This window comes from Coregonus lavaretus, assembly GCF_964263955.1.
Source record: "Coregonus lavaretus genome assembly, chromosome: 26".
Classification (NCBI taxonomy): Eukaryota; Metazoa; Chordata; class Actinopteri; order Salmoniformes; family Salmonidae; genus Coregonus; species Coregonus lavaretus.
In genome coordinates, this window is record NC_140013.1 from 17,505,821 (window position 1) to 17,635,407 (window position 129,587).

The 129,587-nt window shown below is 44.6% G+C and overlaps 8 protein-coding genes across 11 annotated transcripts in view; 4 read left to right on the plus strand and 4 right to left on the minus strand.

The window, feature by feature from the left end:
• Positions 1-2,119, plus strand: part of LOC311101800 (structural maintenance of chromosomes protein 4-like) — a 24,612-nt gene extending 22,493 nt beyond the window's left edge. For all 3 annotated transcript variants that reach the window (XM_084142987.1, XM_084142988.1, XM_084142989.1), the window contains 4 exons: positions 506-688; positions 815-1,047; positions 1,265-1,448; positions 1,868-2,119. In XM_084142987.1, coding sequence (XP_083999113.1) covers positions 506-688; positions 815-1,047; positions 1,265-1,448; positions 1,868-2,026 — 759 coding nt within the window. In that variant the 3' untranslated portion in view covers positions 2,027-2,119. The remainder of the gene's footprint in view (positions 1-505; positions 689-814; positions 1,048-1,264; positions 1,449-1,867) is intronic.
• A 394-nt stretch (positions 2,120-2,513) lies between these two features.
• Positions 2,514-7,004, minus strand: LOC311101802 (tripartite motif-containing protein 59-like). The gene is made up of 5 exons (XM_084142991.1): positions 6,943-7,004; positions 4,563-4,896; positions 4,221-4,442; positions 3,911-4,120; positions 2,514-3,828 (listed from the first exon to the last, which is right to left on the minus strand). The coding sequence occupies exons 2-5, from the start codon at positions 4,815-4,817 to the stop codon at positions 3,220-3,222; spliced, it is 1,296 nt and encodes a 431-aa protein (XP_083999117.1). The 5' UTR covers positions 4,818-4,896; positions 6,943-7,004; the 3' UTR covers positions 2,514-3,219.
• A 418-nt stretch (positions 7,005-7,422) lies between these two features.
• On the minus strand, positions 7,423-21,352 carry LOC311101885 (importin subunit alpha-3-like). Its single transcript, XM_084143119.1, has 17 exons — positions 21,087-21,352; positions 18,621-18,665; positions 18,184-18,273; positions 17,677-17,706; positions 17,531-17,583; positions 17,096-17,191; positions 16,680-16,765; positions 16,404-16,490; positions 16,091-16,260; positions 13,434-13,478; positions 13,129-13,260; positions 11,298-11,426; positions 10,542-10,646; positions 10,356-10,427; positions 10,085-10,247; positions 9,859-9,953; positions 7,423-9,745 (listed from the first exon to the last, which is right to left on the minus strand). The coding sequence occupies exons 1-17, from the start codon at positions 21,153-21,155 to the stop codon at positions 9,647-9,649; spliced, it is 1,566 nt and encodes a 521-aa protein (XP_083999245.1). The 5' UTR covers positions 21,156-21,352; the 3' UTR covers positions 7,423-9,646.
• A 6,119-nt stretch (positions 21,353-27,471) lies between these two features.
• On the minus strand, positions 27,472-28,337 carry LOC311101357 (ADP-ribosylation factor-like protein 14; the record flags this gene model as incomplete). The annotated part of the gene is made up of 2 exons (XM_084142492.1): positions 27,472-27,865; positions 28,023-28,337. 2 exons carry the CDS (start codon positions 28,335-28,337, stop codon positions 27,551-27,553), a joined length of 630 nt encoding a protein of 209 aa, XP_083998618.1. The 3' UTR covers positions 27,472-27,550.
• Positions 28,338-36,620: 8,283 nt separating this feature from the next.
• LOC311102112 (protein phosphatase 1L-like) lies at positions 36,621-96,703 on the minus strand. The gene is made up of 4 exons (XM_084143343.1): positions 95,986-96,703; positions 57,523-57,724; positions 43,408-43,569; positions 36,621-38,784 (listed from the first exon to the last, which is right to left on the minus strand). Exons 1-4 carry the CDS (start codon positions 96,382-96,384, stop codon positions 38,435-38,437), a joined length of 1,113 nt encoding a protein of 370 aa, XP_083999469.1. The 5' UTR covers positions 96,385-96,703; the 3' UTR covers positions 36,621-38,434.
• A 185-nt stretch (positions 96,704-96,888) lies between these two features.
• Positions 96,889-111,722, plus strand: LOC311101414 (60S ribosomal export protein NMD3-like). Of its 2 annotated transcripts, none has more exons than XM_084142547.1 (17): positions 96,889-97,476; positions 97,677-97,822; positions 98,388-98,460; positions 98,604-98,738; positions 98,917-99,013; positions 99,127-99,207; positions 99,760-99,888; positions 99,987-100,077; positions 100,615-100,693; positions 101,094-101,190; positions 106,004-106,121; positions 107,575-107,720; positions 108,277-108,389; positions 108,541-108,613; positions 110,728-110,834; positions 111,030-111,100; positions 111,241-111,722. In XM_084142547.1, exons 3-17 carry the CDS (start codon positions 98,417-98,419, stop codon positions 111,372-111,374), a joined length of 1,515 nt encoding a protein of 504 aa, XP_083998673.1. In that variant the 5' UTR covers positions 96,889-97,476; positions 97,677-97,822; positions 98,388-98,416; the 3' UTR covers positions 111,375-111,722. The 2 variants fall into 2 exon arrangements, with proteins under 2 accessions (XP_083998673.1, XP_083998674.1); XM_084142548.1 differs by having other exon boundaries at positions 97,124-97,476; positions 97,677-97,818.
• A 3,103-nt stretch (positions 111,723-114,825) lies between these two features.
• sptssb (serine palmitoyltransferase, small subunit B) lies at positions 114,826-115,240 on the plus strand (the record flags this gene model as incomplete). The annotated part of the gene is made up of 1 exon (XM_084142442.1): positions 114,826-115,240. Exon 1 carries the CDS (start codon positions 114,992-114,994, stop codon positions 115,238-115,240), a length of 249 nt encoding a protein of 82 aa, XP_083998568.1. The 5' UTR covers positions 114,826-114,991.
• A 13,320-nt stretch (positions 115,241-128,560) lies between these two features.
• Positions 128,561-129,587, plus strand: part of LOC311101608 (otolin-1-A-like) — a gene marked incomplete at both ends in the record, with an annotated part of 2,480 nt that continues 1,453 nt past the window's right edge. The window contains 3 exons of the mRNA XM_084142736.1: positions 128,561-128,966; positions 129,069-129,158; positions 129,281-129,352. Coding sequence (XP_083998862.1) covers positions 128,561-128,966; positions 129,069-129,158; positions 129,281-129,352 — 568 coding nt within the window. The remainder of the gene's footprint in view (positions 128,967-129,068; positions 129,159-129,280; positions 129,353-129,587) is intronic.

Here is a 129,587-nt window from a genome sequence, read left to right on the forward strand (position 1 = left end):
TGAGATTCACACATGCTTTGTTGTTACCCTGTTGGTTTGGTGTGTGTCTAGAGGTCTACCAAACAGTCTGCTAGTTGCAGTGCATCATTTTTTACATTTTAGTCATTTTTAGCAGACGCTCTTATCCAGAGCGACTTACAGGAGCAATTAGGGTTAAGTGCCTTGCTCAAGGGCACATCGACAGATTTTTCACCTAGTCGGCTCGGGTATTAGAACCAGCGACCTTTCGGTTACTGGCACAACGCTCTTACCCACTAAGCTACCTGCCGCCCATCAGCTAGTTGCATTACCTGGGGAACAGTATCATCTGACAGACAGACCCATATTTTTCCTCCTCTCTTCTCTGCTATTTACATTTGTCATTTAGCAGATGCTCTCATCCAGAGCGACTTAGTTATTCCATTCATCTTAAGATAGCTAGGTGGGACAACCACATATCAGTCATAGTAAGTACATTTTCCCTCAAAGTAGCTAGGACTGACCAGCTGTGTCCTGTCCTACACAGGCCTCTAAGCTCTCCCTTCATGCCATTGAGGACAAACCAGCGGAGGCGCTGCCCGTGCTGACCCTTGCTGACCTGGCGGCCATCAAGGGGCCTGACGTCATCACCAACCAAATCTCCCTGCTGGAGGCCCGCTGTGCACAGATGAAGCCCAACCTGGGAGCCATCGCAGAGTACAAGAAGAAGGTACACACCCAGCTCTCTCTAGGTCTAACCAAGCACCTTGACACACAGTTTTTACTCTTCTTGTCTGCTCTCTCAAGTTTCTTTCCCTCTAAGAGAAGGTCATCATTGGGTCATTTCTCTCTGTAGGAGGAACTGTACCTGAAGCGTGTGGCTGAGCTGGATGAGATCACCACAGAGCGAGACAACTTCAAGCGCGGCTGTGAGGACCTGCGCAAACAGAGGCTCAACGAGTTCATGGCTGGCTTCAACATCATCACCAACAAGCTGAAGGAGAACTACCAGATGCTGACACTAGGGGGTGATGCTGAGCTGGAGCTAGTCGACAGCCTGGACCCCTTCTCTGAGGGCATCATGTTCAGGTCAGCAGACACTGGCCCAGCTGGCTGTTTTTGACATTTTTGTATCCATGATTTGTGAAGATGGGTCTTTCAATCATTTGATTTTTGGACTTCTTTGTACATAATTAAAATTGACCTAGCCCCAACCTGGTTTCCCCTTTCTCTTCATTTCATTGTTGTATTCAATAAATCTATGAATGACTCTTACTCATCATCTTCTCTCTGTCCGTGGCCACAGTGTGCGTCCCCCTAAGAAGAGCTGGAAGAAAATCTTCAACCTGTCTGGAGGAGAAAAGACCCTGAGCTCTCTGGCCCTGGTATTTGCTCTGCACCACTTCAAGCCCACGCCTCTCTACTTCATGGATGAGATTGATGCAGCCCTGGACTTTAAGAATGTCTCCATCGTGGCCTGTTACATTTATGTGAGTATTTCACATGCTCGCATGCACACACAGCAGTTCCTGTGAACTCTATTCCACATGGAACAGCTTTGAATAGTAATTGCCATTCTACTCATTGTATGTTGCTGTGCTTCTTGTTGACTCAGTGAGGGACATGGGGTCAGCCCATCTGTGTTAATCGTTGTTGTGTAATGGGAGATTATTGGAGGAGCTGTGGTAAGGTGTAAAGCCTATTCTGAGAAATCCCCTGTTTTGCAAAGCCCTCTTTTGGCAGCATGTTGGTCCATTGTTTTTTCCTGTCAAGGCGGTTGGTGGTTAATTATTCCCAGGCCACTATTTTAAGAGCTTAACTCACATAAGTACAGGAAAAATACTTGAGATTTGCAGCCTTTGATTTCCCATTGAATGTTAATTTATTTCCCTACTCCCTCTCTCTCCAGGAGCAAACCAAGAACGCTCAGTTCATCATAATCTCCCTGAGGAACAACATGTTTGAGATTGCTGACCGTCTGATCGGCATCTACAAAACCCACAACACCACCAAAAGCGTGGGAATCAACCCTAAAACCATTGTCTTCAAAGAGCCAATCTCAGTTTAGAACAGCAGTGACTCTGGTTTCTCACTTAGCCACTCTAGTAAGATGTATAAATATTGTCTGTCACCATGTATATAAAACCATGGCTTTAACCTATTCTATCATCATACTGTCTTTTTTACTGATGAAGCTAATAACTATTTTATCACTGGTCATTGAATACTTTGATTACTATAACTTCACTCATTAGTAAAATATTATGTAACCCTAAATAGAAAATGTTGCACTGGAAGACTTGTGGGGAAGTACTATTAATGAGCTGTAGGTCTTCCATCTTTTTAGGTAGAAAATGTGAAGACTGGCTATGGTCATCAGCGAGGAGCTGAGAAATTATATGGATTTCATGCCTCATTGACAATTCTAGCAAGCACTGGTTATGCAACAAACCTACTGAACCACTTCCAAGTGCTAATGCAATACAATCTCTGGAGCAACACTCAATCCACTCCTGAGATGGAGAATTATCCCGTCCACCCATTAATTTAATTCTGACAGGTATCACAAGATTATTTATTTGAAGAGACATTTTGAAGTACACACATTGTAGTTGACTTATAGAAAATCAGTACTTGATTTAACAGAAGGCTTTTCTGGTGAAGGTTAAATAGCTGGAGTAAAATGTAACAGTCGTATAGTATTTCTTACAGTACACAGCATGTAGAGCTCTAGAATGTCTTTGAAAAAGCTGTGCATAAGGTTAAGGCATATTGGCTTGCAAAATGTCAAGTATTTTTAAGGCTAATAATTATATATACCCGTCCGGCTCAGTTGGTAGAGCATTGCACTTGCAACGCCAGGGTTGTGGATTCGATTCCCATGGGGGACCAGTACGAATGAAAATGTATGCACTCGCTACTGTAAGTAGCTCTGGAAAAGAGCATCTGCTAAATGACTAAAATGTAAACAACTGCTTCCAATCTGCTGAATGCATTTCATGGTTTTTCACTTTCTGGTACATGAGGCAGTATATTCCTGTGATAAGCTTTATCTGGGGTCCGGGTTAGTCCCAGAAGTAACGCCTGTTTTCTGTCAACTGTATCCTGCTGCATCAGGAATTTTCCAATCAATAGGCACAGTTAGCATGAATTCCCAACCAAAACCAAAGTGTAACGGGTGACATTAAGACCTTACATCACCAGGTGGTGCTGTCATGAGGAGCTGGGGTCCTTCCTGAAGTGAAGACCCATGTCTTTTTGTCAGTAGCTGAAGGTCTTGTAGAGGGATGCCATCTGCTGGTAGGTGTTCTCCCCCAGTGTGGAGAGGGCAGAGCTGTACCTACACACCACCTCACCTGTCTGTGCATACAGGAAGCTTGCTGTCCCCCATAGTGAGGTGGTCAGTTCGCTGCTCAGGCCGTGCACCATCTGACTGAGCTGGGACAGCAGGGAGAAGCCCAGAGATGCTCCCCCAACAGGATTCACCCACACTGCCACCAGGAGCAGCAGCAGCCCCAGGAGCACCACAGGGGGAGTGGGCTGGAGCTGCAGCCACAGATCCTGGACCCAGCCTCCAGGGTGACTCCCTGCTTCTGTCCTAAGAACCGTCTCCAGAATGGTGGGCTTGGCACAGCAGAAGACCTGAGGCACCGGCCCTTCATCCAGCCCTCCGATGGTCACCCCCGCCCAGTGCTGTTCCAGGTACTCAGCAGCACGGGGTGTGATGGAGAGGGATGTGACTTTGGGCAGGGGGGCATTTACCAGCGCCTCCACCCTCTCCCGGAACATGTACACCTTCTCCAGGAAGACCAGCGGAGAGTCTTCGTCCTCCACGGCCGAGCCCAGAGACAACAAGTCCAGCTGCTCCTCCTGTGGGGAAGGCACCATAATATACAATCAATGGTGAGGAAGTAATGTCATGACAACAACACCGACCCCAGGCTATCCTTACCTGCAGCTCCTTCAGCCTCTGGATGAGTGGATCGTAGGTCAGCGACATCTCCACGCTTGCGGTGTCCAGGGCCCCCATGAAAGCCTCTTTCTTCCTGGCAAGCACCAGCTCCAGCCCCTGGAAGTACTGTTCCACAGCCTGCCGGTCCTGCCTCACTAGGCCCTCACAGCTGGCCTTCTCCTGCTCCAGCAGCTCCCCCAGCTCACACACCTTCAGGAAATAACACTTCAGGTAAACTATCCAGAAGACTACAAAATAAATTGGTCAAATGCATTAAATCCATTATTACTGGTAAATAAACATAAATCACCTCTGCCCAGCGGTGGTCTGAGAGCCTCCCCAGCAGGTGAGCGGGCGCCTGCCTTTCCCTGATGAAGGCTGCCTGCAGGTCATCGATGGGGTGGCCCTGGTGCTGGCCCACTGTTAGGCAGAAGCCACAGATGAGCTGGCGGTCCTGGACACAGTAGACGTTGAGGGGCTGTCGGTGGTGCTCAAGGCAGGAGGGGGGCCGTGGTTGGCTGTCCTTCTGGAACTGACAGGTACATTTGGGAATAAAATAAATTCTATACCTCTTCATTATACTGTACCCTATAAAGATATGCCCCAATGTGACTATGCCCTAAGATCAAATAAAAAAGTATTAAACGGTTACCTTCTCAATGATGGCGCGGAGGGAGACATTTATGGGCAATGCGTCAACACCCGTTGGCGGGAGCTCTACCACACTGCGGCAGTTGGGGCACTTGAGTGGGAGCCGCAGCGGACGCCAGATGGAGTAGATGGCAGAGACTTGGAGTACGTTGTCCAGGCAGGACTTACAGAAGGTGTGGGAGCAGGGCAGGACCCGAGGATCAGTGAAGAGGGAATAGCACACCGAACATGTCAGGTCCTCCTCTAGGTTCTCCATACTGGGGTGGGGTGATGGGACAATGAGGCTCTGCGTACCTGGCTTGTTGCTGCCCTCGCAATTCAATGCATCGTTTAGCCTGTAATTGGAAGAGCAGACATCACTCTTGATTTAGAACACTCAAGTGAAGTTCAATGGTTTGAGTTGTCCTGACAAACCCACTTGGGCTTAATATTTGCAATCTAATTGTTGGTGATGAGTGAGTGTTAGGTTCATCATAATGATTCATCAACAGTTACACATGGGTGGAGTCGCTTCATGACAACCTGCAAAGTTTAGTGGCCGACTTCTGTGAACTACTAGCATATTTACATGACAGAGTGCCAAAACGGGTACCTCCAAACCTGGACAGCAGCGGATGATGACTTCACACCGGATGACTCCCACCTCACTGCTAGAAGCTATTTCAGTCTGACCGGATGATCAGCAGTTTCTACTGTCTCGGTCTAACCCATGTATAGGTTTGTAGGGCACTACAATTATTGCCACTTGCACATTGCTCTGCTGCATACATCATACATAGCGAATAAGGCTGGTTGACTGAGATGAACAACACAGAGCCACATGAGAATTGTTTCAGGACAATAATTCATTCAAATGGGGATGCAATATGGTTAGAGTAATAGTGTTACATACAGGGCCGGCTCTAGCCTTTTGGGGATCCTAAGCGATATTTGGTTGGGGGGCCCCCCCACCAAGCGGGCAAAATAAATAGTGGCCCTCTTTACAGCAGAGAGAAACTTACATTTTAAAGTACATTTCCTGCAATTCTACATATTTTGCCATGGGGCGTATAGACAATGTTGCTGTTTTAAAGCACGTTTTCTGCAGTTCTAAACATTTTGCCATGGGGCGGAGAGAAAATTTAGCAATTGTATAACAAATGTCATGCAATTCTACTCTGTTTGCAATGGGGTAGAGACATTTTTTGAGTTTTAAAGCTAATTTCCTGCAATTCTACACATTTTTCCATGACTTATGCCATGATATCTGCGTGAGAGTGACTAGCTAAATCAATGGGGGGCCCCTGGGCATGTGCCCTGCGTGCTCGGTCGGTATTCGGCCATGATTACTACAAGTTTAGATAACTGGCTAGGCTAATTTGCCACTATAAAAATTGTTAGCTGCTTTGCTTATTGAGTGTCTGTCAGTGACTGACAAAACAATTAAACTGGTGATTCAAAACCAAATTTCGAACTTGCACCTTGTGTATTCTACTATTCTAACTTTCAACAGTAAATTGAGAACCAGACAGTTCCTAAAAAAAAGAAAACGGATGAGGGCCCTAAGCACCGCTTATGTCGCAAGCCGGTCCTGGTTACATAATGACCAAATAGTGGTTTTCCTGTGACAGATTGCCGGACTACAGTATAATGCAGTCGGTTTGGCTAGTGTACTGCAATTGCCTGAAATGTAACAGAACAAATAAGTCAAGGAAACACTTAAAAATCCAACTACCAGAGATCAAGGCTACTAATACTGTATTACATTGATAATGTGGGGGTTTGCAAGAGCCCACTCATTTTGGTGGCAGGCTGCACTAAACTGTACAAGAGCCGTTTGTTCATTTGGCACCTCAGGTTAGATTGCAGACAGGTAGATGCTCACGTAATGCTCCCAAAACCTGAGTGGCACTATTCTTGCTGAAATAATAACATGATCATGACAGCTGTCTGACCAGGTCTATAATGATATTTCGCCTGAAGGTGTTTTGAGATTAATTTGTGAAATTTAATTTTGTTTTTTTTACCTTCCTATTTGTGCGGCACTGTTGACAATGCACAACAATTAACATAGCCTATAACATGGACTTCGTGCACACGCCTATATTTCTTCCATAAATAATATATTTCTTAATCAACAAAATAAAACAAAAGCCTGAAGACACTTTAAAAACGCTGCGGAGCTGCCGGAAGTGTTTGCATTTGAAAGAAAACAACCGTGATGCCACTATCTGCCTGACACAGCTGGTTAGTCGGGCTGCATTTCAACGACGCTACTGCGCATTTTTTTTTTATATCAAAAACTCACACTGTTGCAAACTTGTTAATAGATACGATTGATAAAGCATAGGTTTTTAAATTCACAAAGTACAGTATGTCTTTGTTATTTTCAAAACACTCACCGATGCCCGGACTTCGAAAATACATGCCGAAGATTCACCTCTTGCTCGCGACCTGTCCTCCGTCTGGTACTTGATTATAGTACAGTGCGCATGCGAATTACAACAGCCTTTTTCCAATCATGTGCCTCTAAGAAATTTAAATCAAGTGCACTGTTACAAAGTAACCGCGGATGGGGGTGTAGCGAGATACCCAATGCCTGGACGATTCTCTTCTCATCACTGATCTTGGAGGGAAAAAGACGTACACAAAAAACTTGGAAATCAATCCGCTATCATTAACAATGGACAAATCTAATGATTTATTGAAATGGCATGGGCAACCGAGAAACACTAATTGATACAAATTAAGGGCAAGTAATAATGCAGGCCCTAGGGATTGGGGTGCGAGCATGCGGGTCTGGGCAGATGAGATGTAGGTAGTCATTGTTTGGTCTTTGTATGTACACGTTCGTATATGGAGTAAAACATATTTTAAAAAAGTAAGGTCAGTATCAGAGATACATTTATTTCACCATAGCACAGCATCAAGGACGTTCTTTTTGACAAAGATAATGAAATGCTGCAAATGACAGATCAACCTAAATAAGACTGCAGAGGTAACAGGCATAAGCCTACAATATACATGAACCATTGAAAGACACGACAAAAACAGACCATACCTGTGGGTTTCACTATTTATTTTCTTGATTTCAACCTAGCCTGTAGATCCAACTCAACAGGTTAACCACCATTTCTTCCATTTCATTTTTTAAAATTTGAAACCACATATTTCCTAACAAGGAATGCTGCAAAAAAAAAAAAAAAAAACTATGACCACAAAGTGTAATCAATTTATACAGTGTTTTTGAAATTAACAAAGAAAAATGGGGGAATATTGGGCACCTAAATGGAAAACAGGGGGCAGGAGCAAGGGTTTGGGAGGTACAGCAAACTTGTTCATGACTCTTCTTAGGTCAAGGAATAAGGCTCAACATTTATCATTGAGCCACCCTGTCGAGGCTAGGGGGTCCAATCCCTGTGATACTTACCTTAGCAACTCAGGGGTGCCTCAAAAGCAGAGGCAGAATAATTATTGCCCCTCCTAATTATAATTTTTCTTCAAATTCCCTAAAATGGCTCAACATGAGTTGATCATGGCTACTACTGAATATAACACAATAATTGTGGTTGGATGATGCATATTGTTGAAGGTGTTAGCAGGTCTGATTTGAGTCTAACCCCACCTTTTGAAAGACTTCAGGCCTCTCACTCTGCAGTACATGTGCAAATCTGTTCAGATTTATCAGAAACTTAAGTCAGTAGGGGGAGACATGTAACATTTAAACAGCACAGTTTACAAAAAAATGAAAATTACACTGTTATAGTTTAGTACATGCAAAGGTTATGAGTCAAAGTTACATAAAATGGCAATTTTTAATTTCCCCTTGTGATAAGTCAATGCTCAAAGCTATGGCAACAATACTGCAAAGCAGTGATTTTTGCTTCAAGAGAAAGAAAAAACATTAAATCATGCTAGGGGAGTATAGAAGTCATTTGGTTGACAATAATGATGTCAGAATTTCACAGCATCAAACCCATATCTGGTGCAAAGGTATGGCTATTGTGGGAAGGTGGAATATGATCCTTATCAATCACATTTACATAAGCAATGAAAGTAAAAGCAGAAAATAAAATTAGTACACACTGGATGTGAAAAGAAAAGCCACCAAATGCATCTTAATACAATGCACCCACTGCTCCACCTGCCAATAGCATTGTCCAGTGTCAATTAATACTAACTTAATAAAAATTAAAACAAACAAAACCCTTGTGATGACATTTTTTTTCATTTCCATAGTTCTTCCTTTCAGGGATTCGTATCGGCCTCTTTAAAAGGCAGAATTTATTTTTGTATTTTCCTTCGTTTACGCTTCTCGGTTTTGTTACTCTTATGTTGTATGCATTTTGTTTCTCTCTGCATGCGTTCACATCCAGTCTTCTTGCACACTCCAGACACGCACGCACACACGCCACTCGTCCATTCTCTCGCACACACGACGCTGGACTCTGGCCCTGCCCACCGCTGCGGGGGAGGGGGGGGAGACGCCCCATCGAGGGCCTCTGGTTGGAGGAGATGAGCCTGGCTCCTCAGCACTGAGTCCAGACATTCATACACAATGGGTCCATTCACACACACGTCTGATGGCGTGGCCGATTGGGGGATGGGCGCACATGAGGTGGAGCCCCCTCCGGTCGGAGGACCGCAGAATTGTCATATGGTTCATCTTACGCTTGTTTTGTTGGTTTTCCTTTTGTGTTTGATTTATTGCCTCAATTTCTTGATTTTGATGTATTTGGTTCTCCCCGGGCTGACATCGCGTTTGTCGTCATTGTAGTAGTTTTCCGTTTTTTGTCGACAGCTCCAATAACATGGAAGTTATTCGGCATGTCTCAACGCATTCGATGTAGATGTTTGTTTTTTGCAACATGTAGCCACTCACTCACACCCACTCGCCATCTCAAACTTCATTTGGGCTGGTTCCCCTGGAATGCCAAACGAAATCCACACATTTTCTCTCAGATAAGATGCAGCCACGGATCCCACGAGCCAAGCACAATGGATCTAATTTCTCTCACACTCTTTCGCTCTCTTTCTCTCCTAATTTGTTTTATGTTGAACAGAGTGCTGCATCGCGAACAAAACTCCGGACTCCCGAGATGCCTTCTAGAACTGGAACCCCTCTGCTGGCACGTTGGTGGAGGAGTTGAAGCCGTACGTTCCCCCCTGGATCGCCTCCGGAACCAGGCTGGAGTCTTCATCAATCTGAACATGAGACAATAACAACTCAATCATCTATACAAATAAGCCATTCCACACAATGTAGTATGCAGTACCTTCCCCAACCAAGACATGACCATATTAGAGCTCTGACTAACGTCATCAGATGAGAAGAACTGATCAATTATTTCATAGGCCAGTTTATAGATGTCTTCATTCTCATGATTCTGGAGCTGCTCCACCTTCTCCAGACCTGAGGGGCGGGGAAGAGTGAGAGATGGTTCAGCAGTCAAATCTATACAGCCACTATACACTATACTTCAACATGAACAGTTGGGAGGTACAATGCCGTTTGAAAGGTAACTGAGTGGGCTGGGCTCTCACCTCCACACTCCTCGATGAGGTTGGCGATGGTCTCAGCCTCGTCATCGGCCATCTTGAGGATGTTGCTGAGGCCGTCCAGGACCACCTGCACCACCTGAGCATCCTTCACTGTCAGCAGGTTACAGAAGGGAGGGATCACCTTCTGCTGGATCAGGTACGCCACCTACAGGACCGGAAGAGAAGGGTCATCTTGAGGGTTTACAAAATACATGATAAAAAGTGGGAATTCGAGTGTATGGATGTGAGGTGGGTAGGCCTCAGTTGAGCTCACCTGGTCCTTCCTCCCACTAATTGTCAGGTTGCTGATGGCCCAGGCTGCTTCTTTCTGTGTTCCAAAGTCTCCCTACAAAAAATTTGAATTAATATTTCACCAATATGATATTCTCATTACTGCTTCATTTTGTGCAAGAGAAAGCTCTGATGAGATGAATGAAGCAGTGAAAGTGATGAAACAGACCTTGTCCAGAAGGTGGATGATCATGGGTACCAGGTTGGCGTCGATGACGGCCTGCACCTGCTGCTGGTTGCCTGCGGTGATGTTGGACAGGAACCACACTGCCTCCTGCAGGACAGGAGAAGAAACAGCTGCACTCAGTCTGCGACTACTCCTTCAAGTGTTGTGTGTGAGAGGCAGGGCTTACAGAGACTGAATAAGCAGTCAGTGTGTGTGCATGTGTGTCAGGAGGATTGCAGAAATGGTGAGAAGTTCACACATGGAATTCAAAAGGTGTGGACTGAGCTAGATCAGACTCCAGGGGCCTGCTCAGAGCTGTGGCCCCTGGTCGAGATGGGGTGCTGGGGGCGGGGTAGGGGCGGTCGTGAGGCCCTAATCATTGGCTCAGTCACTGAGGGAGGGAGGGGCCTCTGAGTAACAGGCCTCAGATGCACTCCGATATCAGCAGAGACCCATGGGTCTTCAGCGCCCACTATCCTTCACCCAGAAATACTACACACAAACACACTCACATCTCACACTCTACCCACTATCCCAGACCATCCCAAAATCTACTCAAAACTGCAATTTCCATCAGCTTCTTGAAGTCTCCTTGATCCAGCTCTTCCATGATGCGAGTACCTAACTAATAGTTATATCCCCATTCACTGTCATTCATACTAGCACCATGTCTCTGATATCATCACTTCTAGCATGATCAGTCACACTGACACACCTGTTGTGCTGTGGCAAGTTGAAGCAGTGCGGAGTGTGTTTTACCTTGTTGATCTTCTCCTTGGGGTGTGTGAGGAGAGAGGGGAAGTGTCCCAGGGCGTCACAGTTGAGCACCACCTGGGTCTGTTCATCTGTTCCAGTCACTATGTTGCCCACCGCCCGCAGAGCAGCCGTCTAGAGAGAAACACACACAATCAAGTTCCACATAGCAGTCAATACAAACACTCCAAGCATCAACGATCATTCATTCAACTAAATAAAGTAAGCAAACCAACCACCACCCAAAGAATGATTGAGTATGAATATCAGCACAGTAACCACCAGCCAAGGTATCAGGGCCAGGAGTAAGACCCATTCAAGTCCTGAGCAGTATCATCTGTAGGGTCAACTAGGGCTGGGCGGTATACCACATTTTACGATATACTGGTATTGATGCACGGACCGGTTTGGGTTTTTACTTTACGTTCTATAACGGTTTGTTAAATGTGATATGCCGTGTGTAACATCCATTTTTATAGTTTACATTGCTACTTGAGTCATCTTTCTCCACTAGCGTTCTATAATTACACTATTAGTTTGTGTTACATCTGCAAACAGCTAGGTCGTCTTTTCTTAGCAAGTTGGGCCTAAATCTTGTTAGCTGCTAATGCTAATCGCTAGCTAGCTGGCTAGCTAATAAATATACGGAATCAGAGAACGTAATTAGCTATGCAGCCTGATAATACCAGTGATGGTATACATAAATCAGCATGTTGTTTGTGCAACAGTATCTTCTAAATCAAAAAGGAATATGCGAAGCATGAAGTAGCTAAGAGAAAACATTCAATGTAGCCAAAGATTACAGGGTCCCCTAGGAAACAACACTTTGGTTCCTTCCCTGTCACAATAACTCCTCCCAGGCATTTTAATTCATTGTCATGTCAAAAACTATATTCAAAGTTCCCACTATCATATTCTAACTAGAATTAGAATAATCATTCTATTTCCATTATTCCAACAGTTCACCCAAGTGTTTTGCTCTAAATCGCAAGTCAAATCACAATTGAAACATTCTGTTAAAAATAAGGCCTGATTGTTTGCCCATATTGTGCAGCCATACATGGCAGTATGGAAATGATCTCAAATGAGTGCAGATAATAAAGAAATTGATAAATGATGAATTGAACAGTATAAAACAATCAGAATGGAGAAAGACCCATTGAAATCACTTAGAATGTATGTGTTGCCACCTTAGGGTCACACACTACTCGAAGCGAATGTATAACTTTTGTAATTTTGTATTACTTTTTGTATACTGCGATATGATAATTTGGCCATAACGCCCAGCCCCAGGGTGAGCTCACCAACTGCATCATGGTAACTGAATTACACACACACCCACCCACCCGCCCAGACAGGAACCCGTCTCAGGTCAAAACACTGCAGCTCAGGACAAGAGCTCTTCTCCTAACCCTTGCCCTGCCCTAACCTAACTTTATCTAACCACCGCAGTGCACAGGTCTCCATGTACCTGACCGAAAACAACCCCTAGCCTCGCCCCCTTCATGTTTGCAGACCTGAAGGAAACTGATAGGGGTAAACGATATGGTGATGGCTCTACCTATCCTTCTAATGAGCATAGAGAAGCCGCCGCCATATTGCTTACACACCTATCTGATTCCATCACATCTGCAAACCCAGCTATGGTAGGGCAACGGCTCAGTCCTTACAAAAGCAATCATTCCATTTGGTGGGCGTCTGTCTTCCTGAGCCCCACTGAGTAGGATGAAGCTGCTCCTAGATGCTGATCTACGGACAGTTTTGTGGTTAATGATGGGATTTGGGGAGGCTAAGCTGATCCTAGATCTGTCGCCCACAGGCATCTGTGTCTCCGTACCTGCACTTTGACCTCCTGGTGGCTAAGCAGGGGCACCAGGTTGGGCACAATGCCCGAGTCGATGACCATCTGAATCTGCTCATTGCCAGCGTCCGTCAGGTATGACAGAGCCCACACCGTGTCCACCAGGATCTACACACAGGGTCACAGGTCCCAAAAACAAAACATTCACTCATTCATCAACATATGGATCATGCATCAATATCTGCTCGTTTGTTATTAATGGGGGAAATCAATATCAATGTCAACTTTTACTATTCGGGTTGTGTCTTTCTGAATATAATCAGTGATTCAGGAATACTCACATTAACATCAGTGTGGTGGATCAGCACACAGAGAGCTGGAAGTATCTGAGAGAAAAGAGGGAGGGAGAGAGCAAGATAGTCAGTGACAGAGATGCCAACAAAATGACAGGAATATTCCCACTAGAGATGTGACAAATGGACAATATTTATGTTTAAACATCCTTTTGGGGGGGGGGGGGGGTCCAGTATAGGCAGGTCGGTCACCAGGCAGACAGAGTCAGAACCGTGCACTAGGCCCATCTATCGGCAATCAAATGCTCTCTCACAATTTTTTGGCCTTGCAATGTCTCGCAACTTCGGTAAAGCAGGGCCCATCATCAATTAAAAGGCTAGGATATTGAGATGAGCGAGATGCAACACTGCTCTCTCACAGTATTTGCGCATGTGCACGGGTTCGCTTCACGCTGTTCACAGGGTGGTAGCCAGGGCACCAAAACAGCGGAGAAGTTGAGCCTTGCGCTTCAACGCTATTAGTTGTTGCAGAAATTGACCCACTATGCTGTTTACTTTCTGCATCTACTTCATATCACTGAGTCTACCTTTAAATTACACAACTTTATTAATTAATTCAACTTATATAGCACTATTCATTACATAAAGAAATCTCAAATGGATGTAAAGCAGCAAAAAACATAATTAATTATCCTGAGTTGATCAATGGTCAAGAGATTGAAGGTTGAGAAAGTTAATGGCTTGAGTGAGGTCAGCGGAGGGAGGAGGTGGTCAAAGGGGAGAGCCTTTATAGCCCATCGTCTAGTTAGGATATAACACTGAAAATAATGTTTTGTGATAACTACACTGTGATTTTTGTGGGGATAGAAAACTAAAAAACATTGTTTTCGGTTAGGGATCTCCCACACCTTTTTTCTAAGGGGCTTATGGCAGTTTAGAGACATGGTCCAGTATTATTCAGCAGTGATACAGTGCCTTGCAAAAGTATTCATCCCCCTTGGCATTTTTCCTATTTTGTTGCATTACAACCTGTAATTTAAATTGATTTTTATTTGGATTTCATGTAATAGACATACACAAAATAGTCCAAATTGGTCATGTGAAAAAAACAACTTGTTTCAAAAAATTATACAAAATAAATAACGGAAAAGTGGTGCGTGCATATGTATTCACCCCCTTTGCTATGAAGCCCCTAAATAAGATCTGGTGCAACCAATTACCTTCAGAAGTCACATAATTAGTTAAATAAAGTCCACCTGTGTGCAATCTAAGTGTCACCTGTTCTGACAGGCCCCAGGGTCTGCAACGCCACTAAGCAAGGGGCGGCACCATGAAGACCAAGGAGCACTCCAAACAGGTTAGAGACAAAGTTGTGGAGAAGTACAGATCAGGGTTGGGTTATAAAAATATCAAAAACTTTGAACATCCCACGGAGCACCATTAAATCCATTATTAAAAAATGGAAAGATTATGGTACCACAACAAATCTGCCAAGAGAGGGCCGCCCATCAGAACTCATGGACCAGGCAAGGAGGGCATTAATCAGAGAGGCAACAAAGAGACCAAAGATAACCCTGAAGGAGCTGCAAAGCTCCACAGCAGAGATTGGAGTATCTGTCCATAGGACCACTTTAAGCCGTACACTCCACAGAGCTGGGCTTTACAGAAGAGTGGCCAGAAAAAAGCCATTGCTTAAAGAAAAAAATAAGCAAACACGTTTGGTGTTCGCCAAAAGGCATGGGGGAGACTCCCCAAACATATGGAAGAAGGTACTCTGGTAAGATGAGACAAAATTTTTGCTTTTTGGCCATCAAGGAAAACGCTATGTCTGGTGCAAACCCAACACCTCTCATCACCCCGAGAACACCATCCCCATAGTGAAGCATGGTGGTGGCAGCATCATGCTGTGGGGATGTTTTTCATCAGTAGGGACTGGGAAACTGGTCAGAATTGAAGGAATGATGGATGGCGCTAAATACAGGGAAATTCTTGAGGGAAACCTGTTTGTCTTCCAGAGATTTGAGACTGGGATGGAGGTTCCCCTTCCAGCAGGACAACGACCCTAAGCATACGGCTAAAGCAACACCCGAGTGGTTTAAGGGGAAACATTTAAATGTCTTGGAATGGCCTAGTCAAAGCCCAGACCTCAATCCAATTGAGAATCTGTGGTATGACTTAAACATTGCTGTACACCAGCGGAACCCATCCAACTTGAAGGATCTGGAGCAGTTTTGCCTTGAAGAATGGGCAAAAATCCCAGTGGCTAGATGTGCCAAGCTTATAGAGACATACCCCAAGAGACTTGCAGCTGTAATTGCTGCAAAAGGTGGCTCTACAAAGTATTTACTTTGGGGGGGGGGGGGGGGGGGTTGAATAGTTATGCACGCTCAAGTTCTGTTTTTTTGTCTTATTTCTTGTTTGTTTCACAATAAAAAATATTTTGCATCTTCAAAGTGGTAGGCATGTTGTGTAAATCAAATGATACAACCCCCCAGGAGCCAGGAGGACAGAGACACAGATTGATACACACACCCCCTGTACACTACTGTACCGTACATAATGCTCAGGTTCAACAACACACTGACAGCCAGAGAGATTCAGATAAACAGACTAACAGAGACAGTTATTCCTGGATAGTGTCCAAAGATCATTTTGCCAGGACAGATTGACCACGACCCAGGTGGCACACACACACCCTCTCTTACCTCCTGGATGGTCTCCATGGGTGGCGGTGGGTCCTTGTGGCGGCAGAGGTTGACCATGACCCAGGTGACGTTACGGAGGAAGGTGATGGGGATAGAGGGGCTGATGAAGGACAGCAGGGGCTTCACCACGCCCAGACTGATCACATAGTCCCTGCACTGGGGGCCGTCGCCTAGGAACAGACATACAGAACAGACGGTTTCACAAACACTCACCGATGATGCCTTGAGACAATCAGAGAATCCCTGAGCCATTCCCACAATCAGCCTCCATTGTTAGAGGGTCCAAGACACACAGAGAAGGATCCAGACTCACCTATGATGTTGCCCAGGGCCCAGACCGCCTGCTCACACACGTTCTGATGAGGAGAGTGCAGCAGCCTCAGGAACAGTGGCACAGCATCTGCAGGAGAAGAAATGCTCTAATTAATATTCAATAGCTAACTCCATCACCAAAGGCTAGAAATAATCTGCCTTTCAGGTGCACATAAACTACAAATCCAAGACCTGGTAGGCATAATGATCGAAAATCCCACCTAGCCCCCAGAGAGTACTGGCATTGGTTGCGCTGAGGTTGTGAGCTGGTACTTACTGGACTGGACCACTGCCTGAGTCTGCTCTGAGGTTCCTGAGGCAATGTTGGTCAAAGCCCAGGCAGCCTCAAACTGTAGAGATGGACTGGAGACGGAGGCAGAAGTGAGATGAGGCAGTAGAAAGAGAAAGGGTGGAGAGAGGAAGAGGGGAGGGATAGAGAGGGGGAAGAAATTGTGATGAAACGAGAAATGGAAAGGGTTGTTATTCCATCCGTCAGTGGTTATGACAATTCTCACATCTGATTATGAAAGATCCTGACACATTTGCATTGCAGCATACTTCCGTCATCATCTGAAGAGATCCATTCTCAGTACAGTGATGCTTAGCGTACATTCACTGCAGCAATACTTAGATCACAACCACTTGTGTTATGTAAGACACAGTATCTATAACACAAAGTAAAGTCCTGCTTACTTGTCATCTCTGTCCAGACAGTGCACCAGGATGGGTAGAATGCCAGACTTGATCAGGTCATCTATGGGAGGGTTACGGTCACTAGACAACAGCTTCCTGCAGGGAGAGAATGTCCATTATTCACACATATTTGCACTTAAGACACACCCAAACATAAAATAAAGGAATGTGTAATGTACACATCTGAGTTGTTGCACAACACCAGTGCTGTTGAGTACAGACATGACAACGCAATCTCACAATGATTACACAAGACCGGCAACAATGACACAGAACTAAGTCTAGCATGTTCGTCAGAAACCAAGAAATAATTCATGGGCTATGCTCCAGAATCAGCCGCTCCACAACATTCTAGAGATGGTTTTTGGAACCATGTTTGAGTGTGAATCACCATGGCAACCACCAGAGCCAGATGTAGGAGGAGAGAGTTCCTACCTTGCAGCCTGCACGGCACTCAGCTGAACTCCCTGGTTGTCACTGGTGGCATTCTGAAACAACAGCACACAGGAAATCACATACAGTGGAAGGAAATACATGTCTGTAAGAAATTTTTCAAAATTGTAAGTGTGAGATGCACTTACTTGTACTATTACTTCAAGAGAGGTGTTTTGCTGCAAGATAAAAGGAGGTACTTAGTTAGGGAACAATTTATTTTGCCGATGTCAAACACGGCCAGAGGGATCGTAATGTGTTTCTTTGCACTGTGGCCACACCTCAGGGTAATTAGTCAGGCCTTGGGAGGCAGTCCTGACTAGGAAAAACAAGTCAGAATGTCTGGAGACATCAGTCCCCGAGGAATGTCAACATGGGCCAAAATTTGTACATCACAAATCATTTTTAAAAATCTTAGAAAAGAACACAGTACAGTTGATAGTCATCCTATTTTTATCATGTTTTGTTCATATTTTATTGCAACAAGAGGTCCCCTCCCATTTGATTTGGATTGCATGTGGATATCTTTTAGCTAACAGTTCTAGGAACTCTATCTTTACCATAGATCTAAATCACCTGTTAATCCCTATCACATGAGTGATTACTTCAAGGAAGGAAGGAAAGAGGGACATAACAGAGGGCCAATCAGAACGTACCGATCTGAAGTCTCCGTCAGCATCAGAGTCTTCACAGATGTCCTCGTGGGGCACGTTTCTCCTCTTCAGCAGGTGTTCGTCCCTTTTGTTCTGCAGGGAGCAGGGCAAGACAGCTGTCTTAACGTACATGCATCAGCATGGCAACAGGCTTAACTATTAAACAGGCATTTTAAAGGGATCCTTCGGGATGCTAGCAGATACCCATAGATTTCCAGCCATTGTGCTAACGCTAGTTAGCATTGGCTCGCAAAACTACCATCAGACTGGACACAGACATAAAAATGGTACCCACAAGTTCACCTGACTCTTGGGAAGTAGATAAAGGGTCTTATTGCCAAAATTCCGAAGTATCCCTTTAAACGCATCTTTGATAACCTGACTGAAATGCATTTGTATCTTGTCTGACATAGATTAAAGGAAAGAAGGTGAATGATTACCTTGCGGAGTTCCACCACCACCTCTGTCCTCTGTCTTCTCATCGTCTATAGGGGAGAAAACACATACATTAGCCTAGTACAAATATACACTGTATGTGTGCCTGATTGTGTGTTGATACTTCCACAATCCAAGCCCAAAACATAAATGAGATGTTTATCCTCCCAATATGATGAGATGACAGCATCCTGTATATTTGTGCTTAGAGAGCTGGTCAGAGTCAGAATGTTCATTAGTTCCCATCCACAGTTTTGGATGGCACAGTGATAGAACCAGCCTGCCATACCACTGCCTGAAATCACCAGCTCACGCTCACATTATAACATGGACACCATTTAGATAGACTGACTTAACACAGATCTCAACTGCTCCACGGTTGGTGTTTTGTATCTTAGGGTTCATGTTAATATTGGGTGGTAATATGAGGGACCATTTTCAAGCACCTGATTGACAGACATTACATTACTTATAAGGACTGATTAAGTAATTTGCTGTCATAAAATACTGGCCTTTGGCCATTTGTCATGATCGGATGATAGTGAAAGTATTAAGTTAAATTCTTCCTTCTGTCTAGAAAGGCCCTGCCCATTTCCTTCTCAGAAAATTATAATATTCCCTCTCCACAGTGAAGTGAGAGACAGTTCATCACTAAACTATGAACAGCACTTCTATCATCATGTCTTGGTGTGACATAGCCTAGTTATGCATGTTAGCTGTTATGCAAGCAATATTCTTGTTTCCACCGCAAACAACGCCCCTGCCGTTGACCAGTCATATTATGTCATCATTAAAAATAAATCAGGCACTTCTTGTCAAACTGAATACAAAGACAACATGATTTCCTGACTATCTGTCTGAAACACCATAATACATACACCTAGCTAGTATATGTCTTCCTATAATCTGTTCCCCTTGCCTATAATAATTTAGCTTCCACTAGTTTGAACTGAAAATGTAGTTAAATTGAAGAAGCCTTGGGTGTTGTTGTGGTGCCCTTGCACCCAGTCTGGAACGGTCTGGGGGGGGAAATAGCTTTGGGACACAACATCAGGAGTCTGTATATTGGTTGTACTCCCCGAGTTGTGCATCATTCTGATGGCTGGCGACTTAAAATAACCCTACCACAAAGCCGGCTTCACCAAAAAACGTTTCCAGACAACAAATGCATGTGCATAATCTCTAGGAACTCTACATGTTGTGGTTAAGTTATTTTCTGTCGCCACCCAACAGAACGATTCACAACTCTGGGAGTCCAACCAATACACAGACCCCCGATGTGTCCAAACCTAGGGAAAACACTGGTTAGTATAATGTGACGTTAATGTTTAACTCTCCTACACTTGCAGGCTTTCCATCCATCTACCTCACAATGGCTATAACTTTCGTTATGTGTCTGCCAAGGCCTACAAAGGGGCCCTGACGACCAGCTAAATTCCGCCATCGTTTTGATAAGCTACGCTAGCAGGTTAGCTAGTAACCTAGCTAGCTACCAGCAACGCGTCCTGGCTAACTAGACATAATTAAATATCTGTAGTTAAGGAAGCTGATAACTAGTAAGAGGCTAACATTTACCATTACATTTGACACTTGGAGCAACTAACTACGAAGCTAAAGTTAATTGACAAACTCAGTTGGGTGGCTAACGTTAGCTAGCTAAATTAATCTAGCTAACGTTAGCTGACCAGTTAACGTTAGTTAATATAGTTGAGGTTCTTACTGCGTAATTCTGTCTTTGAGGTCATTAGTTAGCTAGCCAAGCCATCCAACGGTAGGTATCAGTTTTAAAATCTTACTGGCTACATTAATATAGCTAACGATATATAGCGTCTGATAATTGCGTGTAAATTAGTTGGCTAACTAACTACATGACATAGCTAGCAAGCTATAGTCGGGGAGAGGTGGTACATTATAGCTGGCTAGTTAACTACATACTTAGCTACCTAACGTTAGCTAATCCAAACCAGTCGTTAGAAAGGGATACGAATCTCGTTTAGTGAACCAAATTATCCCCCGAAAATATGTGGTTAGGTATGTCAATTCCAAACCTCAACACCAAACTGGATAGGTTGTCTGACACAGCTACCCAACTACATTTCAGAGGACTGTCGAATAGCAAATATGGCTAGCTAGAACAGCGTGTTTGTCAGTGTGCCATTGCTATCACGGCCTGTAGTTAAATAGTTAGCTACCAGGTTAGCTTAGGATGGAACTGGAAGTCGTTTGCTAGCTCGGTTAGCTTAGTTTGTTGGGGACGTTTCACGTGTTGAGGGTTACTTTTATTCAGGTTCAGAAAGTCGGGTGGATGGATATAAAGGCCTTGATCTATTTGACGATCAGATAAGGCCTGGTTTGGGCTAGGTGCAAAGTTCTAGATCCTTAAAATTACAAACGACGTCACACAGCGCAGCCCCAAGCAACAAAATATCGCATATGAAACCGGACCCCTCGACGGAATCAGAATACTTTACCTCCAAATCGCGACCCTTGTTCTTGAAATTCTTCAGCCGCTGGTTGTCTAGTTTCTCGTTGTCAGTCATGTTAGCAATTTTAGCTATGTTTTAACACCGTTTGAAATTAATTAGCTAGCCGCTACTCCTTTCAAGTTCTTTTTTTCAGGCCTTTCAGGTACGGGACTATTTTTTGTTGGTCTATCCGCGGTGCACACTGGGAATGCCGGTGTTAGAGGCACAGCCTCGCTCTGGCGTAGAAGGGTGGGGAATTCCCGTTATTGCTCACTCATTGGTCTTGCGAAAGAGGTTATTATTCTATTAAACCATCACTAGGTTGCGCTGTGGTTTGCAGCTAGTTCAGACCACCACACTGTATCTCAGATTATTATCATCAATAAATTAAACAAATAGTGGGCATGAAAGTTCTTCTAGTCTCATGATTGAGTAACGTTAACGTTATGATCTGTCAATCAGTGGATTTTGGTAAAGCGTTAGGCCTAAACAGTTACTAGTCCTATACTGATACAGTGGGGGAAAAAGTATTTAGTCAGCCACCAATTGTGCAAATTCTCCCACTTAAAAAGATGAGAGAGGCCTGTAATTTTCATCATAGGTACACGTCAACTATGACAGACAAAATGAGAAAAAGAAATCCAGAAAATCACATTGTAGGATTTTTAATGAATGTATTTGCAAATTATGGTGGAAAAATAAGTATTTGGTCAATAACAAAAGTTTCTCAATACTTGTTATATACCCTTTGTTGGCAATGACACAGGTCAAACGTTTTCTGTAAGTCTTCACAAGGTTTTCACACACTGTTGCTGGTATTTTGGCCCATTCCTCCATGCAGATCTCCTCTAGAGCAGTGATGTTTTGGGGCTGTCGCTGGGCAACACAGACTTTCAACTCCCTCCAAAGATTTTCTATGGGGTTGAGATCTGGGCCCGTATCCTTAAAGATTCTGAGAATCCTCTCAGAGAGCTCCTAACTTAACCTAAAAATTCCTTGCCAGGAGTTTTAGCTTAGAAGTGATTCCAGAACATTTTCAGTGAACTCTGAGCCAGGAATGGATGAAAAATCCTATCTTAGTGAGGAGGTGTGGTTGACCCCGTTGCTAGGTATGAGTCATCATTTCAAAAGCCGTGATTGGTTGATCCTACAAGTTTGATGAAAATGAACTTTTGGTGATAATGAGCAAAGGATGTACCCTCAAATCAATAAACATAATTATACACTCTAATCTTATGCAGACTATAATTGTAAATAATATTTCACATTCAAGAAAATATCTGGAAAATGAATAGTAAGCTGTAGGGGTTATAGCCTAACATTAGAATCTAAAATATGTGAAAACTTAAGCTCATTACACCCTGTTCAAATAATGATTTGTGTCTCATTTGCTCATATTAATATCCTAGCTGGCATATTTTGTACTTTCACTTCCATATGGACCCCATTGAAAACAAGATGGCCTATCTCAAGGGGCTGTCCTTAATGAAGTAGAAATTGCAACGTTACAACTCAGTGTGAACTTAACGAGGGTAACACAGCTCAGCTTTTAACAATGTCTGTGATTGCTGGCTGGTCTATTTATGAAGGCTTGTTAACAAATATCCTACAAACACAGAAAATGGAGAAAAAAAGGAATCGCAAGCTGAACTGGACTGAGGAGCAAGGTTTGTTGCTGGCCCAGTTGGTGAACGAACATAAAGGTATGTTACGAGGAAAATTTGGCCCAACTGTCACTAGCCAAGGCAAGAGGCGCGCCTGGGACACAATATCCCAAACAATCAATGCCTCTTTTCCACTGGTGGTGCGGACAGGCGACGATTGTGAGAAAAGGTGGTATGTGCTGCAGTCCAAGGCAAAAGATGAGATTGCAGCACACAAGCGGGAATCCTCACTCACAGGTGAGCAAAATACTATGGCCTACCACATAATCTGGCAATTTGCTCCTGCTGGCAAAGTTAATTTACATGCCTAAGTACTGTGTTCATTGACTGTTTCTTTCTAGGGGGTGGACCACCTGCAAAGCGGCTGTCCCAGGTGGCCGACACTGTCTTTCAAGTCCTGGGACACTCTGAGGTCAGTGTCACCGGGCTGCCAACAGGCATTGACACGTCAATGATGCATGCCCTTGAAATGCTGCAAAGGTAGGACACAGGGTTATTCATATCAACAGTGTTTATTCATTGCAGAAGCCATTTCATGTGTTATCCATGCTCATTGTATTAAATTAATTTAATCAAAACAATAATTAAACTAGGCCTATGTATTTCTGTAGCATGGAGCCATCACAAGAACCGGGCCCATCAAGTTTGCCGCCTGAACCATCTGCAGCTGCTACTCAGGATAGCCCGGCGGATCAAACACCATTCCCATCCGCAGCACCTGCTCCGTCAGCATCCCTGCAGGAGAGAAGATTGCAACTCACAATTGATGTGTTTGAACAACAAAAAAAAGTCCTTTCCCTTCAGGAGGAGTACTACCGCCTTAAAATTGAACACCTAAAAAATAAACCATTTAGAGATTGTGTTCTGTGTCTTGCATTTAACAGTTGCAGGTGATGTGCAGTAAAACTGTGGTAGTTCTTAATACCATCACAAGTTCTCAAATGACATGGGGCTACAGCTTGCCTGAAATGTAAATTTGTGAAGTTTGCCCTGTAAGGCAGTCCACTCTGGGCTAGGTTCCCCTGTGGAATGTGAATATCTTCTTCACCACCATCCTCATCGTTGTCTCCATCCTCATCCTCATCGCCATCCTCCAGAGGTTCTGCAATCTGTCTAACCTTGCAAATATTGTGTAATATTGCACAGGCTATGATGAGTTTGCTGACTTTTTCAGGCCTCAGCCGCACCTCTCCGTGGAGAACATGAAAGCGCCTCTTAAGCTGGCCTATGCCACGCTCCACCACCGCTCTTGTTGTCTTGTGGGCCCTACAATAGAATACAGACCTTTAATTATTTGATGGAAATATTGCACTACTTGGATGCTCTAACATATTGCTTGCATTTCATTTCCATGATTTTTGTATTGTTTGGCTTACCTGTTATAGTTTAGTTGGGGCCCTTGGCGTGGCTGGAGGTAAGGTGTAAGGAGCCATGGTTTGCATGGGTAGCCACTGTCCCCTAACAAGTGGCAATTAGCTGGCACATAGCGTCTCTCAAAAAGCTGTCTGATGCCACTCTCGGAGAGCATTCTCGCATCATGTGTGGAGCCTGGCCATTTAGCCACAATGTCCAAAATCTTCCAGGCCGCATTGAACACTATTTGCACATTGATGCTGTGGAAATTCTTCCTGTTAACAAAGACAGCCTCGTCCTCTGATGGCGCAATTATTCTCACATGTGTTCCATCAATTACACCCACAACGCCAGGGAATCCTGCAATGTCCATAAATGCCCTTTTATGTGTGTGTAAAGTGCGGGCATCCAGCGGGAATGAAACAAATTGTGTCACAATATTAGGTTGTGACAAAGCTGTCAGTGTTTGGGTGATGACTCTGCTGACGGAGGATTGGGACAGACCCAAGTCATCACTGCTGCATTGTTGCATTTTCCCTGTTGCCAAATACCTCAGGGTTGTGATTACTTTCTTCTCCGGTGTAATAGCGTTGTGGCGTCGAGTTGGTGAAGTAATTGCATCTCTAAGGAGATCCACCACAAACATGATTCCTGCACGATCCAATCTGTAGCGTCTCAATAATTCCCTGTCATCCAGTGTTTGCAGGACATCTCTCCTGCCTCCTCTGTTGGCCATTTTGTGCAGCTGCTTAGGGTAACTCCTAAGCCACTAAAAGTCCTCTTCCCTGCTCTTAGCAGATCTCGCCTTAGGAGACCTTTTAAGCGCTAGGACTCTTGAGGAATAGCTTTTATATTAACTGGGATTTTCGTGTCACTTTTAGGGGAAATTCTAAGAAAACGTCATGCCTCTGAGAATTTTCTTAGAATTTGGCCGCTAGGAGCCACTTTTTGCACAAAAATTCTTTAGAGATACGGGCCCTGGAGACTGGCTAGGCCACTCCAGGACCTTGAAATGCTTCTTACGAAGCCACTCCTTCGTTGCCCGGGCGGTGTGTTTGGGATCATTGTCATGCTGAAAGACCCAGCCACGTTTCATCTTCAATGCCCTTGCTGATGGAAGGAGGTTTTCACCCAAAATCTCACGATACATGGCCCCATTCATTCTTTCCTTTACACGGATCAGTCGTCCTTGTCCCTTTTCAGAAAAACAGCCCCAAAGCATGATGTTTCCACCCCCATGCTTCACAGTAGGTATGGTGTTCTTTGGATGCAACTCAGCATTCTTTGTCCTCCAAACACGACGAGTTGAGTTTTTACCAAAAAGTTCTATTTTGGTTTCATCTGACCATATGACATTCTCCCAATCCTCTTCTGGATCATCCAAATGCACTCTAGCAAACATCAGACGGGCCTGGACATGTACTGGCTTAAGCAGGGGGACACGTCTGGCACTGCAGGATTTGAGTCCCTGGCGGCGTAGTGTGTTACTGATGGTAGGCTTTGTTACTTTGGTCCCAGCTCTCTGCAGGTCATTCACTAGGTCCCCCCGTGTGGTTCTGGGATTTTTGCTCACCGTTCTTGTGATCATTTTGACCCCACGGGGTGAGATCTTGTGTGGAGCCCCAGATTGAGGGAGATTGTCTTCCATTTCCTAATAATTGCTCCCGCAGTTGATTTCTTCAAACCAAGCTGCTTACCTATTGCAGATTCAGTCTTCCCAGCCTGGTGCAGGTCTACAATTTTGTTTCTGGTGTCCTTTGACAGCTCTTTGGTCTTGGCCATAGTGGAGTTTGGAGTGTGACTGTTTGAGGTTGTGGACAGGTGTCTTTTATACTGATAACAAGTTCAAACAGGTGCCATTAATACAGGTAACGAGTGGAGGACAGAGGAGCCTCTTAAAGAAGAAGATACAGGTCTGTGAGAGCCAGAAATCTTGCTTGTTTGTAGGTGACCAAATACTTATTTTCCACCATAATTTGCAAATAAATTCATTAAAAATCTTACAATGTGATTTTCTGGATTTTTTCCCCCTCAATTTGTCTGTCATAGTTGAAGTCTACATATGATGAAAATTACAGGCCTCTCTCATCTTTTTAAGTGGGAGAACTTGCACAATTGGTGGCTGACTAAATACTTCCCCCCCCCACTGTATATTGATATCGATATAGACTTTTTCCATCATTAATACATATCAAGTTTAGTTGCCTTCTTGACCCTGAAACTATCTATTGTAATCACTATGGCAACAATCAGAAATGTAGCTAGGCACCAACTGCCAAAGTCAAATGTCAAAAGTGTTATTTAACCTATTTAAATAATACGTTAACGTTAACAATGTCCAGAATTGTTTTTCTTCTCCATAATAGGCTACAAGCACATAGCTAGTAACGTTACAACAGTAAGTTAACGCGTTAGTCGTTAACGTTAGCTATGACTGTTACAATTAGCGAAAGTAAGATAGATACCATCAAATATATTGTTTTCAACATAAAACAACTATGTTGTGCATTATAGTGAGCTTCATTGTGTATAGGCAAACATACCTGCAGGTCCATTTGGTGAACACTTAATTAATATTTCCAGGGCAATACCAAGTTGTCTAAAGTGCAAAGTCCTCCAGTTTCATCTAAAAAATGTTGTGTCCCAGAAAAAAAAAACTTTATTGAATTCTAGAATGTGGAACATGGAACTAAAATCAAATTTGATGTTACAGAGCCAATTCCAATTGAACTCTATCTTTTTTAATGGAATGTATAGGACATACTTACCATAATGGAAGCACTGTTTTGGAACATGTTTATCATTCTAATCCACAGATATCACACACTCTTTTGAGATCTCTCAATCAGTATGATCTCTCAATCAGTGTATTTGGTATAAGCCTACTACTCCTGTGTCTAAACTTGTAATTTCTAAACCAAAGAAGTCTATAAATGTTGCATATTGCTCTCTCGTGAGGGGTTTGTGATTTGTGATGTTGTTCAGTCCATTTGAATACGGATTATTCCCCTGTTTGCTCCAGATAAATTAGTCTACAAAATAACTGTGCAGGGTAAATGCATTGCATCTGATACTGGTCATGACTATGTAAAATATTCAATAGTTTAAATTCCTGCCTTGAAAAGTAACACCTTCAATAACAATTAGGCGACAGTGGTTTTTAATCTATAATAAATAAATGACAAGGAAATGCAGAAATTCACATTGATGTATCAAAATCATACAACCCTTTTGAACAATCAACAAACGTGCAAAATGATAGCTTTCAGCGTGAGATACGTTGTGATCTGAAGTTTGTTCTGGAGAGTCTGGTTCCCATATTCAAGTATGAATGATCCAACACAGGGCATTCTGAATCTTCACCTACTCTGCTCAAAATAATCCTGAAGAAGAATACAAAATAATCCAAGGGAGATTATTACACCCATCCACAGGGTTTTATAATCACTGGTCCTAGCTGCAGCCCAGGCCTTGTGTCTTGGTCATCATCGTAATGGCTTTGGGCTTCAGTTGTTTTACTCTGTTCTTTATATCCACCTCAGTCTGCTTTAGTGAAGTCTTCAACAGATAGGCAACCCTTCTGAAGCCTTCCTCCAGGCCCACACCAGTCCTCCCAGAGCACGGCTGGACAAACCAGTCCCTGTTCCCACATACCCTCCTCAGGTCCAACCTGTGGGTGATCTCCAGTGGGCTTGCTGCCCCGGGGAGGTCCTGCTTATTGGCCAGCACCACCAGAGGAATGCTCTTTAGACTCCCGCTCCTCAGCACCTGTTGGGTGATGTAAAAGATCAGTATACACATTATTATACCCCATAACAACATGGCCCAATATGACAAGAAAGAGATCTGGTTATGACCTGTCATTTATTTACATTCATGCATCAGGATTAGGCTGAAAAACGTTGTATTATGAATAAATAATGACCTGATGGAGCTCTTTCTTTGCCTCCTCCAGACGCCTGCGGTCCCAGCTGTCCACCACAAACACCAGGGCCTCTGTGCCCAGGTAGTGGTGCTTCCAGTGGGGTCTCATCCTCTGCTGGCCTCCCACGTCCCACACGGTCAACCCCGGACCCCTCGCCTCCGTCTCCAGCATCTCCACGTTGAAGCCCACGGTGGGCACGGTGATGACAGACTCGTTGTACTTGAGCTTGTAGAGCAGGGTGGACTTCCCCGAGCTGTCCAGGCCCAGCATCACAATCTGAGCCTGCTGAGGGTGCTTAGACCCATGCAGTCCCATGCTCAACCCAAACACAGGTCCTATTGTCTGGAGAAAAAGACTGGCTTGTGTTATTGTTGCTGCCTCAGCTCTGTGCAGCAATGCCCTGCCCGCAGTTACTTTGTGCTCTGCTCTGTAAGCTCTGTCTTTTTCTGAGCTCTGGCTGTGATGAATCCCCTCTTATAAAGTCAGGGTGCAAATCAGAATGGCTTATGTACACCGAGGAGGCAGCAAGACCACTCCCCCCGTTGTAGTAAGATGCCCAAGTCATTATGCAGCTTTTGGTAAAGCTTTTTATGTCTCTGGGGATAGTTCAGGTTAGAGCCTCTCAATGTCTTATACTACTATTGCACTGCTGAAAGAGTAACCTGCTTCAGACCATCACACTCAGCAGGAAGTCCTTTTTAGGGCGTAGGTGGGTTTGTGTTCCTTCCTGAGTGACCGTCTCCTGGAAATGGCGTCAGAGTGACAGTTTTAGACCAGAAGGTCATGGGTACTCATCTGGCCTGTATGGTTAGTGGGTTACATCATACAGTTACAGTTGAAGTCGGAAGTTTACATACACTTACAGTGGGGAAAAAAAGTATTTAGTCAGCCACCAATTGTGCAAGTTCTCCCACTTAAAAAGATGAGAGAGGCCTGTAATTTTCATCATAGGTACACGTCAACTATGACAGACAAAATGAGAATTTTTTTTCCAGAAAATCACATTGTAGGATTTTTAATGAATTTATTGGCATATGATGGTGGAAAATAAGTATTTGGTCAATAACAAAAGTTTCTCAATACTTTGTTATATACCCTTTGTTGGCAATGATACAGGTCAAACGTTTTCTGTAAGTCTTCGCAAGGTTTTCACACACTGTTGCTGGTATTTTGGCCCATTCCTCCATGCAGATCTCCTCTAGAGCAGTGATGTTTTGGGGCTGTCGCTGGGCAACACAGACTTTCAACTCCCTCCAAAGATTTTCTATGGGGTTGAGATCTGGAGACTGGCTAGGCCACTCCAGGACCTTGAAATGCTTCTTACGAAGCCACTCATTCGTTGCCCTGGCGGTGTGTTTGGGATCATTGTCATGCTGAAAGACCCAGCCACGTTTCATCTTCAATGCCCTTGCTGATGGAAGGAGGGTTTCACTGAAAATCTCACGATACATGGCCCCATTCATTCTTTCCTTTACACGGATCAGTCGTCCTGGTCCCTTTGCAGAAAAACAGCCCCAAAGCATGATGTTTCCAACCCCATGCTTCACAGTAGGTATGGTGTTCTTTGGATGCAACTCAGCATTCTTTGTCCTCCAAACATGACGAGTTGAGTTTTTACCAAAAAGTTATATTTTGGTTTCATCTGACCATATGACATTCTCCCAATCCTCTTCTGGATCATCCAAATGCACTTCAGACGGGCCTGGACATGTACTGGCTTAAGCAGGGGGACACGTCTCGCACTGCAGGATTTGAGTCCCTGGCGGCGTAGTGTGTTACTGATGGTTGGCTTTGTTACTTTGGTCCCAGCTCTCTGCAGGTCATTCACTAGGTCCCCCCGTGTGGTTCTGGGATTTTTGCTCACCGTTCTTGTGATCATTTTGACCCCACGGGGTGAGATCTTGCGTGGAGCCCCAGATCGAGGGAGATTATCAGTGGTCTTGTATGTCTTCCATTTCCTAATAATTGCTCCCACAGTTGATTTCTTCAAACCAAGCTGCTTACCTATTGCAGATTCAGTCTTCCCAGCCTGGTGCAGGTCTACAATTTTGTTTTTGGTGTCCTTTGACAGCTCTTTGGTCTTGGCCATTGTGAAGTTTGGAGTGTGACTGTTTGAGGTTGTGGACAGGTGTCTTTTATACTGATAACAAGTTCAAACAGGTGCCATTAATACAGGTAACGAGTGGAGGACAGAGGAGCCTCTTAAAGAAGAAGTTACAGGTCTGTGAGAGCCAGAAATCTTGCTTGTTTGTAGGTGACCAAATACTTATTTCCCACCATAATTTGCAAATAAATTCATTAAAAATCCTACAATGGGATTTTCTGGATTTTTTTTTCTCAATTTGTCTGTCATAGTTGACGTGTACCTATGATGAAAATTACAGGCCTCTCTCATCTTTTTAAGTGGGAGAACTTGCACAATTGGTGGCTGACTAAATACTTTTTTCCCCCACTGTAGGTTGGAGTCATTAAAACTCGTTTCTCAACCACTCCACAAATTTCTTGTTAACAAACTATAGTTTTGGCAAGTCGGTTAGGACATCTACTTTGTGCATGACACAAGTAATTTTTCCAACAATTGTTTACAGACAGATTATTTCACTTATAATTCACTGTATCACAATTCCAGTGGGTCAGAAGTTTACATGCACTAAGTTGACTGTGCCTTTAAACAGCTTGGAAAATTCCAGAAAATGATGTCATGGCTTTAGAAGTTTCTGATAGGCTAATTAACATCATTTTAGTAAATTGGAGGTGTACCTGTGGATGTATTTCAAGGCCTACCTTCAAACTCAGTGCTTCTTTGCTTGACATCATGGGAAAATCAAAAGAAATCAGCCAAGATCTCAGAAAACAAATTGTAGACCGCCACAAGTCTGCTTCATCCTTGGGAGCAATTTCCAAACGCCTGAAGGTACCACGTTCATCTGTACAAACAATAGTACGCAAGTATAAACACCATGGGACCACGCTGCCGTCATACCGCTCAGGAAGGAGACGCGTTCTGTCTCCTAGAGATGAATGTACTTTGGTGCGAAAAGTGCAAATCAATCCCAGAACAACAGCAATGGACCTTGTGAAGATGCTGGAGGAAACAGGTACAAAAGTATCTATATCCACAGTAAAACAAGTCCTATATCGACATAACCTGAAAGGCCGCTCAGCAAGGTAGAAGCCACTGCTCCAAACCACCATAAAAAAGCCAGACTACGGTTTGCAACTGCACATGGGGACAAAGATCGTACTTTTTTGAGAAATGTCCTCTGGTCTGATTAAACAAAAATAGAACTGTTTGGCCATAATGACCATTGTTATGTTTGGAGGAAAAAGGGGAAGGCTTGCAAGCCGAAGAACACCATCCCAACCGTGAAGCATGGGGGTGGCAGAATCATGCTGTGGGGGTGCTTTGCTGCAGGAGGGACTGGTGCGCTTCACAAAATAGATGGCATCATGAGGAAGGAAAATTATGTGGATATATTGAAGAAACATCTCAAGACATCAGTCAGGAAGTGAAAGCTTGGTCGCAAATGGGTCTTCAAAATCGACAATGACCCCAAGCATACTTCCAAAGTTGTGGCAAAATGGCTTAAGGACAAGAAAGTCAAGGTATTGGAGTGGCCATCACAAAGCCCTGACCTCAATCCTATAGAAAATGTGTGGGCAGAACTGAAAAAGCATGTGCGAGCAAGGAGGCCTACAAACCTGACTTATTTACACCAGCTCTGTTAGCAGGAATGGGCCAAAATTCACCGAACTTATTGTGGGAAGCTTGTGGAAGGCTACACAAAACATTTGACCCAAGTTAAACAATTTAAAGGCAATGCTACCAAATACTAATTGAGTGTTTGTAAACTTCTGACCCACTGGGAATGTGATTAAATAAATAAAAGCTAAAATAAATCATTCTCTCTACTATTATTCTGACATTTCACATTCTTAAAATAAAGTGGTGATCCTAACTGACCTAAGACAGGGTATTTTTACTAGGATTAAATGTCAGGAATTGTGAAAAACTGAGTTTAAATGTACACTGCTCAAAAAAATAAAGGGAACACTTAAACAACACATCCTAGATCTGAATGAATGAAATAATCTTATTAAATACTTTTTGTCTTTACATAGTTGAATGTGCTGACAACAAAATCACACAAAAATTATCAATGGAAATCAAATGTATCAACCCATGGAGGTCTGGATTTGGAGTCAGCCTCAAATTTAAAGTGGAAAACCACACTACAGGCTGATCCAACTTTGATGTAATGTCCTTAAAACAAGTCAAAATGAGGCTCAGTAGTGTGTGTGGCCTCCACGTGCCTGTATGACCTCCCTACAACGCCTGGGCATGCTCCTGATGAGGTGGCGGATGGTCTCCTGAGGGATCTCCTCCCAGACCTGGACTAAAGCATCCGCCAACTCCTGGACAGTCTGTGGTGCAACGTGGCGTTGGTGGATGGAGCGAGACATGATGTCCCAGATGTGCTCAATTGGATTCAGGTCTGGGGAATGGGCGGTCCATAGCATCAATGCCTTCCTCTTGCAGGAACTGCTGACACACTCCAGCCACATGAGGTCTAGCATTGTCTTGCATTAGGAGGAACCCAGGGCTAACCGCACCAGCATATGGTCTCACAAGGGGTCTGAGGATCTCATCTCGGTACCTAATGGCAGTCAGGCTACCTCTGGTGAGCACATGGAGGACTGTGTGGCCCCCCAAAGAAATGCCACCCCACACCATGACTGACCCACCGCCAAACCGGTCATGCTGGAGGATGTTGCAGGCAGCAGAACGTTCTCCACGGCGTCTCCAGACTCTGTCACGTCTGTCACGTGCTCAGTGTGAACCTGCGTTCATCTGTGAAGAGCACAGGGCGCCAGTGGCGAATTTGCCAATCTTGGTGTTCTCTGGCAAATGCCAAACGTCCTGCACGGTGTTGGGCTGTAAGCACAACCCCCACCTGTGGACGTCAGGCCCTCATACCACCCTGATGGAGTCTGTTTCTGACCGTTTGAGCAGACACATGCACATTTGTGGCCTGCTGGAGGTCATTTTGCAGGGCTCTGGCAGTGCTCCTCCTGCTCCTCCTTGCACAAAGGCGGAGGTAGCGGTCCTGCTGCTGGGTTGTTGCCTTCCTACGGCCTCCTCTACGTCTCCTGATGTACTGGCCTGTCTCCTGGTAGCGCCTCCATGCTCTGGACACTACGCTGACAGACACAGCAAACCTTCTTGCCACAGCTCGCATTGATGTGCCATCCTGGATGAGCTGCACTACCTGAGCCACTTGTGTGGGTTGTAGACTCCGTCTCATGCTACCACTAGAGTGAAAGCACCGCCAGCATTCAAAAGTGACCAAAACATCAGCCAGGAAATATAGGAACTGAGAAGTGGTCTGTGGTCACCACCTGCAGAACCACTCCTTTATTGGGGGTGTCTTGCTAATTGCCTATAATTTCCACCTGTTGTCTATTCCATTTGCACAACAGCATGTGAAATGTATTGTCAATCAGTGTTGCTTCCTAAGTGGACAGTTTGATTTCACAGAAGTGTGATTGACTTGGAGTTACATTGTGTTGTTTAAGTGTTCCCTTTATTTTTTTGAGCAGTGTATTTGGCTAAGGTGTATGTAAACTTCAGACTTCAACTGCATATTTGAAGCCACAACATGCCAGACCAGCACATCGTCACAACACAACCATTTGGGAATGTCGGCTGAGGGTGTAGATTCCAGGCAGCATAGCATGAGAACTTTCATAGTCCACCATATAAATAGGCCGGTCTATTGTTCAAACATAAATGTCATTATTAGTATCACCAGTATAAATCATATACAGTGAGGGAAAAAAGTATTTGATCCCCTGTTGATTTTGTACGTTTGCCCACTGACATGATCAGTCTATAATTTTAATGGTAGCTTTATTTGAACAGTGAGAGACAGAATAACAACAACAAAAATCCAGAAAAACACATGTCAAAAATGTTATCAATTGATTTGCATTTTAATGAGGGAAATAAGTATTTGACCCCTCTGCAAAACATTACTTAGTACTTGATGGCAAAACCCTTGTTGGCAATCACAGAGGTCAGACGTTTCTTGTAGTTGGCCACCAGGTTTGCACACATCTCAGGAGGGATTTTGTCCCACTCCTCTTTGCAGATCTTCTCCAAGTCATTAAGGTTTCGAGGCTGACGTTTGGCAACTCAAACCTTCAGCTCCATCCACAGATTTTCTATGGGATTAAGGTCTGGAGACTGGCTAGGCCACTCCAGGACCTTAATGTGCTTCTTCTTGAGCCACTCCTTTGTTGCCTTGGCCGTGTGTTTTGGGTCATTGTCATGCTGGAATACCCATCCACGACCCATTTTCAATGCCTTGGCTGAGGGAAGGAGGTTCTCACACAAGATTTGATGGTACATGGTGCCGTCCATCGTCCCTTTGATGCGGTGAAGTTGTCCTGTCCCCTTAGCAGAAAAACACCCCCAAAGCATAATGTTTCCACCTCCATGTTTGACGGTGGGGATGGTGTTCTTGGGGTCATAGGCAGCATTCCACCTCCTCCAAACACGGCGAGTTGAGTTGATGCCAAAGAGCTCGATTTTGGTCTCATCTGACCACAACACTTTCACCCAGTTCTCCTCTGAATCATTCAGATGTTCATTGGAAAACTTCAGACAGGCCTGTATATGTGCTTTCTTGAGCAGGTGGACCTTGCGGGCGCTGCAGGATTTCAGTCCTTCACAGCGTAGTGTGTTACCAATTGTTTTCTTGGTGACTATGGTCCAAGCTGCCTTGAGATCATTGACAAGATCCTCCCGTGTAGTTCTGGGCTGATTCCTCACCGTTCTCATGATCATTGCAACTCCACGAGGTGAGATCTTGCATGGAGCCCCAGGCCGAGGGAGATTGACAGTTCTTTTGTGTTTCTTCCATTTGCGAATAATCGCACCAACTGTTGTCAGCTTCTCACCAAGCTGCTTGGCGATGGTCTTGTAGCCCATTCCAGCCTTGTGTAGGTCTACAATCTTGTCCCTGACATCCTTGCAGAGCTCTTTGGTCTTGGCCATGGTGGAGAGTTTGGAATCTGATTGATTGATTGCTTCTGTGGACAGGTGTCTTTTATATAGGTAACAAGCTGAGATTAGGAGCACTCCCTTTAAGAGTGTGCTCCTAATCTCAGCTCGTTACCTGTTTAAAAGACACCTGGGAGCCAGAAATCTTTCTGATTGAGAGGGGGTCAAATACTTATTTCCCTCATTAAAATGCAAATCAATTTATAACATTTTTGACATGCGTTTTTCTGGATTCTTTTGTTGTTATTCTGTCTCTCACTGTTCAAATAAACCTACCATTAAAATTATAGACTGATCATTTCTTTGTCAGTGGGCAAACGTACAAAATTAGCAGGGGATCAAATACTTTTTTCCCTCACTGTATATTGTAGGCTAAGGCTACACCCATTTATCTACACTGAACAAAAATATAAACGCAACATGTAAAGTGCTGGTCCCATGTTTCATGAGCTGAAATAAAAGATCCCAGACATTTTCCATTCGCACAAAAAGCTTATTTCTCTCAAATTTTGTGCACAAATTTGTTTACATCCCTGTTACTGAGTATTTTATCCTTTGTAAAGATAATCCATCCACCTGACAGGTGTGGCATATCAAGAAGCCGATTAAACAGCATGACCATTACACAGGTGCACCTTGTTCTGGGGACAATAAAAGGCCACTCTAAAATGTGCAGTTTTGTCACACAACACAATGCCGCAGATGTCTCAAATTTTGAGGGAGCGTGCAATTGGCATGCTGACTGCAGGAATGTCCACCAATTGAATGTTAATTTCTCTACCATCAGCCACCTCCAACGTCATTTTAGATAATTTGGCAGTACGTCCAACCGGTCTCACAACCGCAGACCACATGAAACCACGCCAGCCCAGGACCTCCACATCTGGCTTCTTCACCTGCAGGATCGTCAGAGGGGGGAGGGGGTATGCAGAGGAATATTTAGGTCTGTAATAAAGCCCTTTTGTTGGGGAAAAACTGCACCCCTGCCCAGTCTTATGAAATCCATTGATTAGGGCCTAGTGAATTTATTTCAATTGACTGATTTCATTACATGAACTGTAACTTTGCAAAATCTTTGAAATTGCTGCGTTTATATTTTTGTTCAATATAGATAATGCAGTTTGAAGTGCTGAAAACAGGGCACATGTGAAAAAATCTCACAATGTTTATTATATTAACAGTTTATTATAGATTTATAAAACAAACTAACAATTATGTTTATAAACTACGTATAAAGCCCATTATAAATCAATTTAAGTATACCTTAATGTAAAATGTTACCTGGATTTACCCAGTCAACATCTACCACCATGTATCCCATTTACCGTATAAAATCAAATCAAAAATACCGTACAAAACAAGTGCTATTGACAAACCAACAGGTGGCATGATCAGGCTTCTTTAGGCCACTCACCAGCACTATCAAGCATGGTCATTGAAATATACTGTATTTGCAGTTCTCTCAAACCAATCAAATATAATTTAACATCAGTTATTTCTCCCATGAATAAAGACCAAAAAAGACAATGCTATCATCTTTAATCCTTTTATTGTTATCATCTGTTTGATTTCATCTTAAAATTCACAGATCTTTCTGTTTTTACACAGTTTCTTAAATTCAACAAAAACGAATACAAACTCCACATAAACATTCTGTAACATACATTATTTTGGAAGAATGTACAACTGAAAAAGCGCATAAACATACTAATCTAGTAAATACCTCTTTTGTTAATCAACCAAAGAGTTGGTGCATTGCTTTCTTCATTGCAGGTGTGGAGGGGGAGGATAACATGGGAACAGTATGTACATTCATGTTACACTTCCTTGTCTCATGGAGACATTTGTGATGGTATTCTACACGTGAGATATGATATCTACATGCGATGTGCATGTTTAACAAACATTACAAACCAAGGAGTTAGTTTTGGCAACAAATTCATGAGAGGACATGTATATTTAAAAGAAATAAGGCAACAAGTAAATATTGAATTCAAAGGCTTCATATTATGTTTTGAGTCTGTCAGTTTACAGAAATAAAACTTAAAAAGTTAGCTGTACGATATGACAGGCAGTGACAGGGATGGTCTTTTTACTATGTACTCTCCCACCCCAGAGAACCCTGATGTAGAGGGAGCATGAGACCATAGAACTAAACCCAACTTCAGAAAGACAAATCGGCTGCCAATGATCAGAATAAAGACGTGTAGGGTATTAAAACAGCACAATGCGCATGTCAAAATTAATTTGTATACTTAATTCAAAAATAATGACATAAAATTATTAATAACAGCATGGTGCAAACATTTGTGCAACTAGTGTCAAAATGCCACTCATTCCTAGATCAGGGTTAACAGGGGATTAGAGTTACAGAAATGCATTCTGGGCAGAGGGACGACCACAGACTGTTGTCGACAGACAGGTATAGATGACATCATTAGTAGTCTGCATGAATGAGGAAAGGAATCTATTATATTTAGTACCAATAAACTTCTGAACTTCAAAATACAGTTGCAATTCTCAGTGCAGTCATTTGGGGGTACTCCACTGCAGGTCAAAAATCAACATGGAGCTAGGGAGCTGACCGGTTTTAATGTCTATGGAGCTGACAGACAAGATGGCCAATGTTTAGAATGACAGAACAATGTTAGAAATCAAGGGGTGACAGTGAAGCATCAAACTGAATGTGATTTGATACGATACACTCATGAAGGCAAAAACAGTCTGTTGATTAGGACCCCAGAGCATGTATCTCCTAATGCCATCTTAATCCAATCAGTCACATTGTCTGTTTGATTGGCCAAAGAAATAGGCCATGCTAGACAAAACAGAAGAGAACACAGTTAAGTTTGTCTAGTCTCAGCTCTCTTTAAAACATAAACTATTTAGCCCCTCTGGCTAACCAAACAGGTATCCAGTTACAGGTGCTCTGATGTATGTAAGCACCAATCAGATGACCTCTGAGAAAACCTTTATCAGCAGATATGTACAAATCACTGCAACTCGGTCTCGTCTTCAAATTATGTCGATATCTCGGTGTACCTCTTATGCAAAACAGTGACACAGTGTAGGGCCTTGAGGATATGACTGCTTTAAAAAAACTAAAAACATATTAATGATATGTTATGTGGATTGAAGAAAAAACAAAACAAGTGACTGTTAGAGAGTGTGAGTGAATTTGTATGTGTTTGCATCATGGTGGCGAATGGCTAATTTCTGTAAATCTCTTCGATACAAACAGTTCTCTCTCCAAAAACTGCCGGCTTGTTTTCTTTTAAACCTATGCATACACATACATATATATTCATATATAATATAGATCTCTCCTTTGGATGCATCAGTAGGTCTACTGCTCTGCGGCCTTGCCACCGGCACCTTTGAACTTGACCACCATGACGGTTATGTTGTCTGGGCACCCGCGGTAGAAAGACTGCAGGACGATGCTCTTGGCGCCAAAGTGGGGTTCGTCGAGGCGCTCTTTGATGAAGCGTACGGCCTCCTCGTTGCTGAACGCGTCCCACAGCCCGTCCGACGCCAGGATCATAAACTCTGGCTGCAGCTTATCTAGGTCAAAGGTCATAATGTCAGGGTCGGGGATGACTACATTCAGGTTCTTCAGAGGGTAGTCGCCCAGCGAGCGAGACATGGCCAGGATGCCCTGAACACGCCACGAACCGTTGAAACTGATGAAGCCACCTAGAGGGGGGAGGATGGGAGAGAGAGGGATGACAGAGAGAGGAAAAGAGAAACCTTTGGCTTTTAGTTACAGCAGACGGGATGAAGAGATAAAATACATTTTGTGTTCCTAAACCCATGAGCAGATCCATTAATCTTTATCAACCACAGTATGAAGACATTCAAGTGAAGGGTGAAAAAAATTAATAAATGGATCAGCGCACCAAATGTGTTTTCTTTGGTTTAACATCCTTTCACTGACATAATAGTTTATATTGGACACAGTTCACATACTGAAGGTAAAGCAGAAAAATAAACAGTATACACAAGAGGTCTGTGCAGCCCTGCCTGTGTGTGTGTCTGTGTGTTTGTATTCTCTCCCACTGCCAGAGTACCGAGCCAGATTACCAGAGAATTACCCATGAAAAGGAATCAGAGTAACGCACTGGATAAAAGGCTTTACTTGGAAGCCATACTCAATGGGAGGGAAACACAGGGTTACCCTTAACTTGAACCCTGCATAATAATAATAATAATAATATGCCATTTAGCAGACGCTTTTATCCAAAGCGACTTACAGTCATGCGTGCATACATTTTTGTGTATGGGTGGTCCCGGGGATCGAACCCACTACCTTGGCGTTACAAGCGCCGTGCTCTACCAGCTGAGCTACAGAGGACCACATAATAGCTATATAATAACACTGTCATAATGACAGAGCATATGTTGTAAACAGTCATGGAAGCTGGTGTGAACTTATGACCACTGACTTTACACTTACACATAGTTATTTAGGTCAGTTACTAGAAACTGCTAGCCAACTAGCTTACCCAGTTTGTGTGTCCTTCGCTGTCATGACTTATTTGCAGCTCCACTACCCACAGCAACCTGTAGATGGCGATGGTGAGCTATGGACAGCCACCAATAACAGCAGTGTGTCCTACTTGATTTGTTACTCATTTGACTAAAGGCTCAATTCCATCAAAATCACTTTCACATGAAGGAGAATATGAAACAGTATAAAAATGATAATTATATCACAGGCCAATGGGCTCTGTACACGTTTTTGGGGCTTTCTTGAGGAGTGCATTCCATTCCTCACTCACTGGCCCCCCTGATCAAATCAAATCAAATGTTATTTGCCACATGCGCCGAATACAACAGGTGTAGACATTACCGTGAAATGCTTACTTACAGCCCTTAACCAACAATGCATTTATTTTTTAATAAAAAACTAAAATAAAACAACAAAAAAAAGGGTGGAGAAAAAAAGAGCAGAAGTAAAATAAAATAACAGTAGGGAGGCTATATACAGGGGGGTACCGGTGCAGAGTCAATGTGCGGGGGCACCGGCTAGTTGAGGTAGTTGAGGTAATATGTACATGTGGGTAGAGTTAAAGTGACTATGCATAAATAATTAACAGAGTAGCAGCAGCGTAAAAAGATGGGGTGGGGGTGGGGGGGCAGTGCAAATAGTCCGGGTAGCCATGATTAGCTGTTCAGGAGTCTTATGGCTTGGGGGTAGAAGCTGTTGAGAAGCCTTTTGGACCTAGACTTGGCGCTCCAGTATCGCTTGCCGTGCGGTAGCAGAGAGAACAGTCTATGACTAGGGTGGCTGGAGTCTTTGACAATTTTGAGGGCCTTCCTCTGACACCGCCTGGTATAGAGGTCCTGGATGGCAGGAAGCTTGGCCCCAGCGATGTACTGGGCCGTACGCACTACCCTCTGTAGTGCATTGCGGTCGGAGGCCGAGCAGCTGCCATACCAGGCAGTGATGCAACCAGTCAGGATGCCCCCGATGGTGCAGCTGTAGAACTTTTTGAGGATCTGAGGACCCATGCCAAATCTTTTCAGTCTCCTGAGGGGGAATAGGCTTTGTCGTGCCCTCTTCACGACTGTCTTGGTGTGTTTGGACAATGATAGTTCGTTGGTGATGTGGACACCAAGGAACTTGAAGCTCTCAACCTGTTCCACTACAACCCCGTCGATGAGAATGGGGGCGTGCTCAGTCCTCTTTTTTTCCCTGTAGTCCACAATCATTTCCTTTGTCTTGGTCACGTTGAGGGAGAGGTTGTTATCCTGGCACCACACGGCCAGGTCTCTGACTTCCTCCCTATAGGCTGTCTCATCATTGTCGGTGATCAGGCCTACCACTGTTGTGTCATCGGCAAACTTAATAATGGTGTTGGAGTCGTGCCTGGCCATGCAGTCATGGGTGAACAGGGAGTACAGGAGGGGACTGAGCACGCAGCCCTGAGGGGCCCCTCGTGTTGAGGATCAGCGTGACAGATGTGTTGTTACCTACCCTTACCACCTGGGGGTGGCCCGTCAGGAAGTCCAGGATCCAGTTGCAGAGGGAGGTGTTTAGTCCCAGGATCCTTAGCTTAGTGATGAGCTTTGAGAGCACTATGGTGTTGAACGCTGAGCTGTAGTCAATGAATAGCATTCTCACGTAGGTGTTCCTCTTGTCCAGGTGGGAAAGGGCAGTGAGGAGTGCAATAGAGATTGCATCATCTGTGGATCTGTTGGGGCGGTATGCAAATTGGAGTGGGTCTAGGGTTTCTGGGATAATGGTGTTGATGTGAGCCATGACCAGCCTTTCAAAGCACTTCATGGCTACAGACGTCAGTGCTACGGGTCAGTAGTCATTTAGGCAGGTTATCTTAGTGTCCTTGGGCACGGGGACTATGGTGGTCTGCTTGAAACATGTTGGTATTACAGACTCAGTCAGGGACATGTTGAAAATGTCAGTGAAGACGCTTGCCAGTTGGTCAGCACATGCTCGGAGTACACGTCCTGGTAATCCGTCTGGCCCTGCGGCCTTGTGAATGTTGACCTGCTTAAAAGTCTTACTCACATCGGCTACGGAGAGCGTGATCACATAGTCATCCGGAACAGCTGGTGCTCTCATGCATGCTTCAGTGTTGCTTGCCTCAAAGCGAGCATAGAGGTGGTTTAGCTCGTCTGGTAGGCTTGTGTCACTGGGCAGCTCGCGGCTGTGCTTCCCTTTGTAGTCTGTAATAGTTTTCAAGCCCTGCCACATTCGACGAGCATCAGAGCCGGTGTAGTACGATTCAATCTTAGTCCTGTATTGACTCTTTGCCTGTTTGATGGTTCGTCAGAGGGCATAGTGGGATTTCTTATAAGCGTCCGGGTTAGAGTCCCGCTCCTTGAAAGCGGCAGCTCTACCCTTTAGCTCAGTGCGGATGTTGCCTGTAATCCATGGCTTCTGGTTGGGGTACGTACGGTCACTGTGGGGACGACGTCATCGATGCACTTATTGATGAAGCCAGTGACTGATGTGGTGTACTCCTCAATGCTATATGAAGAATCCCGGAACATGTTCCAGTCTGTGCTAGCAAAACAGTCCTGTAGCTTAGCATCTGCGTTATCTGACCACTTTTTTATTAACCGAGTCACTGGTGCTTCCTGCTTTAGTTTTTGCTTATAAGCAGGAATCAGGAGGATAGAGTTATGGTCAGATTTGCCAAATGGAGGGCGAGGGAGAGCTTTGTATGCATCTCTGTGTGTGGAGTAAAGGTGGTCTAGAGTTTATTTTCCTCTGGTTGCACATTAAAGTCCCCAGCCACTAGGAGCACTGCCTCTGGATGAGCGTTTTCCTGTTTACTTATGGCCTTATACAGCTCGTTGAGTGCAATCTTAATGCCAGCATTGGTTTGTGGTGGAAAAATATAGATGAAAACTCTTGGTAAATAGTGTGGTCTACAGCTTATCATAAGATACTCTACCCTCAGGCGAGCAAAACCTCAAGACTTCCTTAGTATTTGATTTTGTGCACCAGCTGTTGTTTACAAATATACACAGACCGCCACCCCTTGTCTTACCGGAGTCAGCCGTTCTATCCTGCCGATGTAGCGTATATCCCGTCAGCTGTATGTTGTCCATGTCGTCGTTTAGCCACGACTCGGTGAAACACAAGATATTACAGTTTTGAATGTCCCGTTGGTAGGATAACCGTAAATCGTAGGTCGTCTAATTTATTTTCAAATGATTGAACATTGGCTAATAGGATTGATGGAAGAGGCAGTTTACTCGCTCGCCGTCGGATCCTTACAAGGCACCCCGACCTACGTCCACGATATCTCTGTCTCTTTCTGCTGTGAATAACAGGGATTTGGGCCTTGTTGGGTGTCTGTAGGATATCCTTCGCGTCCGACTCGTTGAAGAAAAAATATTCGTCCAATACGAGGTGAGTAATCGCTGTCCTGATATCCAGAAGCTCTTTTTGGTTATAAGAGACAATGGCAGAAACAATATGTACAGAATAAATTACAAATAACGCGAAAAAACACACATAATAGTACAATTGGTTAGAGGGCTGTAAAAAGGCAGCCATCTTCTCCGGCGCCATCTATGTGATCTATATAAAGCTATGATGTCATCAAGGAAACGTTAAGATAATCATCTGAGATCAAGGTCGTGGGAGTAGTCATGGATACTGCTCCTGATTATATATTTTTAAATCTTCATTTGGCAGAGGCTTGGTTTACCCCTCAGTATAGCAACAATATAACAGCTGAACCAGGGATAGTTGTGAAGTTTCATCTATAATGTTTAAGATTAGGGCTAGTGGTGGAGAGAACTGATCCTAAACCAGTTATTAAGGCATGTCCTTTTGCTCACCAGCCTTCTTGATCCTCTTGCGTTCTTTGAGCTGGTAGGGCTTGTGATCATGTGACAGGGCGATGGTGTTGCCGTCTTTGTCACAGAGGACACCGCGCGAGTCGCCAACGTTCGCCACTGTCAACTCTTTATCAGACAGCAGGGCCACCAGACATGTGGTACCTGAGAGAGGGAGGATAGAAGAGAGGGAGGATAGGAGAGAGGGAGGATATGAGAGAGGGAGGATAGGAGAGAGGGAGGATAGGAGAGAGGGAGGATATGAGAGAGGGATATGAGAGAGGGAGGATAGAAGAGAGGGAGGATAGGAGAGAGGGGGGATATGAGAGAGGGAGGATAGGAGAGAGGGAGGATAGAAGAGAGGGAGGATAGGAGAGAGGGAGGATAGGAGAGAGGGAGTATTGGGGGGTGGGGGAGAAGGAACAAAATACACCCATGTTAGTCTAGAACAGAACTTGAACATCCTATTGTCAAAGTCTGCCAAATACACTCTATAGCAGGGGTGTCAACCACATTCCAACCAGGTGAGGGTAGTTCCTCTCTAATCAGTGACCTTAGTTCAACAATCAAAGACAAGGGAGGAGCGAAAACTCGCAGACACTCGGCCCTCCGTGGAATGACTTTGACACATGCTCTATAGCGTCTGCTTGCACAAACAAACCCTCTCCAACAATGCACAGCCACAGCCCTTTGAAAACAGCACTTCAAAACCTTGTCCTCTTCTTCCTCCTCTTTGGTCGGTTTTCTTCTCCCTTTCCCTTCTTTGTTTGGTTTCCCAGTCTCTGGGCTGAGACTGAAGCCCTGCAGTGAAAACAGACCAGTCTGTTTGACCATCTGTCTGTTTGCACACCACACAACCCAGAACAGGCCATAGGGGGGATGGGGATGTCTGACTGGACCACCCCAAGGAGGAGAGAGGCTTTGGGACTGGCAGGGAGAGGGAGTGAGGGGAGGTCTATTTCATTTAATGAACTGAACCTGCTTTTAGTTTCAACCCTGCACCTACATTGCATGTCTACACTTGTGATGTGATTGTGATTTTCCATTGCAGGAATGGGGTTATACTCCACCATTTCAGGGCTTAGTGAGGAAATTAAACAGGTCCAGCTCCCTGGTGATGTTTTTTTTCATTCGCTTCAATCATTTAGAGGCAAAGACGCACCGACCCGCCTGAAGCTGATCAATAAATAATGTGGGAAGAAAGAAAAATGGGGGGAGTGAGAGACACAGAGCGCGAGATGGTGAATAAAGGGGAAAGAGGAGGAGGAGAGAACGAGGGGAAAATGAGATTACTTCTCAGCAGGACAGTGATTTTATTATTCCAATTTATAGCTTTTGGTAAGGGAAAAATGACAAAACAAACAGAAAACAGAGAGAGGCAAGAGGAGAGAAAGAGAGGATGGGGGCAGACAGAGCGAAAGTGGGGTAGAGAGAAAGTGGAAACAAGAAGGGAAGGTGGGAGATAGGAGTGAGAACACAAAAGTTAGCCATTCTATCTTTTCATCTCTCTGTGTGTCTAATCCTCTCCTGCTCCGGTCTACAACTGGCACCTCTCTGTGCCATGCCGTCCAGCTAATTACTTTTATCGGGTTCCCGTGGTGATGGAGAAAATGGGCTGCACTGCCCTGCAAGCGCACCCTTCCGCAATTAGCTTCACCGAGCCGCGCGCACACACACACACACACACACACCTCTCCTTCTCCAATGAAACCATCATCCTAGCACACACATTCCACTCTCTGATTAGCTAAACTTTGCCCTGTGTACATCCACAACTCCAATTAAACCTAGCATACCTACATATACTGACCTCTCCAAATTAGCCTAGCATACCTGAGCCAGTTCACTCCTTCAATTAGCCAAGGATACCTACAGAGGTTGACTTCTCCAATTAGCCTACCATACCTGCGCTAGTTCACTTCTTCAATTAGCCAAAGATACCTACACAGGTTGACTTCTCCAATTAGCCTAGCATATCTGCGCTAGTTCACGTCTTCAATTAACCTTACATACTGTACCTAGGCCAACTCTCTTCTTCAATTAGCTAGGCTCTACCCGGTTCCGCTCTCTTTTTGCTGAGCATTAGTCATGGCCTGGGCACGTCAACTTCTCAAATTAGCCTACTTCAGTGTGTGCACATGACCAGTGGCGGCTCCTGAAAAAATTCTCAGGAGGGGCAATTTTTCTGATGATTTAGGTGACCTACACACATTTTAAAAAAGATATGTCCAGCAACAACATGAAGACAGGGGCAGCATATAAGTCAATACCAGAAGCATTTATTGACTGATCTGGGGAGATGGATTCCAGTTTCTGTGACAGATTATAAATAATCTCTGATGCCTTTGTTATATTAGCTTTTGGTTGAATGTACTGTCGTAGTAAATATATAATGTTATAGCTTGGTCTGACTAAAATCTTGTGCATGACCCATTTTGTGTTGGGCGTTTGTTTTCAATCAATGCTGTTCCTATCCTATAACAATGGACAAAAGAGTCCTATCTTGTCAGCCTTGTCAGCAGGTGGCCAAGGACAACACCCACGCCATAGGTCTCTCAGTTCTTCCAACTCACGAGTTCTTGCTCTGAGGACACACACACACACACACACACACACACACACACACACACACACACACACACACACACATCATCACTGATAACACACACACACACACACATCATCACTGTTAAACACACACACACACACACACAAAAATCCCCTCTCTTTAGGCTGAACATTTGAAGACAGAGAACCCGACTCAGAGCCAATGCAACAGTGGAGGGGACCTCGCCCAACTCATCAGGACCAATCAGAAGATCAGAACTACTAGATTCAACCTACATCATTTATTGTATAAAATGTCTGCACACAATGTTTTCGGGGCTCTCTTCAGATAGCTCCCTAAGAGTTTGACGAACGGGTCCGTGCACGCGATTCCAGATATCTTTACCTCTGAATAAACTGCCTTTATTATACCATATCCACCCTGTCCAAAGTCTCTACTTGGTCTCAGTTCTCCAGTAAACTTGTGATTATCAACAGTACACAACGGTAACAAACAATTGGGGGAACTCACGGGGCAGATAGTAAGGTCGCAGTGACACAGAAAGCAGTTCAATGTCGGGGGGTACAGAGTCGCTCTCTTACCAGGATCGCGGTCCGCTCTGACCAGGGTGAAGCCGGCCGGCTCCACTTCTCTGTCCGGGACTCTGTCATCCAGCCAAGTCTCCCAGCTGTATTGGATTCCGCTGCCAGCAGCGTTTTCATTATTTAGTCCGTTCGTAGCGGGTATGTACACGATCAACAAGATCAGTCCAAAACCCACCACTGTAAAAATCCATGGTTGGCAGAATGTTTGTAAACTAAGTCTACAAATTAAAAACATAAAATAACGCCACACTGCAGGTCGCAACAGAGACGCTGCTAGCTGCTATTTTCTTAGTTACGTTCATGGTTACGTCACGTATGACGAAAGCGCGTAAGTGCAAGCCCACAGACACCCATAGAGAATGTATTGAAAGCTTTGAAATTTGAAAAAAATAGATTTTACATGACAGGCTATGAGAGACTTCTGGGCGATTTTCAACCTGACTGAAATCGCCCCAAAAACGGGCGGGGCCATTTGAAGCACGACTTTAGCCTGATTTGACATTTAGTGGCAGTCAGATCAGATTAGAACACTGATAACTAGTACTGTTGCCGTGATATAATTGATTAGAAAAAAATCCCTTCCTTTTCCCGTTTGGCAGTGCGTCGCCCATATCGCCCTATTGAACAGGCCGTCCCTGCACATGACTATGTCCATGCCATTGTCTACCCACTTTCTCAAAAATATCTACAACCCAGTCCAAAAGAAATTGCTTCCCCATACATCCTGTGCTCCATCTGGTCTAGATATCAGCTTTTCCCTACTAACCCCAGGTCCTGACTATAAAAAGAGTAGTTGGACATACCAGGCCACAGAAAGGTTCAATAAATAACTCACTGTATTAAAAGACGGTTTGAATAGACTTAGCTCTTGGCCATTTCATCAGAGGCCTCTCACTCACTTCTTTCTCTTTTCCCTTCTATTGTACCCAGATAAACAATGGATGGATGAAAGGATGAGAGGAGCGAGGGATACATCTGATATGAGGTTGTCCTGGGGACTCTCTACTCGCCCTGATTATAACAAACGCTCAGAGCTTCAGTCCCCAAATGATCTACCCGCTGAATCAGATACATGGACAACAATCAAAAACAATTACCAGTCCAACTGATCCCCCCGCCCCAAGATTCGGGGAGGCAGTTGAGCAGAAAACTCAGAGCCAACTCAATACATGGCTGACTAATGCTTTGCAACAACACAAAAGCAGGACTTTCTTTTATGTAGCGTAGCTTTACGGTAAGATTATCTTTGGGATCAATCTTAATCCTTCTTACTGTCATCCAAACAAAGGGATGAGTGAAATATGGGAGGATAATGAACAGAATGGGGCTAGGAGGGAACAGTTGATATCTCAGTCTGGGAATCAACAGGTCAACTTGCTTTGGAGGGAAATGAGGGATGGAGGGGTGGGAGAGCAGAAGGAAGATGGGACCAGATCATTGGACTTGTGGGTAGGCTAGTTTTGCCTTTTCCACTAGACTCTGTGAGGTTAACGCATATCACACAATATATTTCCATCAGCAGCTATGATTGCTGCGGAGAGTAGGAGGTCAAAAGGGAGGTGAGTGGTCCCCCCCACCCCACCCCCTCTTTTACACTGCTGATACTCTCTGTTTATTATCTATGCAGTCACTTTAACTCTACCTACATGTACAGTGAGGGAAAAAAGTATTTGATCCCCTGCTGATTTTGTACGTTTGCCCACTGACAAAGAAATGATCAGTCTATTATTTTAATGGTAGGTTTATTTGAACAGTGAGACACAGAATCACAACAACAAAATCCAGAAAAACGCATGTCAAAAATGTTATAAATTGATTTGCATTTTAATGAGGGAAATAAGTACTTGACCCCCTCTCAATCAGAAAGATTTCTGGCTCCCAGGTGTCTTTTATACAGGTAACGAGCTGAGATTAGGAGCACACTCTTAAAGGGAGTGCTCCTAATCTCAGTTTGTTACCTGTATAAAAGACACCTGTCCACAGAAGCAATCAATCAATCAGATTCCAAACTCTCCACTATGGTCAAGACCAAAGAGCTCTCCAAGGATGACAGGGACAAGATTGTAGACCTACACAAGGCTGGAATGGGCTACAAGACCATCGCCAAGCAGCTTGGTGAGAAGCTGACAACAGTTGGTGCGATTATTCGCAAATGGAAGAAACACAAAAGAACGGTCAATCTCCCTCGGACTGGGGCTCCATGCAAGATCTCACCTCGTGGAGTTGCAATGATCATGAGAACGGTGAGGAATCAGCCCAGAACTACACGGGAGGATCTTGTCAATGATCTCAAGGCAGCTGGGACCATAGTCACCAAGAAAACAATTGGTAACACACTACGCTGTGAAGGACTGAAATCCTGCAGCGCCCGCAAGGTCCCCCTGCTCAAGAAAGCACATATACAGGCCCGTCTGAAGTTTGCCAATGAACATCTGAATGATTCAGAGGAGAACTGGGTGAAAGTGTTGTGGTCAGATGAGACCAAAATCGAGCTCTTTGGCATCAACTAAACTCGCCGTATTTGGAGGAGGAGGAATGCTGCCTATGACCCCAAGAACACCATCCCCACCGTCAAACATGGAGGTGGAAACATTATGCTTTGAGGGTGTTTTTCTGCTAAGGGGACAGGACAACTTCACCGCATCAAAGGGACGATGGACGGGGCCATGTACCGTCAAATCTTGGGTGAGAACCACCTTCCCTCAGCCAGGGCATTGAAAATGGGTCGTGGATGGGTATTCCAGCATGACAATGACCCAAAACACACGGCCAAGGCAACAAAGGAGTGGCTCAAGAAGAAGCACATTAAGGTCCTGGAGTGGCCTAGCCAGTCTCCAGACCTTAATCCCATAGAAAATCTGTGGATGGAGCTGAAGGTTCGAGTTGCCAAACGTCTGCCTCGAAACCTTAATGATTTGGAGAAGATCTGCAAAGAGGAGTGGGACAAAATCCCTCCTGAGATGTGTGCAAACCTGGTGGCCAACTACAAGAAACGTCTGACCTCTGTGATTGCCAACAAGGGTTTTGCCACCAAGTACTAAGTCATGTTTTGCAGAGGGGTCAAATACTTATTTCCCTCATTAAAATGCAAATCAATTTATAACATTTTTGACATGCGTTTTTCTGGACTTTTGTTGTTGTTATTCTGTCTCTCACTGTTCAAATAAACCTACCATTAAAATGATAGACTGATCATGTCTTTGTCAGTGGGCAAACGTACAAAATCAGCAGGGGATGAAATACCTCAACTACCTGGACTAACCGGTGCCCCCGCACATTGACTCGGTACCGGTACCCACTGTATATAGCCTCGCTACTGTTATTTTACTGCTGCTCTTTAATGATTTGTTATTTATTTTTTACTTAACACTTATTTTTCTTGAAACTGCATTGTTGGTTAAGGGCTTGTAAGTAAGCATTTCACTGTAAGGTCTACACCTGTTGTATTCGGCGCATGTGACAAATACAATTTGAAGTCAACTGTCGCCCTCAGACCGGGAGTTAGCTTGGTATGGTCTCGGGTTCAACACTGGTCCATTCTACTTTCACAATCATGGTGTCACATGACCTCCAGTAGAATGTGACTGACACAGCCTGACAGCTTGAATGGCCCTTTCATACCAGCCACTCATTCAATTACACACTCATCCGAGTCACATGTGAGGTTCTGTGCTGTGAATAAACTACTAGCTATAATGCTCTGTACACTCTATAGGATAATACACTCCATCGCTCTCTCTCCCCTGCCTCCCTCTCAGAATAATAAGTTATATGCAAATAAATATATTCCGTAGACACCCTCCCTCTCGATCTCTCTCACTAGTTTGTTCTCTTCCTCTCTTGGACTCTTTCCCTCCTTCTCCACCTCCCACTCTGAACATTAAGTTATGTCAGGATAAGGAATACCCGGAGAGAGGCAGAGACATTCCGTGTACTGCATTCCTGAAATCGCAGTGTGTGAAGCGAGTCTTTACCGCCGGCTTATCATGAATATTTTAGCTCTCTTTTCTCTTCCCTACATTCTGAATAAACCATCATTGCATCTGTTGTGACAACTACTCTCCCCCTCGCTTTCTCTCCCCCCCAAGTCTTTAGTCCTGTGGGTGCTAAATGAGTGTGGGTGGAGGTGAAGATGGATGGCACTCCATCTCTCTCTCTCTATGAGTTCAGGACTCTTCCCCTTTCAGTATCACCTTCTGTCATCTCTTTATCACTGTCTCCTTCCTTATTTCTGTCCCTTGGCTTACACTCTTTTCGCTCTCCCCCACCCTCCTCTCTTTCTCTCTCCATTCCATACACTGGCCCTTTGTCTCTCTGTCCAACCCTTTGTTCTCTCTTTTGTCCTTCCCCTTTCCATTCCCCTTATCATGTAACTCTATACCCTCTAGTATTCAGACCCCTTCACTTTTTTCACTGTTACGTTACAGCCTTATTCTAAAATGGATGAAATTGTTTTTGTCCCTCATCAATCTACACACAATACCCCATAATGACAAAGCAAAAACAGGTTATATTTTTTTGCAAATGTATTAAAAATAAAAAACTGAAATATCATATTTACATAAGTATTCAGACCCTTTACCCAGTACTTTGTTGAAGCACCTTTGGCAGCGGTTATAGCCTCAAGTCTTCTTGGGTATGACGCTACAAGCTTGGCACACCTGTATTTGGGGAGTTTCTCCCATTCTTCTCTGCAGATCCTGTCAAGCTCTGTCATGTTGGATTGGGAACGTTGTTGCACAGCTATTCTCAGGTTTCTCCCGAGATGTTTGATCAGGTTCAAGTCCGGGCTCTGGCTGGGCCACTCAAGGACATTCAGAGACTTGTCCCGAAGCCACTCCTGCGTTGTCTTGGCTGTGTGCTTAGGGTCGTTGTCCTGTTGGAAGGTGAACCTTCGGCTCAGTCTGAGATCCTGAGAGCTCTGGAGCAGGTTTTCGTCAAGGACCTCTCTGTACTTTGCTCCGTTCATCTTTGTCTTGATCCTGACTAGTTTTCCAGTCCCTGCAGAAATTATTTGGTACCCTTCCCCAGATATGTGCCTCGACACAATCCTGTCTCGGAGGTCTACGGCCAATTCCTTCAACCTCATGGCTTGGTTTTTGCTCTGACATGCACTGTCAACTGTGGGACCTTCTATAGACAGGTGTGTGCCTTTCCAAATCATGTCCAATCAATTGAATTTACCACAGGTGGACTCCAAATCAAGTTGTAGAAACATCAAGGATGATCAATGGAAACAGAATGCACCCGAGCTCAATTTCGAGTCTCATAGCAAGGGGTCTGAATACTTATGTAAATACGTTTTTATTTGTAATACATTTTCAAACATTTCTAAAAACCTGTTTTCGCTTTGTCATTATGGGGTATTGTGTGTAGATTGATGAGTAAATAAAGTAATTTAATCCATTTTAGAATAAGGCTGTAACGTAACAAAATGTAGAAAAAGTGAAGGGGTCTGAATACTTCCCGAATGCACACCCCTTGACTTTTTCCACATTTTGTTGTGTTACAGCCTGATTTTAAAATGGATTAAATTGAGATTTCTTGTCACTGGCCTACACACAATACACAATAATGTCAAAGTTGAAATATGTTTTTAAACATTTTTACAAATTATTTAAAAACAAAAAGCTGAAATGTCTTGAGTCAGTACGTATTCAACCCCTTTTATAGCAAACCTAAATAAGTCCAGGAACACAATTTGCTTAATAAGTTGCATGGACTCACTCTGTGTGCAATAATAGCGTTTAACATGATTTTTGATTGACTACCTCATCTCTGTACCCTACACATACAATTATCTGTTAGGTCCCGCAGTGAATTTCAAACAGATTCAACCACAAAGACCTGGGAGGTTTTCCAATGCCTCGCAAAGAAGGGCATCAATTGGTAGATATAAAAAATAAATAAAATAAAAAGCAGACATTGAATATCCCTTTGAGCATGGTGAAGTTATTAATTACACTTCAGATGGGGCATCAATACACCCAGTCACTACAAAGACACAGGCGTCCTTCCTAACTCAGTTGCCGGAGAGGAAGGAAACCGCTCAGGGATTTCACCATGAGGCCAATGGTGACTTTAAAACAGTTACAGAGTTTAATGGTTGTGATAGGAGAAAACTGAGGATGGATCAACAACATTGTAAACTCAGCAAAAAAAGAAACGTCCTCTCACTGTCAACTGCGTTTATTTTTAGCAAACTTAACATGTGTAAATATTTGTATGAACATAACAAGATTCAACAACTGAGACATAAACTGAACAAGTTCCACAGAAATTGAATAATGTGTCCCCGAACAAAGGGGGGTCAAAATAAAAAGTAACAGTCAGTATCTTGTGTGGCCACCAGCTGCATTAAGTACTGCAGTACATCTCCTCCTCATGGACTGCACCAGATTTGCCAGTTCTTGGTGTGAGACATTAGCCCACTCTTCCACCAAGGCACCTGCAAGTTCCCAGACATTTCTGGGGGGAATGGCCCTAGCCCTCACAGGTCCCAGACGTGCTCAATGGGATTGTGATCAGGGCTCTTCGCTGGCCATGGCAGAACACTGACATTACTGTCTTGCAGGAAATCACGCACAGAACGAGCAGTATGGCTGGTGGCATTGTCGTGGTGGAGGGTCATGTCAGGATGAGCCTGCAGGAAGGGTACCACATGAGGGAGGAGGATGTCTTCCCTGTAACGCACAGCATTGAGATTGCCTGCAATGACAACAAGCTCAGTCCGATGATGCTGTGACACACCGCCCCAGACCATGACGGACCCTCCACCTCCAAATCGATCCCGCTCCAGAGTACAGGCCTCGGTGTAATGCTCATTCCTTCGACGATAAACGCGAATCCGACCATCACCCCTGGTGAGACAAAACCGCGACTCGTCAGTGAAGAGCACTTTTTGCCAGTCCTGTCTGGTCCAGAGACAGTGGGTTTGTGCCCATAGGCGACGTTGTTGCTGTTGATGTCTGTGGGGACCTGCCTTACAACAGGCCTACAAGCCCTCAGTCCAGCCTCTCTCAGCCTATTGCGGACAGTCTGAGCACTGATGGAGGTATTGTGCGTTCCTCGTGTAACTCGGGCAGTTGTTGTTGCCGTCCTGTACCTGTCCCGCAGGTGTGATGTTCGGATGTACCGATCCTGTGCAGGTGTTGTTACACGTGGTCTGCCACTGCAAGGACGATCAGCTGTCCGTCCTATCTCCCTGTAGCGCTGTCTTAGGCGTCTCACAGTACGGACATTGCAATTTATTGCCCTGGCCACGTCTGCAGTCCTCATGCCTCCTTACAGCATGCCCAAGGCACGTTCACGCAGATGAGCAGGGACCCTGGGCATCTTTCATTTGGTGTTTTTCAGAGTCAGTAGAAAGGCCTCTTCAGTGTCCTAAGTTTTCATAACTGTGACCTTAATTGCCTACCGTCTGTAAGCTGTTAGTGTCTTAACAACCATTCCACAGGTGCATGTTCATTAATTGTTTATGGTTCATTGAACAAGCATGGGAAACAGTGTTTAAACCCTTTACAATGAAGATCTGTGAAGTTATTTGGATTTTTATTAATTATCTTTGAAAGACAGGGCCCTGAAAAAGGGACGTTTCTTTTTTTGCTGAGTTTAGTTACTCCACAATACTAACCTAATTGACAGAGTGAAAAGAAGGAAGCCTGTTCATAATAAAAATATGCCAAAACATGCATCCTGTTTGCAACAAGGTATTAAAGTAAAACTGCAAAAAATGTGGCAAAGAAATGAACTTACTGTTCTGAATACAAAGCGTTGTTTGAAGCACATTCAACACAACTTATCACTGAGTACCACTCCTCATATTTCTAAGCATGGTGGTGGCTGCATCATGTTATGGGTATGCTTGTCATTGGCAAGGACTAGAGAGTTTTTTAGGATAAAAAAGGAACGTAATGGAGCTAAGCACGGGCAAAATCCTAGAGGAAAACCGGATTCAGTCTGCTTTCCACCAGAAACTGGGAGATGAATACATCTTTCAGCAGGACAATAACCTAAAACAAGGCCAAATCTACACTGGAGTTGCTTACAAAGAAGACAGTGAATGTTGCTGAGTGGCCGAGTTATAGTTCTGACTTAAATCAACTTGAAAATGTATGGCAAGACCTGAAAATGGTTGTCTAGCAATGATCAACAACCAAATTTGACAGAGCATGATGAATTCTGAAAACAATAAATGGACAAATGTTGCACAATCCAGGTGTGGAAAGCGCTTAGAGACTTACCTAGAAAGCTGTAATCGCTGCCAATGTGCTTCTACAAAGTATTGTGAATACGTACAGTTGAAGTCAGAAGTTTACATACACTTAGGTTGGAGTCATTAAAACTTGTTTTTCAACCACTCCACAAATGTCTTGTTAACAAACTATAGTTTTGGCAAGTCGTTTAGGACATCTACTTTGTGCATGACACAAGTAATTTTTCCAACAATTGTTTACAGACCGTTTATTTCACTTATAATTCACTGTATCACAATTCCAGTGGGTCAGAAGTTTACATACACTAAATTGACTGTGCCTTAAAACAGCTTGTAAAATTCCAGAAAATGATGTCATGGCTTTAGAAGCTTCTGATAGGCTAATTGACATAATTTGAGTCAATTGGATGTGTACCTGTGGATGTATTTCAAGGCCTACCTTCAAACTCAGTGCCTCTTTGCTTGACATAATTGGAAAATCAAAAGAAATCATCCAAGACCTCAGAAAAAGAATTGTAGACTTACACAGGTCTGGTTCATCCTTGGGAACAATTTCCAAACACCTGAAGGTACCACGCTCATCTGTACAAACAATAGTACGCAGGTATAAACACCAAGGGACCACGCAGCCGTCATACCACTCAGGAAGGAGACGCGTTCTGTCTCCTAGAGATGAACGTACTTTGGTGCGAAAAGTGCAAATCAATCCCAGAAGAACAGCAAAGGACCTTGTGAAGATGCTGGAGGAAACAGGTACACAAGTATCTATATCCACAGTAAAACAAGTCCTATATCGACTTAACCTGAAAGGCCGCTCAGCAAGTAAGAAGCCACTGCTCCAAAACCACCATAAAAAAGCCAGACTACGGTTTGCAACTGCACATGGGTAAAGATCGTTATTTTTGGAGAAATGTCCTCTGGTCTGATGAAACAAAAATAGAACTGTTTGCCCATAATGACCATCGTTATGTTTGGAGGAAAAAGGGGAAGGCTTGCAAGCCGAAGAACACCATCCCAACCGTGAAGCACGGGGTGGCAGCATCATGCTGTGGGGGTGCTTTGCTGCAGGAGGGACTGGTGCACTTCACAAAATAGATGGCATCATGAGGAAGGAAAATTATGTGGATATATTGAAGCAACATCTCAAGACATCAGTTAGGAAGTTAAAACTTGGTCGCAAATGGGCCTTCCAAATGGACAATGACCCCAAGCATACTTCCAAAGTTGTGGCAAAATGGCTTAAGGACAACAAAGTCAAGGTATGGAGTGGCCATCACAAAGCCCTGACCTCAATCCTATAGAAAATGTGTGGGCAGAACTGAAAAAGCGTGTTTGAGCAAGGAGGCCTACAAACCTGACTCAGTTACACTAGCTCTGTCAGGAGGAATGGGCCAAAATTCACCCAACTTATTGTGGGAAGCTTGTGGAAGTCTACCCGAAACGTTTGACCCAAGTTAAACAATTTAAAGGCAATGCTACCAAATACTAATTGAGTGTATGTAAACTTCTGACCACTGGGAATGTGATGAAAGAAATAAAAGCTGAAATAAATCATTCTCTCTACTATTATTCTGACATTTCACATTCTTAAAATAAAGTGGTGATCCTAACTGACCTAAGACAGGGAATTTTTACTAGGATTAAATGTCAGGAATTGTGAAAAACTGAGTTTAAATGTATTTGGCCAAGGTGTATGTAAACCTCCGACTTCAACTGTATATAAATGAGATTTCTGCATTTCATTTCTAAAAACATGTTCTCTCTTTCACATTATGGCATATTGTGTGTAGATAGGTGAGAAAAAAAATCAATTTAATCGGTTTTGAATTCAGGCTATAACACAACATAATGTGGAATACGTCTAGGGGTATGAATACTTTCTGAAAACACTGTCAAGCCACCTTGAGGAGAGGCAGCTGAGGAGTTGGTTTGGGCACTTTCTTTCTCTCTTCCTTTCTCTACCTCTTTTCTCTCCCTCTTTTCTCTCTGGTAATTGCTACATGTCTGATGAAGATAAAGCTATATTTTAATGGCTGAACAAGCAGCACGGCCGGAGCCTGAGCCCTCTGTAAACGACCGTGAACAACATAGTACAGCAAAGTCAGAAATACCTACCAAGCAGCAAGGGCTCCTAGAAAAACAACAAGTGTAGGAATGGGCAAACCAATGTGAGCAAACATCACACTAGTAATGGGCTCCTTCCTTATAAGAGTCCAAGAGAAATGCATGTCTGCCCCTAACCTACCCCACTCATGTACACAAAACAAACTCATGCATACACTTATGTGCATGCATGCACACACACAAATGCATGTACACACATACGCACTCACACACCCTTGGACCACAGCTATTTATACAGGCTTAATTTCCACTAGCGCTCACTGTCAAAAACACCACAGCTATTTCAACAAACTCTCTGCTCTGTCCCCAAACAAACCATAGCCGTAATTTGTGCATTTTTCAGACAATACTGTTTGAGCATGCAGAAATTAGTGCAATCAATCCAAAACAAAGAATTGTGGTCGCTGTACAACACGGATCTCGAGACTGATGCATCCAACTAACAGTGAAGTCAGTTCTACACATTCTAGCCTATTCATTGTTTTGTAGGCATGGGAAGTTATTTGTAAAAATTGTTAAATTCAGGATTAAGGTATAAATTGTTGCTAGATTAGTCGCTAGAGGCAAATGTCTGCCCACAGATGTGTGGCTGTGACCTTTAACCCCTGGCTGCCCTGCCCTCTGACCTGCTTCGTTGTAGACAGCTGACAGCTTGTCCAGCATGTCCCTGTCCAGAGCCAGGATCTGCTGCTCCAGAATGGAGGGATAGGACCGACCATCGCTGCTCTCATTCTTCTCATCCTTCTCCTTCTCTTTCTCCCGGTCGTAGCTCAGGAGCTGCTGACGCAACGCCTCCGACAGATGGGCCTTGGCAAAGTCAGCCGCCGCCTGGGAGGAGGAGGGAGGGGAGAGAGAGCTACAGTGAGCTGGCTACATGGTGTAAACTGTAATAAATTCTAAACCAAGTGATGTTCACAGCTCTGCCCCGCCACACAGCATCAAACGTGTGTGACTAGAGTGCGGGTGCACACACACTTGGGGGAGAAGACAGAGGCTACAGTAGCGGTGACCTAGCTGTCCTCCGTTCCTTGCTGAAACCCAGATAAAGCAGGAGATAAATAGCCAGGAGGTAAGGAGTGGGAGAAACTGCACCACTAGCCAAACACGCTTCCCCTCCCTCCGCTGTGCTGCGGAATACAGCTGAGCAAGAGAAACTCCTCACTATCCATTTCAGCCAAGCGATAACGGCACTGCACACCCTTTTACGAACAGATATGCAACGCTTCCCGACAAAAATAATGGCTTGTTTCTCTACTCCTTTCCTGAATCAGAGGCAGAGGCAGAGAGAGAGAGATTCAAGCCAAGCTGAGCGAAAACCAAAAGAGAAAGATAGCAGTGTAAGCTAATGAGGCGTTTTTGGCCTGTTATATTGCCTCGCCATGTTTCCATCCACTAGTCTTGTTTCAGCCATGTTGTGGCCTGGCTGACTAACAGGGGGCTTGGCGCTTGTATACGAGGTCAGGGGCCGCAGACAGTGCATGACCTTGTGCCTTATCATTCTGCCTAACATTTCAACTCGCTTCACTTTCTCTCTGACTCCCCCTCACAATCTCTCTGACTGCCCCTCACAATCTCTCTGACTCCCCCTCACAATCTCTATGACTCACTCGCTCCCGCTCGCTCTGTGACTGTCCCTTGCTCGCTGTGTCTGACCCCTTCCCCTCTGTCTGATGTTCCCACAACCCCTCTGTTCGCTGTGCTCGCTTTGGCAGCGAGGCCTATGGGTGGAATATCCGTCTAGGCCTCTTTCTCTGGCCTTTCTCTCTGAGCTGCATGGGGACGTATCTCAGACATTCCTTCCCTCCTGTGGTTACCATAGTGACCGCAGGGATCATAAACAGAGGTCAGAGAGAGAAAGATTATTTTGTCTGGAGGAACTTCATGGGACAGTAATGACCACATTAATAGGTGCTTTAGAACATTGTTATTGTGAATTACAAGGCCTGTCTGGGTTAACAAAGGCGATGTATCCTTTCAGACATCCGAAGAGCAGCTGTGTGTGTGTTTATATATGTGAGTGTGTGTATGAGTGAGTGAACACACAGCCATTAAGCCTGGATAAGCAAAGAAACAACACAGGGATAAGTCTTAGTTATCCTGTTAAGTAACAGGGTGGATGATCAGACACCTGTAAAGAGCTCAGCCTCTGATCCCTGCTCTCCTCTGACCCGTCCTACTCCCACTGCACCCTCTGACCCGTCCTACTCCCACTGCACCCTCTGGCCCGTCCTACTCCCACTGCACCCTCTGGCCCGTCCTACTCCCACTGCACCCTCTGGCCCGTCCTACTCCCACTGCACCCTCTGGCCCGTCCTACTCCCACTGCACCCTCTGGCCCGTCCTACTCCCACTGCACCCTTTGGCCCGTCCTACTCCCACTGCACCCTCTGGCCCGTCCTACTCCCACTGCACCCTCTGGCCCATCCTACTCCCACTGCACCCTCTGGCCCGTCCTACTCCCACTGCACCCTCTGGCCCGTCCTACTCCCACTGCACCCTCTGGCCCGTCCTACTCCCACTGCACCCTCTGGCCCGTCCTACTCCCACTGCACCCTCTGGCCCGTCCTACTCCCACTGCACCCTCTGGCCCGTCCTACTCCCACTGCACCTGCTGACCCATCCTACTTCCACTGCCTGCTGACCCATCCTACTTCCACTGCCTGCTGACCCATCCTACTTCCACTGTCTGCTGACCCGTCCTACTTCCACTGCCTGCTGACCCGTCCTACTTCCACTGCCTGCTGACCCATCCCTACTCCCATTGCCTGCTGACCCATCCTACTTCCACTGCCTGCTGACCCGTCCTACTCCCACTGCCTACAGACCCGTCCTACTCCCACTGCCTGCACACTGATCAACTGTGATCAGCACCACCATACTCCAATACTTTAGACCTACTGGGATACCAACGTTTCTACTATTACCCAGATATTATCAGTTGCCTAAGAAGAAGTATGTTGTGGTGGGGAAACAGATGAAACGGCAGCAGTCATGGTTTTTACACACACACACACACAGGAGAGCGAGACAGAGACAGAGAGACAGACAGAGAAATCAGGGGATGGTAGAAGAGTTTGCGTGACTTATCTGGGCTTTGTTATTTGCTGTGTCCAGTGAGAGGAACAGAGGACTGGGGAGAGAGAAGAATAAAGGGATGACAGAGGTATGGAGAGAGGGATGCTTGAGGGATGCTAAAAGGAGTGTGTGTGTGTGTGATAAGAGTTCTCAGAGCGGTGTTATCTGCTGTGTGTGCACGGCGACTCCAGCAGCCAACCGTTCTGCTGCAGGGACATCTTAATCATTACAGTGACTAACCAGTGTGTGTGCTGACTGGGGGGTTTCAATAGCCACAAACTACATCCTTCTACCACACCGTCCGCTGGCAGTTGGGTTTCAGACTATGTATTCTCAATTATGCTTAACAATACTTAGTTCCTAATTTACTTCCTAACTATTTAGTTTATAACTTTATGTATTCTCAATTACGCTTAACAATATTTAGTTCCTAACATTCTACATGCATGTCTGCGTCAGCTAGAAAGACCCCCTTTTCTCATCACTCATCTTGAAAATACATATATTTGGAAGTCAATCAATCCGCCATCATTGACACAATGGAAAAATTAATGATTTATTATTGAAATATTGAAATAGCATGGGCGACTGAGAAAAACAAAATTGGTACAATTTAAGGCCAAGTGGCAAACCATAATGCGGGTCTGGGCAGATGAGATGTAGCCATTGTTTGTGTGTGTCTGTAAGTTGTTGTTCGTATGTAGAAGTTTGTTTTTGGAATGTAAAAAAATTAAAGGAAAAAGGCAATATTATTTAAAAAAACAGAAAAGACCCCCGTGGACAGCAGTCGCAGAAGGCTCTTAATAACAGCCTACCCTAATGAGCAGAATTACCATGTAGTGGGAGTTGGCCTTGAGGCGATGCTTCACAAAGACAACAAAGCAGCAGATCTAATCACAGGAGAGGCATCTGTCAGCAGAGAGATGGAAAGGCAGCAAACATGCTCTCCTGATGAGATGCATTGTGCACTTACTCTAGTTAGACGCACACACTGTCCACACATCACACAGGGGAGTTTGCCCAGTGCTCTTCAGCAGTGAGTGTGAGGAATGTCAAAGCTTTGCTCTACCAGCAGATTCCCTCTCCCTACACACACCCCTAGCTCCCCTTATATAACCAACCACCCTGAAGACCCTCTCTCCCCAACTGAACACTTTCCAAATCCCCTCCTCACCCTCTCCGCCTCCCATACCATCACCATATACCTCACCCAACCCAAACGCATAACCCCTCCACCCTCATCCAATGATAACAGCCAGATCTCTTTACCATAGGCATCCATCAGACAGTGAGGTTATTAGATCCAGGAAGAGTTATGTACTGTATGTCTCTTCAGGCTGACTGTGGGAGGGAGAGGGGACTGAACAGAACAACAGTAAGGGAGAGGGGACTGAACAGAACGACAGTGAGGGTGAGGGGACTGAACAGAACGACAGTGCGGGAGAGGGGACTGAACAGAACGACAGTGAGGGAGAGGGGACTGAACAGAACGACAGTGAGGGAGAGGGGACTGAACAGCTTCTCTACTGCCAGGTTTAGTGATGGAGTTGGGAGGGGGATGGAGGGGAGTGGGTCTGGGGCAGTTAACTAGCATACCTGAAGTACATCATTAAAATACATTATCTCTCTGTAGTACTCTTTGTACAAACAGAGAGAGAGAAAGAAAGAGAGAGGAGTATAGGGAGCGAGAGGAGTAGAGGGAGTGAGAGGAGTAGAGGGAGGAGTAGAGGGAGGAGTAGAGGGAGCGAGAGGAGTAGAGGGAGGAGTAGAGGGAGGAGTAGAGGGAGCGAGAGGAGTAGAGGGAGGAGTAGAGGGAGGAGTAGAGGGAGCGAGAGGAGTAGAGGGAGCGAGAGGAGTAGAGGGAGTGAGATGAGGGCAGTGGACTAGCTTTACTGAAGTACATCATTAAAAGATATTCTCCATTTGTACAGAGAGCGACAGAGAGACAGAGATATAGCGCGAGAGAGAGAGCGCACTTCAGATATAGTAAGAGTCAAAGGCCTGGCTGACAGAGGATAGAACGCTACAGAGGAAGAGTGTGTCCATCTTTGATTGAACACAGAGTTGTGGGGCCACTCATCTCAGCTCACCTCTAAGCTACCCAGTGCCACTGTTGTCCAACATGAAGGAGTGGAACACAGAAAGGCAGCTGTCCTTTGTTGTAAACTACTGTCAAACTTAACTTGGCAAAACAACAAGTGATTATATATATTTTAAATTTCTAATCTTGGATCATCGATTTTGGATAGACACATCTTCTTGGCTGGAAAAGCCATGATGTTTAACCTCAAAAAGGCCCATGTCTGCCACCACTCCTCACGTACATTTATCTGGCTCCATGACATGAGTGTACTGCAGCTCTATAGGTTGGTTTGCTGCAGAGGTGTAGTATAGCCTACAGTAACTATATCCTTAGCATGACATTGCAGAGGTCTGTCCTTAGCAGTGGAGAGTGCTAGCGTAGCGGTGAGAGCTAATTTAATTAGGCTAGCATCATGTTTGTGTATGTGTCAAAGCTGCGCCAAGTACAGGTCTTAAATTGGTGTGCGAGTGCGTACAGTACCAGTCAAAAGTTTGGACACACCTACTCATTCCAGGGTTTTTCTTTATTTTGACTATTTTCTACATTGTATAATAATAGTGAAGACATCAAAACTATGAAATAACACATATGGAATCATGTAGTAACCAAAAAAGTGTTAAACAAATCAAAATATATTTGAGATTCTTCAAAGTAACCACCCCTTGTCTTGATGACAGCTTTGCACACTCTTGGCATCTCTCAACAAGCTTCACCTGGAATGCTTTTCCAACAGTCTTGAAGGAGTTCCCACATATGCTGAGCACTTGTTGGTTGCTTTTCCTTCACTCAGCGGTCCAACTCACCCCAAATCATCTCAATTGAGTTGAGGTCGGGTGATTGTGGAAGCCAGGTCATCTGAGGCAGCACTCAATCACTCTCCTTCTTGGTAAAATAGCCTTTACACAGCCTGGAGGTGTGTTGGGTCATTGTCCTGTTGAAAAACAAATGATAATCCCACTAAGACCAAACCCGATGGGATGGCGTATCGCTGCATAATGCTGTAGTAGCCATGCTGGTTAAGTGTGCCTTGAATTCTAAATAAATCACTGACAGTGTCACCAGCAAAGCATCCCCACACCATCACACTTCCTCCTCTTCTATGCTTCACCGTGGGTACCACGCATGTGGAGATCATTCATTCACCTACTCTGCGTCTTACAAAGACACGGCGGTTGGAACCAAAAATCTCAAATTTGGACTCATCAGACCAAAAGGACAGATTTCCACCGGTCTAATGTCCATTGCTCGTGTTTCTTGGCCTAAGCAAGTCTCTTCTTCTTACTGGTGTCCTTTATTAGTGGTTTCTTTGCAGCAATTCGACCATGAAGGCCTGATTCACGCAGTCTCCTCTGAACAGTTGATGTTGAGATGTGTCTGTTACTCTGTGAAGCATTTATTTGGGCTGCAATTTCTGAGGCTGGTAAGTCTAATGAGCTTATCCTCTGCAGCAGAGATAACTCTGGGTCTTCCATTCCTGTGGCGGTCCTCATGAGAGCCAGTTTCATCATAGCGCTTGATGGTTTTTGAAACTGCACTTGAACAAACTTTCAAAGTTCTTGACATTTTCCAGATTGACTGACCTTCATGTCTTAAAGTAATGATGGACTGTTGTTTCTCTTTGCTTATTTGAGCTGTTCTTGCCATAATATGGACTTGGTATTTTACCAAATAGGGCTATCTTCTGTATACCACCCCTACCTTGTCACAACACAACTGATTGGCTCAAACACATTAAGGAAAGAAATTCCACAAATAAACTTTTAACATGGCACACCTGTTAATTGAAATGCATTCCAGGTGACTACCTCATGAAGCTGGTTGAGAAAATGCCATGAGTGTGCAAAGCTGTCATCAAGGTAAAGAGTGGCTACTTTGAAGAACCTCAAATATAAAATATATTTTTGATTTGTTTAACACTTTTTTGGTTACTACATGATTCCATGTGTTATTTCATAGTTTATGTCTTCACTATTATTCTACACTGTAGAAAATAGTCAAAATAAAGAAAAACCCTGGAATGAGTAGGTGTGTCCAAACTTTTGACTGGTACTGTATGTGTGAGATGTGGGTGTATGTGTGTGAGAAAGGGAGTGAGAGAGAGGAGGGGGTCATTGTGCCAAATATAGAAGCCATTCAAAACTAATATCCGTGGCAATGCAATAAGTGCCCTACACTTCCCCCCTTTCCTCCCTGTACCCTTAGAGGGCCATGAGCATGAACCATGCAGGAGTTTACTGGTCTACACACACACACACACACACACACACACACACACACACACACACACACACACACACACACACACACACACACACACACACACACACACACACACACACACACACACACACACACACACACACACACACACACACACACACACACACACACACACACACACACACACACACACACACACACACACACACACACACACACACACACACCTGGCTGCAGTTTCCAAAGAATAAAAGAAAAGCACATTGTCTGAAAGTTCCCAACACATCGTCATAGCAAACTGCTGACCTTCTACGATAGCTTATCTATAAAAGCATGTGCTGCTGTTTGAGGTTTTAAATCAGAGTGCAACTGTTCTGTTGACTTTGAAAAGGTCCGGTTCACCCTCACACTGCAAGCACCCCCGTACAGACGCTGACTGACCACAGACAAGCTACAGACTGAACCCTAACCACAACATTCAGTCAGGGCGGTCATGGTCCAGTGGTTAGCCAGTTAACCCCAGTAGGTGCGGTTCTATAGGCAATCCCAGCTCCAGTGTCTGTTACTGGTAGTCATTAGGTGTTGTCCAGCTGCAACAGCTGGCTATGTCTGACCTTCTGAGAATAACTCTCCTCATCCTGGGTCTTTGATCCAGACCGACCTCTGAGGGAGCCAGGGAACAACGCCTCAGGCCTGGAATGTGCCAGTGCTTATACAGTACTACTACTAGACCCATCTGTCAGTAGGACCTGGGGATTAGCACTAACCCCTGTTCTCTCCTTTATGATATATATATATACACACACACACACACACACACACACACACACACACACACACACACACACACACACACACACACACACAGCTGTGGAAAAAATTAAGAGACCACTGCAAATTATTCTTAAATCAGCATCTCTACATGTATGACAGCCATTCCATTCCAGTGTCTGTTGAATTCCAACACAGGCACACCTCATTCTACTGAATTAGGTACTGATTAGGTGATCACATGAACCAAATCTTATTTAACGAGGAAAAGTATAAAAACCACTGCTGTGGTCATCACTATCCTCTTGCAATAGGACCAGCTGGATGGCAAAAACAGTGCTAACAGTACCTCAAAAGTAATATTAATCAAAAAATAACTATTGACCATGCCAAAAGAGTTGAAAAGGAAAGTTTTGAGTGAGGAAAAGAAGGGTTCAATTCTGGCTTTACTGGCAGAGGGATACAGTGAGCGTCACGTTGCTTCCATCCTTAAAATTTCAAAGACGGCGGTTCATAAGAACAAGGTCAAGCAGCAGACATTGGAGACAACAAAGCTACAGACCGACAGAGGGCGAAAACGACTCTCTACTGACCGGGATGACCGCCAACTCATTTGAATGTCACTCAACAACCGTAGGATGACATCAAGTGACCTACAAAAAGAATGGCAAATGGCAGCTGGGGTGAAGTGCACGGCGAGGACGGTTCGAAACAGGCTCCTAGGGGCAGGGCTGAAGTCGTGCAAAGCTTGAAAAAATACCTTCATCAATGAGAAGCAAAGAAGAGCCAGGCTGAGGTTTGCAAAAGACCATAAGGATTGGACCATAGAGGACTGGAGTAAGGTCATCTTCTATGATGAGTCCAATTTTCAGCTTTGCCCAACACCTGGTCGTCTAATGGTTAGACGGAGACCTGGAGAGGCCTACAAGCCACAGTGTCTCGCACCCAATGTGAAATTTGGTGGAGGATCGGTGATGATCTGGGGGTGCTTCAGCAAGGCTGGAATTGTGCAGATTTGTCTTTGTGAAGGACGCATAAATCAAGCCACGTACAAGGTTGTCCTGGAAGAAAACTTGCTTCCTTTTGCTCTGACATTGTTCCCCAACTCTGAGGATTGGTTTTTCCAGCAGGACAATGCGCCATGCCACACAGCCAGGTCAATCAAGGTGTGGATGGAGGACCACCAGATCAAGACCCTGTCATGGCCAGCCCAATCTCCAGACCTGAATCCCATTGAAAACTTCTGGAATGTAATCAAGAGGAAGATGGATGGTTTACAAGCCATCAAACAAAGCCGAGCTGCTTGAATTTTTGCGCCAGGATTGGCATAAAGTCACCCAACATCAATGTGAAAGACTGGTGGAGAGCATGCCAAGACACATGAAAGCTGTGATTGAAAATCAGGGTTATTCCACCAAATATTGATTTCTGAACTCTTCCTAAGTTAAAACATTACTATTGTGTTGTTTAAAAATGAACATGAACTTATTTTCTTTGCATTATTTGAGGTCTGACAACACTGCATCTTTTTTGTTATTTTGACCAGTTGTCATTTTCTGCAAATAAATGTTCTTATTGACAATATTTTTATTTGGAATTTGGGAGAAATGTTGTCAGTAGTTTATAGAATAAAACAAAAATGATATGTTTACCCAAACACACACCTATAAATAGTAAAACCAGAGAAACTGATAATTTTGCAGTGGTCTCTTAATTTTTTCCGCAGCTGTATATGTTTGTGTGCACACGCCCCTAAAGGGGAATCCCACTCAGTTGTTAAAATGAGGGTTGTTAGAGAAGAATGTCTCTGCCTGTCAAAGCCTCGGTCCTAACTAAAACACGCCCTTTAGTGTTTACGTTCAGTTGCCGTTTGTGATGTAGAAAATAGGTGGAATGCCCCTTTAACATAAAGAGTGAAGTGGGAAAGGAGGCGAGGGATGAGAGTAGTGGGAGTAGAGAGCTGAGAAGGGTGGGGGGGGGTGTAAGGAAGGTGAGGGGCAGAAAGAGATGGGGGGGGGTCAGAGTGAGAAGAGCCAGAGATGAGGATGGAAGGGAGCAATATTCATAACAGAGAGAACTCCTGGCAGGTGCTGATAAGGCACACACGGCCCATTCCACCACAGCCATTCTAACGGCAAATCAGATTCATATTCAAATGTAATATTCATATTTCAGAAAAGGAGGACTGAGGATGTGGTAGCCTACACCGTGCTCTGTGACAGAGTGGACTGGGGGTGTGAAATGCTATAATTTCAAAGTGAATGGAGGTTTGAGATGTAAAACCCTGGGCTGTGAAAGTGGAGAGGTGAATAACAACATTAACAGAGGAAGTTTACTGAATGAAGCCCACAGATGAAATGCTCTTCCTCTTATGAGTGGAGTATGTGTGTGTGTTGAAGTGAAGTAAAACCTCAGTATTGACTGTTTTGTGAGATTTGGCGAGGTGCGAGGACGGTGTTGACACACACGCACAAACGTCAAAGCAACCCCTTCAAACCCTTTGATTGACTGTTCTTCCCCACCTTGTGTAATTCCATGTCCCTTGGGCACAATCAAGCTCTATGACATGCAAAAGCCCTCCCCCCAGGGGTCAGTGGCACAGGTGGTTGGCTCTTTTAAATGCCAATAAACTGTCTTTACAGGCAAGGTGACCATCTCCACCTTTAAATCATGACATTCAGGGGAATCAACTTCTCTAAAACAGACACACACATCCCTTCTTCCTCATAAAGAGATGGGAATTATTATGACAGGAACGCACACGCACCCTTCCTACTCAAAGAGAGGTAAATGTTCATTGAGAGTGATTCATATTCAGTGAAAGGAAGGAACCATCCATCCACACACACTTTTTTTTTTCTCACCTTTATTTAACCAGGTAAGCCAGTTGAGAACAAGTTCTCATTTACAACTGCGACCTGGCCAAGATAAAGCAAAGCAGTGCGATAAAAACAACAACACAGAGTTACATATGGGGTAAAACAAAACATAAAGTCAAAAATACAACAGAAAATATATATACAGTGTGTTCAAATGTAGCAAGTTATGGAGGTAAGGCAATAAATAGGCCATAGTGCAAAATAATTACAATTAGTATTAACACTGGAATGATAGATGTGCAAGAGATTATGTGCAAATAGAGATACTGGTGTGCAAATGAGCAAAATAAATAACAATATGGGGATGAGGTAGTTGGGTGGGCTAATTTCAGATGGGCTGTGTACAGGTGCAGTGATCGGTAAGGTGCTCTGACAACTGATGCTTAAAGTTAGTGAGGGAGATAAGAGTCTCCAGCTTCAGAGATTTTTGCAATTTGTTCCAGTCATTGGCAGCAGAGAACTGGAAGGAATGGCGGCCAAAAGAGGTGTTGGCTTTGGGGATGACCAGTGAGATATACCTGCTGGAGCGCATACTACGGGTGGGTGTTGCTATAGTGACCAATGAGCTAAGATAAGGCGGGGATTTGCCTAGCAGTGATTTATAGATGGCCTGGAGCCAGTGGGTTTGGCAACGAATATGTAGTGAGGACCAGCCAACAAGAGCGTACAGGTCACAGTGGTGGGTAGTATATGGGGCTTTGGTGACAAAACGGATGGCACTGTGATAGACTACATCCAATTTGCTGAGTAGAGTGTTGGAAGCTATTTTGTAAATGACATCGCCGAAGTCAAGGATCGGTAGGATAGTCAGTTTTACGAGGGCATGTTTGGCAGCATGAGTGAAGGAGGCTTTGTTGCGAAATAGGAAGCCGATTTAACTTTGGATTGGAGATGCTTAATGTGAGTCTGGAAGGATAGTTTACAGTCTAACCAGACACCTAGGTATTTGTAGTTGTCCACATACTCTAGGTCAGACCCGTCGAGAGTAGTGATTCTAGTCGGGTGGGCGGGTGCCAGCAGCGTTCGATTGAAGAGCATGCATTTAGTTTTACTAATGTTTCAGAGCAGTTGGAGGCTACTGAAGGGGTGTTGTATGGCATTGAAGCTCGTTTGGAGGTTTGTTAACACAGTGTCCAATGAAGGGCCAGATGTATACAAAATGGTGTCTTCTGCATAGAGGTGGATCTGAGAGTCACCAGCAGCAAGAGCGACATCATTGATATACACGGAGAAAAGAGTCGGCCCAAGAATTGAACCCTGTGGCACCCCCATAGAGACTGCCATAGGTCCAGAGAACAGGCCCTCCGATTTGACACATTGAACTCTGAGAAGTAGTTGGTGAACCAGGCGAGGCAGTCATTTGAGAAACCAAGCCTATTTAGTCTGCCAATAAGAATGCGTGGTTGACAGAGTCGAAAGCCTTGGCCAGGTCGATGAAGACGGCTGCACAGTACAGTCTATTATCGATTGCGGTTATAATATCGTTTAGGACCTTGAGCGTGGCACCCATGACCAGCTCGGAAACCGGATTGCATAGCTGAGAAGGTACGGTGGGATTCGAAATGGTCGGTGATCAGTTTGTTAACTTGGCTTTCAAAAGCTTTCGAAAGGCAGGGCAGGATGGATATAGGTCTGTAACAGTTTGGATCTAGAGTGTCACCCCCTTTGAAGAGGGAGATGACCGTGGCAGCTTTCCAATCTCTGGGGATCTCAGACGTTACGAAAGAGAGGTTGAACAGGCTAGTAATAGGGGTTGCGACAATTTCGGCGGCTAGTTTTAGAAAGAAAGGATCCAGATTTTCTAGCCCAGATGATTTGTAGGGGTCCAGATTTTGCAGCTCTTTCAGAACATCAGCTGTCTGAATTTGTGTGAAGGAGAAGCGGGGGGGGGGCATGGGCAAGTTGCAGCTGAGGGTGCAGAGCTGGTGGCTGGGGTAGTGGTAGCCAGGTGGAAAGCATGGCCAGCCGTAGCAAAATGCTTGTTGAAATTCTCGATTATTGTAGATTTATCGGTGGTGATAGTGTTTCCTAGCCTCAGTGCAGTGGGCAGCTGGGAGGAGGTGCTCTTATTCTCCATGGACTTTACAGTGTCCCAAAACTTTTTGGAGTTAGTGCTACAGGATGCACATTTCTGTTTGAAAAAGCTAGCCTTTGCTTTCCTAACTGCTTGTGTATATTGGTTCCTAACTTCCCTGAAAAGTTGCATATCGCGGGGGCTATTTGATGCTAATGCAGTACGCCACAGGATGTTTTTGTGCTGGTCAAGGGCTGTCAAGTCTGAGGAGAACCAGGGGCTATATCTGTTCTTAGTTCTGTATTTTTTGAATGGGGAATGTTTATTTAAGATTGAGAGGAAATTACTTTTAAAGAACAACCAGGCATCCTCTACTGACGGAATGAGATCGATATCCATCCAGGATACCTGGGCCAGGTCAATTAAGAAGGCCTGCTCGCTAAAGTGTTTTAGGGAGCGTTTGACAGTGATAAGGGGTGGTCGTTTGACCGCGGACCCGTTACGGACGCAGGCAATAAGGCAGTGATCGCTGAGATCCTGGTTGAAGACAGCGGAGGTGTATTTAGAGGGTAAGTTAGTCAGGATGATATCTATGAGGGTGCCCATGTTTACGGATTTAGGGTTGTACCTGGTAGGTTCGTTGATAATTTGTGTGAGATTGAGGACATCTAGTTTGGATTGTAGGATGGCCGGGGTGTTAAGCATATCCCAATTTAGGTCACCAAGCAGTACAAACTCTGAGGATAAATGGGGGGCACTCAATTCACATATGGTGTCCAGGGCACAGCTGGGGGCTGAGGGGGGTCTAGCAAGCGGCAACAGTGAGAGACTTATTTCTGGAAAGGTGGATTTTTAGAAGTAGAAGCTCAAACTGTTTGGGCACAGACCTGGATAGTATTATAGAGCTCTGCAGGCTCTCTACAGTAGATTGCAACTCCACCCCCTTTGGCAGTTCTATCTAGACGGAAAATGTTGTAGTTGGGGATGGAAATTTCAGAATTTTTGGTGTCCTTCCTAAGCCAGGATTCAGACACTGCTAGAACATCAGGGTTGGCTGAGTGTGCTAATGCAGTGAATAACTCAAACTTAGGAAGGAGGCTTCTGATGTTAACGTGCAGAAAACCATGGCTTTTACGGTTACAGAAGTCAACAAATGATAGCTCCTGGGGAGTAGGAGTGATACTGGGGGCTGCAGGGCCTGGGTTAGCCTCTACATCACCAGAGGAGGACTAGAATAAGGATACGGCTAAAGGCTTTAATAACTGGTCTTCTAGTGCGTTGGGTACAGAGAATAAAGGGGGCAGATTTCCGGGCGTTGTAGAATAGATTCAGGGCATTATGTACAGACAAGGATATGGAAGGATATGAGTACAGTGGAGGTAAACCTAAGCGTTGGTTAACAATAAAAGAGATAGCATCACTGGAGGCACCGATTGAGCCGGTCTCGGCGTGTATGGGATGGTGGAACAAAGGAACTATTTGAGGCAGTTTGAGAGGGACTTGGGGTTCTACAGTGAAATTGTATAATAAGAACTAACTGGAACAGCAATAGGCAAGGCATATTGACATGGGAGAGAGGCATAAAGCAATCACAGGTGTTATTAGAGAGAGCTAAGACAACAACTGTTAATGGCGATAAAGTTTGGGCTGAGGCTAAACAGAAACAGGACTGGGTACCGTGTAAAGGAACAGTCCAGCAGGTATCAGCTGTGCAGCTGAGTGATCATAAGGTCCAGTGAACAGCAATATGTGAGTCCAAGAGCAGTTCGAATTGGTACTACAGCACAGCGATCAGGAAGCACGGCTGTTGTTTGCGTGTGCTAGAGGGCCGGGGCTAGCAGATGGATCTTCATGGTCATCGCAACGGGAAGCCTGTTGAAACCACAGACGATTACATCGGCAGACCAGTCGTGATGGATCAGCGGGGCTCCGTGTCGACTCTAGGAGGTCCCGTCCGGTTGACAGAGAGGTAGATAGCCGGGAAATATGCCTGACTCAAGGCTAGCTCAAGGCTGATTAGCCAACAACAACGTTCATTTGGTTGCAGCTAGCTAGTTGCAATTATCCAGTGTTAAAGGTCCAGTGATTTAGTGATTCCGGCAGAAAATCTGATAGGTTCTGGGTCGATAACGCGCTGTGCAGACAGTGCAGACTGGCCGATAAAAATCCAGGCTAGAGCTGGCTGGTAGGTAGTGCAGGCCATGGACAATGGTGAAAAACCGCTAACGGTGGCTAATAGCAAGCAGCTAGTTAGCAGGTTAGCTGGCTACTCCCGTCCGGTAGACAGAGAGGTAGATAGCCGGGATATGGGCCTGCTCGAGGCTAGCTCAAGGCTAACTGATGCTGGCTTCGGGGGCAGTGGTGATTAGCCTACTGCATCATCCATTCGGGTTGCGGCTAGCTAGTTCGATCCGGTGTTAAGGTCCAGTGATTCAATTATTCAGGCAGAAAATCCGATGTTCTGGGTGAAAACCGCTAACGGTGGCTAATAGCAAGTAGCTAGTTAGCTAGTTAGCTGGCTGGCTAGTTTCAACTGGAGATTCTAGATAAAGGTGAGTAAATAATAGAATCCATTCTACATTGACTGAGGCGGGTTGCAGGAAAGTATATTTAGTAGAAGGATGAAAAGTGTGATAGGGAAATATATTGTATAAAAATACAAAAAACAGGCTATTTACATGGACACACAAGAGAACACGACCGCACTGCTACGCCATCTTGGAAAACGTCCCTCTTTACCTTCATGGGAATTATGACAGCAACACACGCACGAGCATGTGCGCACATTCACACGTGCACACACACACCTTCAGAATGATCACAGTGTGTGTCCCTGTGAGGACAGAGGGGGCCATTACAGAAGGTGAGGAGGCACATTAAACACAAACAGGAGGAAATTATCTTTGTAGACTGATTTTATTAGGATAAGGCTTGAAAAGCATAGAGAAGACTCACTCAAGAGTGCTGAAATACATGCATACTGTGGAAGCATGCAATGAATTCAAGGTCCGCCATGCTTTCCTGTGTGTGTGTGTGTGTGTGTGTGTGTGTGTGTGTGTGTGTGTGTGTGTGTGTGTGTGTGTGTGTGTGTGTGTTAAAGCGTTAATACACAGAGGTGTGTTGATATGCAGACATTACAGCAAGGATGTAAGCAAGATTTACACCCCCATCTCTCAAAGTCAGACACACACACACACAAAGCTGCCAAAATGCCAAGTGTGGCACCTGTTTTATAGAATGCCTGTCGTTAGGCCTTGCAGGCCTGTAATTTCTGAGTGCAAATTTCTGTGATCTATATGGTGTTGGGTACTGCAGTTTGTGTGTGTGTGTGTGTGTGTGTGTGTGTGTAATAACACAGACACGCTGGCGTTAAAGGATCGGGTAAAACCAGCCATTACTCTCACATGGGCGCTCCCCACCTCTCCCGCCCGAGGGGGTGTGATATATGGCCAATATACCACGGCTAAGGGCTGTTCTTACGCACGACGCAACGCTGAGTGCATGGATACAGCCCTTAGCCATGGTAGATTGGCCATATACCACAAACCACTGAGGTGCCTTATAGCTATTATAAACTGGTTACCAACGTAATTAGAGCAGTACAAATAAATGTTTTGTCATACCCGTGGTATACGGTCTGATACAATCAGCATTCAGGGCTCGAACCACCGAGTTTATAATTCATTTTAGAACACAGAGGGGTTCACTGAGATCTGTATCTCACCCAACAAAACGCCCTTGGACTAAGAACAACACTGTACAATATTGCCCAACAGTGCAGTGCACTACTAGGCTTAACATACCATTCATCTTGATACCATCCTACCATTACCACTCACAGCCATTGTCGTACTCCTGGGATAAAAAACCTGCTCCTTCTCACACACAAACACACTTGCATGCATGCATGCACGTACGCACTGCACCTGCTAACTCAATAAACCCTCAGCTTCTGTCCCTGCCTGCACCTTAAAGATAATACCTGGCCTATAAAACAGGTAGAGAGAGGAATAACAGGAGAGTGACAGACAGACAAAGAGAGGGAGAGCGAGGTTTACGACAGAGAGAGAATTGAGAAAGAGAGAGGTTTGCAACAGAGAGAGAGAATAGATGAGTAGAAACTCAAAGTACACAGTAGATGTCTCCTCTCCACAGGCCTGCCCTCCATTATAAATTAACTTGTCCTCTCGCCCCTTACCCGACCCCCAATCTATTTTTATACACACTTCTGTGGCAGGTGTGTGAGAGAGCGTGAGAGAATGATGACATTTACTTTCCTCTACTCTCCTTTTGGCTCTCTGTGCTCCATATTTAAGAAGTAGGAGAAGGAAAATCATTGAAGTTCCCTGAAACACATTTGGTGGACGCCTCCACGGAATGGCAAAGGGGTGAGTCGTACAGTCCACCTCCTTATCGGTTGCCATGCCCTAAGCCAGTCAGGACCTGTATGTGCTCTGTGGGTAACTGGGTAGCAGTAACCAAACCCAACCCAACCCACAGTAAAGCCTGTTCCTACTCCTATCCTGTCCTATTCCCCAGGCCCACTGACCTCATTCACACTGGTGAATGTGTGATGAAGACATAGCCCACAAATAATGTACCGGATGAAAGTGAAACATATCAATATATCAGTGCGATTCCTTTTCCTGGAGCACACAGAGCCATAAGGAGAATAGAGGAAGGAAAATGACCCCCCCCCCCCCCCTCTCTCTCTCACACAGACACACAGCCACTCATCAGTGGAATATGAGAGTGGTTCATCTCATTGGTATTCCTGCGATCAGTGGCCTGTGTTCTCTGACACACACTGATATGATGCCAGATGCCTGAATATTCATATTCCAGGTTGGCTGGCTGGCTGCGCATGCACACACACACACACGACACAAACGCTCACATGCACACACAAACATATTCCTACTTCCTGCTAGACAGAGGAATGAGTCCTGATAGAGGACAGGAGCCCCAGTGATAGAGGATTCAACAGTAGCAGGGGCGACTGGGCTTTCCTCTGGACCTGACCCCATCAACTGGGAGAGATTACTCTGGCTGATAAACTACCTGTTCACCCACTGATTCACTGTCTCTCACACACGCACGCACACAGCAAAATAATTGTCCAAAGGGCAGCAAATGCCCCTCTCAAGCCCCTGATCAATCATTTCATATCTGATTAATCTGGCCTGGAATTATCTCCCATTTCATGAATGTTAGATTAATTTGGATTTTAAGAATAATGACTAAAGGATTTCACCCCAAATACAGTATAAATGTTAGAATTATCATGTAGTGTCAACCCACTAACAGAGGGGGCGGTACTAAACATTCAAGGGTGAAGGGGAAGGCGGAAACTGTTTAGAAAAGCCACCTAAAGGTGGGAGGAGTCAAGTTCAGGAGGTATAAAATCGTATGTTTGTGTTTTTGGCGTCAGAGCTCTCCATGAATAAACATACAAAAAATCCTTCTTCGTGGTTATGGACCTTGAATCATTTATGATTAAAACCAGAGCCTTACAACCTCTGGTAATGATTCAAGCTTAGGTCGAATTAGAGATAGAAATTCACATGACAATGAATCATGTCTGAAAGCTTCTTTATGGTCTGTCTGACAGCCCGAGACGCTTCACTGAGGCCGCCAAAAACTGACCGCGCACAGTACACACTCTAGTGAACTTCATCAGTAGCCTACCGTTAGATGCCCTGTCTCAGACGCTGGATAAACCAATCAGCAGCAGCTGATCAGTAACAGTACTGAACCTCTGATTCAATTCTTTGTCTGAAAGAACAAACAAGATTATGGCCAGACAGTCAGACAAATACACACACACCATCCCATCGACCAGACAACAGGATTTGTTGGCCATAAACGAACATACACTCACACGCGTCATGAACTACATTTAGACATATCTTGTTGTGTGTGTGTGAGTCACAAAACACAGACCAAGCTTCATTCACCTCAGTTGCTCCACTTTGTAGACCATGGCTGGAGCTCCTGAGCTCTGGTGTGTGTCTGTCTAATGGGGGACCACATATCTTAGTTCCTACTCGGAGAGTCACTGCATCCAGGCTCAGAACACCTGTAGGGGAAGGGTTAACCTGCTGTAGGGGTGGCAGGGGAAGGGTTAACCTGCTGTAGGGGTGGTAGGGGAAGGGTTAACCTGCTGTAGGGGTGGCAGGGGAAGGGTTAACCTGCTGTAGGGGTGGTAGGGGAAGGGTTAACCTGCTGTAGGGGTGGCAGGGGAAGGGTTAACCTGCTGTAGGGGTGGTAGGGGAAGGGTTAACCTGCTGTAGGGGTGGTAGGGGAAGGGTTAACCTGCTGTAGGAGTGGCAGGGGAAAGGTTTACCTGCTGTAGGAGTGGCAGGGGAAAGGTTTACCTGCTGTAGGGGTGGCAGGGGAAAGGTTTACCTGCTGTAGGAGTGGCAGGGGAAAGGTTTACCTGCTGTAGGGGTGGCAGGGGAAAGGTTTACCTGCTGCAGGGTTGGCAGAGGAAAGGTTTACCTGCTGTAGGAGTGGCAGGGGAAAGGTTTACCTGCTGTAGGAGTGGCAGGGGAAAGGTTTACCTGCTGTAGGAGTGGCAGGGGAAAGGTTTACCTGCTGTAGGAGTGGCAGGGGAAAGGTTTACCTGCTGTAGGAGTGGCAGGGGAAAGGTTTACCTGCTGTAGGAGTGGCAGGGGAAAGGTTTACCTGCTGTAGGGGTGGCAGGGGGAAGGTTTACCTGCTGTAGGAGTGGCAGGGGAAAGGTTTACCTGCTGTAGGAGTGGCAGGGGAAAGGTTTACCTGCTGTAGGGGTAGCAGGGGAAAGGTTTACCTGCTGTAGGAGTGGCAGGGGAAAGGTTTACCTGCTGTAGGGGTGGCAGGGGAAAGGTTTACCTGCTGCAGGGTTGGCAGAGGAAAGGTTTACCTGCTGTAGGAGTGGCAGGGGAAAGGTTTACCTGCTGTAGGAGTGGCAGGGGAAAGGTTTACCTGCTGTAGGGGTGGCAGGGGGAAGGTTTACCTGCTGTAGGAGTGGCAGGGGAAAGGTTTACCTGCTGTAGGAGTGGCAGGGGAAAGGTTTACCTGCTGTAGGAGTGGCAGGGGAAAGGTTTACCTGCTGTAGGGGTGGCAGGGGGAAGGTTTACCTGCTGTAGGAGTGGCAGGGGAAAGGTTTACCTGCTGTAGGAGTGGCAGGGGAAAGGTTTACCTGCTGTAGGGGTAGCAGGGGAAAGGTTTACCTGCTGTAGGAGTGGCAGGGGAAAGGTTTACCTGCTGTAGGGGTGGCAGGGGAAAGGTTTACCTGCTGCAGGGTTGGCAGAGGAAAGGTTTACCTGCTGTAGGAGTGGCAGGGGAAAGGTTTACCTGCTGTAGGAGTGGCAGGGGAAAGGTTTACCTGCTGTAGGGGTGGCAGGGGAAAGGTTTACCTGCTGTAGGAGTGGCAGGGGAAAGGTTTACCTGCTGTAGGAGTGGCAGGGGAAAGGTTTACCTGCTGTAGGAGTGGCAGGGGAAAGGTTTACCTGCTGTAGGAGTGGCAGGGGAAAGGTTTACCTGCTGTAGGGGTGGCAGGGGAAAGGTTTACCTGCTGTAGGAGTGGCAGGGGAAAGGTTTACCTGCTGTAGGAGTGGCAGGGGAAAGGTTTACCTGCTGTAGGGGTGGCAGGGGAAAGGTTTACCTGCTGTAGGAGTGGCAGGGGAAAGGAAAGGTTTACCTGCTGTAGGAGTGGCAGGGGAAAGGTTTACCTGCTGTAGGAGTGGCAGGGGAAAGGTTTACCTGCTGTAGGAGTGGCAGGGGAAAGGTTTACCTGCTGTAGGAGTGGCAGGGGAAAGGTTTACCTGCTGTAGGGGTGGCAGGGGAAGGGTTAAGCCCTTTCCTGGAGGAGCTAAGGACCCCCGCTGCTCTGAACTCATCATCTCCCCTCTACCACTATGCGCTTTCTGCCTCATCGCGCAGCAAAACCCCCGGACCTCACACACGTATGCTCACAAAGACACGCAGACACAGCGCTCAGACACACACAGAATCCAACGCAATCACCTAGATGCACACAGACAATCCTACAGCTCTTCTGATCTGAAATATCAATTTGCACTTTTTTTCCACTTCACTGCGGGTACAGTGCATGTCCACACTGCGACATCACACCACCTCACTCTTCCTCACTCCTCCTCTGTCTGTTTGTCTCTCTCCATCTCATTCTTGCTCTCCAGCCCAGGCCCTGATAAAGGGCTTATATGCATAATTAATAATGCAGGTCTGTTTTTCTCTCTCGCTCTCCTTTGAGAAGCCAACTGGAGGACACCTGCCCTGCTCTTAATAACAGAAAAAGGTGAAAGAGAAAGTGAGCCCCCAACATCACAACAGAGTGATATTAGGAGAAGAGTGATTTAACCATGAAATAATTCCCTCAGCTGTTGTCAACCAGTGGAGGCTGCTGAGGGGAGGACGGCTCATAATAATGGCTGGAACGGTGCGAATGGAATGGCATCAAACACATGGAAACCATGTGTTTGATGTTGTTGATACCTTTTCACACATTCCGCTCCAGCCATTACCACGTGCCCGTCCTCCCTAATTAAGGTGCCACCAACCTCCTGTGTTGTCAGCTGTGTAGTTTGAGTGAAGAAAGCAGCGTTTACACCTGCCATCAGGCTAATGAAAGCAGGGCCTGTACCAGGAGAGAGAGAGGAGAAAAGGAAGGAGTTGTTTGCCTTCTGAATCAAACACACTGCTTCACTGTTCCTGAGTCTTCACTCCTCCTCTCCCTGTCGGATGTGGAAGCATTCCCAGAAATCTGAGTTGGATGAAGTGATCCTTAGACACTGGTCTAAAGTCAGTGTTGTTCCTCCTCAGGGTTAAGGAACGAGTTGGGGAAGGCAAGCTGATTCTAGATCAGTCTCAACAGGCAAATGACTTTCGCTATACCAGGCAACACACTGCCACGAGATGTCATTCTGATTCCATTCTGATTCAGTCTCTCTCTCGCTCCTTCATGAGTTCTTCCATCCATTTATCCCCTTCCTCTATCCATCCATTCATAGGCTCTCATCTCCAATCAGCTGGCCCACTCCAGACACCAGCACCACATCACATCCTGATGGTATCTCAGATCACATTCGTCACTGTATTTGGGAAAGTCTAAGAATGGTTATTAGAGAACAGGTAAGACTTGTCACACATAGGGTTGCAAAATTCCAGAAACTTTCAGTAAATTTCCTGGTTTTCCAGAAATCCTGGAAAATTTCGATTTCCTGCCTATTCACTCCTGATTCCGTGTGTCCTCCAACCAACGAATTTATTGAAAGTTCCCCGAATTTTGCTTTCCCTAGTCACACACAAGCAAATGCACGCACACGCACCTGTTAATTGAAATGCATTCCAGGTGACTACCTCATGAAGCTGGTTGAGAGAATGCCAAGAGTGTGCAAAGCTGTCATTAAGGCAAAGGGAGCCTATTTGAAGAATCTCAAATATAAAATGTATTTTGATTTGTTTAACACTTTTTTGGTTATTACATGATTCCATATGTGTTATTTCATAGTTTTGATGTCTTCACTATTATTCTACAATGTAAAAAATAGTAAAAATAAAGAAAAACCCTTGAATGAGTAGGTGTGTCCAAACTTTTGACTGTTACTGTATATGCTGCATGTTGAACAGGCACCCCCAAAATAAGGGCACATATGAGAGTGAGAAAGAAAGAAATAGGGCTACTGTTAAAGAGTGTGAGGGAGAAAGAGAGTACGCATCATCCTGTAGTGCAGATGGGTCTCATACTGAGGCAAGCCTGGTTTCCGTGATGATTTGTTTTCCTGGGATGCATATTATGAATAAATTGATGGCTCTTAATTTCAATAATACTTTACCACCCACCCACACTAAAAACAAAGTCACATCTTCCTTCTAAATAACCTATCTTCCGCCTCTCCTTGTACCAATATTCCTAGTCAGTCTTCCTCTCCATGTCTTCTCTACCTACCCCTCCATTCCTCCCTCTCTCTGGAGATGGATGCAGAATTTATCACATTAATTAGAAACTGCCTCCTCTCCCCTCTCACTGAGCGCTGACAGCAGAGAAAGAACAGCAGCGGTGAAGACAAGTACTTCTTCATCAATCAAATTTATTTATAAAGCCCTTTTTACATCAGCAGATGTCACAAAGTGCTATACAGAAACCCAGCCTAAAACCCCAAACAGCAAACAATGCAGAGACATACAGTGCTGCTACTACTCCTATATCCTATACTAGGCCTATATGATACAACGTTAACCTGTTCCCTCTCATCAGCCCACTGTGGCAAAGACTGTTAACCCCTGACCTGGCCCTCTTACGATCAGACTGGGTCCTCCTGACATTGATCACTGCACTGCATACCTATTAATCAATAAGCAGGAAAAACACAGCGATCAATGCAGCAGCCCCGGTGAGCATCGCACAACACAGAGCTCAACTATTAGCTGATAAACATTCAGACGCACGTCCCCATGAAAATCAATATTCATCCACAGGCCTCCATCCAATGCACCGGTTAGGGGACTGGGAGAGAGGATGAAGGAATTAAACACATGCCACTGGGGTAAGTGTGTGTGGAGTTGGTGAAAGTGTGGATTGATTGTTCTCAGCAGGTCAGCGCTTTGGATCACCTGTGTATGTGCGTGCGTGCGCGAGAGAGAGCCATAAAAAGGTTGAACATTTTGTTTAGAAGATACAGTCTACTGTAGGTGTGAATGATGTATGGGCATGAGATAATGAGTGAATGAGAGAATGTGTCTATATGAAAGTGTCTAGGATTGGGAGTGCTAGTGGAAAATGATGAAAATCTTATAGAAAGTGAATGTGGGTGTTTGTGATGCATGGGCAAGAAAGAGAGGCCACAACACATCTATCTATATGAACAGTGTGTGTATCTCTGCATTGGATATGATCAGGAAAGAGAGCACAGCCAAACAACAACAGTGCTGCCCAGTTTCCTACACAGATCCAATCCAACAGTGACTCCATTTTGGCTCAAATCCATACCCTAAGTCTTTTTCAGAAGCCTCCAAGCGGTAGCCTGAACAAAGCCTGAGGTAGGCACAGTCCAAATATCACGAAGCAGCACTAACCTACGAATCACATCAACGTCCAAACAAATGGCCATTTTATTTACTGTTAAATATTAGTGAATCTGCTCATCACCCACCCTTAGCTTTCAAACAACAGGCAAGCAATTCTATCGATTGTCCAATAGCAACACTCCTCTTGCTAACGGTTGGCCCAGTTAGGCTCTAGTGAAGTAAACACCCAGGGCCCAGTAGTACAGGGCAGGCTAACTGCCATCTGAAGCCCTGTTTCCATAGCAGGTGCCTGGTCCGGTCAGACATCAGTTTGGCCTGTTCACTGTTTCATGGACCAGAGGAAAGCCTGCTCTTTCTAAGTATAGTAGTAAGCAGGCAACAGCAGAGTGAGTCTGTCTGTCTGTCCAGACGGCGGGCCGACGGCCCAGGCAGTGTTGCCAGTAAAGATGAGTCAGGACTCCCAAGCTAGCTTCACTGAGGCACAGAGACGCACAGCAATTACAGCCACCAGCAGAGTCCTGGCATTGCCACCACACACACGCTCATCTGCACATGCACACCCGCAGATGTGGACACCGTCATCCACAGACATGCTACAGCAAGTGAGGAGAAAAACAAGAGTTCTCGGTGAAAATAATATACACTAACTGAAAATCCATGCATAAATGTGTGTGTAAGGATGTGTGTTTCTGTGATGTGATGCCCATTTGCGAGTGTGTTTTCAGGAGAAGATAAGGGCAGCAGACACACAGCATACGTGTGTGTGTGTGTGTGTGTGTGTGTGTGTGTGTAGACATTGACTCCCCTCGGGTTGTAGGCAACAGACTCTTTAATATTGCAGAGCAGTGATAAATAAATCAGACAAACTGCAGGGAGATAAGGTGACTCTTCAGACAGAGAGAAACTCCTTCTCTCTCCTTTCACTACAGGGGTTAGAAAACCAACATTTCAGCCCCAGTATGCAGATGTGCATGACACAAAAAGCTAAAAGAAAACAAATTAGCAAACACAAAACATTCATTTACTCTCCTCTCCCGTGGAGGGCAGAACAGAATATGGATGGCGTTGTAATATGGCAAGCCTCAGAGATTAACACTGCAGTGCCTTTTACACACACCTGTAGGCCAGGCAGCCAATCAGTGAGGAGAGACGAATTGGAGTGGGACGATGCTGATATAAAGGTCAGATTTATTGTTCCAGAAGTTGCAACTTCTAAGTAGAGTGAGGCAGATAACAGGCCTATGTTGGGTGTCTGAACAGGGCAATGGGAAGAGAGTACAGTTGGAGACCTCTGTCTGTGTCCTTCACCCTGTTTACTTCCTGTCTCACAACACAGGCAGGCAGGAGGCTCAGCTTGCACTCCCCTGGCATTGGTCTCAGAGACACTCAAGGTGAATGACAGTTAGATTTTTGGAGGGAGGGAGGGAGCGAGCGAGACATGGAACTGAAGATAGTGTGGGGTATGGAGAAGGAGAGTAATAGAGCAAAGTCAAAATAGACAGGAAGAGGAAGAGATTATAAAGACACAAAGAAAGGAAAGAGAGAGAATGCCATGATCAAAGAGAAAAGCTACAGTACCACTTCTTTCACACACACACACACTCTCTCTCTCTCTCTCTCTCACTAAAAGACAAACACACAGAAGAAAATTGTCGCTGCCACGCCTCACTAGATGTTGTGAGTCCCCTCTCCTGCCTCTCGCACTTCTTTCCTCTCCTCCATCTCTACCCTCCTGCAGCAGTTGTAAGTCTACTAAAGCTGGACTCTCTCCACTCCCTTAGCCACTCCCTCTTATTTTTACTCATCCCCTTTCTCCTCTCCTCTGAGAAAGGTGGGAGGCTGCTAAGAGAGAAAGGTGGGAGGCTGCTAAGAGAGAAAGGTGGGAGGCTGCTAAGAGAGAAAGGTGGGAGGCTGCTAAGAGCAGCTGTAAACTTATAGCCACTTTCCAATCAATCACATTTTGTCCTCCATTATCCTTTCTCCTCATTCCTCTCCATCCTTCACCCACTCCCTTGCCCCTCTCCTCTCCACCTATGGATGGTGTAAGCCTGCTAAGAGCAGCTCTAAAACCTTGCTGACAGCTCTGCCGCTGGCTAAGCTCAGCCACAAGGCAACGTACAGCCTCCTACAGCCACCGGCCTTCCCTGTAGGAGAGATGTAGAGAAGAGAGGAAGAGCAGAGCCAACAGTGAGATGGAGAAAAGTTAGAAAGATGTAGAGGAGATAGAGACAGAAACCATTGGAGGCTGGTGGGAGGAGCTATAGGAGGATGGGCTCATTGTAATGGCTGGAATGGAATAAATGGAACAGTCAAACATGTGGTTTCCATGTTTGATACCGTTCCACTGATTCCATTCCAGCCATTACAATGAGCCCGTCCTCCTATAGCTCCTCCCACCAGCCTCCACTGACAGACAAATATAGACCGGAGAAAAGAGTAGGAAAAGGTTCTAAACATATTTACAATCTCTCAACTGGGATTAGTGTAGTTATAATCTGCCCTGCAGTCTCCTCTCTTCAACCATGGGTTTAGAGAGACAATCACAAGTCAGGAGGAGGAAAGCAAATTTCCTTTGGCCTTTAGCGGTTACTATTAGCCACCGTTACCATACGCCACTCCCTACTTCACTAATCAATTTAGCAGCTCAGCCATGAGCCCCCAGCCCATCACTCATAACCCATCACCCTCAGCTCCACAATCCACCTAGCTTTCCGGTCTCCGCATAGGAAATATCCAGGGAAATTCCAAGAAAAATTTACATTATGTTATAATATAATGAGTTCCTCTCTGGCAGATGCTCATATAAGGTGACCTACAGAGAGTAAAATAATCAGCCAGTCGAGAGTCAAGCTTAACAGTAATCCAAGCCAACTCAGCCAAGCCATAACTTCATCATAGTTATTCTCTAAACTCCCAGCCTGGTCTAACTAAGAGGGAGTATTTCAGCTCAGGCCTCAGTGCACTAGTGGTCACATACACCACAAACCATCACACACACGCACACACAGGAAGTCACACACACCATCACACACAGGAAGTCACACACCCCCCAACCATCTGAACACAAAGAAAAAGGGAAGAAAATAAGAAAAAGCCTCTACAGGTCATAAATCTCAGAGGGCCGTAATCAGAAGTACATGGCAGGTCTACCAGTATGGGCCGCACGCACACACACCCCTTCCTTAACCCTAAAATGAATACAACTACTCCTCCCACTAGAAGGAGTGTACACACTTGTATGACAGATTAGAAAAGAACATTGAGTATTCATTTCTTTGAGAAGCCCAGTCTCTGTGCTAAGGAGAGGAGAGTTCAGGTCCATGCTGTAGTATATAGAAACCATCTGCTCACATCAGCCACTCATATGTGCTGCATTCCTCCTGTCTGACCAGCCAACACATATGCCCTGCAGACAGTCTTCTGTGTTATAGCTTACACAAAGACCCATGCACGTACGCTCACACACACAATCCATAGCGTACAGAGTGAACTACACACACAGCCCCCCAAAAAGAATGCACCTGCCCCATCCGTGCCAACCCTCTGGTCAGCAGCTCACCCAAAGAGGAGTCGGGAAGAAGTGACAGCTGGGAAAGACGCATAGACCAGTGAGCATCGCATCACTCACTCACACACACAGTATGTCCATCTCACTCACTCACACACACGTTGTGAGTGACCCTCTCATTCCCCTGTGTCAACATTCCTCTGCCTGCTCTCCCCACTGCCAAGACAGCACCAATAATTTTTATTTTTTTTAACCTTTATTTAACTAGGCAAGTCAGTTAAGAACAAATTCTTATTTACAATGACGGCCTACACCGGCCAAACCCGGACGACGCTGGGCCAATTGTGCGCCGCCCTATGGGACTCCCAATCACGGCCGGTTGTGATACAGCCTGGAATCGAACCAGGGGGTCTGTAGTGACGCCTCAAGCACTGAGATGCAGTGCCTTAGACCGCTGCGCCACTCAGGAGCCCTCATAGAGAAGAGATACATCCATTTCCACTGCCTAACACACAAACAAACACACACACAACCTTTTACTGTTTGTAAAAGGCAGCTGACGCCAGTCCACTCAGTACATTTTTCATTTTAGTCATTTAGCAGACGCTCTTATCCAGAGCGACTTACAGTTAGTGCATACATTTTTTCATACTGTAGGAGTCTAGACTAGAGTCACCATGGCCCCTAGAGACATGGCCATTTAGCCCTGTTCATTCATTCATAACCTATTCACACAGAGAGAAAGAACAGGGTAAACAGAGCACAACACAGCAACTCCCCTCCCCTTCCAAAACCCCACAGGGAGAGGAGGACAAATAGATGTGGGGGTTCCTGCCACCATCCACAGAGGCAAAAAGCAGAGAGACCTGGCAGCACAGAATATACCCCCTGCCCTCTATAGAACCCGTCAGAGGCCATGGGGAGGACTACAGGAGTGTGTGTATGTGTATGATGTAGAATACCCCTCCACATCTCCCTCCTCCCTGCCCAAACAAGGCCAACTTCTCACTCCTCAGCCCATCCATCCAGCCTCATGCACAGCACCACAGGGAGGAGACAACAGTCAGCATAAGAGATTCTCTCTGACTGTTGTCTCAACTTTTAGAAATCTGGGGAACCTTATTTGAACCCCCCCCCCCCACCACCACCACACCCTGTAGTCCAGCTCATCTAGGCCGGGGTATGGCAGTGGAATGGCTGGAGGAGGGGCGTATTTTTAGATAGGGGGCTTTTAGCGGAAGAAGCGCCTGGCTGGCAGACGGAGTGTTGAATTATTGAACGGCTCGGAGGGACATCATGCTGGGAGCTCTGCTGAGGCCTTTTTGGGGGCTCCACGTGCACCACACACACACACACACACACACACACACACACACACACACACACACACACACACACACACACACACACACACACACACACACACACACACACACACACACACACACACACACACACACACACACACACACACACACACACACACACACACACACACACACACTCCAAATAAGCAATACAAGCTAGAGGACTTCAAGACTAGAGGGGCTATGGGACAAGCACTTGCTCAATGGAAAATAATGTTGGGGGGAAAAACAGAATAACATACTCAATGTGAGAGTTTACTACTGCACGAAATACAATTACCCATGGCGGAGAAGACTTGGGGAATTGTGACATTTGGATATAAGTGTTCCACTCGTCGGGTTCTGCTCCTCAAACATTGCGTGACAGTCTTCTGGGGCCAGTAGCACCATCCTGGTCTTAACTCTACGCCCGATCTAGGCTTGAAGACCAACTTTTTCATGCCCAACTGGTGCGGAATGACTAAAAGGTCAGAGAACTGTAGAAAAGCTCCCAGCCCATCTCTACAGGGTGTTTTTCCTACACAACATTAACTTTCCTGCTCATCTGCTCTTTCCACAACACACAACATCAAGGCAGGGCTGAAAAATGTTGAGCATTTGCTTTTGCCAAAAGCAATAAAAGTAGGTCCAGGAATCTGCCTACAGAATGAAGTGATGCAGAGTAGTTTTGAGCGGAACAACCATTTGTTTTTTTGGTCTGCCAGAGTGAATGGTGTATTCCTTTTTTATTATTATTCTCATAGATTCCATTATTTTATGGCTCCTGGAGGAATACATTTAATTTTGATTTCAGAGGCCTGAGGCTTGCGGGGGACATTAGGCAGGAAATTACATCGTCTGGAACAGGTGTGTGAAGCCCAGATAGGCAGTGGAATTTCAGGATAACATGACATCGCTGCTGGTCGTTCACTTCATCTAATGTCCTCCGGAAATCCATTACTTTAGAGTTGCATTTTACACACAAAAACATCAGGAAACACACACAAACACACACACACACACACACACACGCATGCACACTAAGCAATACTCTAGAATGCCGACACAGCAATTAGTCATGCCGCTTATTTCATCTCCAGTGTGTATGGGCTCAAGAGACACCCGGCTGCTGAATATTTAAACCAGACATACAGTACCAGTCAAAAGTTTGGACACACCTACTCATTCAAGGGTTTCTCTTTATTTTTAATATTTTCTACATTGTAGAATAATAGTGAAGACATCAAAACTATGAAATAACACATATGGAATCATGTAGTAACCAACAAATGTTAAACAAATCAAAATATATTTTATTTTTGAGATTCTTCAAAGTAGCCACCCTTTGCCTTGTTGACAGCTTTGCACACTCTTGGCATTCTCTCAACCAGCTTCACCTGGAATGCTTTTCCAACAGTCTTGATGGAGTTCCCACAGATGCTGTGCACTTGTTGGCTGTTTTTCCTTCACTCTGCGGTCCAACTCATCCCAAACCATCTCAATTTTGTTGAGGTCGGGTGATTGTGGAGGCCATGTCATCTGATGCTGCACTCCATCACTCTCCTTCTTGGTCAAATAGCCCTTACACAGCCTGGAGGTGTGTTGGGTCATTGTCCTGTTGAAAAACAAATGATAGTCCCACTAAGCGCAAACCAGATGGGATGGCATATCGCTGCAGAATGCTGTGGTAGCCATGCTGGTTAAGTGTGCCTTGAATTCTAAATAGTCGGACACCTTGGGGTACAAGCGTCGAGCCGTGGACTTACGGAGTGCCGACCATGCGGAATGTGTACAAGGTTCTTGCCGGCCAGTACGACCCCCTTGGGTTCATTCTGCCGTACACCACCCGAGCCAAAGTGTTGGTCCAGCGCCTCTGGGATAAACATTGGGACTGGGATGACCCTCTGCTCCCTCAAGATCTTCTCCAGGCTTGGAACAATTGGGAAGGAGAGCTACAGATCCTGCCACGCATCACCCTGCCTAGGTGCTACGTACCTGCAGATGTCTACCAGTCGAGTGTCACCAGAGAGGTCCATGTGGTCTGCGACGCATCAGAGAAGGCCTACGGGTCTGTCGCGTACCTGAGGACGGAAGATAGGTAGGTCTTGTCGTGACTGTCATTCCTGATGGCCAGGTCCAGAGTTGATCCTAAGCGACTACATTCCATGCCAAGACTGGAGCTCTTTGCAGCCGTCACTGGAGCCCAGCTTGCCAAGCTGCTAGAGAAAGAGCTTCCCTTGAAGATCGACCAGACCACCCTGTGGACAGATTCCACAACCGTGCTGATGTGGCTGCAGTCGGAATCCTGCCGCTTCAAAGTTTTTGTTGGCACCAGTTTGCCCGAGATTCAAGAACTTACATACCTCCGTGCATGGCGCTATGTGGATTCGGCGAGGAATCCCGCAGATGACATGACAAGAGGCAAGACTCTGAAAGACCTTGCGGAGCCCAACAGATGGAGCCAAGGACCCCCGTTTCTCCTTCAAAGTCCAGAAAAGTGGCCAGCTAAGCCAAACTCTCATCCTGAAGAGGACATGTCTGAACTCCGGAAGCCCACCTTCTGCGGTTTCACTACAGTTGCTGGTGTCACTCCAGATGTGAGCCAGTATACCACATGGAAGGAGCTTCTAGAAGTCACTACGCAAGTGCTACCCGGGTCGGCAGGTCAGGGTGGTGACCCTACTGCCGAAGACTACCAGAAAGCGGAGACCGTCATCTAGAATAGGGAGTTTCCCAAATGAGCTCTGTCTCCTAAAAGCTGGTAAGCCTGTCCCGTCCAGCAGTCGCCTACTTACTTTGTCACCTGAGCTTGATGAGTCCAGAGAGCTCATCCAAGTTGGTGGTAGACTACATCGTGACGAAAGATCTAGAACATGCTACAGTTCATCCCATCATCCTCGATCCTGGTCATCCAACCACTAGACCACTGATCCAAGATTACGACAACCGTCTGTGCCATCCGCCGCACCATTTGGATCCTCCACGGGCGGGAAACCATCCGTCGCTTCCAGCACACCTGCACAGAATGCCGTAGATGGAAATCCAGACCTGCTGTCCCCAAGATGGCTGACCTGCCAGCTGTACGCCTACGCCTCTTCAAGCCAGCCTTCCACTCCATGGGCCTAGACTGCTTCGGCCCCTTCCAGGTCAAACTGGGGCGGCGCGTCGAGATGGGGGATAATCTTAAAATGTCTCACCACGAGGGGTGTATACTTGGACCTCCTGACCAACATCGATGCCGACTCCTTTCTGATAGCCCTTAGAAGATTCATCGCCCGCCAAGGGACGCCGGCTGAGCTGTTCTCTGACCAGGCCTTTGCTGATTTGTCTCCTAAACTGCAAGAGCAGCTTGCAAAAGAGAAGATTTCCTTCCGCTTCAACCCCCCTGCAGCACCGCATGTCGGAGGAATTTGGGAGAGAGAGATTAGCTCCGTTAAGATTGCCCTCTACACTACAGTGGGTGCCCAGTCAGTGAACGAAGAAGTGCTCAGAACTGTCCTCATTGAAGTGGAGGGTATCCTGAATTCGAAGGACTTGGGCTACGTGTCCTCCAGTATCGCAGACCTGGACCCCGTGACCCCTAACCTCCTGTTGATGGGGCGGCCAGACGGATCCCTGCCGCAAGTGGTGTACCCGGAGACTGAGCTCCTCAGCAGACGTCGATGGAGACACTGCCAGATCCTGACGGATCTCTTCTGGTCCAGCTACATCAGGCACTACCTACCCAGCCTGCAAGCCCGCCAGAAGTGGCATTTCATCCCTGCCGACCTCAAAAGGGATATGGTGGTTATGTTGGTGGACCCCAGCTTCCGAGAGCCCTCTGACCCATCGAATGTGTCATTAAAGTTCACCCAAGCGCATATGGTCATGTGAGGTCTGCCGAGGTCAACATCAAGGACAGAACATACACCCATCCTGTTGTCCGGTTGGTAGTCCTCCCAGGTCTTTCGGACAGAGAAGACGACAACAGTACGCCTGCTGTAACCCCTCCCAAGAGCCCTTAGCCTTTCACAGGAGCAAATTGACGTCGCAATTTGAGGGCGGCTGTATGAAAGTCTATTGAGAGTAAATATCAGTTCATCATAGGAGAGCTGTATCTAGCCCACCGGTGATGTGGAGCAGAGCATGCTGGGCGATCTCTAATGAGGAGAAGGAAGTAACTAGAGAAAGTACACAAGCCGTGATAAGTTCCAGCCATCTCCTGTGATTACCTTTAGTTAGAATTATTTGTTTTAGCCAAGGCAAGTGTGCGTCCTTCAGAAATGTGAGTTAATTTTTCTTACAATTCATGTGTTGTGGACGCACTCCTTTATGATAATTAGCGTTTTTACCGCGAGCTAGCAACTGTAAGCTTGCTAACCCTGTTGTTTGTCATCTCATTTCAGACATTTAGCATTTCAGTGTCTAGTTGTATATGCTCTGTGGTTATATGGATGTATACTGTATAGATTATGTGGGTATTTTGTTAGCAATGAGCCTTGTGGATGCATTATACATTCAAATTCATGCAGTTGTGTGAGGATGATGGTACTGCTCAGTAGTTGCACTCCTCTGATCATTCATTAGTGAAGTCACAGCTATGTTGTATTGCCCTGTGCAGCAGATAAGCTATAAATAATATGGCTACAATAGGTTATGTAATTGGAGGTTGTACTAAGCCTATACCTGCCGTTTACTATTGTATTTAATTTCGCCGTTTTCAGAACCACACAAACTCTTGGTTAACACAATTGTCAAGCCATACACTGTGCTGTGCCGTTACAGCTCTGTGAATCAGTGTCATTAAACAACCTCAACTGGAATCCTACCGGTCTATCATCTGTGCCCTTACAAGCACCTGGGAGAGAACACATAGTGCTAAGTAAAACCTAACCCTACAGAATATACAGTACACCAAGTCCTCAACTACAGTGTCTGTTACTTGAACTCTGTGAAGCATTTATTTGGGCTGCAATCTGAGGTGCAGTTAATTCTAATTAACTTATCCTCTGCAGCAGAGGTAACTCATTCCTGTGGCGGTCCTCATGAGAGCCAGTTTCATCATAGCGCTTGATGATTTTTGTGACTGCAGTTGAAGAAACTTTCAAAGTTCTTAAAATTTTCCAGATTGACTGACCTTCATGTGTTAAAGTAATGATGGATTGTCATTTATCTTTGCTTATTTGAGCTGTTATTGCCATAATATGGACTTGGTCTTTGACCAAATAGGGCTATCTTCTGTATTCCCCCCCTACCTTGTCACAACACAACTGATTGGCTCAAACGCATTAAGAAGGAAAGAAATTCCACAAATTAACTTTTAACAAGGCACACCTGTTAATTGAAATGCATTCCAGGTGACTACCTCATGAAGCTGGTTGAGAAAATGCCATGAGTGTGCAAAGCTGTCAAAGGCAAAGGGTGGCTACTTTGAAGAATCTCAAAAAGTAAATATATTTTGATTTGTTTAACACCTTTTTGGTTACTACATGATTCCATGTGTTATTTCATAGTTTGGATGTCTTCACTATTATTCTACAATGTAGAAAATAGTAAAAATAAAGAAAAGCCCTTGAATGAGTAGGTGTGTCCAAACTTTTGACTGGTACTGTGTACACAAACACACACACACACACACACACACAGCTGGAGCCTGACACACATGCACAAACCACTGCAGACACAGCTGTCCACAACCATAAATGTCCATACAGTAAGATGCAGATGAACGCACTCCTGGAGACCAGCCAACGGAGCCCACCAGCCCTCCATAATAGGTGAAGAGGGTTTATTCCCATGGGGAGGGAACCATGAGCCTCATGCAGAGAGACACACACTGGAGCCATTCTGCACCAGGGCTACAGTATAGATGAGATGAAGTGAGGGAAAATGGCAGTATGGAGATGGGAATGAGAGGAGTTGAATTGAAAGCTCCTCAAAGAGTGCTCCAGTAATCAGACTGCAGTTACACTGAGCTGTAAATCACACTGACAACCTGAGTGGATGAAAGAGAGGAGAAAAGGAGAGGGAGAGAGAGGAGGATGAAAGAAGGTCAGCTATAATATTCAAGGGATCAGCAAACTGCAAGCAATGGGCTTCCCCCTGCAAGAATCTCTCACGCATGCACTCGACTCACACACACACACCGCCTCACAGTCTGTGTGAAAAACAGTCTCTTGCACACGTACTCTGTCCCACCCCAGGATTAAAATGCAAAAGGTGCCCTTTCCACTAACAAACGCCTTTATTGTTAGTGCGAAGGGAAGGTGAACTCCGGTGAGGGCCAAAGGAAGCAAGAAAGGGAACGAGTGAGAGAAAAAAAGAGGAGCCCCACTTCAAAAGGTTAGCCTTGTGTTCTTTCCTCTCATCCCTCTTAACACAACACTTCTCTCCATCTTCTTCTGTTCAGATACTGCCTACGCACACGCAGCCTCACCACTCTCCTCTAAACTGCACTTTAAAGGCGGCAGAGTGTGTGGGGGGGGGAATAACATCAGCACAAAAGGAAAAAGATGACTTCATTATCAGAACTCCCTTTCTCCATTAAGCCATTCAGAGAAAATAAAAGATAACATGTTTGGAGAGTAAAGAGGGGAGTTATGTCTCCACTTGTATTCTATTGTCAACATAATTGTGTGGAGCTAGTAGTACAGTGCCTTTGGAAAGTATCCAGACCACTTGACTTTTTCTACATTTTGTTAGGTTACAGCCTTATTCTAAAATTGATTTAAATGTTGTTTTTTCCCCCCTCAATCTACACACAATACCACATAATGACAAAGCAAAAACAGGATTTTATAAAAAAAAACACATTTATAAAAAACAGAAATTTATAAAAAACTGAAATAAGTATTCAGACCCTTTACTAAGTACTTTGTTGAAGCACCTTTGGCGGCGATTACAGCCTCTAGTCTTCTTGGGTATGACGCTACAAGCTTGGCACACCTGTATTTGGGGAGTTTCTCCCATTCTTCTCTGCAGATCCTCTCAAGCTCTGTCAGGTTGGATGGGGAGCATTGCTGCACAGCTATTTTCAGGTCTCTCCAGAGATGTTTGATCGGGTTCAAGTCCGACCTCTGGCTGGGCCACTCAAGGACATCCAGAGACTTGTCCCGAAGCCACTCCTGCGTTGTCTTGGCTGTGTGCTTAGGGTTGTTGTTGTCCTGTTGGAAGGTGAACCTTCGCCCCAGTCTGAGGTCCTGAGCGCTCTGGAGCAGGTTTTCATCAAGGATCCCTCTGTACTTTCTCCATTCATCTTTGCCTTGATCCTGACTAGTCTCCCAGTTCCTGCTGCTGAAAAACATCCCCACAGCATGATGCTGCCACCACCATGCTTCACCGTAGGGATGGTGCCAGGTTTCCTCCAGACGTGACAGCTTGGCATTCAGGCCAAAGAGTTCAATCTTGGTTTCATCAGACCAGAGAATCTTGTTCATCTTGGTCTGAGAGTCTTTAGGTGTCTTTTGGCAAACTCCAAGCAGGCTGTCATGTGCATTTTACTGAGGAGTGGCTTCCATCTAGCCAATCTACCATAAAGGCCTGACTGGTGGAGTGCTGCAGAGATGGTTGTCCTTCTGGAAGTTTCTCCCATCTCCACAGAGGAACTCTAGAGCCCTGTCAGAGTGGCAATCGGGTTCTTGGTCATCTCCCTCACCAAGGCCCTCCTCCCCCGATTGCTCAGTTTGACCAGGTGGCCAGCTCTAGGAAGAGTCTTGGTGGTTTCAAACTTCTTCCATTTAAGAATGATGGAGGCCACTGTGTTCTTGGGGACCTTCAATGCTGCAGACATTTTTTGGTACCCTTCCCCAGATCTGTGCCTCAACACAATCCTGTCTCGGAGCTCTACGGACAATTCTTTCAACCTCATGGCTTGGTTCTTGCTCTGACATGCACTGTCAACTGTGGGACCTTATATAGACAGGTGTGTGCCTTCCCAAATCATGTCCAATCAATTGAATTTACCACAGGTGGACTCCAAATCAAGTTGTAGAAACATCTCAAGGATGATCAATGGAACAGGATGCACCTGAGCTCAATTTCGAGTATCATAGCAAAGTGTCTGAATACTTATGTAAATAAGGTATTTCTGTTTTATATCTAATATATTTGCAAAAATTTCCAAAAACCTGTTTTCACATTTTGTCATTATGGGGTATTGTGTGTAGATTGCTGAGGATTATTCTTTTTTTAAATCCCTTTTAGAATAAGGCTGTAACGTAACAAAATGTGGAAAAAGTCAAGGGGTCTGAATACTTTCCGAAGGCACTGTAGGTCTATACATCAGACAGGCTCTTCAGCCAGACCCCCAGGGTGTTTTCTTAAAGACCATCACCCATGTAAAGAGCATCTCTCCCCACAAAATATCAACAAGGTATGAACATTAGTCAGGTTGTTTACATGGAGTCAGAACAAACAACTTGGAATGGATATATTACTTACAGAGACGTCATGAATCACTACCAAATGCATACCAAATAACCAGCAATTAAGGAAAGAAATGTTCATTCTTAACACCTTGCAAGGTATTGCATTTAGTGTGTGTTTCCAGCTTGCTATTCTTCTTTGAGATGCTATGTATCATTCTGGGGGTAAATTGATTCCTTCTCCAGCCCTGGGCTACACTGCATCTCTCTGCTGACGCACCGCCCCTGGGCCAGGAATACATAAACAATCACATACTGTAGCAGAAGCATCATTGAAAAGCTAGTGTCTGGCAACAGTTTCACACACTTCAAAAGAGCGTGTAGGAATAAAACACACCAAATTCTCGCCCAAGGCCTTAGAGAGGGGAAAAAGCCCCTCGCCTACATGAGCAAATCTGAAGTGAACACCCTCTTTCTCTGCTCTCCCTCTCCCACACACAGAGCTGAGGAAGGCTTTTACAGCCTAGATTACCATCCTCTATAAGGAATCCTGGGAAGGAGGACACAAACACGCTGCAGGGAAAACCAGACAAATGACCCGTTTTGGTCAAAGGGAGGCAAGGAGCTGCTGCAGTAGAGCCCAACGTTTAATCTACCCTGAAAAGAATGGTTATCCTTCATCTCCATCGCTGTCTATTTTTAGAACGTTATCTTTGAGCCTGGATCAAGCCAGAATATTCAACTTCTGTCTTTGACTTGATCAGGCCTGAACAGTAGAGCTCCTTATAAAAACACTGGCAGTCTGTAGACTGGATCTGGGAGAGAGGCAGTGTGAGGAGGGGTTAGGGAGGCTTGTCAGAAAGCATTTGCCAGTGAGTTTCTTCAAGTAGCTCCATGGCGTCAGTCAATACTGGGCTGTCAGGCCCGCGTGGCCACAGCTGCAGCTCATGGAGACAAGGCCGCTGTTCAGGCAGGCCATCATGACCAATCAGTGTTGTTACCCTGCCAACTATGGAAATAACCTCCGCCACCCCCAGCATCACATTAACAAAACAACAAAGAACACATGCATTCTCTCCCTTTCTCTTCTGGTCAGGTTGAGGAGTAACAAGACCAGTATCCCACTTTCTCTCTTGCGCATAAAGTATGATCATTACATTGACTGACTGCCTATCCCCCCTCACTCTCTCATACATAAACTCCCTCACACACACACAGCGCCTGACGGTTGGACGCTTAGCCCCTCTATAGGGACATTTGGCTGATGAGAGTTTGAAGTGCATTTCTGTGAGACAAGCTGTTCGATCTGTGCCACTGAATGCATCTCATGGAGTCAAAGACCTACAGCTGCCAGGGCTTTGTCTGTGACCAGTGAGTGACCCGAACATGGAGAGGGTGACAGGTGCATGGGCATCGGATAACAAGTTATGGTCATGCACAGGGCACCAGTGACTTACCGTTTTCAGACCAGAATATGACCCATATCAGAAAGCATCTCTCACTGGGGTTGGAAATTATCAGCTCTCTTGTCACACATTTGAATGAGTTTAATCCTATTTTCCCCCAAGCCTGTTATAATCGGTTTAGAGACTTTATCTGCAACATACCACACAATCGTGTTATGTCTATAAGTCTTTTAAAGTTGTAAGCCCATGAATGACTGTCTCTTATTTTTGGCACATCTTCACAAAGTAAAGTGCTAAACTGCCTTCTGCATGTCCCTGTGGAGAGGGATTCATATGATTTGATGCATAGTAAGTGCATGTGCACAAAAAAAGTAGTCTCTCAACAAATGAATGATAACAGACAATTTATCTTACCTCTCCCCCATGGCCATCGAAAATCCCAAATATAGACGGGTGACTCTTGTTCACGATGTCAGTGAGGACCTCGAAGCGGTCTTCCATGTGATCTCTCCGGCCTTGGATGGAGTACACCGCCACATTGTTACTCTTGAACTCCCAGGTTTTGGAGAACTCTGCGTCCAGAACGTCGAGACCCCCGAATTTGTCATTCTGCATAATCTCCGCCACTTTCCCCTTGACCATTTTGACAGCATCCCGGCTGGATTTGACGATGGTTTTCACCTCGTCAGTGTGGAAGAAGTAACTCCACAGAGCCAGGCTTATGCATAGGAGGAACAAGGTCTCTGGTCTGAGCAGAAAATAACGCATGATCCGACCCAAAAGAGACAACAGTGTCATCGTATCCTCTATCATTTATACAAACAAGAAATCACGGCAGGTTGTTATTGTTTACCCGCAACTTTCAGTCCATTATTATCGATGCGAGAGTAAATAATCAGCGAAACCAAATTCACCAAACGTAGCCTACAGCACATCTGGTGTAAAAAGCTGAATTAATTCAACCCAACGCTGATATCTCTCATGTAGCAATGCGGCTTGATGTCTTGGAGAATCCGTAGACACAGCGGGGTGAAAGACGCTGCCTTGGCTGGCTCACTCTAGCGTAAAGCCTCGTGAACCAGCGGTTGTCCCTTGTCCATATGATGCGGTGACTGACACAACCGTGCAAGGAAGAGAATGGTAGCTATATAAAACCCCAGACAGTCGGAGAGACCTCGCTTTGAAGTACCTCGTTTAACCCTAACTTGAAAGCAAACTGCATGCTCCCTCAACCTTAGACCGCGAGATTGAGCTGTAAATAGTGCTCTCAAACTGAAGCAGATGAAGCGTTCGGTTTGCAGGACCGCACCACTTGGAGCACGTGAGGTGTGCACCATACACGCTTGTTTAGGATAACGTACATCATCTTTCTGGAGGGACAAACTAAATGTCACTTGCAACCTTATACTGCTGAATATAAAATGTATAGCGTTTGGGTAAATCGCTTATTTTTTTTTACCTACGTTACTTCTTGACCGATGCACGCACCCCCCACGACGGATTGTTTTAATCGGAGTTTACTTTATATATGTTACGGCAAACCCAGAGGACCAGACCAGGGATTTGTCTAGAAGGGATACAGCTTTTGTCAAAATTGACTTTTCGTAGCAGGTTAGGAGAATGTACGCAGTAGGTTAGGAGAATTAGGTTAAAGTTAGGAAAAGGGTTAGGGTGAGCTAAAATGCTAAACGAATAACCTTTTGACGTCAATTAGACAAAAACGGTATCCCATCTAGACATGACCCCAGAGCGGTTATCAAACAGATAAGGCAAAGGTTTAGCGACTCTGTGGATACGGTACTTTGTAAAATTATATTTTGTTTTGTTGTTGTTGATGATGATGATGATGATGATGATGATGATGATAATGGCGATGAAGACGACGAAGAATGATAAAGGAGGAAGGTACAGTATATATAGATAACGATAATGCCTTTGGTTCGATAAATTAATCTTTGGGTAAATTAATTTACAATTGCCTTCTTGTCCAATCCAATTTATATAAAAAAATATTAATTGGATTATTACAATTTTTCAGTCATTTCATGACTTCCATTTAAAATGCAGTTTCTTCTGTGTGTATTGGATTTGAATGGTTTATGAAGCAACTGCACTCAGGCAAAAGAGAGGAACGGACTGGGTCCTTTTGCCACCAGGAAGTGGTGTGTCGTCATCATCCTGCTCATGCTTTCCAGTTTGTGGTGGAGAAACGTGGAGGTCCGCAACGTGTAGATGGACTAACATTCTGTAAGTACGTGTTGTTTATCAGTTATTGAATGAATGGCATTAAGGGCCCCGAAACGTTTTAACACGGCGCCTTCTATGTAATGACAAAACTGTCGCGATCATCGCAAATTAGTCGGACATCGAAGGAAAGTTGTTCCCTGTTAGCAAAGCTAAGGCTAGCTAGCAAGGACCAGCCATTTAAATCTGCCTTTTTCTATCCTAACAGTTACTGGTTGCCGTTTAGTAAATTCAATTGTATACCTAGCTAACGACAACTGCCAGCAGAGCGTGGTCTGTCAGATGAGATGAGATGAAATGAGATGAGCTGTGGTATTGTGATGAATGGTTAACTGACTGAGAGATATCATAGAATTGTAGCTAATTATGGCTAAGTGTCGTGTAAAAAAAAAAAAACTAAAAAAACAACATGAACAGGGAAATTAGTACACTAGATAGCTGGCCACCATGTATTGACTATAATCAATACACATTACCCATGTCGATGTGTTGCATGACGTTTTTGTATATAATCTAAAAAGTAAACATATTTGTCTGATTCATAACATCAACCTGATTTGTCTTGTATCTAGATCTCACTGCAACATCCAAGCCATTTATAATGGAGTACATGCAAGCTCCTGCTACAAGCAGCCAGGGGAACATGTAAGTAGAATTTATGATCAACCTCCTACATGCTACAAATAATCTGTCATTTACCATTGGTGTGAATGTGTAGATTCATAGCTTTTTCAAAGGTATCAGTTGGTACAGCACTAATTAAGAAATGGTTTCTCTCCTCTCCCCAGCCTGTGCTGCACCTGTGGCATCCCCATCCCCCCAAACCCAGCCAACATGTGTGTGTCCTGCCTCAGAACCACAGTGGACATCTCTGAGGGAATCCCCAAGCAAGTCAATCTGCACTTCTGCAAGCAGTGTGAACGGTACTGCGCAGACCACCATCACAAGCCTGTCTAACTTAGTGCCACAGCTAAGATGTATAAATCCCTGTCTATTGCTCTTACTTGACCAAAGGATTGTTAGTCAGTTAACTGTGGGATCTTGCCAAGGCTCCAACATTAGTTCAGATGGATTGATAGCTCCTCTTTCTGTTCCATGCAGGTACTTGCAGCCTCCAGCCTCCTGGGTGCAGTGTGCTCTGGAGTCCAGGGAACTGCTCGCCCTCTGCCTTAAAAAACTGAAGGGCAACATGACCAAAGTGAGTATCCCTTCCCTACTCTGTTCTATTTATATTAAAACATACACTTGTTCACATTTTTCAACAGGGCTGTAGCCATTCGCCTCAGAAATTCATGTGACCTCTCAATCCAGGTGCGTCTGATCGATGCTGGATTCCTGTGGACGGAACCCCACTCCAAGCGGATCAAGTTGAAGGTGACCATACAGAAAGAGGTGAGATTGAGGGGAAGAGCCGAGTGGAGAAATGAGAGGCATGAGAGTGTGATATTTAATAGAAGGGATTAGTGTGGATTAGGAACCTGATCTGGAGGATGTGTCCCACCGCTAATGTCCATGCTGTCATTATTTAATCCAGGTGACAGTAAAGGGATAAAGGGCTGACTGTAGTTTCAGAGCACAGTGATTGGGTGAAGGTTAGCCAGTGGCTGTCATCTTAACTTCATGACCTTTCAGAGGAAACTGAGCTCCTCAGGGCCCAGGCCTTTGTCTGGAGTGTAGGGGGTTTTGTGTGATCTTGTATCTAGATGCCCTTTAGTCACCAGAAATAGCAGCACCACACCCTGATGAATAAAGTCTTACACATCAGTGTTTCCCAAATGGTGGGTGGGTAATGATTCGCTGCTGGGTCACAGCCAATTCCCTTTGGGTCACAGCTTTCTAGCCCAGTTCTGGATTTTAAAGTGTTTTATTACAGTCCTGAACTATGTTCTGAGTCAGTCATATAAGAGAATAGTGGTTGATGGTTGTGTGGTCTGTCCTGTCCAGGTGATGAACGGAGCCATCCTGCAGCAGGTGTTTGTGGTGGAGTTTGTCATCCAGGGCCAAATGTGTGACGACTGCCACCGTGTCGAGGCCAAGGACTTCTGGAACTCTGTGGTGCAAGTCAGACAGAAGGTAACACTGATGATTATGATTATATTATTAATGTTGCTCACCACAACAATCGTTTTTAACATGTTTGTAACCTATTATTGGTCTGGTCCTTTTTACAGACTTCTCACAAGAAGACGTTCTACTACCTGGAGCAGCTGATTCTCAAGCACAAACTCCATCAGAACGCACTCAACATCAAAGAGATCCATGGTGGGTTTGGGATAGAATATACTGCTCTAAAGTGGGGTTTTCATCCAGGAAGAGACACCAGACCATTCAAGCTTTCTATTGACATTGATGATTTTCTTAATAAAGCTTTCCTATCCCAGGCTTTAGAAGGGCATGGCCATGTGTTCATAATCAGTGTGGTAGGATCATAGTACTGAGCATTCCATTTACCATGCCAACAATGCTGTTTGACTCGGGTCCTATTTTCAGTCACACACACACTGTGTAGTGAGAGATATTTCAGAAGCAGTGCCCAGTGCGGTTGGACCAGATTGTAAGGGAGAAGCTGGCCTTTGACAGTTCGATATAAATTACCTCCCTCTCTAGCCAGAGTAAAAAGCCTTGAGGCATCAACATGTGGCGGCCATATTTCCCCCCAGGGGCCCATCTGGTCTGTATTACTGAGGCTGGAGTATTAAGTGTGTTGGAATGGTGATGACTGAGGTCGCGTGTGGTGTGTGCCTGTGATTGATTTATTGACTGAGGACTGATTTGTTTTTAATCTTTGTCCTCTCTCAGATGGTATTGATTTCTACTATGCCACCAAGCAGCATGCTCAGAAGATGGTTGATTTCCTCCAGTGCACAGTCCCCTGCAGGTAGGAACCAGTGCACCAGAGACCCTCCACTACGGGTAGAGATTGCCCTGTAGTGACAAAACTCTGACCTGAGGTCAGTGTCTACGGGTGACATCTCCTACTCTGGATGGCTCCTTCATGGTTATTGCATAATACCCATGCAATGTTCATTTGGTGTTGGGACAACATGTTGACATTTAATTGAACAGTGATGAGCTAGACCACACTAACCACAGTAAGTGCGGTCTGTGTGGCTAGTGCTACAATTATTCAATGTCTATAGACATCTATATATTTTTTTGAAAAAATATATATTTCTAGCTTAGCATGGAGATGATTGAGAAAGTTGCTTATATTTTCTGACAAGATATTATTGTAGTATTGTCTTTATGGTTTGTTTGTGTCACTCTGTCTTGTTTAGGTCGAAGACCTCCCAGCGCCTCATCTCCCACGACATCCACTCAAACACATTCAACTACAAGAGCACCTACTCCATTGAGATTGTTCCTGTTTGCAAGGTATGTAGCATCTTCCTCATAAATACTGAAGGTCAAATGCTCTACATACAGTGCATTCGGAAAGTATTCAGACCCCTTGACTTTTTCCATATTTTTTTTACGTTACAGCCTTATTCAAAAATTGATTAAATTGTTAGTTTTTCCCTCATCAATCTACACACAATACCCCATAATGACAAAGCAAACTGGTTTTTAGACATTTTTGCAAATGTACACTACCAGTCAAGTTTGGACACACCTACTCATTCAAGGGTTTTTCTTTTTACTATATTTTACATTGTAGAATAATAGTGAAGACATCAAAACTATGAAATAACACATATGGAATTATGTAGTAAACAAAAAAGTGTTAAACAAATCAAAATATATTTGAGATTCATCAAATAGCCACCCTTTGCCTTGATGACAGCTTTGCACACTCTTGGCATTCTCTCAACCAGCTTCATGACATAGTCACCTGGAATGCATTTCAATTAACAGGTGTGCCTTCTTAAAAGTTAATTTGTGGAATTTCTTAATGTATTTGAGCCAATCAGTTGTGGGGGGTAGGGGGGTATACAGAATATGGCCCTATTTGGTCAAAGACCAAGTCCATATTATGGCAAGAGCAGCTCAAATAAGTGAAGAGAAATGACAGTCCATCATTACTTTAAGACATGAAGGTCAGTCAATATGGAACATTTCAAGAACTTTGAAAGTGCAGTCGCAAAAACCATCAAGCGCTATGATGAAACTAGCTCTGAGGACCGCCAAAGGAATGGAAGACCCAGAGTTATCTCTGCTGCAGAGGATAAGTTCATTAGAGTTACCAGCCTCAGAAATTGCAGCCAAATAAATGCTTCACAGAGCTCAAGTCATAGACGTATCTCAACATCAACTGTTCAGAGGGGACTGTGTGAATCAGGCCTTCATGGATGAATTGATGCAAAGAAAACACTACTAAAGGACACCAATAAAAAGAAGAAACCTGCTTGGGCCAAGAAACACAAGCAATGGACATTAGACCGGTGGAATTTTGTCCTTTGGTCTGGAGTCCAAATTGGACATTTTTGGTTCAAACCGCCGTATCTTTGTGAGACGCGGTGTGGGTGAACGGATGAACTCTGCATGTGTAGTTCCCACCATAAAGCATGGAGGAGGAGGTGTTATGGTGTGGGGGTGCTTTGCTGGTGACACTGTCTGTGATTTATTTAGAATTCAAGGCACACTTAACCAGCATGGCTACTACAGCATTCTGCAGTGATATGCCATCCCATCTGGTTTGGGCTTAGTGGGACTATCATTTGTTTTTCAACAGGAAATGACCCCCAACACACCTCCAGGCTGTGTAAGGGCTATTTTACCAAGAAGGAGAGTGATAATTATGACAAATGTACTATATTACGAATTGGATCACTAAAAAATTCACCTTTTTTTTTGACAAAATGTTTTAAAAAGGTATAATCTTCGTAAATGATATCATCAGTAGGACTGGTGGAGTTATGTTGCACATGCAGCTAACAAAAACGTATGGAAATGTCTGCTCTACCCCAAATTACAACCAAATAATTGCAGCCTTACCACAAAAATGGAAGAGGAAAGTGGAAGGGGGAGAATGTAAAGAACTTGTCTGTCGGCCTTGCATTAAAGAACATAATTGGTTAAAGAAAATTGTGATATATAAAAAAGTATACCAGTTTCATTTTAAGGACCAAAGGATTGACAGCCATCCCATATAGATAGTTGGGAAGAGATTTTTGACTTACCGATCCCATGGCATAGTGTTTATGAACTGATACGCAAAACGACACCGGATTCAAAACTTTTAATCTTTCAATTTAAATTATTATATAAAATTCTTGCTACCAATAGAATGTTATTTATATGGGGGATACAATCTTCCCAGCTCTGCAGATTTTGCTGCGAAGAGACAGAACCTGGAGCTAACCTTGCAGATAGCATTACTGGGTGATCTGAAAAGTCATAGTCAATCGATCAATAATATAATAATACTTTTAGCAAAAATGTTTATTTTCAATTTACAATATGTAGAAACAATGAGAATAGAAATGTTCAGAACTTTTGTAAAACATCACAGTACAGTTGAAAAATATATGGCAAATAAATCCTATATGGATGGTGTTAAGAGATAGATGGGTGGTGTTGAATGGAGTTGAAGGATGGGACTAATAACAACTAACAACAACTGATAACTAGTAATGTAAGCATACTGTGTCCATAATAAGTATATATAGGTTGTAGTTTGGGAGCTTTTGTGAAAGAGCACAGTTAGAAAGATATGGCATATAGAAGCAAACCGGATGGCATCATGAAAATGATCGGAGAGGTTGAGAGTAGAAGTAGTTCAGGAGAAAAAACAAACAAAATATAATTATTGTAAAATTGACTGTCCATAAAATGTATATAGTAAATATAAGCTGGAAGTAGAGGCCTAAGCATTGTTGTTCACTAGTTTACTCCAATTAGGGAAAGGGTGGTGGGGTTGGAAAGTAATAAAGGGGAATATATTTTTTAAGAAGGAGGAGGGAGAAAAAAAAGAGTGATGGAGTGCTGCATCAGATGACCTGGCCTCCACAATCCCCTGACCTCAACCCAATTGAGATGGTTTGGGATAAGTTGGACGGAAGAGTGAAGGAAAAGCAGCCAACAAGTGCTCAGCATATGTGGGAACACCTTCAAGACTGTTGGAAAAGCATTCCAGGTGAAACTGGTTGAGAGAATGCCAAGAGTGTGCAAAGCTGTCATCAAGGCAAAAGGTGGCTATTTGAAGAATCTTAAATAAAATATATTTTGATTTGTTTAACACTTTTTTGTTTGTTTGTTTGTTTACTACATGATTCCATATGTGTTATTTCATAGTTTTGATGTCTTCACTATTATTCTACAATGTAGAAAATAGTGAAAATAAAGAACCCCTTGACTGAGTAGGTGTCCAAACTTTTGACTGGTACTGTAAAAAACAACAACTGAAATATCACATTTGCATGAGTAGTCAGACCCTTTACTCAGTATTTTGTTCAAGCACCTTTGGCAGCGATTACAGCCTTGCGTCTTCTTGGGAATGACGCTACAAGCTTGGCACACCTGTATTTTGGGAGTTTCTCTCATTCTCTGCAGATCCTCTCAAGCTCTGTCAGATGGATGGGGAGTGTCGCTGCACAGCTATTTTCAGGTCTCTCCAGAGATGTTCGATCGGGTTCAAGTCAGGGCTCTGGCTGGGCCACTCAAGGACATTGAGACTTGATCCCGAAGCCACTCCTGTCTCAGGTCCTGTGTGCTCTGGAGCAGGTTTTCGTCAAGGATCTCTCTGTACTTTGCTCCGTTCATCTTTCCCTCGATCCTGACTAGTCTCCCAGTCCTTGCCGCTGAAAAACATCCCCACAGCATGATGCTGCCACCACCGTGCTTCACCGTAGGGATGGTGCTAGGTTTCCTCCAGACGTGAGGCTTGGCATTCAGGCCAAAGAGTTCAATCTTGGTTTCATCAGACCAGAGAATCTTGTTTCTCATGGTCTGAGAGTCCTTTAGGTGCCTTTTTACAAACTCCCAGCGGGCTGTCATGTGCCTTTTACTGAGGAGTGGCTTCCGTCTGCCCACTCTACCATAAAGGCCTGATTGGTGGAGTGCTGCAGAGATGGTTGTCCTTCTGGAAGGTTCTCCCATCTCCACAGAATAACTCTGGAGCTCTGTCAGAGTGACCATCAGGTTCTTTGTCACCTCCCTGACCAAGGCCCTTCTCCCCCGATTGCTCAGTTTGTAGAAACATCTCAAGGATGATCAATGGAAACAGGATGCACCGGAGCTCAATTTCGAGTCTCATAGCAAAGGGTCTGAATACTTATGTAAATAAAGTATTTGTTTTTTTATTTTGAATAAATTAGCAAGAATTTGTAAATACCTGTTTTCGCTTTGTCATTATGGGGTATTGTGTGTAGATTGATGTGGGAAGAAAAAAAATATTTTATCCATTTTAGAATAAGGCTGTAACGTAACAAAATGTGGAAAAGGGGAAGGTGTCTGAATACTTTCCGAATGCACTGTATATCTTTAAGGTGCTGGGCTGAAACGTGGTTGAATAGGTGAACAGAGCGCATCTATACTCAAATGCTCAGGTACAAACAGTCCAGGGCAGACCTATACAGATTCCTTATAACAGACACAGCTTCCCTTGGATAGAACTGTGTTTTAGAAGATGCTTTTGAACCATCAAATGAAAACTTAATTAGAATCAATCTGGGTGTGTTTAGGTCAGGAATCTTTACTCAAGCTTTTTTGTTAAGTGAAGGTTTCTCGTCAATGCTCTTCTTTTGGATTCGTGTAGTAGATTAATCTACTCATAGGTTCCAACATGTAGACTGAGTACACAAGCATTGATGCTTGGCTTCTGACCATACATGTGAAGAGTGAATTTAATTAATATCCAATTCTATCCACGTGTTTTTGTGCATTTCTATCCAATGACTGATTGAAGTATTACAGCACTGGCATATTAAGTAAACGGATATGACTTAACATTTTCAAGTTCAATGAAATGTTTTCCTAATCAGAATCTTATTTTGCGTTTGTGAGACAAATTGTAAACACGCTGATGAAACAACCTAGCCGACCCCTTGTATAACCAAACTGGCAATGACAGCCTCTGTTATTCAGAGGAGATTGTTCATGAAGGTTTAGCCTAATCCAGAGTTGAATGTTAATCTCTCCTGTACTACAGCTGGCTGGCTTGCTGTCGGTTTCTCTATGGAATAATCCGGTGGGGAGGGAGGTTCCAAAGTTCAGTCTGACCCCTGGTTTGTTTTGTCTCATTCCCCAGGACAACGTGGTGTGTCTGTCGCCGCGTCTGGCTCAGAGCCTGGGGAACATGGGCCAGGTGTGTGTGTGTGCCCGAGTCACCAGCACCATCCACCTCATCGACCCCAACACCCTGCAGAGTGAGTACAGTACACACCAGCACCACCTTTACTGTCGGCCCCTAGCTGCCAGGGGACAGAGACTGTTTCACCACATGCTATTCTGGCTACTGAAAAATTGCTTTTAGATATATGCTTTGCTTGATTGATTGATGTTGATATGTTGACAAGTTCAACATTGAAAGGTGATTGGATTTGTGGATGAGTTTGTGCTTGTTTTGATATAAAGCATTGTTACGAACCCCGTGGCTTTAAACGTCTAGGGTGGATGGACAAGAGACCCGTAACATAATTCATGCAAATTAGAATCGTGACATGGAACAGTGAGAACAAAAACTACACGACAACCATAAACTACCGTCAAACATAATTTTTTTATTTTTGAACACACGGTAAAGGTTTGGGAAAAAGGGCTAAGCAGGACCCAAGAAATGAAACAATAGTGTAAAAAAAAACTAAACTGATCTTGCCTGCCTCAAGAACCGCTAAGCTACTGCTAATCATACAAAAATACAGTGGGTGGTCCGCTCAGGTCTAACTAGTGTTCTTAGACAGTTTTCCTACGGGTAATGTATGCCCAAGGGCAACTTGCTTAAATTCCCCTTTTCCCAGAAACACACAACAAAGTTACCAAACAGAGTAACCAGCAAATGAGTGAGTACACAGGACACCACAGTATCCATACTCACATACGGAAAATAGCCTCTTCTCTACAAACACAACTGACCGGCTTTTAAACAATGGGATGTGTGATTGAAAAACCAGAAACAGGTGGTGCAATGCAGAGGAATGTCCACTGATTGGTCCACCTCAGCAATCAGCAGACACCCCAACGACCATCAATCAGGAACATACAGGACACCTGTGATTAGGGCAGAAGGAGAGGAAAAAGACACAGGATACCTGTATCCGTAACAAGCATCAAATGTTTACCATCTGCTCCATATTTTTAGCATCAGTTTTTGTTAGACTGATGGAATGTGATTATATTCCACTTGACTTTAGTCTTTTGTACCTAACTGAACCCAGTATCGTTTAGTGTGTCTGTTCACCACATGCTCATCACCATCCTCTCACTCTCAACAGCCTCCCTCTGTGTCTAATCAGGGCATTCCACACATGGCACACACACACTCATTTCTTGTCATTACTGCCTGTGTGCTGTGTGTAAAAAGATTCCATCTGTGATTAATTCTGATATTTTGAAAGGCAGGGCACACGTTTTTAATTAGTGTTCAAAGAAAGGCTATTTTTGCTCCAGAGCCGCCTTTCTCAACCTCAGCCTCTGGGCAGAACAATGATCCGTGCTAGCCAAAGCACTCGACTGCAGGAGGGGGTGAAGTTAAAATAAATCAATGTATCGTGCGTGCACACACAAGGAAATTATTGGTGTTGTTTTGAGCAGTCAAAATTGAAACTGGACTTTCCATAGAGATAAACATGTAATTCTATTTCTCCTGTCTGACCCCAACAGTCGCTGAGGTGGATGGGGGCACATACTGGCGCAACCCCTTCAGCAGCCTCGTTAGCCCACGGCAACTGGAGGAGTTCATCGTCATGGATACTGAGGTCATCAGGAACCAGAAGCTGGGGGCGGGAGCAGGCATAAGGTCCAATAAGGTAGGAGTTCTGAGGGAAATGGGCGGTGATTTGGAATTGGGCAGAAGTGTGCATCATTAGCAAGAATGCCTCAATTTCAAGAGAAATAAATGCTGCTAGTCTGTTTCTTTAGATGTTGTGTGTGTTCATGCGTGCAACTTCCCTCACTCCATGTGAGGAAAAACATGTTCTAGTGTGTGTGTTGGCGAGACAGATTGTTTGGGTTGATACAGCATGACTGCGGGTCTTTGGTGTGTTTGTGGCTTTAATGAAAGTGGTGTCGAGCAGATTGAATTATGGGGAACATTTCTCTTTTCTTGGAAGAAAAATCAATAGTGAACCATTACATTGTTCCTGAAGCAGCACATCAGATTAGAGAAAAACCCTCCACAATACATGAAGTGTTTTGTGTAAAATGGAACAGGGAATGGGCTTGCTACGGTACGATAACGATCCACTCCCCCATCTAAGGGTGTTGGAACACTAAACACCCTTCATCCATTTAGTGGAAAGGAATAGAAGTAAGGGTGGTGCTAGGCTAAATCTTGTGTGTGTGTTCTGATTTGTGTGTTTCCAGCACACCCTGGCTGAGGTGTGGGTGCAGAAGACATCAGAGATGGACACAGCTCAGCAGTACCACTGTCGCACCCACCTGGGCCACCTGCTTAACATAGGAGACATGGTGCAGGGGTAGGTGATTGTCATGGGCTTCTATACAGCTACACAACTCTTAAATGTTCATGTAACTTCTTGCTGTATAAGATAATCAAAACAATACCTAATTATTTTGCTTGTGAAGTTAGAGAACATGTTAAGTCTCTTCACTTTTGTTTCCCTCTAGCTTTGACTTTGCCAATTCCAATGTTAATGACGAGTTTCTGAACAAGATGAACCCGAGTCATATTCCTGACGTGGTAAGAACCAGTACATACTACTGTGTGCACACTCGTGTATATCCTCCAAAACAGGGATCACCAACAGGTAGATCTACCTGTAGCTCCCAGCCCACATATGAGTAGCTGCCAATCAATTCTGAAAGTACATCAATTTTTCCATCACATAAACATAAAGCTCCTGGCTAATATCCAATCAAAGCCACATTGACATGTTCCCACCCCTGGTTAGCAACTATTGGCTTAAAAAGCCAAACCTAACACAATATCTGCCAATTAATTTCAAGCAATGTTGCCCCTGTCTGTGTGTTTGGTGCGCGTGTTTGTCTATCACTCCGTATGTAGCCAGTTAGCGATGCTAATGATAACGTATTTTTTCTTCAATTGGTTTGTGTTTGAGGTTCAACCCAACATTGTGCACATTTTTATACAGAAGACTAGACAGACTTCCCCCAAAAACCTTCTCTATTAAATGTTAACCTCAAAGTAGGCTTACCTGACAGCTATAAATTATGATTATTTGTTTCAATTGGGGCCATTGTTTTGCAAACTCTGCCATGACACGCTGCTGCAGTAGGCCTAACGCTTTGAACACACCGACTGCGTCCTTGCGCAAAATAGTATGCAGCATCATCTAGATATGTGTGCAACTAAAGTTCAACATTCACCTTCTGCTACCATTTCTGTCAACACGTTTACGCAGACAGTTTGACGCATACGTTCGATAAATCCAAAGTATGCACCACACAGAACGCACTGCAACTGCCTCTGCAACGCAATGCTGCGAGGCAAACGTAGCGTTCCATTGGAAATGAATTTACATTTACGTCATTTAGCAGACGCTCTTATCCAGAGCGACTTACAAATTGGTGCATTCACCTTATAGCCAGTGGGATAACCACTTTACTTTAAAACCACTTTTTTGGGGGAGGGGGGGGGGTAGAAGGATTACTTTATCCTATCCCTGGTATTCCTTAAAGAGGTGGGGTTTCAAGTGTCTCCGGAAGGTGGTGAGTGACTCCGCTATCCTGGCGTCGTGAGGGAGCTTGTTCCACCATTGGGGTGCCAGAGCAGCGAATAGCTTTGACTGGGCTGAGCGGGAACTGTGCTTCCGCAGAGGTGGGGGGACCAGCAGGCCAGAGGTGGATGAACGCAATGCCCTCGTTTGGGTGTAGGGACTGATCAGAGCCTGAAGGTACGGAAATGCCGTTCCCCTCACAGCTCCGTAGGCAAGCACCATGGTCTTGTAGCAGATGCAAGCTTCAACTGGAAGCCAGTGGAGTGTGCGGAGGAGCGGGGTGACGTGAGAGAACTTGGGAAGGTTGAACACCAGACGGGCTGCGGCATTCTGGATGAGTTGTAGGGGTTTAATGGCACAGGCAGGGTGTACCAAAACGAAATGACGCAGTTGGTGTGTTGGAAGCGTAACATGGCTAGACCCACACATTCCTCTCTTGCTAGATGCGCAATTTAAAGGGGAATTACACACACTTTCCAGACCTCAAAAATGGTCTTCTGGTGTGATGTAAGCATTGACATGGACTCAGAACATCAATTTTCATTGTTTCTCTATTAATATTTGTAATATTGAGAGTAGAAAACATTACAAAAATCCCAGACCAGAAAAAATACAACAGAAAACAGTTCTGGAAAATACAAAATATTATTTTATGGGCCTGTCATGCCAAATACTGTTTATCAACCATTATTCTGCCAGGTATATTGACAGAAAACACATCTCTTGTACACCAAGGACCCTGGGACGAGTTAGAGGAGAAGGGAACAATGTGCCTATTTCGAATAAAATAAATTGTAGCTCGCAAGTTAAATGTTTTCAAAGTAGCTCTCATGCTAGAAAAGGTTGGAGAACCCTGCTCCAAAACAACAGACCTTTGACAATGTACTGCACTGTCTGCCTTAGTTCACATTGCCCCCTGGTGGACATTGTGGTATTGGCCAGATTTTAATGTTTGCTGCATTGAGTTGAAATGTCAATTCTCTAATGGAAACATTGGTCACCTGACCAAATACTATTCACTTGCAGCACATGACTGCAAAGGACAGAATACATAATAACAAAACAAAATCAATGCATGTATTGAAGCCATTTGAACATGCTTGTTGTGGACTTGCAGGTGCTGATCAAGAAGAGCTACAACCGCAGCAAGAGGGTGAAGCGCAGGAACTGGAAGCTGAAGGAGATGGACAAAGACAGAGAGGGCATGGCGCCTGAAGACGAGAGGTAAGGAGGAGAGGAGGAACTGATGAGCGAGGAGGAATGTAGAGGGGGAGAAGCAGGAAGGGATGAGGAGAGAGAACTGAGAGTGAAGGATGGATATGCACTATATCCAGGTGATGACTTTGTAAGTTGTGAAAGGTGTCTTGTCTACAACATTGGAGGTGATTTATATATTGTTCTCCTCTCTTCCTGTTTCAGACAATACCAGGACTTCCTAGAGGACCTGGAGGAAGACGAAGCCCTGAGAAAGAACGTCAACATCTTCAGAGGTGAGTGGGACCACAGCTTTCTGCTTCTCTTTATAGTTTTTCTTGTGAGAACCTGTCTGTTTCCCCCAATTGTCACCCATAGCTTTCTATTGATCCAATTTAGCTGTAGCCTCATGAAGTTGTGTTGTTTTGTATTGCAGATGCGTCTAAGATCCCAGTGGAGAGTGACACGGATGACGAGGGCGCTCCTCGGATCTCTTTGATGGAGATGCTGGAGGACCTCAGCCTAACAGACGCCACCGGGGGAGAGGGAGCCGACATGCTGACCGAATAGACCAATCGCCGGCTTACATCCACGTAATGACTGCTCAGACCAATCAGGGTCTTACTAATATCAATATGATGTTTGACTAGACAAATGGGAATCCTACTAATAACATGAGTGATTAGTAGTCCAATAAGAATGGTAATGCCACCCGTTGTCAGCTACCATTGCATACAGTCTCCCCCCAACAGCAGCCAATCAGAATGCTGCAGACTGGTCACTTCTGAGGTTGCTGAGTTATTGATGGGACCCTGCCCTTGTTTACCCTTCCCTGTCTCCATATTAGAGGCGGTGGTTTGTGGTGATGTTGAAATGAAGCGTTGTTCTAGTACATCAAATAAAACAATCTGGTTACAATATGACTTTTTCATTCTGCGACACACGGCATCCACTAGAAGGAGCAGGAGAAGTGGGGAAGATGTTACTGAACCATAAGCATGGATCTCACGCTCAATATAGTACCTAACACTTAAAAGGAGGGACTGGCCACATGGTGAAAGTGGTAGAATGTACCAATTGGGAACGCATGGGCACCTTCTATGAGTTGATAGTTCTATGTGTAGGTATCCCAGGGTATAAGTGTATGCATTCTGAATTGGGTATGCTTGTAATGGGCTGCAGACTGGCAACTAGATTCTCTACCCAACAACACCAAACCCACTCGCACGCAGAGCCACTGGCTTGAGAAATTGGTTCCCCATCATCAAGCTAAAATTAGTTCACTAAGCTTCAGCAATTAATCAATTCACATTTAATTTGGGACTAGGACGCAGTGGGCACATGTCCCTACTATTAGACTGTTCCCCAATGCAAGCAGCTCTATTGTTGCCGGGTAGACATTATGATTATAGTAGGGGCTGAAGAGGAGAGAGGTTGGTGCAGGGGGAGGTTGAGCGCTTCTGAGGAAATGTTATCTTGGGGGCTTCGATATATTAGGAGAGAGAGGTATGTTATGTGCCACTTCTCAGTCTTTTTTAAAGAGGGAAGAGGTGGGATCTTGTTTTTTGGCAACTTAAACAGGTTGTTAGGGGTAACCAGATCCTTGGGAAAGTAACTTTAGGTCCCTCGAGGCAGAGGACAATAATGTAGATCAGGGGGTTCTCTACCATCCCACCCACTCTCTTCCCCTGACCCCCTTTTCTCACCCACTTCCCCTGCACACACCTACAGTATATGCTCTCTCCTTCCTCTCCATCAAAGCCGGTTCTTATCACCCACTCACCTCATTTTATCATCCCTTTTTTCTGACCCGGTATGTCCACTTTTCACTCCTTCCAAGAATACTATTCAAAGAGCAGTGGGCTACCTGACTGTTCAACTGTTCAGAGTCCCAGACAGTGACATGCTCCCTCATGCGGTGAGTCTAGCTTCCAGACGTCCACCCGGGGCACTCTGTATGCTTGGAGACTGTCTGTTTAGTCAACTGGACAGAGCGGCTCAGCCCTGTCTTTAAACATCAGTAATGTATGTAGGTGAGAAGTTGTAGAAACTCATTTTGTTCCAAAAGAACAAAATGAGTTTGAAAGAGAGTACTGGGATGTAAAAGAGGGGATTCCAATGTGCTGAAAATATATCCTCTTCATTTGGTTTCTAGAGGAATAAAGGCTATCGGCTAAATAGGCTATCCAATCACCCAACATTTTGGAGCAATCTGTTAATTTGCCAGTTCTGTAGCAACACTGACTTCTTGCATCCCCTGTCAGTTGCAGAGTGTGCATTGCGCTGTTTTGGGCGAATTATGTTTTGGGATAATTCAGTGCACAGTCCACTTGCAGGCAGTGGAGATTATGCATTTGACCCCCTGTGTGGCAAGTAAAACTGTCATGTTCAAAGAGAAGAGGGGGGATGCCTGTAGAGAATTATAGAGGACTCTTCTTTGTATCTGTCCCATCATGGCGTCTGTGCGCATGGGCAGCGCAATTGAGGCCATCTCCATTTTCTTCTTCTACTACTTCTATGAGTTGGTAAACAAACTGAGCGGGTGCACACTGCCACCTGGAGTGTGTTGTTTGAACAGGTATAAAGCCAAGGTTGGTTATTTACTGCCACCTGCAGTTATGGAACGTTTGCTCACGAGCATAATTCATTATGTGATCCTTCCTTAAGTCCCACTCAGTTGACTACTTAAAAAAGGCGAAAATCCTCAAAGGCGCTGCCCATGCTATAACCGGCTTTTGGCCACTAGAGTTCTCGATCTTTCTCTATGAGAATGCCATACAAAAGTTGCGCGTGTCAGGCGTCTCCAATCCAATAAACCAGGACAGAGTTTTGATGACTATTCCACTGACTAAACGACTATGGATTAACCCTATTTGTGAAGAATCCTGACTTATTTAGATGTTCGTTTATAGAGTTCGAAGACACACATACACGGAACGCTTTCAGTAAAAACCCATACCCAACTCCACGTGAACCCCAGGTGAGTGTAAAGACTAAAGAGTAGTGGGTGTGGTGTAAAGACTGTATGACCTGCTACATGTAGGCTATATTGGTGAACTGGTAGTGCAGCTTTTTACACAAAGCAGCGGAACAGTAGTGGGACACAGGCCATTCTCTCTGGTGTCCTGCAATAAACTAGCCAAAAGAACCGAGGGAGTGAGGACAGCAGCACGTTATCAGACAGAGGTGAGCTCACTTTTATATGATCCCTACTGTTGTTTTTTGTTGGCCTATATATTGTTACAGATTATCATTGTGTCGTATAGGCATGCAGACTACATTAATGTGAGAAGGCCTATTAAATTGTCACAATGTCTCTAGGGCATTAGTGTAGCCACAATTATTTATCAGAGGTGTGTAGCAGGATAGGACCTGGAAAACAACCACACATGCTTGGATCATATTTTAGGTTCATTTATTGACATGCCACAGTGTGTGTTTTTATATATTTGGTCCATAACCGTTTATTAATGAGTAGGCGATTACTCTGGTGAAGAAGTGTGCACTGGTGTCAGGTCAGTTTACCTGACACCTGTCAACCCCCACTGAGGCACTGACTCTGAGAGAGGCTTTCCTATTGTCCCCTTAGCTACTTAATGTCAACTACCCTTTGTGGAAGTAGAGTAAATGTCTGTTCTCTTTCCTCATGATGGAGTCAATGTCTGTTCCTTCCCACCATCTGTACGGTGGTGGACATTTTGACAGCATTGACAATAAAAAGAAAGGTGCCACGTGTGCTGTTTGAGTGGGACACAGTGTGTGTGTACAGTTTTAATTTACCTTGTCTGGGGCTCTCAGGAGCTAAATTCTGCAGGGCCTCTCCACCAGAGACCCCTGTGGCCCCCAGATGGGGTGTGATTGACCCTGGACCTTCTCATTAATAAACACAGACCCACATGTAATGTGTTTTCTAAAACCATTTTGCATTGTTACCTCCCTCAAGGATATGGTAAGTATGTAAGACATGGGTGTCGTCTGATGTTGTGTTGTCTGTCTTGTGTGTTCATGCCCATTGTGTCCCCTGCTGCAATTACCACTGCCACCCTCCTTTCTCTCTTTCTCCCTCCCTTTTATTTATCTCTCTCTCTCCCCTATCACTCCGCTCCTCCTTCCTTCTCTCTTTTATCTCGCGCTCTCTCTGTTCCTTTCTCTGCCTCTCCCATCCTCTCCCTGACCACTGGAGCAGCATGAGGATGGTCTTGAAATACCTGAAGGAGTACCTGAGCTGGCTGTACTACCAGTACCTGCTCATCACAGGAATATATGTGCTTGAGCCCTGGGAGCAGTCCATCTTCAACTCTGTCCTCTTCTCTTCCATGGCCATGGTCATCTACACATCCTATGTCTTTGTGCCTGTCCACGTGTGTCTGGCACTCGAGTTCTTATCCGGGATCTGCGGGGAACAGCCAGAGAGCACCATGGCACTAATAAACTAAGCAGTGGATGGATGGCGTGAGGGAGGGAAATTGGGAATGAGAAGGGAGGACCCCCTATCTAAGATCTTGACTCGATGGCCATCTGACACCTTAGGTCTCTCTCACCGCCCTTACCCACACACAGTCACCCACGACTCCCCCGATCCACAATACTCTACTACCTACTCAGCAAAAGAAGGCTGAGTTTAGGATGTTTATGTGAAATATTCTGTACACTACTTTCACACCTTTGCTGTGAAACACCTTGTTTTTTCCAGAAATATGAAATGTTGTTTGTTCTTTAAAAATGGTCTCACTCTATAATAGGCCAGGTCTCCTGTGTGAGTGCATATCACGTCTCTGTGTTTTGCATTTGCCCTGCAGGTAATGCCACTTATTACTGGCTGTTGACGGCTGTCTGATATAGAGGGAGACATTATTGTCCCAATACATTTGCATGCACTTTAACCCACTGTACAATGCTAATGACCATTGACCAATGGCTGGCATCTTGCACTCCAATTACTGAGTCATAAAGCAAATCCTTCCCTAGACTAGAGTCTCCTGCTATACTATCTAATCAGAGATATTGAGACCAGGCAAAGATTACAAGGTTGTGAAATGTTCCTCCCAACCCTACATCTATCTGATGATTTCTCAATGCATACATTGATCGAACTGATCAATCATATCCTTGTGTGCACAGCCCTGTCCCCATCTGCAGTGTTTTCACTGTTGCTATGCCAAGAAGGTCGAGCAAGAGGAAATATTAGCTCTCTGGTTCAGGCTTTGCTTTGTCATTGACTTTGCTTGATGAACTGCCATTCTTCAGAATGCATAGAGCTAAATGGAATTATATGAATCAAAAACAGTCAAAGTGGCCTGAATGAAAAGCAATGTCTTTGAGTGGTCAACCCACCTTCTTCTCTCTTCTGTCCATTCAGTTGAACTGTAACTTCTGAGAGAAGAAAACCCTTATCACTTATATAGTGCTTATCACTGCACGCACTAGCAGATCTGTTAAGAGGTATTTGTTCTGGTGATCACATATGCTTAAGGGCTTCCTGATTTAGTCTGTATATGATTTGTAACTATATTTATATTGATATTTATATGCACTGGTAAAGCTTGGCTGGTTACAATGTCAATAACCAAAACTGTTTGTTTTCTGTTGTGGCAATATACATTACTGAAAAATGTTGTTTTCCCTCAAATAAAAGTGCTGTTATATAATTTCAGTAAGCCTAATCGTTAGTGATCGAGGCTTGATCACAGAGTTGTATTAGGACAATGGATCACTGTGTGGCCTCAGACATTTACTGATATCTATGTTATATGTATCTCTCATCACTGGATTCTTCAGAAATAAAGCAATTTTACAAATGTGAAAGAATTATCTTTTGGTGTTTACATTGAACTATATTTGCATTCAAGACCTAAAGTAGAGGAACAGAGTAGTGTTTATGTCAGTGCAGCTGTTTTCAGTCAAGTGTATTGATTTGATCTTGCACAGTATGTTTTGTGTGAATATATTTGTGTATTGCCTGCTGACCTACCGTATAATGTAAATGGGGTTGCAGAGTGGTTATGACTGAAAACAAATCAAAATGACAACAAAAGCCTGGATGGTACAGTCCACTTATAAGGGACAGCTGTGTGTCCAGGGCATTGAGAGGGCTGTGCCACCCAACCAGTTCCCCCTCAGAGCACAGGAATGAGTGGCCAGGATGTTTGGTTTACACACCTGGGACATATCCTTTTATCTGGAGGCCTATTATTATTCTCCTAAGGAGGACTGTTACTTCTTACCACAGTAGGCTACTAGGCTGGTGTAAAGCCTAGAAGAAGAGACTACTGTACATTTATGTCTCTCTCTCTCTCTCTTTTCTCCCTCTGCCGATACATCTGTTAATCTCGCTCTTAAATAATGTCACATGTATACTCTGATGTGATGTATGGAACCGTAGACAATGGAAAGTATTGTGTTGACCAAAAAACCCTGAAAACCCTGTAAATATGTAGAGAAGTTTTATGACCAAGCCTTGTACTCCAGACTGAAATATGACAAAGGTAAACAAGGATAAATGACCCAATACAAGACACCAACCTGACAATGAAATTATATAATTAATGTCACTTAAAAGGGATTGTGACATTTAAACCTCATACTACCAACATATTTTACATACATGGATTACCGATCATACAATCATAAAGCAACAATCATAGCAAAATATCCATTTAATTGTTATCAAAACATTATAAGACATGTAAATAATGTTATCTGAAATAAAAAAAGAACCCCAAAAAAATGTTTCCCCTAAATAATGTGCAGCTGTTTTCCAAAGTACAATCCACATTAGTACTAAAAAGTTGATTTACCATCAGTTGATAGTATCATTTAGCAATACACCAAAATTTGAAATATACTTAATTTTATTGACAAAAAGTGATTCATCCTTTGATCCTAAGAGATAATGACCAACAATATGGTTTAGTTTTCTTTATTTACTTACCCCACAGCCAGCATTAGCATCGCTGCTAGTGAAACAATGGGAGTGGTAGGCAGGATGCTTCAAAAAGCATGCCCAAATCCTTAGTCACTTCAAACCAAATGTTATAGCAACCCAAATACCATTATAAGTTGCACATATAGTTCAGGTATTTATATAACATTTTCCGTAAAATAAAGATGTTCGGAGAATACACACCAATGCAGCACCATGTGTACATTCAGAGGGTAGATGGTTTCTGTATTACAGTTCTACCAAGTATTCATACCACTAACATACTTTTATGAGTTGTTTTGACTGCAACTAAGCATATATCTAAGGTCATTTAGATTTTGTACACATTCATACCTAGTTATAACCAATTATAACTATAGGCGAGTACATCTCTGCAGGTGATCTGTATATCAGGTCAAGATCACTACAGCAGGTCCACCTCCACCCTCTGAGGCACCTGGATTCAAATAAAGACTTAATTTAGATTTGCCCTAGAATAACTACTTTTCGGAGAGTACAGTACATGCCTGAATACTCAGCCTGAATTTAATTCCGCGCTCTATCGATTGCTACCTACATTGTCTAAATCTGCCATTCTAGAAGTCATTTGTGTGACTTCAAAATGAGGGGTACAAAACAAATGTATCAGCAATTGGATCGTCTCTAACAAATCTAACCAGTCAGAGTATCAAAGTTGATAATGTCAGCATCTAGGCTGGCTATGGCCGAACCCATCGGTTTCTGGGAACATTCCAAACAGCCAGAATGTGTTCCCATTCTAGAAATCGTAGGGGAGGGAGGCAAATCCAGACTCATAGTGGAGAAGAAACGTCAGTCTGAGCGATGTGGATGGGTAGCCAGGTAACACCAGTACAGCTCCCGGTGTAGATTCAGAGTGTATCTAAGTTCTGTATTGCAGTCCTATCAAGTATTTATACCATTGGCAGATTTTTAACAAACAACACAGTTTATGTTATGAATAACTTTGTATTATGTCTCCAGAGAAACATAGATTCAAATAAAGGTCTTATCTATCAAATTACTATAGGCGGAATTAGGTGTTTTTGGTTGGGGTCAAAATGACCCCAAAGGACTTGAAAAAAAAAAAATCCATATTGATACAGAATCACTATACAATGATTTTGATTTGTTAAGAACAAGCTGACTGACAACGTCAGAAACAAATGGAAGAATTGAATAAACCACCTTTGGGCTATGATAGAAAATATGCCTCTGTGTTCAAAATGACCTCAGTTGGTAGTATGAGGGTTAAAAATGAAGGGTAAAGGAAACTGAAAACTCTCACATTTACTTTCGTGTTTTTAAAGAGGCTGGCTCCGTTGCTGGTTCATAACCTGGAACTGGACACCACCACCACCAGGATTTTGGAACACAAAACCCACTAAATGTCTATTCTCTATGGGGGAAATTCAGATCCGAGTTATGCGAGTTACTTTATTCTCTTTTTATGCACTTTTCTCTCTATGCGTCAGCAAGGCGTTTAGGGTGGAGATCAAAGAAATGGAGGTGTGGCGGAGGTCAAATCAAATCAAATTCTACTTGTCAAATGAGCCGAATACAACTGGTGTAATCTTTACCGTGAAATGCTTGCTTACGAGGCCTTCCCAACCCAACGATGCAGGGTAAAAAAATTTAATAGTAACACAAGAGGGATAAAATAAAATACACAAGAATGGAGCTATATACAGGGAGTACCAGTATCAGATCAATTTGCAGGGGTATGAGCTATTTGAGTTAGATATGTACATGAAGGCAGAGTAAAGTGACTTAGCATCAGGATATATAATAATAAGAGTAAAATAAAGAAGAGAGTAGCAGCAGCAAATCAGACAATCACATTGTAGGATTTTTAATGAATTTATTTGTAAATTATGGTGGAAAATAAGTATTTGGTCAATAACAAAAGTTTCTCAATACTTTCTTATATACCCTTTGTTGGCAATGACACAGGTCAAACGTTTTCTGTAAGTCTTCACAAGGTTTTCACACACTGTTGCTGGTATTTTGGCCCATTGTCATGCTGAAAGACCCAGCCACGTTTCATCTTCAATGCCCTTGCTGATGGAAGGAGGTTTTCACTCAAAATCTCACGATACATGGCCCCATTCATTCTTTCCTTTACACGGATCAGTTGTCCTGGACCCTTTGCAGAAAAACAGCCCCAAAGCATGATGTTTCCACCCCCATGCTTCACAGTAGGTATGGTGTTCTTTGGATGCAACTCAGCATTCTTTGTCCTCCAAACACGACGAGTTGAGTTTTTACCAAAAAGTTCTATTTTGGTTTCATCTGACCATATGACATTCTCCCAATCCTCTTCTGGATCATCCAAATGCACTCTAGCAAACTTCAGACGGGCCTGGACATGTACTGGCTTAAGCAGGGGGACACGTCTTGCACTGCAGGATTTGAGTCCCTGGCGGCGTAGTGTGTTACTGATGGTAGGCTTTGTTACATTGGTCCCAGCTCTCTGCAGGTCATTCACTAGGTCCCCCGGTGTGGTTCTGGGATTTTTGCTCACCGTTCTTGTGATCATTTTGACCCCACGGGGTGAGATCTTGCGTGGAGCCCCAGATCGAGGGAGATTATCAGTGGTCTTGTATGTCTTCCATTTCCTAATAATTGCTCCCACAGTTGATTTCTTCAAACCAAGCTGCTTACCTATTGCAGATTCAGTCTTCCCAGCCTGGTGCAGGTCTACAATTTTGTTTCTGGTGTCCTTTGACAGCTCTTTGGTCTTGGCCATAGTGGAGTTTGGAGTGTGACTGTTTGAGGTTGTGGACAGGTGTCTTTTATACTGATAACAAGTTCAAACAGGTGCCATTAATACAGGTAACGAGTGGAGGACAGAGGAGCCTCTTAAAGAAGAAGTTACAGGTCTGTGAGAGCCAGAAATCTTGCTTGTTTGTAGGTGACCAAATACTTATTTTCCACCATAATTTGCAAATAAATTCATTAAAAATCCTACAATGTGATTTTCTGGATTTTTTTTCCTCAATTTGTCTGTCATAGTTGACGTGTACCTATGATGAAAATTACAGGCCTCTCTCATCCTTTTAAGTGGGAGAACTTGCACAATTGGTGGCTGACTAAATACTTTTTTTCCCCACTGTATGTGAATGTGTGTGGGTTTTGTGTGGGAGTGTCAATGTAGTGTGTGTGAGTGTGTGTATATGGTGTGTATATAGTCTAGTGAGTGTGCGTAGGGTCAGTGCAAGATAGAGTCAGTGCAGATAGTTTGGGTACCATAAATGTACTATTTAGCAGTCTGGTTATTTAGCAGTCCTATGGCTTGGGGGTAGAAGCTGTCTCGGAGCCTGTTGGTCCGAGAGCCGACTCTCCAGTACCGTTTGCCAAACGGTAGCAGAGTGAACAGTCTATGGCTTGGGTGACTGGAGTCTTTGGCAATTTTTCGGCCCTTCCATTCACACTGCCTGATATAGAGGTCCTGGATGGCAGGGAGCTCAGACCCAGTGATGTACTGGGCTGTACGCAGTACCCTCTGTAGCGCTTTGCCTTCAAGGGCGTTGCATTTGCCATACCAAGCAGTGATGCAGCCCGGATCTGAGGACACATGCCAAATCTTTTCGGCCTCCTGAGGGGGAAGAGACACTGCCGTGCCCTCTTCACGAATGTGCGGGGGTGTGTGGACCATGTTAAATCCTTAGGGATGTGGATGCCAAGGAACTTGAAGCTCTCCACCAACTCAACAACAGCCCTGTCGATGTGGATGGGGGCATGCGCTCCCCTCTTTCTTCTATAGTCCACGATTAGCTCCTTGATCTTACTGACGTTGAGGGAGAGGTTGTTGTCCTGGCACCACACTGTTAAGTCTCTGACCTCCTCCCTGTAGGCTGACTCATTGCCGTCGGTGATTTGGCCTACCACTGTCGTGTTGTCAGCAAACTTGATGATGATGATGTTGGAGTCGTGCATGGCTTCGCAGTCGTGGGTGAACAGGGAGTACAGGAGGGGACTAAGCATACCCCCTGTGTTGAGGGTCAATGTGGCGTAGGGGTTGTTGTTGTTTACCCTCACCATATGGGGCCGGCCCAACAGGAAGTCCAGGATCCAGTTGCAGAGGTTCAGTCCCAGGCTCCCTAGATTGGTGATGGACTATGGTGTTGAACCCTGACCTGTAGTCTATGAACAGCATTCTCACATTGTTATTTCCCCTCTTGTCCAGGTGGGAGAGGGCATTGTAAAGTGCAATTGAGATTGCGTCATATGTGGATCTGTTAGAGTGGTATGTGAATTGGAGTGGGTCTAGAGTGTCTGGGATGATGGTGTTGATGTCTGTCATGACCAGCCTTTAAAAACACTTCATAATTACAGATGTGAGTGCTATTTAGGCAGGTTAACTTGGAGCTCTTGGGAACAGGGACTGTGGTGGTCAACTTTAAACATGTTGGGATTAAAGATTGGGACAAGGAGATATTGAAAATGTCTGTGAAGACACTTGCCAGCTGGTCCGCGCAAGCTTTGAGAACACGCCCTGGTATTCCGTCTGCCCGTGATTGTTCATCTGTTTAAATGTTTTGCTCACATTGGCCACAAAGAGCGAGATCACACAGTCATCTGGAAAAACAGGGGCTTTCACGCAAGACACAGTGTTATATTCCTCAAAGCGAGCATAAAAGGCATTTAGCACGTTTAGGAATTCTGCATGGCTGGGTTTCCCTTTGTTATCCGTTATCGTCTGCAAGCCCTGCCTCATAGGATGAGCGTTGGAGCCAGTGTTACTATCCTTGTGGGGACCAAACAATTGATTCTCATTCAAAATCCTATTTCCCCTAACCCTAAACCTAACCTAACCCTAAACTTAACCCCTAACCCTAACCCCAAACACTAACCTTAAATCTAACCCCTAAGCCTAAAATAGTATTTGTCCTTGTGGGGACCGGCAAAATGTCCTCAAGGATAGTCAAACCACAAACACACAAACACACCGTGTCTGATCTGTCAGTATGATATTCATCAGGTTTTGAAGGCCTACATTTCCTATGTAAAACACAACAAACAACACAGTTTCTAGGGCACCGCAAGAGTCTGTATCGCAGTGTTTCCCAAACTCGGTCTAGGGCAAAAACCAAAACGTGCACCCCTTGGGGTCCCGAGGGCCGAGTTTGGGAAACCCCGCTGTAACTCCACCTATCCTCACTCATACACACATGCTGCTTTGTTAAGTTTTCGTTGAGTGCAGGGTTGTGGCATTACTAACATTGTCCCCATGGTAATGAGAAAAGCTTTTGTTTAGTGAGAACTGTGATTGACAAGGAGCAGAGGGAGACAATTTCATTCACTCACAGAGAGGAAGAAAGACACATTTAAACATCATACAGATTTTCTATCAAAGCCATATAAATTACAATGACAGTTTGTTCATGGATCATTCTTTTATTAGTGAATCTATCTGTTCCCTTGGTTCGGTTTCATCTCTTGGGGTTTGTTCTGGTCCTCTCAGATAGACACACACAATCACAGACAGCAAAGAAAGCCTAACACTAAGCATGTGCCATTTGTACTGTTTGTTTTGAGGGTTGTGTGTTTGCTTAACCAGGTTGGGTGGAGAGGTCATTGGGGTCAGTCATAAGACTGGCGTGCCTGTGTTTTTGTGGGAGAGAGGATGAAAGGGTCATTTTTTATTGATTGAACAGGTGTACATCTCCCTTCTACAATGCAAAGATGGAGGGGATCAAGGTAAGCACCTGTTTCTGTGGACAGTTGGACGCCCCTCCCTGCTGTCCCCAAATCTCCAGAGACTAGGTGAGCTAGGTGAAAAGACTGGCCATGGAGTTATAGAATTCCATCACGCCCTGAGCAAACTCAACCTCAGATTATCGCTACTGGATTCAAACTAAAGAGAAAAGAAAGAGTCATGGGAGAGTGTGACTGATGGTCACCCCCAGAAGGGTTGGTTAGTAAGTTCATTTCAGTACCTCTGTAAAATGCAATATGTAGCCTATATTTTTACATGACGACACCACACACAGATTAGGCAAATGAGGCTGCATTAGCATAGTTTAGTCAAGCAAGTACAAGACAGTGATGAAGTGGACATGTCACCATGTATATAGTTATGCATGTGGAGAGATGGTTAGGGTTAAAACTGCCTCCCCAGTTCCACTTCTTGTCTTTCTGTCATGTACCATCAGATAATGAGAATGTCCTCTACCTATAGATAAAAGACAGCAAATGAATCAATATGAATCATGGTGTTTCACACTGCAGACCTATCTATGTTATGATGAGTAAATATATGTACAAGAGTAGCTCAGGACAGATACGTTTTGGGTTCTGTTGTTCCAAGTTGTGTATCACAGGCACAGGACGGGGCCTCAGTGACTTATTTTATCAAACAACACTGCCACCTAGTGGCTATGGGATGTTAGGATCAGGGGGATGGCAGGAGAGAGAGCAGGTTTTGAACACAGAGGAGCCCAGGGGAGTGGGGTCAGGTCAGGTTTCTAGGTCAGGGTACCATCAGTAAGTGTGTGGCTTGACATCACTGTGCTCCATTATGGATGACGGTAGAGCTGATCGCCCAACCATAACCTATGGTCCCCCCAGTAAACCTGTTTTCAAAGACATACTGCTAATGTGACATATACAAGCATCATTTTACCATATATCAGTGTTGTTCAGAAAAAGCTCTGTCACTCTCTCTCTTTCCCAGTCTTTTCAGCCCTCCTCTCATCTGCTCCATTTCTCGTTCTCTCCTGCTCTCCCTCAATATACTGACCGTCAGACTGTCCGGACACAAGACAAGGCCAACACCTGACACTGGTAAATATGTATTTTTGACGTCCTACTGTAGATATTGAAGTCTGACTATAGCCTAATATTTAGCATATAGTTCAAACATGGTTGTAAGTAAGTATTGCATCTCTATGTTAAAGTGGAATAGGTGTAAAACATTTTTGGTGTGAACTAGACCTTTATACTAACCATTTGCCTGTTTTGATGATAACAAAATCAACCTTTTTTCTTAATGTAAGTAATGGATATTTGATAAGGTAGAATGTTTACCTGAATTAACTATTCTGTAGGCTACATGTTCTGCATTCAATCCCGGCCCTAGATTTGTTTTACTTCTATAAAATAGGAAGTTTGGGCATATTCTCTGGAAAATGGTGTGTTGCTACAACATTTGTTTTCCAGCTATTCTTTATTAGTAAGATGTAGGCCTAAAAACAATGGATAGGAACACTAAACCCTGTGTGTTGGAGAGAGAGAGAGATAGAGAGAGAGAGAGAGAGAGAGAGAGAGAGAGAGAGAGAGAGAGAGAGAGAGAGAGAGAGAGAGAGAGAGAGAGAGAGAGAGAGAGAGAGAGAGAGAGAGAGAGAGAGAGAGGAGAGAGAGAGAGAGAGAGAGAGAGAGAGAGAGAGAGAGAGAGAGAGAGAGAGAGAGAGAGAGAGAGAGAGATGTAAAAGCTTTTCTAATGGTTCTTCGAGGACTTAAAGCCAATCCTTTCTCCACGGGGTCATAGAGAAGTCCATTAGGAGCACTACACCTGATCACAGTCTGGGCTACTCTACCTCTGTGGGACGGGGTCGGCGCCGGGGCTAGGGGACCGGTGGATAACGTAGGTGGGGGGAAACAAGTGGGTGGTACCAGATAACTTTTACCTTGCACTCACCTGACCATGACCCTCTCTCACTCTCTCTTTCTCCCCTGTAACCCACCTCCGGACCCTGTTTTCTCCCACTACCCCCACCCCCTGTAGCCCTGGGCTCCTTATTCCCCACAACCCCCTACTCAAGGATCACTCTCCTGGGGTCTCTCGCCACACCGACACCCCTCTGTGTCTCTGGGGAGTCCGCCTGGGTCTCTGATACCCTTGCAACGCTTCAGCTTCCATCTCACAAGACAATTAGGCTCTGTGCTTGAGTGAAAAAAGCAAATACTTTTTTATGCTGACTTCTTCAGTAACGCTCTATGATAAACCAATAACCAAGATCTTTTAAGAAAATAGGGTGTACTTGTACTAGATTGATATTTCCATTTCAATATTGAACAACTCAAGAAAATGGTGTCAAATAATATGAAGGTATTGCTTGGTCTCACTACATAAGAGGCATATATTTATTTGCCAAGACTTCAAGTGCCAAAGTCATTAGTTGCTAAATCCAAGGTCTCTAGATTTCACTTGATAAGGCAGGCTGGGCTGGAGAACAAGAAGCTGTCTATGGCCAGGTTAGTGTACCAGGGGGATAATCTGAGAGGAAAATGAACTGATGTTTTGGTAGAGGGCATTTTGTTCTCTGCATCAATCAGAAACTAAGGCTGATATTTTGATAATGGTTTACTTCAACTGTCATCCTACTCACTAGGGTAAAAGGAAATGTTCACCCAGGAGGCAAACAACTGTCTGATCTTGCACACATGCACACACACTCACACACATACACCCCACACACCTTCCCGCCTTCACTCCTACATCCTCTATACTGACACTTAAGAGATCTTCTTTCCATGAAGAGGGTTAGTTAATGTAAAGTCATCCTGCCTCTGTCCCTGCTCCACTGCTCCTGCTTAACTCTTGGCTGTATATGTTGTTCCCAATGGTGCTGTACTGTGGGAGCGCCTGGGGTCATGGGCAGTGCCAGTGTTAAGTGAGTGGGCAGGTGAGTAGCGCTTGTTTTCCTGTGGTGGCGAGGCTGGTAAACTGACCAGTTCTGTTGTGTGGACTGTGGAGGAGTGAGATTCAGGGGTGGAACCTCAACGGGCCATCTCAGGGACGGACCACATTCAAAATGCTTGGAAGGAAAGAGAGAGAGATGGAGGGAGAGCAGGGGGCAGGAGTAGGGCTAATCATGCAAGAAGGAGAGGAGAAAGAATTAGAAACAGGTGAAAATTGAATACATGCAAATGTATGTCTTTGTGGGAGGTTAAGGCACAGTGTTATATATTCAAAGTACACACAAACCTCTCCCTCACTACCTCTGGAATCCACCCCTCCTCTCTCTCTCTCTCTCTCTCTCTCTCTCTCTCTCTCTCTCTCTCTCTCTCTCTCTCTCTCTCTCTCTCTCTCTCTCTCTCTCTCTCTCTCTCTTCCTCTCCTTCCAACTCACCTCCCCTCCCCTCTCTATTTCCTTCTTTCATTTCCCCTGTTCCTGCAATTGTTTTTGCTGGTCATAGATCCCTCATGGAGGTTGAGGTCTTTAACTACTGAACCATGTCCTCTGGTGGTAGTAGTTTCATTTGTATCAGTCACGAGCTGTCCTGTTACCACTGTGAGATTGAGTTGGTATAATTTATGGAAAGGAGGACCATTCTTCTAACAAGAGATAGTTGGTTCCAGTGGCTGTGTTTTCACCTGTAGAGAGGGTTAGAGAGATAAGCTGTTTCCTTTAACGACAGCTCAGGTTTAGTAACTGTTGAGTGAGACAGTGAGATAATCAGTGCTCTTTAGGCTAAAGCTTTTCCTGGACAATCACCAAGTAGATAGTAATGATACAGATCCTTGTTCTGCGGTAGTTATAGAGAGAGGTTTTGGGCTAAGCAGAGTGGGGCACCCTAAATAGTTTCCCTGTAGCTAATGATTTACAACTGTAATCACTATTACATCTATACTCTTTTACACAAGCTCACAATGACTTGACCAAAATGTACCTTCTTGTATTAGAGTTGAGCTGCACTCCCTTCACCTGTAGAAAGACGTGTATGAACCTCACTATGGGGCCACTGGAAGCCTCCCAGCTTGGCTCTAGTACCCAGTAAGAGCGGGGCTGCAGGGTGGCTGCTTTAGGAATTCCTCCTATATCAGGTGACCCGTTGCCCCTCTCCCACACCGGTGTAGTGCTTCTCACAAGCACTGTATCCAGTGTCACAAAAGCACATTTTACACAACTGGGATACAGAGAGTGGGCCGTGGTGCGGTGCAGTGGTTCTGCTTGGTCCAGCTCCAGGCTCTGCTAGATTAGCATGTCATTGGGTTTCAAACCTCCCAATAGGCTCACAGCTCTACTCCTCATTGGTGGGGATGTCCATCATCAAAGCTTATAGAGATATCAAAGAGGTCCAGTGTTGCTGCTGCTGCAGTCTTCATGGTACTGTTAGATAGGGAATCAATGATTAGACGGGGCCGTCATAATTAGGTAAGTGTCGATTTGGATTTATTGCTTTAAACCGAGCTCTGTTCAATAAGCGGTTTCTGTTTTGTTTGGCCTTTTTGTTTGACAAACCATTGTGAGGTGATGAGTTGAGTGCCTGTAAGTTCTCAATCAACATCTTTGTGATGAGGTCATGTCTGGCAGTGCTGTGACAGTGGAATATTGAGTGGTTCATATAAAATAGAACAGTCTGCAACAGAGAGAGAAACAGAGGGAGGGCGAGAGAGATGGATGGAAAAGAGAAGGTGTCAAACTCAATTTATCCAAAGTCTTGATAGATGATAAGATGCTTTATAGATGTTTTTTTTATTAGGATTGTTGTTGTTATGAGGTCTCATAAATGTTCCCCTGCCCTGAGTCGAAAGAACGTTGCTTTGAGCTACTGTAAATATTAATGCGGGATGTACACCTAATATAATCAGTTCTGAAACAATTGCTTTTGTCAGGACAGGTGAGCATCTCATGAAAAAAGCTTTGGTTGAGTAATCTGCTACTGAGAGCCTCACTAAAGTCATTGGAGCAAAGTTTCCCACCATGCAGTGACAGGGCAAGCTCACTATCTCCTGTGCCATAAAGTTCCAGACCTCTTGGCAGAGGCTGTAATAAGTAGTATGCTTACATAAAGGGATGCTACATCAGTGTATGAGAAGTGACAGTTTCTCAATTTCTCCCTCCTTAGATCCTTGTCAAACATCAGGATGCTCTCCTATCACTCTGCCCTCTTGGCAGTGGCAGTGATGTCATTCACAGTGACCAGTGTATCGACGAAGACCACTCAGCGGCCAAAGTACCAATACACCAAGAAGCCCATACCTTACCGCGAGCAGCCCCAGATTACCATGCAGCCCCTAACCACCATCATCCCTAAAACACTGAAATCAGTGGAGAAATCAGATCCCATGTACCCCTACCCCCTGGTTACCACAGAGACCACAACCTACCCCAGTGATGCCTACCAGGATTACTATACTGAAACCACAGGGCCCCCTGGTGTTGGGCATGAAAATTACACCCTGGATTATAATGAGTGCTACTTCAATTTCTGTGAGTGCTGTCCACCAGAGAGGGGCCCTCGAGGGCCAAAAGGGGACAGAGGACTACCAGGTATTGAAATCACTATAACAACATAGGGAAATGTAACAATACCAGTATACTGTATTGGTGATCCATGGATTTTGATGTCTTGTTGAAACAATTTTCTCCTAGGTTCACCTGGAGAAGAGGGGGAGCGAGGACCCAGAGGCTTTCCTGGACTTGCTTGTTCAAATGGAACTACGGGGCCAAAAGGAGACAGAGGTGAACACGAAAGAGAAACAATACATTATTTATTAGAAATATGTACACTTTAATGGCTCTGTGAGTAAACAGTAGATTTATTGATTATTCAAAGTTGTCTGTTATCTATCTCCCTTTCCCAGGAGTTAAAGGTGACCAAGGATACCGTGGAATGGCAGGAACTCCAGGTATCCCAGGGAAGCCAGGAGAGAGAGGTAACAAGCCATTCCTTTTAACACATATAGGCATGTGATCGGTACACATAGAAAATCATAAACATGGCTACCTGCAGTGGCGGCTCCTGAAAAAATTCTCAGGGGGGGCAATTTTTCTGATGATTTAGGTGACCTACACACATTTTCAAAAAGATATGTCCAGCAACAACATGAAGACAGGGGCAGCATATAAGTCAATGCCAGAAGCATTTATTGACTGATCTCAAAAGTGTTG

Bases quoted from the DNA above. Each gene is read 5' to 3' on its own strand.
- LOC311102112 (XM_084143343.1), bottom strand. From the start codon at position 96,384: ATGATAGAGGATACGATGACACTGTTGTCTCTTTTGGGTCGGATCATG. The intron at 57,725-95,985 runs GTAAGATAAATT...TCCTCCTCCCAG, and splicing joins TCGATGGCCATGGGGGAGAG to GCGGCGGCTGACTTTGCCAA. The intron at 43,570-57,522 runs GTCAGAGGGCAG...TCCCTCTCTCAG, and splicing joins AGCTGTCTACAACGAAGCAG to GTACCACATGTCTGGTGGCC.
- LOC311101885 (XM_084143119.1), bottom strand. From the start codon at position 21,155: ATGACTGACAACGAGAAACTAGACAACCAGCGGCTGAAGAATTTCAAG. The intron at 11,427-13,128 runs GTACGGAGACAC...GTTTCTCTCTAG, and splicing joins ACCAGGAGGTCAAAGTGCAG to ACGGCTGCTCTGCGGGCGGT. The intron at 10,428-10,541 runs GTCTGTTTCATC...AATTTTTTGTAG, and splicing joins TCATCCACCTTCTGGACAAG to GGAGACTTTGGAACACAGAA.
- LOC311101414 (XM_084142547.1), top strand. From the start codon at position 98,417: ATGGAGTACATGCAAGCTCCTGCTACAAGCAGCCAGGGGAACAT. The intron at 99,014-99,126 runs GTGAGTATCCCT...CTCTCAATCCAG, and splicing joins TGAAGGGCAACATGACCAAA to GTGCGTCTGATCGATGCTGG. The intron at 108,390-108,540 runs GTAGGTGATTGT...GTTTCCCTCTAG, and splicing joins ATAGGAGACATGGTGCAGGG to CTTTGACTTTGCCAATTCCA.
- LOC311101802 (XM_084142991.1), bottom strand. From the start codon at position 4,817: ATGGAGAACCTAGAGGAGGACCTGACATGTTCGGTGTGCTATTCCCTC. The intron at 4,443-4,562 runs GTAACCGTTTAA...TGTACCTGTCAG, and splicing joins TCCGCGCCATCATTGAGAAG to TTCCAGAAGGACAGCCAACC. The intron at 4,121-4,220 runs GTGATTTATGTT...TATTTCCTGAAG, and splicing joins CAGACCACCGCTGGGCAGAG to GTGTGTGAGCTGGGGGAGCT.